The sequence below is a fragment of the Lygodium microphyllum genome, chromosome 1, assembly GCF_053477565.2.
Source record: "Lygodium microphyllum isolate KBCC chromosome 1, Lygodium_microphyllum_v1.1.10, whole genome shotgun sequence".
In the NCBI taxonomy this organism is placed as follows: Eukaryota; Viridiplantae; Streptophyta; class Polypodiopsida; order Schizaeales; family Lygodiaceae; genus Lygodium; species Lygodium microphyllum.
This window is the reverse complement of record NC_141135.1, coordinates 148039559-148183737: the sequence shown is the minus strand read 5'-3', so window position 1 is coordinate 148183737 and position 144179 is coordinate 148039559. Positions and strand designations below refer to the sequence as shown.

The 144179-nt window shown below is 42.0% G+C and overlaps 1 protein-coding gene across 2 annotated transcripts; it reads left to right on the top strand.

Moving 5' to 3' along the window:
- Positions 1-55045: 55045 nt before the first annotated feature.
- On the top strand, positions 55046-117084 carry LOC148041798 (SNF1-related protein kinase regulatory subunit beta-2-like). Of its 2 annotated transcripts, XM_087682501.1 has the most exons (5): positions 55047-55307; positions 55450-55598; positions 115854-115999; positions 116200-116362; positions 116476-117084. In XM_087682501.1, the coding sequence occupies exons 2-5, from the start codon at positions 55572-55574 to the stop codon at positions 116842-116844; spliced, it is 705 nt and encodes a 234-aa protein (XP_087538627.1). In that variant the 5' UTR covers positions 55047-55307; positions 55450-55571; the 3' UTR covers positions 116845-117084. The 2 variants fall into 2 exon arrangements, with proteins under 2 accessions (XP_087538617.1, XP_087538627.1); XM_087682491.1 differs by having other exon boundaries at positions 55046-55598.
- Positions 117085-144179: the final 27095 nt, after the last annotated feature.

Here is a 144179-nt window from a genome sequence, read left to right as displayed (position 1 = left end):
TGCACAAGTATATTTCCGAGCTTCTCTCAGAGTTTGGCATGACCAATTGTCAGCCTCTTTCATGCCCCATGGACCCAGATTCCAAGCTTTTGGTAGTTGGAGTTCCCCTTACGGATGCCACATGTTACAGGATGTCTTGTTGGCTCCCTCATTTGGCTTATTGACACTTGGTTGGATATTTCTTTTGTTGTGGATCTGTTGTCATCTTTCATAACGAATCCCACTCAGGAGTGTTGAAGCGTGGCCTTGCATGCTCTTCGTTATTTGTAGGGGACTTGATCCTATGGGATCATGTATAGAGAGGGGGTTACTCTCTCTGGTATGAGTGATTATCAAGAAGCAGCCTATTGTAGCCCTTTCTTCTACAAAGGCTGTGTATCCTACTTTATGTTCTACAACTATGGCAAGCTCCAATGCACTTTTCTCTATATCTAGCAAGTGCAAAAGAAATAAGTTTAATAAATAATTAAATATATAAAGTAATAGAAAGATACAAATTCTTTTTATGTTGTGTTATGATAGTTGGGCCCCTATTTATGACCTGTGCAATTGTACCCCACGTCACAATCATAGACTCTATTGAGCTATGAAACATTCTAAGGGCTCTCCTCCATACGTCCTTGGCCCTAGAGCAATCCCATACACATAGTCCCTATGTCTCTTGTGGCTTTGCATCTAACACAAGCATTTGGATCTTTGCCATAACTGAGAGTGCCAAGTGCTAGACCATGTGTGCTTGAAACTAACCTTCTTAGCAAGGGTGGTAAATAACCTGATTTAATACAAATTACAGGAAGCAATAAATTCATAAATATGAAAACATACACTTTATTGTGCAATCTTGGACAGCTGATATCCAATTGGCCCCAACAATTGGTGCCCCTTGTGGCATTTCTTTAACTTGCATTGCTTAAGATTGAAGCACACTGAGATATGGACTGATCTCATTTAATCTTCAATACAACAATTGTCATAAATGACTAGAAACTCTTTAGATCAATTTTCCCTTTGATTGATCTACAGTCTGTGCACTATTGGGTCTTCAAACTCTTGCATGTAGGCCACAGTAAATGGAGAATGGGCTCACCCCTCAGAACAATTGTAAATTCTCTATCTACAATTGCCATAGCAAGTGCGAGGTCTTCATTTAATGGACATGGATCCCAAGGAAACCCTAATTGCAATTGCAAGTCGGGGTTTCAACAGCAGTTTCCTCAATTGCTGTTCACTTGCCAAAGTGGTGATTTTTGTTCAATACCCACATGGTTCAAGAGCATTCTTAGGCCTAGGGAACGTTGGAAAGGATGGGTTTTTCCTATGACTTACACCTATGGAAGCTTGGAGGTCATGGCTAATGTTTTGCGACTTGCACAAGTGTGGAACATTCTCATAATAATTGTGGCTCATTGAGGGCACACAATGATGTCTATTCACATTGATCTCAGATGTTATGCAGGATGAAGTGGATGTGGAAAATGGATCTTCTCATGAAGTTGGATGTGGACTTGTGCATGGATGGGGCAACATTTTTTTTGTAGAGATGAAGTGGTTCTGCGGTGGATGGAGAGTTTTTTTTTATAGTCACCACGTGAACTTTGATTTTAGTGGATGCAGATGCTGCAAGATGTAGGTCTCCTTCATTCAGTCTAGCAAGACAATGAAGATCTAGTCTTGCATGGGTCAGTTTTGACTCAATTTGTGATATTCCAAGAGGTGGAAGGAGCTGCATCCATAGACCATGTATCTATTTGATGAGTAAACTCAAGAGCAAGCCACAAGAGTAGCGTGTCATGACCTTTTTGTACTAATTATCTACGAGAACTTGATAGGTAGCCAAGAGGATCTTGGTTGGCAACAACAATCAGTTGTCACTTTCCATGCATCTTGTGAGAGGCAAGAGTTTGTTGTCTAGACCATGGCAATTGATCAGATGAGGAAGGCTTTCCTTGAAAGAGAGAGTGCAACTGATCAAGGAGTTGAGAAAAGGATGTTGGACATTGCAATCAGTCTGGCAGTCATGGCTGACAAACTATGGAATTTACTAGTTTGGAAATTGCAATCAGTCTGGGAGTAATGGTTGACACTATGGAATTTACTACTACTAGTTCTAGGTTATGACTGAAGATCAGTGTTTGACTCACATCATAGTATATTAAATGGTCCTCTACTATTAGACATTTAGAGGAAATGAATCTTAATTGAGAAAATCTCAAGAACAAATAAACCTTACATTTTGTTGGATTTCATCTAGTTTTTCCTTGTTCTTGTTCTTCCCTAAGAAAGAAAACAAATCATTGGAATCGTCTAAAAATTCTATCTTCCTTACATGCTTGAATAACAATCCCTCTATAGAAGTCCTCTCTAAGATACATGAGTTTTTGAATATAATTGAATAAAACAAAATCCTTTCCAAGCATAAGAACACTTGGAAGACTTAGAAAAGTAAATGATTTAGTGCACTTTGGGATTTCCTCATTTAGCTCATCCTTCAAAAGAGGTAGGGTCCCTTCAAATCTGCATTGTCAAGTCCTTTGGATAGCTCATTTTTCTTTCCAATGTGAAGAATCTCCCCAACATAGATATCTTCTTCCTAAACCTTGTTTATTCTTTCAAGTTTGAAATGTCAAGTTCTTTGGATAGCTCATTTTTCTTTTTAATGGGAAGAATCTCCCCAGCATTCATATTTTGTTCCTCAACCTCAAACAACTTCACCTTATTGGAAGAATTTGGTCTTTTGGGTGGTAGACCAATGCATCAACTTCAAATGTTGCAATTAGCAATGCATGTAAACACATGCCGTTCTCTATCGACCTTCAAATGTTAGATTGGAGGTGCAAACTTGGTCCCACAAAAGGGAGGACTGCCTTGTGAGGGATGATGCTCTGATCTTGACCTTGTTTGTTTGGATTTTGAAAGTAGACATATGGTGACCACTCATGAATTGGAATTGTAGACTGCCCCTATCACCCCATCGATGGTCCACCCTCAGCACTAGGGCAGCTCACGAAACTCTCGATAGCCTCCAAGGTTAAGGAGGGTAGCCCTAGACATAGCCCTCAGAATCAATCCTTTTCTCCAACTTATGGATCTGTTTTGCTAACTTCCCTCACCTGCATTGTTCTATGGACCAAGCAGAGATAGAAGGACCCATAGCAGCAAAAATGTAGATGCTTGCTATCTTACTCTCAAATGGAAAGTGGACGAAGGCCTTCAAATTAAAAACAAATTTCTCTACATCCAACATGTTTTCTAACTTGTTCCACTCCTCCTAGTAGTAAAATAAGTTGGCCACCATGACATGGCCTATGTTGAAAATTGGATTACATATTGCTACTACATCATTCATAAATTGAGAGTGTTCAACTTTGTAAAGGAAGAAATAGCTTCTTCAGCTCAGTTTTCATCTTCAATACCCACTATGGTCTCTTAATCAATATTTCGATATTATAAGGAGTGATATCAAAGTGAGTTGCACAACAAAGGGTAGATGTGAGATTGTTTGTTATTTCATCTAGCACCAACCATGATACTCAAAAAACTCTTAAACAACTCCACATTTGCATAATTTAGAGTTTAGGTATATATACCCATATAATAATAATACATTATATGCTCGATATAATCACTAATATCCTAATCACTACATTATCACTACAATATAAATGAGACCCCAAGTCATTTACGAAAGAACTAATCATTCATCCATATATTCAAACTCTTTGCAACAACTTCCAACCTTTTGGAACTTTATAACTCAAGATATCTTAGGTTATTGAATAAAAATTAGAATAAAACAAATTAAGATATTAGTAGCACCTTGGTGCAGCATGCTTACACCTTGCATCAACCTATTAAGGATTAGTAGCACCTTGGTGTAGTACGCTTACACCTTGCACCAACCTACTTAGGATTATTTAAAAATAAACATTAGAGAGTTTTAGAACCTTGGCGCAATATCTTGTACCAATGTGCTAAGGATAGGAACAAATTACATGTTAGAAAATAGTATCACCTTGTGTAGCATGCTTACATCCTAGACCAACATGATTAGGCTAGAAGTATCTTAAGATAGCAATTGAAGTTATTATTATAATATATACATAAATGGTGGATCTTCAGTGCATATCATTGTATTGATGATGTGGTTGCCTATATATTGGTTTACATGCAATTCTATTCAAAAAGCATTTAAATGATTGCAATGGTGTTAACCATGCCCATTAGGATAATTGCAATCGTTGGCACTTAGAAAATGAAGCTAACCATTCAATGTTAGTCTTAATTAAAAATAAAAATGGGTGATTAAGGGTTAGCCATCGTTTTGATAGGCAAAAAATAATTAATATTTTTGTTTCAAAAAATTATGTGAATTATATGCCTAACAATCTAGGTTTCTATGGCTCATCGAGTGAAAAGTAAAAAGAGATCTCAATCATCAAAAACCAAGTGGAAATCTTTCATAAGGGCAGTGATGATAAGAATATCTAGCATGTGGAAAGAGAACTTTGAGTTTATTTTCATAATAATGTCACTTATATTAGAGAATTATAGAACAATTGGTGATTGATGGGCATCACACAATGGCCAATAGACATCCATACATAAGAATCACTCAAGGCCTCTATTCCTACCCCTAGTTGCCTCAAAAGGTCCTCCAATGGCTGCAAATCAGACTGACAACATCTCCTCCCTCTCTCTTGCAAGTTGAATACACTGAAAATGCCTCTCTCCAATCTCTAAAGACATTGCTCAGTCTTGCATGGGCATTTTTGACAAGTGGCAGCCTTCCCAAATGGTTTTACTAGCATTATCCATAATTAAATATTAATTTTTAGTCTTCAGATGCTAAAAATTAGACTAATAATTATTTCGATGTCTTGATTTGACTGGTGAATAATTAAATTGGCCCTTTAAACCTTAAGGGTGAATAATCTCTATGCACAATAAAGTAAGTGCACCTTCTTTGAAAAGAAGATTGTGTCTTGGTAGAGCAATTTCCACAATCTCTACTTCACATTGATCCCATCATGGCTATAGAATGCCTCCATGGAGGTATATGCACCCAAAGACCTTATAATGCCATGACAAGCAAGTGTTAGCATGGAGAGTAGAGGAACAATAACTACACTTAGTGAAACATGCACACACACAAAGCAAAGAAATCTACTAGCTTTGAGCTTAAAGATTTGGAAGCAAGCCTAGATTACCCACACGTGTGATTCTCCATTAAGCAATGGAAACAATAGAATAGTATGTTAAGAAGTCTCCTAAGAAGTTGTATGCTAGAAAATACTTTGAGCACCAAAATTTAGTCATTGCAATATAGTTGCAAGCTATGTTAAAGAGCCTTCATATAAACTTTCACCATCTTGACATTATGTGTTGTTTAGAGCTCTTTACACATGTGTAAAAGGATGCCCTATACTATCTTTAGAATGGCTATAATATCCAACATTGGATAGACATTATTAATTCAAAGATAAATCCAAGTGTTGTGCCTCCCAAGTACTTTGTTAGATTACTCAAGATGATGATTGGTTTGAATAGGCCTAAGTGAACAAAGTATCCTTGTTGTGCCAATTTTGACCACAATCAGCTTCTTGGATCATGAAAAAATTCTTCATTAAGAACATTATGTTCCACTTTGATAGAACATTGAAGAAGATGTTTGTTGGATTCACCAATTTGAGCATGGTGATGGAATGCATCCTACAAAGTATGTATCCTCCAAGACCCAACGAGCCATCTCACAGATGAAATTATATGTTGGCGTAATCTACACAATCATGTCACCTTGGAGTGCTTCTTGACTAGTCCCTCTCCCATCAACACGAAGCAAGAAAATCACTCTATTGTATACATTCTACATATACGTTTGAAATAAGACAAACCATATATCACTCCTCAATAGAATTTTTTTAGAGAAATTAGAGAGAGTCTATTTATAACCTTGCTATAAATAGACAAGAGACTAAAATATGTCATGGTATTGATAGAATCATAGACCAAATATCAAAATACATTGAAAATTTTCAATCTCACTGTTGGAATGGTCTAGCTAAACAATGATATGTAATATTTCTTCACTAATGCACATGATAAAATATTAGCTATTCCATTTATGTTTGCTTATTATTCCATTAATTATCTAGTTTCATAAGTTCATTTAATTATTTTGATATGAATTGAATGTTGACATGATAATCTAAAGAGAAAATGAATTGGGCAAAACGAAGGTTTTCAACACAATCACTAGCTTAGTGAAGGCAAATGCAAGGGCTACTACATCAAGCGAAAATCAAGAATTCATCCACACTACACTAATCACAGTGATATAGGAGTAGCACAAGGTCTTCCAAAATGAGATACAATTTGGAGGTGATTTGGATGGTCTCCTTCTACTTTGGAATAAGCTAGGATGTCATCAAACAATACAAGAATGAATTTGTTGAGGTAAGGTCTCAAAATATCCTATACTAATCTATTGAAAGTAACTGGCATTTTAGTCAAAGTAAAGGATATAATGGTCAAAATAGCCATATCTAGTGTCAAAAGCAAGCTTTCAAATGTCATCTTCTTTAATCCAAATTTGATAGTAACCTGATCTTAAATCAATATTTGAAAGAAATTTTGCTCCTTGAAGTCTATTAAGCAATTCATAAATTCATGAAATCGGATATTTATTTTTTATGGTTCCTTGATTTAATGCATGATAATCAATGTAAAGCCTTAGGCTTCCATCTTTTTTCTCTTCACAAAGCATGGGTGCACCCCAATATGAGTTGTTGGGCCGGATGAATCCTTGTTCTAACAATTGCTTGAGTTGTTTCTTTAGTTTGATGGCTTCAAGAATATTATAAGGCCTTTTTACAGTTGGTTTAGCTCCTGAGATAGCTTAATCTCATGATCTAGTGCATGGCTAGGAGGTAGCTCTCTTAGGTGTTTAGGAAACACATCGACATATTCACTAAGCCATGAAGGTTATTTGGAGTCTATGGGTGGATCTACCTTGTTTAGCTTGATCAAATAAATGGGTTGACCTTTTTTCTTAGACCCTTAATTAGTCTGATTTTTTTTTGCTAGCCATAGTCTAGGTTTTCATGTTTTTCCATGATGAGCCTAGACTAAAGTTCCCTTCATGTTGCTAAAGGTGATCTTTCCTTCCCCACCACCACAATGGACACTTTCATGATTAGGGACCATTCAAACCATACTAAGGAGATAGTCATAAGATCCTAGGGACAAAACCCAAAACTTTACCTTTATATGTTGGTTTTCTAAGTGTAGTTCTACATTTTCTATTGTTTGGATTGAATACACTTCTTTCCCATTTTCTAATTTGACTATCAGTTTCCTAGCACATTTGGAATCTATATATAACTTCTTTATACACTTAGGAGATATGAAAGAGTGAGTAGCACCACAATCAATGAGAATTTGAAAGAATTTACCTTGGTTCCCTGTAGGCACTTGTAGGACAATATATTGGCATCCAACCTCTTAATTATTGATGGGGCTACATGGATGGTGCCTCTTTTCAAATCTCCATAAATGGCAATGTCTTCTTCTTCTTCCCTAGCTAAGAAACAAGCTTTGCCTCCCACCCCTCATCCTCACCCTCGATTATTGAAATTTCCCTTTACTAGAGGGTTAAGAGGAGGGTTAGTGCTGGCATTCTTCACCCAAGCAAGACACTAGGCTCCAAAGTAGCCTGGTTGGTTGCATATGAAGCAATGGGGTTTGGCTCCTTGATTGGCATAGGATTAGAGTTGTTGGGTTGGCAATAGTGGAGGCATTGTTGAAAAGGTTGAGATGACCCTAATTCCAATTTCTCATCTAAAGGTTGACTCTTGCTCTCTTTGGATAGGGAAATCCATGGTTTAGAATGTGTGGAGTAGTCTAGAATCTATATCTAAGAAGGGAGTCTAGCTCGTAGTATAGCATCCTAAAGATCAAAAGGCTTCATGGCTTTTAGCTACCCACTTAGTGCTAGATTCAAGCCTAATAGAAACGAGCTACTTGTGTTATTGTCATCTTAGGGGCATCTTTTAGAAGAGTAACAAAGCAAGAGTAGTAACTCTCCACTATTAGACCTTGCCACCTCAAACTAAAGAACTTCTCCATCTTTTATTTTTGGTACACCAAGTACCTTCCTTGGTCAGCTACCTTAATATGCTCCCAATCTTGAGAGCTCTCTATGATGGCTTTGTCACAACACCACTACTTCCACTAGAGATGGACCTTTCTAGTGAGATGAAGTCGGGCGATCATGGCCTGATTGGCTATGCTCATCCTAAGTATAGAGAATTAGTCCTCCGTTTGTTCACTCTATGCATCAGTGTTACTTTTTATTTTCAATCCCATGCCATTGAATTGACTATGCTTTACTTACTTCAGCCAAAGAGACTAGTTGTGCGGGTACCTTAAAAAATTGGTCACATTTTAGACAAGATTTTTCACACTATAAAAAGCTCAAGTTTTATTGCATAAATTTGTGTATTGTTTAAGCTTTAAGAATATATTTTTAACACATTGAGTAAGGATTTAGCCATGAAACTTAGTAGTAGGTATTCCCTTATGCACATGGGGTTTTTCATGAACTTTGAAAAGGTGATATTGACTTGGCTGTTCAAAGAACCCTTTGATGACATAATTATTTCAGTTTAACCTACCTAGGTGAGCTATTCTATTGGGGGATATGATATTAGTTACTCGATGATAGATATGTCGATCTTGATAGATATTGCAATCATTTACATTTATGATGGTTTTGACTTGTGGTTCCTTGAACAAAAAGATATTAACAAGTTTTATTTCCTCCATCCATCGGATTCTTTTAATGTTAATTTTGAGGTAGGCTAGTCTCTCGACATCAATGAAGCAGCAGACAACGTGCCAAGTCCATCACTTCTCCATATAGTATCCAAGAGAATAATAAAAATTTTTCAAGTTCATGAAATCTTCCCACCAAGAGTAATCTGGCAAGTGCAAGGCAAATTGGTACATAATGCAAAAGACTATATATTGGTGCCATAGTTCGCTTTGGATTTATATGTGATAAGATAAGTTAATTTTAACACTAATTTTTAAAGACAATATTGCTCATAGAAAAATAAGGAAAACCAAAATGTATTATTCCATTATTTATGTACAAGAGCTTTATTTAGAAGCCATGTGACATAAGAGATCAACCATGGAATTTCACTAGGGAGACATTTTTATATTTAGATGGCTCACTCATCATGTCTAAGGCTAGGTGGTCAATAGGGGAGATCAGGAAATCCCTCCATCTAATATCCAAAAGCACGAGATCAGTGGGCGAATACAATGTGATTGGATCGAATGACCCAGGTAATCCTCTTATAAACCCATCAGGCTCAAGTCATAGCCTCACCCTCATGATACTTGATAGGACCAAGGGGACCATGGTAAAAGATAAAGAGTTGAACAATGTTGCTAAGCCTCTTGGCCCAACAGATCCTCTACAGCTTGTACTCAAGGTTGTTGATACCAAAAGCATGCAGTAGATGGCAAAACTCATGTACCAACCCATACGGTGTGTCCATATCTGTCCATTGGCATGTGTGAAAGAAATAGTGTGGGGTGGGAGCAAAGATCTAAAGGTACCCCCATAAGGGTAGCCTACACTATGAATCTATCTAGTATACCAAGGGGGGACATCAAATGAAATTCCTCTTGCACAAGATATAAAAAGAGTAAGAAAGTTTCTTTAGCATTTACTACATGTTCAAGTATTAAGTTCCTTCCAATTGGCAACATTAAAATGATCCTTAGAAGATTCACAACTTTATACGAATTATTCCCTTTATATTTTTACATAGTCATTAGTCAATACATTTGGCCTCATACTTCTTTTTATCCTTGGATTTGTCCTTTGCTTACAAAGTATTATATTGTTCTAAATTCATATTCTGGCAATGTATTAGCAATGGTTTTTCTAGGCTTAACTATAAATCTACTAGAAGGACCTCTATTTACATCCACGATCATAAGGGCATAGTCAACATGACTCGATATCTTTATATTAGGAACGAAATAGTTGTAGGGTCGCACTCCAATGCACTTAGAATTTACAACTTTTGTGAATCGCAAATACACATATTGATTTTGTTTAGTCTACTAATTTTTCACATAAATAAAACTTCTAAGTCTTTGGTTTCAAAGAACCAAAAGACTTCGACCAAATTAAGTTCTTCAAGGATTCGAGCTCTCACTAAATCATTCTCAATGTGTCTAACTTTATTAGCATCTAGTAAGTAATCTTTATTTTGTGATTTCAAATATTTATCTTGGATTTTTTACCAATCCCATCCAAGGATAGCCTTGAAAGTAACCAAGGCAACATTATGCCTAAACCAAAAATTGTTGGATCTACAAGGCATGATGTACATTACTCAAAATACCTTATGCTCAAGAGTTGGTAAAAGGAACCCTTAAAAAAAGTCCTAGCTTTAATCAGTTATTAACAAGTAGTAAATTTCCAAGTGAATATGTTTATTTATATCACAAAAATCAATATCTATTAACTTAATGTGGTATTAACAATGGAGCATACTAAAATTTACTCTTTGACACCACATGAAACATATCCAACCCTAAATCATAGAGAGGGTAGTTTAGTAGTCTTCTAGGGACTCGATCCTATTCATCGTCATCTATACTAACTCTAAGTTTGAAAGTTTAGGTGACTAGGTATTCCCTAGGTCTATCTCACAAACAAAGCATTTGACCTAATCTCACAAGGATCAACCTATGGGCTCATAAATGGTATAGCTACGTTCTCTAGCAAAAGTCCAGTGTTGACCTAAGATGATCATTATTGCTTGAGCCATCAAAGACTCAAGGTAGGCAAGCACTACACTTAGTTCAATGAGAGTGAGAAATGAGGAGGAGCTAAATGTCAACCCCTCTATCTATGAGGCATAGTCTTACACTAATCCCCTAAAATAATGCTTAACTAATTCTAAGACTCAACCTTAAGAATAGTCATGCTTATCGGCCCTTTTCTAAAATTTGGGGAGAGCTAGATGGCTAATTGAATCCACCCATCTATAGGACTATTTTGTTAGGAAGATCATCTACCTGTTTTCCTTAATGTAGTGTATTTTAGTTAACTAAACAAGCATACTACTCATGTTGTGAAACATATAAAAACAACTTCCTTAATTAATATTTACAAAGGGTTTGTTGACATGTCCTTATATACAGACATCAAAGCAATCCTTTTGAGAAAATAAAGTACTTTATATTATTGTCATATTTACAAGCATTCCAAAAAGCAAACCAACCCAAGAAATTGACTTGCCACCTACCCTATTTATGTTGGGCCTTTCAACTAAACCATGTTGAACTCTTGTAGGTGCCTTCCATATCCTCGAACCAAGATCAAGATTATAATCTCAAATCAAAGCCTTGTTACCTCTCACCTATCATAAGGGAGAACCTTTCCATATGGATGACCATATGTACCTAATCAATGGCCGACCACCTTAGGTAGTTTATATACAACTTTGGGTCAAGAGTAACTAAGACGAGCCCTAAAGATGGCATCACACCTCAATCTCATCCAACTGTTGAAGACACAAACACAATTAGAATCTTTTTCTGTAATTTAATAAAACCATAATCCATCAACAACTTATTACAACCATTCCTTTCCAAACAACAATCAAACTAACTTTCCACAAAGATTTCAATAAATATAAAACTTTTCATTAAATATTCGAATGATTTCTATTCAACCACTAAAATCCAACTCACAAATTGAGTTTAACTCTATGCATGTGAATCCACTTCAACGAAACTTAAGGAACTAAATTAATTTTTGGATCAACTTAGAAAGTATAAAGAATAACTCACTATTTATTATACGTTTTTCATTAACTACGAAAAATATGAATGCTATGTATAAATCTATAAGATTGGTACTTCCTTTTGTATGATTTTTAAACTAATGTAATAAAAATATTAATTTTTATTAAGTATTTAATAACATTGCTAACAAAAAACATGTATAAGAGTTTAATCATTTAAAAATATTTTTAAAATTATTTACTTATACGATTAAAATTAAATTTTCTTGTATTTTTAAATATTTTAAAGAAATTTTACTAAGTTTATAATAAAAGTATATTTTTAACTACTAATTAATTTTATGTATAATTTATTTTATTTTTAAGTATTTTCTTTAGTAATTATACTTTTGAGCTAAAATTTAAAAATATAAATTATTTAAGAATTTTTAACAATAATATAATATATCTCAATTGTATTCTTAATGTTTTGATTAGTTAATGGTCCCACCACATCAATGCACTTACATAAGGCCATGGCAAATAGAAAAAGGCATTTAGAAAGAATGACTTCAAAGGTAGAGCATTGGTGCACGAATGGCATTATCTCCTTCTCATAGAATCCACCTCTTCCCTCGATTATTCACTCACATTGACTTTACCTCTCACTCTCTCAAGAGTAGCCTCCTCTTCCTTGTATATTCCAATTATGAAGAGGGGCCCTCTTTTAAATAGTTTTCTAGGGCGAGAGGGGTTTTCATATTTATTTGATTGTTTAGTGAGGGTAAACTTTTTTTGTTTTATTACTTTTGTTTCTCTCTAAAAGTATAAAGGGGAGGGGGATTTCTCTAAAGGTTTTAAAAATAATAATAATACAAAAGGGGCTGGTGGGGGGGCTGAAAGGGAGCGACGGATCAAAGGTTAGACTCCAGAGCTATGGCGGGAGAGCAAGAGAAAGAAAGGGAGAGACTAGAAATGGGAACTCCAACAATCACAATGTGTGACTGGGCCTTCCTTTATTCAAACTGTCACTAAAAGAATAAAGAATAAAGTGACAGTGACGGGCACCCGCCACCTGTAGTGTGCAGTGGCGGTGACTGTCAATGTAGTAATACACGGGCAACTACGCAAATGCACCTTTACCCCCAACAACCTCCCACTTAAAGGCGAATCTGCCCCAGTGAGGAGTGAAAAGAAAAAGAAAAAAGATAGTGAAACATGTACACATGTACAACAGGATAAGGAAAGACGTCATCTCATCCCACGCCCATCAACCTCCTGAGGAAGGCAAAGCGCTCTATAGAGAGGCTTTTCGTGAGCAGACCTGCAGGATTCTGGTTAGTCGAGATCTTGACAAGCTCAATAGACTTGTCCTCAACGACCCCACATATGAAGTGATACCTCACCTCAATGTGTTTCGTCTTCGTATGGAAGACCGGATTCTTGGCTAACTAAATAGCACTCATAGAATCCGAATGCAGTGTAGGGATAGCATCAATACCAAGGTCAACAACTAAACGACCCAACCAAATGGCCTCCTTGCAAGCCTCAGTGGGCTGCAACATACTCGGCCTCTGTAGTAGAAAGGGTCGTGCATTTCTGCCCCCTGGACATCCAAGAAACAGCACCTCCAGCATAGGTGAATACATTGATGGAAGTGGACTTCCTACTATCTGCATGTCCTACATAATCAGAGTTAGTGTACCCCATGACTCCTATATCGTGGCTGCCATAGCATATGCACATATCTGTAGTGACCTTCAGGTACCTCATGATACCCTTCACGCCATCCCAATGCTTCTTGCCAGGTGTAGCCATATAGCGTGCCACAACACCAACTGCAAAGGCAATATCTGGACGAGTGGCTATCATGGCATACATAAAACTGCCCACTGCGGATGCATAGGGAATCTTGGCCATCTCGGCCCTCTGCTCATCTGTCTGCGAACAATCAGCTTGTGATACCTTCACATAAGAAGGCAATGGACAGCCAATAGGCTTTACGTCCTACATGCCAATAGGCTTTATGTGACAAGTAGAGGATTCCCTGATGCCTGTCATGTCTAATGCGCATACCAAGTATGTGAGCGGCCTGTCCCAGATCTTTCATCTCAAAGCTCTTCTTGAGTTGAGCCTTAAGAGCATTTAGCTCATCGTGAGCTTTCCCTGCTCTCAGCATATCATCCACATAGAGTACCAAAATCAATAAAGAACAATCACGGGCTTTCTTCGTGTAAAGACACGGATCCATAGCACTCCGGCTATAGCCCAGTGACTGCATAAAGGCATCAAACTTATGATACCACTCCCTAGGTGCCTGTTTTAAGCCATAAAGACTTTTCTTCAATTTGAACACTAGGTGTTGCCTTCCAGGTTCTGCAAAGCCCTTAGGTTGCTCCATATAAATCTCATCATGCAAGTCCCCATGTAAGAAAGCCGTCTTGACATCCATCTGGTATAAATCCAAGTCAAGCTGAGCAACCAAAGCCAAGACTAAGCGTAGGGTGGTCATCTTAACCATAGGAGAAAAGACCTCATCAAAGTCCACACCATGCTCCTGCTTAAAACCCTTTGCTACTAATCTAGGCTTGTATGCCGGCTTGGGGTATAAAGGGGTACTTTTTAGCTTGTACACCCACTTGCATGGCAAAGCCTTCTTGCCCGTAGGCAAGGAAACCAAATCCCAAGTGTCATTCTTATGCACGGAGTCTATCTCAGACTGCATAGCCCTCTCCTAGGAGTGACTATCATCCCTGTGCATAGCCTCATCATAGGTGAAAGGCTCTCCTGCATTTGTAACCAAGACATAATGCATCGAGGGCTAAAATCTATCAGGTGGATGTCTGTCTCTAGTAGACCGTCTCACGGCAGGCTTTGCTGCCTGCCCAACTACCTATCCAACACCCTGACCATGAGCATCTGCTACAGTTGTAGGCTATCCAACTAGTTGTGCAAGAGCTCTCGGCTCCTCTTGAAATATAACCCTGCGGATCTCAACAACTCTCTCAGGCTGTCGATGCATCTTGTCTTCATGGAAGACTACATCATGAATGCAGATGACTTTCTATGCCTATGGATCCCAGAGATGGTAACCCATCTCGCCTGCATCCCCATAACTAAGGAAAATGCATTTGACACTCTTAGGATCCAGCTTACTTCTCTTGTCCGTGGGCACATGGCAAAATGCCTCACATCCAAAGCCACAAAGATGCGCATAAGAGGGAGGTTTTCCAGTCCATACCTCCTCTGCAACCTGGAAATCCAAACCACTAGAAGGTGATCTGTTTATGACATGGATAGCTGTGCTCACTGCCTCAGCCCAAAAGCTCTGTGGTAGGCCTGTGTGGCTAAGCATACTACGGACACACTCTTGGATGGTTCTATTCATCTGCTCAGCCAAACCATTATGGGGGGGGTGTAGGGGGCGGTCAACTGACGCTTAATACCCCTCTCATCACATAACTGCTCAAAGGCACATGAGACATACTCACCCCCATTATCTGTACGTAAGCATTTTAGCCTATACCCAGACTGGTTCTCAACCAATGCAAGCCATCTCTGAAACACAGCCAAGACATCGGATTTCAGCTTAATGGGATAAGCCCAAACTTTTCGTGAAAAATCATCTATGAACATAACAAAATACATTGCACCACCCATAGGCTGACAAGGCATGGGCCCACAGACATCTGAATGTACCAATGCCAAGGGCTCACTCATGCGTGGCCTACCAAACTTCTCATGTGTAGACCTAGTCTGCTTGCCATAAAGGCAATGCTCACATGAATCAAAACATGCATAATCAAGGGGCGGTAAGTACTGCAAACCAGAAAGTATTTTCATTCCCTTCAAAGACATATGGCCCAAACGGGCATGCCAAAGAGAGACATGTGGGATAGAATCCACAAACAAAACATGATCAAGGGAAGAAGCTGATACAATCAAGGAGTAGAGATTGCCAGCCTTGGCACCTCTCACAATCACAAGTCTACCATGAGTGATCTTCCATGCAGAGTCTCCAAAACATACATGATATCCTGCGTCATCAAGCTGTCCAACTGACATGAGACTGTGTGTCAAAGTAGGTACATGACATACATCCTGCATAACAAAACTGCTACCAAAAGGAAACTGCAGCCTAACATCACCAATGCCCACAATATCAAGAGAGTTGTCATCATCCAAGCGCACAGAACCCGAAACAGTATGGTATGAATGAAACCACTCTCGGCAAGTGTCACATGAAAGGACGCACATGAGTCCAAGAGCCAACATTGTGCATACATAGAGTGTATCTCTGACATCTGTGAAGCACTAGAAGAAGCTGCTAGGCTATAATCATCATCATCAACATTCTCAGGATACATAACATTGATCTCTTTAATTTTAACACTGGACTTTGCAAGTACTATGCTGCGATCAGAAGACTTATCCTGCACTTTGTCTTTCCCCTTATCTTTGCGCCTTTCATTGCGCAATTCATGGCATTGTGGCCTAATATGGCCCTTTTTCCCACAATATTGACAAGTAACATCTGCATTCCTACCATGGGATTTGCTACGTGACTTCCTACGAGACTTGGACCGAGATTTCTGAGAATCCCGTCCACGGCCACTACCACTACCATGCTTTCCATATCCATCATTCCTGCCTCTAACTGTCATAGCATGAGACACACGAGAGGCATCCAAATTCTTACGGTTAACCTCTTCCTGCAGAAGAGCACTCTCAACATCAGAGAATTTCAAGGTAGCAGTAGAGGCACATAATACAATGCAGAATACATCCCATGACTCATTAAGAGTACCAAGCAAGAAAAGGGGAGTGACATGCTCTGCAAAAGTGATGTCCTGCGAAGTCAAGTTCTTGAGTATAGCATGGAACTGGCTCAAGTGAGTAGACATAGTCACATTCTCCTTCATGCACTCATAGAGATTCTTCCTCAAGAATGTGACTATGTCATAGAGATTCTTGTCATGCTATACTCTATGACTCGCATGAAGGAGAATGTGACTTTGAGGAAGAACAGAATACATTTGACTCGCTGAACTTTTCTTGTCATAGAGATTCTTGATTTTATCTCATAACTGCCATGCACTCTGTTCTTTCTCAAAGACATTATAATGAACCTGTTCTGTGAGAGACAATACAATAGTGGACTTGCATAACTCATCAAGCTCAAGCCATTCCTCATCTGGCATAGTTGCAGGCGGATGCCTGCTCAACCTCAAAGGTTTGATCTGCAATTTCTGCACCAACACCTGCCAAATCTGGCTCTTCCAATAAGAGTAATTTGTACCATCAAGCTTAGTGATGTTGAAAATAGCATGATCAGACGAACTCGCCATAATGCAAGCTGGAAGACTGTAGACCTTTCAAAACTGCTTGATGTTTATTACAAAAAACGACCAAAAAATCACCAAAATCGAGGGAAAATGGCAAAGAAAGTGGAATCAAAGCTGCTGCCCACCAAGTACTAGTGAAAGTACATCATTTCAGAGTGTTTCAACATGAAAAATCCATGTTAGTCCATACATATATCCTTGCTGTAATAAATTTCAGATTTCAGTAAAAGAGAGCTAACATTGCCAAAATCAGATCCCAAGGCAACCAGATACTGACAAGACCAAAGCCGGCATCATGCGGGCATAGAATAAGCATATGACAGTCGATAAGCATGAATCCAACACCCAAGTATGTCATACAAACATCTGCCAGTGAGTAGGCACAACCCCCAGGCAAAGGGGCAAAGTGTTCATGCTACTACCAAAACTTGACATAAGTAGTTATAGCATGAAATGACTATCAAAAACTAAGAAATTTCAGTCCCAAATCAATGCCAAATGGTTACCAAATAATAGGCATACATTCCCTTAACATGTAGGCATCATACGGGACCAACCGGGCATCAAATGACAATGTCGTGCAAGCATAAGCATCAAATGTTACTGTAGCACTGTTATAAACTGTTTGTGGACTGTTATGACAGTCCCAAAATAGCGCTAAATCATCCCAGTAGCAATGTCAGTGCTCAGCCTTCAATACCAAGCATCAAAGCATGTGCAAATGCCTCAAATGAAGCCTGTGGAAGTGCCCAATGGCCTTGAGCTTGAGGAGGACCAATGTGGAGCAGATGTAGAGCAGCCTGGAAAATGGCGCAAACAGCGTGCTACTGTCCTAGGGGCCTGTAGCCCACGTGGCACACCTGGGGTGGAGTAGGGGCTCAAGTAGGTGCCCAAGGGGGCACACACCAAGCCTCAAGGGTTCTTGAGTAGGGGCAATGAAGATATGAAGCAACGAGCTTCAATGGTGGCTGCCCCAAACTGTTCACAGCTGTGGGAGCTTTCACTCAACCGCCAAGACCCACGGACCCCTTATTGTCTCAAGCGTTCCAAGTGAGCTCTAATGGCTATCTCTCACCTAGCCGACGCGTCGTTGATCCTACGAGTGTAGTGAGCTTACCTTGATGCTTGATCGAGTACCCTCCTCTCTCTTGCACTCCGGTAGCTCCATGATTCTTGATTCTAGCTCAAGCATCCTCAAGCCTCCTCCATCTCCAAGCTCCATCCTCCATAGCTGCGCGTGCAAGACAAGAGAAGAGAAGAGAAGAGAAGAAGAGAAGAGGAGATGGTGAAGAGCTTCACCCTCCTGATCCCTCACTCCCTCACACTCTCACACTCCCTCTCTCAAGAGCACACACAAGCAAGAAGGAGAGAAGAAGAGAGGAAGAAGAAGACTCTTTTTGCCACACACCAAAGAATGAGCTTCTCATTCACTTTTCAACTTTATATACAAAGCCCTAAGTCCTTTTTGGGTGGTCATCCCCTTTTCCCTTTTTTACATGGCCGGCCGTAGCCTAGGCCCTTTTTCCCATTTCCCACCATTCTAATTTATCCTATTCCCAACTAATGCGTACACTTTGCACAGGAGTGAACCTGGCACTCTTTTACAAAGATTCAGGGGCACTCCCACATTTTAATGGTGCGCCCTTTTACTCTTTTGTTGTCTCGAGGCGACACCGAGGCTTTCTGAGGGTCGTGCCCGAGCATTTAAATTTTTCAGGGACTGGTTACCGGTCAAGGCACCTTTTTCTGCTTTTATCATGCGCCTTTTTTGCTATTTCCTTTTTTTTTCATTTTTCGCTCCTCTATGCTACGGGAAACACGGTAACATTACCCCCCTCCTAGCCGAGTGCCACTCCCATGGCACTCCGGTGGGACGTAGTGGCTAGTTAGGTCGGCTGCTAGGCGGAACAGGTAGGTGGATGACACTGCTTTCAAGGTGGTTGGGTGAATGACAGGTGATGGAGTTTAAGGATGATGACCAGGAGAGATTCTGGCGTGCTTTAGGCTCCATGAAGATACTCGGCATCTTTCACACTATTGTGGCGCCCGTTATGTAGCCGGTCATCCCTCGAGTATCAAAAACGCTTGAAGCAATAAGCAATCCCTTAGGAGGATGATATTGAAGGGATTTATTGTGGAGAAGCTCCCCCGAACTCTGTTTACATTGAAAATCTGTGTCTTTGATTTGAAGATCTTTGTCTTTGAGTTGAAGGTCTTCATGCTTGTGAAATCAATAAGCGATCCGTAGATCTTGAGGCATTGGGCATGCATCTTTGGAAGATGAGATTCCAAGATCTATGCCAATGGCAGACCTATCGTGACTTGGTTCAATTCTGGTAGCCATCGGCAAGCAGATGGCTGGACATTGGCACATGGAAAAATTTTTGGTGATTAAAGGATGCTGCAGGTGATCCTCTTCAGCGGAGTAGCCATTTCTTGAAACTTGAACATAACCTGCAAGAAAAGTTATGCACTCCCTAAGGGGTGTGTCTGCCTCTCCGTGGAGTGCGTGGTGTTTGTGGTAGTGGAACTAGGAGATGGGTATAACCTTGGGCAAGCCCTTAGTAATGTCCCACACTTGAGAACCCAGTGAGTGTGTCGTTGGAGGTGCGGTGCAGGTCTTAGGGTGACAGGTCTGAAAGTCCTACCCTTGATGTGCCCTACGCATGAAGTGGGGAAGGGGCTAGGTAGAACCCTAGCTGCAATGACAACGATGCACGTCGAGGCGAAGGGGGGGGGGGTTGCAAGTAGATCTTGCGAAGGTCTCACCGCTTACCTTTGCTTAATGGTAGATGCATCCCTTGGCTTTGCTATGCTTTGTTGTCATCTCTTCTTTCCAGTTCACCCTTTTTTTTTAATAATAATATAAAGAGGCTTATACATGGATACATGTGATACAAGGGCATGACGGGAGTTTACACCTCATCATTCGAGTGGCGGGTAGGGGATGGCGGAGGGTGGGGGCCTTGTTAAGAAATCTACAACTCAACAAGTAGCCCTTGAGGTTGAGGCGGGTTTTGAGAGTGGTGGTGGAAAGGAAGGGGTGGTTGCACAGGATGAATTTGCTATCGCTCATATCTTTGAGCAGTGCAACACAAAAGGATGGCAAAAGAGAAGCGCGCATCATGAGGCGAATCATGATGCTACTATCTATGGCGTTTGGGTCGAAGTAGAGGGGTGGGAGGTGGCGTTCTTGAGGTGTTGGCTCTTGGTGGACTAGGACCCTAATTAGTCTAAGATAATTACAATTGGTTATGAAGGTAGGGTCAGGACAGGAGGTGAACTTGCTAAGAAATCTATCTATAGGGCTGTACAAATCAGGGAGGGTAAAGAGAAGGGCGTCCCTATGGGAGGTGCTATTGGTATTATAGATAATGGGAAAGTCGAACCTATCATGGATGGACGGATTAAAGTCGACCCCTACCCTTCGAGGATACGGCATGAAACTGGGGTCGTTTCTCTCAGAAGGGAGAGTGTTACAAAATGCCATCCACGCGTCAAGGTTGACGTCAAAAATGTGTCTTCTCCAGGTGGGTTGGCAATTATAGCCTTCCACCAATCTAGGTACCTGGAGGACTTTATCCTGCCGAAATTTGCGGTCCTCGACCCCCCAAGCAGTTGGGTTGGCCTCTCGCTCTGCTAGCCACTTGGCCTTGAGCCTTGCACCCATAGCGATGATGTCATTTACAAGTTGAATGGGCATTACTCTGTTCAAGGTAGCGGAAAACTCAAAGCTCAAGTCGAAGGGGTCGCGGTTACATTCCTGTTGTTCCCAGATAATCAACTCGGCATGGAATTCAACAGGGGAATCTTGAGGGCGCGGTAGGAGAGGGGTAGGCTGTCTTGGAATAAGTCTAAAATTCAGTTTTTTCCTTGCCTTCTCTACCATTTCTTTCCTGCGGTTAGCCTGGGCTGCTTTCCTCTTAGCAAATGTGTCAGGGGGCTACACTTCCTCTTGTTGTGGCTGAGAGGGTGGTGGGACGTACTCCTTCTCCTGAGGTCCTAGATCAAACTCCGGTTCACCCCCTTTTGCTTGCATGTCTTCTTGTGCCTTCGCCTCTATGAAACCGAGTTCGTCTATTTCCTGCGCCGTCAAGCCTACCTATGCAAGATATCTTCTTTGCTCCTCCAGGCTGTGCAGCGGGCCTCCTAGCTGCAATGGCACGTCCATGCCTACTGGTAGAGCTTTGCGTGAAATGGTTAGCTTCTTCTGCAGGCTCATCATTGGCTTCGTTTCCTTCCAGTTTGGTGGAGTGGAGCAGTGTATTGAGGAAGGTGTACTACTGAGCTATCATGGAGAGCTGGGCTACCTCTGCCTGATTCTTAGCCAGCACCCTATCTCCTTCGGCTTTGGCCAGTCGACGTGCCAAGTCCCTTACTCTCCCCTCATTGTGATTAGCCCATTCTTTTGCTCTTTTTCCCATATCTTCCAGGCTCTCCCCCTGATGGAGGGTCATAGCCATGAGTTGTTGCTGCTGGGCCTCGAGCTCACGGTGCAGGCGGGACTGCTCTTGGCGTTCATCGGCGATCTGTGCATTGAGCTGGTCCATCTTCACCTACATCCTTCACACTTGCTCTTCTCTTAACTGGTCCAGCTCTGCAGCCTCCTGTCTGATCTTGTCAAGCTGGTTTTGTGCTTCCAGGTTGACTACAGAGAGCTGATCGTTCTTGCGCTGCAGGTGAGCATTGGTCTCCCTTTCCCCGTTGAGACGCTCCATCAAGATTTTTCTCCTTCCTTCCCAAGCAGCGTCACGTTCCTTCATGGCCTTTAATTCCTCTGCATCCTTATTGCTGGCTTCCTCCCTGAGCGCAGCGATCTCCCTTTGGTATTCTATTATCTACTTTGTTCTCTCCAGCTGGAGAGCGGCTCGTGATTCTCGTTCTGTTGCCAGCTCCTCCACGGCTGTTCTCCTTTCTTCCCTGGCCCTTTCTAACTGCGAGAGCAGCTCCTTAACATATTCATCATATTGGCCTGCTAGAGGTGGGGGGTGGGGCACGGTGGTGGTGGTGACAGCGTCTTCTGTTTTCTGCCTCTTCAGCTCCGACCTTGGCTCCAGATCAGCCGTGGCTGCCCTTTTGACTCCTGATGCTGGGGTGGCCATGGCCGCTTCTCTTGCCAGCTCCTGTTCCACCACGAATTGTAGCCAAGTGACCATGTTTCTCTCATCGACTTTTGGGGTGGAACCTTGGGTGGCAGTGGCAGTGGGTGTTGTTATGATAGGAGTGGCTAGTATGGAAGGTATGAAGAGGGGGAGAGTTAGCCTCATCGGTTCTTTTCCTTTTCCTACTTCTGGGGGCAGGGGCGTGATTTCTGACACACTGGTACTGGAACCAAGTGCCTCTGTTCAGTGCGAGCTCTCTGCGCCTTCCTCATCTCTTTTGTGCTGCTCCTCGATGGAGCGACGGGTAGCCAGCTCTATTTCTTCCTCTTCCTTCCTTCTCAGCTCCTCTTCAGTCTTCTTTTTTCTCTCCTCCTCATCCTTGACTAACTCCCTTCGAGCCCTCTCTAGATCTTCCTTTTCTTTCTTCTTTCGCTCCTCTTCCCTTTTTCCATGCAGGGCTTTGGTTCGTTGTTCTGCGTGCCTCTGTGGGATGCCCTGGGACTCTCCCTCTTCGTCTACGTTAGTCTCCATTTCATCTGACGACTTTTGCTGCTCTTCTGTGTGAGGTGGGGATTGTGACGGTGACTTGTCACTTCCTTTGTCACCTCCCTTCTTATCTTCTCCTTCTCATCCTTGCCCTAGTGCTTCTTGGATGATGGTCGTAAGGACACCTCCAAACCCTATGGTTGCGGCTTTGGAGGATGATGCCTTGCGAGGTAATCAGGACGACGGGGACTCCCCTCCAATGGCTCTTCCTCCTGTTGCCAGGGCCTTAGCTGAAGCCTTTATGGTTTTCCTCACAAATCCATTAAGGTTCACCTCGTCCAGCGATTGTGCCGCAATGCTGTCGAGCAAAGGTACATTGATTCGGCTCATTATGATGTTGTACCTCTGGCTTGAGAACAAGGCATGCACCATTTTTTCCTGCAGCTGTATTTCTGGGTTTGGGATGTCCGCCAGGCTAATCCCATCATTGATATGGACCTTCACCTTGTCCATTCCCAACATGGCGTAGATGTCTCTTTTCAGCTTTTTTTCCACCTTATTCGGTAGCCCTAGTGCCCTTTCCACCAATCGGGGGTCGGCTCGATCTGCACCTGTCTGGTGGCTTCATTGTCACGCACCGAGATGGTGCCTCTGTTCCTATTGAAGGTGCGCAAGAAATCAGCGCACTAGGTGTAGTCCACCCTCCGGCCCACTGCGTCTAGGTACTTCTGCAGGTGGCATTGATCTATGATTTGGCGCACTGCCGGCTTTTCGATGGCCATGTCTTCAAGGTTGAAGACATGACAGAACTTCAATTGGTCGAAGGCTCTTGTCTCCACCATAAGGCCGTACTTCGCTTGCTCCTCCTCCGAGAAGGGGAGCTTGCCTGCTTTGTCCTGGCTTGCCATGATCGCTACCTGCAAATTCAGCCATTTCCACTTTTAGTGCTTTTTGACAACTAATTTGCTGGAAGAATAAAAGCGTGGCTAATTTTATAGAACATAGCCTTAATTTTTCTTTTCAGACTTTTACCACTACATCTTACCCTTGCATTTCATTACATCTTACCCTTGCATGTTAAATTTAACTGGCGTTTCATACTTGGTTTACTTTTTAAATTCTACCTTGTTTATTTTTTACATTCCACCTTATTACCCCTTCCCCCTTTGGAACGAGAAGAATTCATCCCAGGATGAGGCCAAGGGCGTTCAGCATAACGGGCGTCGGTCTATTTGTGCAGGAGCCAGGCATAGAAGTTGGGGTTATACTCTAGCTGAGCTTCCCTGTCTAATTCGAATGGGCGGATACTGACATGCGTGATGTATGTCAGAACATCAGTTAGAAGATTGCCAGAATCGACCCGACTTGCAATGTGGAGCTCTTCCTCTGTTAAGAGGCGGTCAAGGTAGGGGTGTCCCTTGATGTGCTCGGCCACGGAGAGTGGTTAATACTCGATACGAGGTTGGCGCGACATAGGTGAGGTCGTATTGTGATGTTTTGATTGTGCGGCGTTGCTCAGCGTTGGTCATTATGTGGCACCCCTCAACTTCCCATTACAGTCTAAGAGTGTACCAATGCTTCAAAAACGTGGAGTCCGTATCAGTGAGCTTGGATAACTCGGTGATTTCCTGATCAGTGATAGTAGAAGTGGTTCGCTGATTGTAGGATGTGATGAGACATTGCTTAATGGCTTGCTCTTTGGAGATCTCGCTGCTGAGCAACTCAGCAGCAGCAGAGCGAGAAGCTTTTGCAAATGCGAATTCAAAAGTCTCCCACGAGTAAGACATATTGCGCACTTCCGTTGCAAAGGGTTCTTCTAATAGACCCAAGTCCAAACGGTCATAGCTGAGGGCGAGCGACACGAAGGTGGCATCGAGTCGTTTAATGCAGTCCACCACATCATCGCCGGTGTCCTCGACAAGGTCAGCGGCTAGTCCTAGAAATGATTTTCGTTCATAGGAGGGCGTAAGGCCGACGAGCGATCGAGGTTTGCTAGAACTAGAGGCCTTGACAATACATAGTTGCGGTTGGGAGTTTCCTTGAGCTTGCAGTCGGGCTGTTTGGAAGATGGGCAGGTTAGGGTCAGTCACAGCAGCTGGGCTGCTACAGTCAGCTTTGCTGCGGAGGGTCGGATTGACTTGGTCAGATGATGCCACCTGTGACGGTGGCTGTTGCTTGGGCCGATAGGTTTGTGCGACTCTCTTGGGCCGAAGCATAGATGAGTCGGATGGCTGGGGCTCTAGAGAGCACTGCAGTCTATGGTTTTGAGGTGTTGGGGGATGTGGGCTGATCAAGCTTGAGGGTGGCATATGACTAGTGCCTTTGGCCGTGGGGGCCTCAAGGATCCACAGTGAGGCATTTCCCTCATAGTAGCCTTGCGCATGCAAGAGGGCTTTAGGGACCCATCTTTGCTTAATCACGCGGCTCTTCCTGTGATTGCGTCTTGGCCTCCTGGGTTTAGAGTTCTGGGTCTTATGCAGATAGGCGCGTCGACTCTTAGGCAGTTGTGGCGGCTGTTGAGGCACCCATTGAAAGAGGGGCTATTGGGTCTTTGCTTTGATCGCTGCGGGCTGCGGTTTATGGAAGTCGGGGAGTGGCAGCCGCACACTACCCCCCTCCTTAGTCTTGCCTATGGATGTTTCTATCGGTGACCCTGCGGACAGTGATGGTGTCGCGCAGCCCTTGCTAAAAGCTGTAACAATGCGCATGTTGCCGATTGCTAGGTGGATGCGCTGCGACTCATAATCAACATTGCAGTGAGTCTGCTTTTTGAAGGTTCGCCCGAGCATTGACTCCATGCCTGCGTCTGTAGCACTGGGCAACACGTAAAAAAGCATTGGAACAGTCTCAAACTTGATAGAAACTACGACTCTGCACTTGCCGAGAAGTGCGTAAGATTGAGCCCCATATGGGCTTAATTTGGCAATTGTGGGTTGAAGTAGTGGTTTGCCAAGTTGGATCCAATGCTTGTGGGTTAAGACATTGAAGTCTGCTCCCTCATCGATCAAGGAATTGAAAGCGCATGTTTGCTTGGCAGTGGCCGTGACTTGAAGGTAAGCGGGTTTTACAGCTTCCTCATCATCTTCGTTGATTTCAGTGATTGTGGCTGCTCGTATTTTGACCAATGGTTCTAACATTGGTGGCTCATGCAAAGGATGAGTGGGCCGAACCTTGAAGGGTCCGAGACCTCTAAATTTCATCTTTTGCTTATGTCCTTTAATTGAGTAGAGGAGCACTAAGTCACCCTGTTCAAACTCGCGCTACTTGACATGCTTGTCAAACTAGCTCTTGCGTCGGGCTTTCTCACAGATAAGTGCGTGGGTGGCTAGAAGACGAGTCTCTGATAGGCGTTCCAGCTCGACCAGGCGTTGCATCCATCTTTCTTCCCTTCCCATCGTTCTTGAAGTGCCACTCATAGGCTAGGAACAAAGAATTCTAATAGTAGAATTGCCTCAGTCCCATAGGTCAGCCTTAAGGGGGTTTGGTCGCCGACAGCCATTTTATAAGCTGTGTGGTAGGCCCACAAGGCTGCCATCAACTTGTTGTCCCAGTCGCTTCGTGAGGTTGAGACTATTTTAGTCAAGACATTGATAAGAATCTTGTTAGTTGATTCTGCCTGGCCATTAGCCTGAGGGTAGTATGGTGAGGATTTGCAATCGATGATGAGAAAGGTGGATAGGAGATGTGCTATCACTTGGTTGATGAAGCATGTGCCTTGGTCACTAACCAATTCGATGGGGCAACCGAACCGCGAGATCACTTACTCCCATAAGAACTTGGCAGTCGTCCTAGCGTTGTTTCTTCATATGGCTCTTGCCTTTGCCCATTTCGTGAGGTAATCCGTGGCCACCACGATGTACTTGGCTTTGTGAGTACTGCGCCGCAAGGCTGATGGGTCCTATGAAGTCAATTCCCCATTTTTCAAAGGGTTGGCGAGCAATAATTGGGGTTAACTCCATTTGATCTTTACGAATCGGGACTTTTGTCCATTGGTACTTGTCACAATGCTTGACAAATCGTTTGGCGTCGCGAAAAAGTATGGGCCACTATAGTTGAGACTGCAACACCTTCCGTGATGTCGTGTCTCCGCTAAAGTGTCCTCCCGCAATGCCGCTATGCGCCTCCGAGAGCACATCGTGCATCTCAAGCTCACACACGCACCTACGCAACAATCCATCTTGCCCAGCCTATAGAGTTGGCCTGTAATCAAGTGGTAGGGCTAGATCTTCAGGATCAAGCGCCTAAGTCATGCCTTTTCTATTGGTCGCTCAGGTAGTCTGTGCTTGAGCACTTGGACTATGTCGTCTGCCCAGTATGGCGTTAGATCAGCCTTAAATAGATCTCTCTGGCTGGACAAGTGGAATAAATGGGCGTCAGGTAACTCGTCAACGATGCCTTGTCTAGCGGCTTCTCCTGTGGGGATGCATGACATGTGATCAACCATGTAATGCTATTTTCCCTTTCGTACTACCACAGAGAAATCAAACTCTAGGAGCAGAAGGAGCCATCGAGCTATGCGTCCTGTAGCACAAGGTTTGTTTACTAAATAGAGTAGGGCTTGATGGTCCACAAAGAAGGTGAAGAGTGTGGCCAATAGATAATGCCGAATTTTCTTCACAACGAACACCATGGCTAATCCCTTCCTTTCTCTTGTTGAGTAATTCATCTCTGTCTCAGTGAGTTGTCTGCTAGCAAAGCTCACTGGGTAATCTAAGTTATGCTCACCAGGTTGGCACAACACTGCCCCCACGGCAAACTTAGAAGCATCGATGTGCACGTGGAAGGTAATGGTCCAATCTGGGGCTCGCAAAATTGGTGCTATTGTTAGAGCCTTTTTCAATTTTTTGTATGCTCGTTGACATGCCTCAGTCCACTCGAAGACAATCAGCAGCTTGTACAATAGTCTGGCAATCAGCGCGTAGTTCAGCACAAACCGTCGATAGTATCCTATATGGCCTAAGAAGCATTGAAGTCCCTTGTAATTAATTGGGGGTGGAAGGTCAACAATAACCCTGACCTTCGAGAAGTCAGTGGCAATGCCGTTCTTCGACACCACGTGTCCTAAGATGCATCCGTACTTCACCCAAAACTGACACTTCAAGGGGTTCAAGGAGAGATGATATAAACGGCACCGTTCAAAGACTACGCGGAGTTTGTCTAAGTGTTCGATCCAAGTTGAATGGACACACAGGTCGTCGACGAAGACCTCTAACTCCTTGCGAAGCATGTCCTTAAAGATGGTGCACATGAGGCGTTGGAAAGTGGCAGGGGCATTGGTCAACCCGAAGGGCATGACTATGTATGCAAACACGCCCCACTCAGTGGCAAAGGCAGTCTTGTGCATGTCTGTAGGATGCACTTGCACCTGGTTGTACCCTGAGAAGCCATCCAGAAAACTATAGGCTTCTTTGCTTGCCACCCTTTCCAGCATGTGCTCGATGTACGGAAATGGATAGTTATCTCTCTTCGTAGCAGCGTTCACTTTCTTGTAATTGACGCACACTTGGATTTCTTCATCACAATGACTATGGGTGATACCCAGTCTGTGTGCTCAATTTCGTAAATGAATCTAGCTCTCATCAGCTTGTCAATTTCCTCTTTGACAGCATGAGCATGTTTTGGATTCATAGGGTACGGGCTGCTTGACTGGCGTTGCGTCCATCGTCATGGGTATGTTGTGAGTCACAACACTCGGATCTACCCCCCGTAGCTCTTCTAAGGACCAGGCAAACACGTCTATGTACTCCCGCAAGAGAGTGACAAGACTCATTTCATCTTTACCAGTCAAGTCATCGGCAATGAACATTGGTCGGGGTGTTTCCCCTTCCTGGGCTAGGTCTACCTCCTTAACCTTGGCTGGTCCTTCGATTGGTTCGCTCGTTTGCCCTTGACGTTTGGCACCTAACAGAACTACTACCATATCCCCTTTTTTGAATTTCGTAAAGCGTTTAGGGAGGTCTTGCGGCTTCCGCTGTTCTTCTAATCGCATATTCCTGGGGTGCTTTGCCTTATCCTGCCTTAACCGTCTGCACCTCAGGTGGACAGGTAAGTCCCCCTTAGTGCGTCTGGTCATGGGCGGCCTAGGGATCTCTGGGTCACTATCCAAAGTAACTTCCGATTCAGAGTCAAACCCTCCATCTTCGCTAGAAGAGGTGGTCTCCCCTGGTGGCCGCAGTTCAGATGACGATTCGGTCCTAAGTATTGATGTCGTTCCTGGCTAGGCTAGGCCTGCTTGCTCAAGGTCTATGGCTCCTATGCATTCCAACCAAGCACAATCACATTCCATGCGCATGACTCCTCGCTCTATTCTAAGGGCCTGCCTTTTCTGCAGCTTGGCGTCTGCTTGTATTTGCTCAATTTCTCATCCTTCAATGTCGTATTCTATGGTATCTATTTCACCCTCTCTCTCATCACTGAAGGATCGACAGTCTTCGTATTCGTCGCTGGAATCTTTGTCATTCGACTGCTTGTCGTCTCCTAGGGCTTGGTATGCCTCGTGTCGTTGGTCAGGAACCAGGGCCCAGTTATACATGAGGTTTAACTCATGCACCCTGGTCCATTGCCACTTGGAATCCTCTAAGAGATCCTGGAGGGGTTTGATGTTTGCAATTGGGTTGCCAGCTAGCTGGTCCATTAGGTATTCTAGTACCCCCTGGAGTTCCCTTTTATTGGATGGTACTTGGAAGGTGACAGGCTTAGGCTTTCCATGGAGGCTTACTGCCATCATGCAGACTGGTGTAGAGAGTGCTTCATTGGTCTTGCCGATCGTTTTGATGGCCTGCTCATATGCCTCATGGTTTGAGAATGGCAGGTCGATTGTAGCGAGAACGTGCATCCAATCCCGCTCATCCTCTGGGCATGGGATATACTTGGTCAAGGACCCATAGGTCTTCTTGACCTGAGTGTTCCCCTTGAGCATAGCAGAGATGGAGTCTAGGTCGACTGGTGAGGTCTTCCAGGTGTCCATCTCTATTCTTACGGCATCCATTCTATTGCCAAGGAAGATCAAGCTGTTACCCCAATCTTCAACGACTCTAGCATTGCGCATCCAGGGTCGGCCTAATAGGACATCGTAATCCACTCCCTTCATGACTATAAAGTCGACACCTGCGATCTTCACTGGCCAATTCTTCAGTACCCCGAATGGCTTCACTCTCATACCGTTTGCTAGCGTGACATTAAACCTAGTAGCTTCGACAGGCAAGTTTTCCCAAGTCTGAAGCACTGCGTGGCTAAGCACACTAACCCCAGCTCCCCGTGTCTACGATTCCCTTCCTTGTTGTGTCACCCAGGGCTAGGACCGGCAAGACCGCGTGCATCTCAGAGCCTTCCCAAAAGGCGTTGACGTGCAAGGATTTAGGTGCGGAGTGCAACGTCAAACTTGGCAATTGTGTTTCTGCATCCTGGTCTCAAGGGTCTGCCGTGACCTGCTCTTGTGATCCTTCGACCCACTGCTTAAGGTCTTGCCATAGGGTAGGGTGCTGCTTAAGCAGATCTCCCAGGCTAAGTGTTACAGGGGTGGTCACTAGCGTGGTCAGGAGATCGTTAGATACTCGTCCTTCCTTTAGCCTGGATTGTCTGGGCCAATGGCCGCGGCTGATCTGCGGCTCTATCGTGTCTAGGCTTGGTCTTAGCATCACTGCTTGCGGCACAGCTACTTCTACCGACTTAGGTTGAAGCGGTGATATTGGAGTGCTTACGCTGGAGAGATCATTGATCTCATCCTCTACGATGGGCTCAGCGTCTTTGAGATGCTGTTGAGCCTCCCTCACCCATTCCTTCACCTTTTCTATGGCCTCTAATTGTCGCTTCGGATGCGGGTATTCCCCTACCTTAGCGCTTCCTTTTTCGGCCGTCTTAGGGGCTGAAGTCTCTGCCTCCGCGTCTGAGACCTTCTTTCCCATAGGTAGAGTCGTAGCACTCTCGGTCTTTAGTGCGACCTTAGCTTTCGATCTCTTCTTTTTCCGCCTGCAGCTTTTCTTTCCTATCGAGGTTGCGTTAAGATTGCTAGGTCCTGGCAGATAGATGCCGGCCTGCTTTGTTTGGGCTCGGGTCATAACCCGCAAGGGAATAGATATGGCCTCTCCATCGGAGTTTTCAACACCAAACAGCCCCAATGGGATGGATGGCAAGTTGGTTGAGCTAGAGGACGACTTCTGCCTTGGGCAGTCTATAAAAAGATGGGTGATTCCACACTCTATACACCTTTGGTCAGCCTTGTCCCTGTTTTGCTGATCTCTTTAAGGGCAACGTGATGAGACATGACCGGGGTGTCCGCAAGTCCAACAAGCAACTCTTCCACGTAGTGTACTGGAGCGTCGCTCGGTGGGCGGGTCACGTAAGGACCAGGCGGTCTAGGAATGCATGTAGGATTTATGTCCACTCTAGGGATGGCTGGTTTCATATCGTTAGGCGCGGGAAGAGCCAATGGGGCTCCCCTTCCAAAGAATGGCTGTGGCCTGTTAGCTAGATAAGGCTGGCCATAGGGTTGTGAGTATGGAAGTCTTCTTGGTAGTCTGCAATGCATGACATCATGGCTGAACCTACCGCAGTTAGCGCAAGGTCTTGACCTAGGGTCTTGACACTCGACCGGCAAGTGGTTTCCGCCACAGTACACGCATTGGATGTGGGAGCGCGTTGGTCGTCTCAACATGTCTTGTAGCTTGGCTGATTCCATCTTGACCTCAGCCAAGCCTTGGTTTGTCTCGGTGGCCTTCCCCTTATCTTGGGATGATGGGATTGACTGCTCACTAGAGGCTGGCGTTCTCTCTGAGCTTCGCGGGTTGGTCTCTTCTAGATTTGAGCTCCTAGAGCTCTGCTCTTTCACCTGGTCATCGACTCTGATGGCTTCCTCAAAAACTCTAGCCAACACATCCCGCTGCAAGCTTGAGTTGCCTGCCAATGCCTTATATAATTCCTCGTCTCGAATTCCGCTGATGAATACAATTGAAACTGCTCTGTCAGTCGGTCGCTCGCCTAGAGGGATTCTCTTAAAGAGACTTCTCACATGGGTCACATAGTCGCGGATGTCCTCCTCTTTCTGCTTGATGTTCATCAAGCGCACCAGCAAGTTATCGGAGTATCCCGGCTCGACAAATCTCTTGACGAAGAGATCCTTGAGATTATTGAAGTTGGCTCGCTCTATGGCATCCAGGCTTGTATACCACGTCCTACCCTTATCGCCTAAGCAAAGCCCGAATGCTTGCAAACGTTGAGTCTGGTCGTTGAGGCCATTGGCTTCGCAGACTTGCTCAAACTGCTCAACAAAGCTGTATGGATCGTCATGCGGTTGGTACTTATCGAGTTACTTGGCAACAATCGGTATTTTGGCATGGCTCTTTGAGCCTTGGTTTACCCCTAATCCTGCAAGCAGAGACGTCGCTAGTGCAGTGGCACTCTGCTCTACTGCAGTGTTATCGAGTAGCCGTTTCATGAGGAGCTCGCTCAATGTCAAGTCTCCCTCTAGTGCTCTCTCATGGTCCGTTCAGTTTCAGCCAGCCAGATTCAGCACTCGCTGCACCTCATGCAGCTCCATGCTTTAGCTTTGGTTCCTAGCCTACTAATCCGTATTATACTCAACTATTCCCTGCAGTGCCTTGCGGGCTAGCCTTCTCTCCTCCTCTAGGTCTGCAATGATTGCGTCTACTGTCCTGCCGCGGTGCTCGTACCGGGCGTGTGCATCGTAGTTGCTCACCAGCTACTGCTGAATAGCATCTGGGAATATGTTCAAATCAAGTTCCTCACTAAACCGATAGTCGAAGCTCTCTTCAGTCATGGTTGAGTTCTTGCGCTCCACTACGCTCTCGACTAGGGTGAATAGACTTGACAAATCCTCATTGTTGGCGCTCCTTGCTTGATCCTACCCTGCGCTTCAATTGTTTGTCTATGTCTTGGATCCTCTCCTATTGGTGGGTTCCTTGAGTGGTTTATCTCAGTGAGTTCCTTTGGTTATTGACTACAAACCTCAATTTATGGTCACTCGGTGAGTGTGTCGTTTCTCGTACATTTGTGCCCAATCAGGCTTTCAGCTTTCTTAAGTGTACTTCAAGTGCAGAAATTCAATGTGAGTGCCGCGAGCGATTCCTCGGCGTCCTACACACTCTCACTTGTTTCGGGCCTAATAGGCTTCGTTGCTCAAGTCCTGGCCGTTCTAGCGGGTTCTAGGGTTTGCGCTGCTTCTTGCCATTCACTAGGGGGGTCAATGACAGGTTCTTCGATTAGATTTCCGTTCTCGACACGTTAGGTCACTGGGGAGTACTCCAGCACTGTCCCGCTGTCCCTTGGTCTTAACTCCTACGTCGGGAATTGCCTACAAGGCATTCGCCATGTTGTCCTGGAGGGGGTTGTGCTTTCAGTCACTCGTGGGGGTCAATTTTTGTTTTTTTTTTTTTTGCCTAAGCCGACTCTGGGAATTGGATGTTCGATTTACCAGTGGTCTGATTTACCAATGGTCCGATTCTAGGAATCGAACCAAGTGGGTCCGAGTTTGAGCCGTCCGAGTCCCAGAATCAAATAGGGGTTAGATGTCCAATTTTTGAAAATCAGACAAGTGGTCCGATCGGACCAGGCATGTGGTCCGATTGCTGATGTGTCCTAATTCGTGAGTCTGATTTCCTCGATCGGACAATCAGACAAGTAGTCCGATCGGACGGGGTTGGTTCAGTGTCCGAGTGCCCAAGTTAGACGGGTTGGTCTGATCGGACGGTTGTCCGAGCGTCCCATTTGGAGAATCGGACACTGAATCGGGTGTCCGATTCCACCAGCCCGAATGCACTTTCAAGCACAAATTTGTCCAAAATCTCAAGACATCGATGATTATAGACTACAAAATTCACCAGGAGTGATGTTGAAGTGATGGGGGAGAGATCTAGATACCTGGGGATCGCCGATAGCAACGTCACTCCTTGCCCTGATCGATCGAACGGGTCGCTCAAGCTCTCTCTCTCTCTCTCTCTCTCTCTCTCTCTCTCTCTCTCTCTCTCTCTCTCTCTCTCTCTCTCTCTCTCTCTCTCTCTCTCTCTCTCTCTCTCTCTCTCTCTCTCAGCTGGTTGCAAATGAGGATTCCCTTGCCCTTCAAGAACTTATAGCCCTGTTGGACATTCCCCAGATATTATTGATCACTCTCCTTGCGATTCCTACACATTCAAATGCGCATTTCCTCCATTTTCCCCCTAGTTTCCCCGATTTTCTCCCTGTTTTACAGCAGCAAACCCTATGCCTCTCGGGTGTGATTTCCTATTGTTAACCTACTCTAAACACAACATAAATTGAAAGCAAAAAACTGAACTAATTTCTCCATGTTTTCCAATCATCAATTAACCAGAATATCCCAAAATACTTACCTGTTTTGAAGATCAAAAAACACCCAAACTTCCTACCTATCTCAAGCTCCGTTTCGGGGATGAATGCCCTACATCGATGCTCGATATGAGGCGCGCAAGTGCTCAAGCTTGAATCCGTTGGTCCCGGCAAAACGGAACCAAAATGTGGGAGCTTTCACTCAACCGCCAAGACCCACTGACCGCTTATTGTTTCAAGCGTTCCAAGCGAGCTCTAATGGCTATCTCTCACCTAGCCGACGCGCCGTCGATCCTACGAGTGTAGTGAGCTTACCTTGATGCTTGATCGAGTACCCTCCTCTCTCTTGCACTCCGATAGCTCCACGATTCTTGATGCTAGCTCCATCCTCCATAGCCGCGCGCGCAAGACAAGAGAAGAGAAGAGAAGAGGAGATGGTGAAGAGCTTCAACCTCCTGATCCCTCACTCCCACACACACTCGCACTCCCTCTCTCAAGAGCACACACAAGCAAGAAGGAGAGAAGAAGAGAGGAAGAAGAAGACTCTTTTTACCACACACCAAAGAATGAGCTTCTCATTCACTTTTCAACTTTATATACAAAGCCTTAAATAATTTTTGGGCGGTCATCCCCTTTTCCCTTTTTTACATGGCCGGCCGTAGCCTAGGCCCTTTTTCCCATTTCCCACCATTCTAATTTATCATATTCCCAACTAATGCGTACACTTTGCACAGGAGTGAGCCTGGAACTCTTTTACAAAGATTCGGGGGCGCTCCCACATTTTAATGGTGCGCCCTTTTACTCTTTTGTTGTCTCGGGGCGACACCGAGGCTTTCTGAGGGTCGTGCTCGAGCATTTAAATTTTTCAGGGACTGGTTACCAGTCAAGGCGCCTTTTTCTGCTTTTATCCTGCGCCTTTTTTGCTATTTCCTTTTTTTTTCATTTTTTGCTCCTCTGTGCTGTGGAAAACACGGTAACAACAGCCTGTGTGACCAGAGAATTGAAGTAAACCCTAAAGAAAATAATCAAGTACCTTTGATGTAATGCCCTGAAGGTGCCCAACAATGCCGGGAAGGTGCTCGGGAAGCCGGGGAGTGACGGGAGCTTGAAGGAGTCGGATATGGCTGTGGGAAAGGAGACCCAATGCAAGTAGGGAGTCGATGGAAAGCTGAGAATGCCACGAATCAAGCTCAAGTCAAGAAGCCGAGCTCTGATACCAGTTGAAAGGGAGCGATGGATCGAAGGTTGGACTCGAGAGCTATGGTGGGAGAGCAAGAGCAAGAAAGGGAGAGACTAGAAATGGAAACTCCAACAGTCACAATGTGTGATCGGGCCTTCCTTTATTCAAACTGTCACTAAAAGAATAAAGAATAAAGTGAAGGTGACGGGTGCCCGCCACCTGCAATGTGCAGTGGTGGTGACTGTCAGTGTAGTAATACACGGGCGGCTAGGCAGAGGCGCCTTTACCCCCAACGGGGGGGGAGGATAGCCTTTCTTTGATGGAAAGCAAGCAGTACTACAATCATGTGGCCTCCTTACCCCCAAAGTCCTTTACTAAGGCTTACATTAAACCTTCTTTTTTCTTTTTTCTTTTCTTTTTTTTTCTTTACATGTACAGATATATATATATATATATATATATATATATATATATATATATATATATATATATGTACATATATATGTATATATATATATATATGTACATATATATGTATATATATATATATGTACATATATATGTATATATATATCATATATATGTATATATATATATATATGTACATATATATGTATATATATATATATGTATATATACATATATATGTATATATATATATATATATATGTATATATACATATATGTACATATATATATATATATATATATATATATGTATATATACATATATACATATATATATATATATATATATACATATATATATATATATATATATATATATATATATAAACCAAATTGAAAATTAAGTTTAAAACTATAAAAAATATTTTAAATTTAATAATGTATTCAATGATTTTTTGAGCAAATATTTGTAATATTTCTTTAAAAATTTTTAAAATTCTCACCAATCAAAAAATTAATAATAATTTAAAATATTTAAAGAAAAATTTGATATTTTAAATTATATCAAGAAATTTATTGATAAATTATAAATACTTATGATAAATTTAAAATTTCATAATAATTTTGATACTTGAAGAAAATTTAAATAAAATTATCATAAATATAAATAATTAAATTTGTTTTGTAAAAATCATGATTAAATTATTAAAGAATCATTTAGGGTCAATTAAATAAATAATAAAATAATTTGAGCTTCTACAAGATTGTATAAATATCTATAAGAAAACTCATTGACAAGCCATCGAGGAGGTGAAAATAGGGGTGACCACATGCAATTAACTTAAGAGAAATACATATGTTAAAAACTTTATGCCAAAATTAGAGGCTTCCTTTTGTGAGACTTTGCTTTGGGGCTTTCATGATACTTTTATTGTTTGTGCTTTCTTTGCCCCTACCTTCTCGTCCTTCATCTCCTCTCTGTTTTTCTACACCACTTCATCATGCATTTCCTCTGGTTGTTTCTCTCATACTTTGGTTTAATCCTTGGTCTCTTCTCCTTTCTTGGGACAATCTTTTGCAAAGTGCCCCCCTTGCTTTGCAAACATAATCAAAGTCTGAGAAGGAGTCAAAGTGCAATCTCAAATCCAACAAAACTTGCAACTTCAAGATACTCCAAGAATGCTTTCCTCTATTCCCATAAAATGCAAACCGTGTGATAAAGCTTGAGTGCACCAACGGGCACGATAATAGCTGACGCATATAGCACCCGACCAAGTGAGCCAAGGAGTGAAGCAACTTCATTGCCTAACCAAATGGGAAGGTCAACTAGGGTGATCCAAATAGGACATTCAAATTGCAAGATAGATTTAAGGGAGGGGGGACTCCAAGCCCTTGCTAACAAAATAGTATGGCTCTATGATAGTTGCCCGAGTCTACACTTGTGGGGATTGCATTTTTGGGGATACTACCAAGAACACGAACAAGGACTCACTATGTTCTATTTGGGGATACTACCATGACGACTACTCTACCTGTTGATATTACCCATGAGTCCATTCCCTATGTTCTATTTGGGGATACTACCATGATGCCTACTCTATCTGTTGATATTACCCGTGAGTCTATTCCCTATGTTTGGATAGATATTATTTGAGAAGTTCACAAGGGTGTCACCATTGTTTGTAGTTTTGGGTTCTCTAGATTGTTCCTAACTCATCACACTTTTAACTTCATTTATTCTTAATTTTTTGTATAGGCTTCTTGAAGGGCATACCATGTTGGTTATGTATTGGGGTCAATCCTGTTGGGCATGTGCCTACCCACACGTGTATTACTACACTAACAGCACTCGCACACATGTACATTGCAGGTCACACATTGTGATTATTGGAGTTCCCACATCTCATCTGTGTGTGTGTGTGTGTGTGTGTGTGTGTGTGTGTGTGTGTGTGTGTGTGTGTGTGTGTGTGTGTGTGTGTGTGTGTGTGTGTGTGTGTGTGTGTGTGTGTGTGTGTGCGCCCACCATAGCTCTTGCTTCTGCTTGTGTGCTTCCACTATGGGCTCGCTCCCTTCAACTAGTATCAAATCCATCTTCCCTAAGAGATCGAGCCCAACCCCTCATTGCTTCAACTTCCATTCAGATACCTACAACAGTCATTTCAGGGCAGCCATGGCCCTTCTTCACCCCAATGTATGCATTGAGCTCTATCTTCTACCCGACTGCTCCTCATCACTTGAGGCTTGTTCCAAGGCTTCGTTGGGACTTACTGGAGCTCACCCACTGCCACATTCAACTCATCAATGGTAGCAGGAGTGACTAGCAGCTTAGCCTGCATTACACAAATTTATTGGCCTCTATTTTTGTTCAATCTACTCCTCATCTTTAGCTCGTGAGCTCTTGAGCACTCTTGGGCATTCACTTGACATTCTAAATGGCAATTTGGGGGCATCGTTTGAAGCTCCCGAGATTGGCCATTGGCTCAGAGTTTATGACAATTTGCTATAATACAGTTTAAAACAACATTATCACATTGTTTGGAGTCACTTATACTTCTTGAAATGTCTATTTGATGCCAGATCACTTGTGGATGCTATGTCAATATTTTGGCATGCTATTGGGCTGATTTGAGCACACATCTGGCTTAGTTTTCTAAGAGATTTCATTGCTATAATAATAGGGCTAAATGTGATTTATATAGGAAAAGCATATGCTCCTTGTCATTTGATGCTTCCAAGGCTTAGTATTGATGCCCAAGCATTAGCTTAACACTTGGGGATGCTTGACACATGACTTAGAATACATTTGGGCAATAATTGAGCTTGCATTCACTCAGTTTTGACTATCATATCCCTACTGTTCATAGTGGTGGATAGGAAGCATTGTCTCATAAATATTACGCTCATTATGCTTTGAAGCTACTCGGGTACTGCATATTGGATGTACCGACACTTTGGTTGTCATGTATGCCTATGGATATTTTTTTATGAAATGCTCCTAAGCTAGATTGGAGCTTAGATACTTTGACCTTGGCTATCATTCCTATCCTTGGATGCTACTTGGATACTATAGTCAGAGTCTTGCGCCGAGTAGCTAGGTTCAATGCTTTCGAATGTATGCTTTATGGATCTTGGATGTCAAGATGTCATAACCATGATATTCTAATATTTGCTTACTCATTTGGCATTCAAATTTAACTTCAATGGAAGCTATCCTACTTTATGTATTGTGCCACATTTGACACTTGGATGTACTACAGAGCATCTACTTAATGATGTTGAGCTTGAGCTTATTACAATGAGACAATGGGACTCATTGTGACTTGTACATTCTCTCTTGATATTTATTGGATGTAGTTACCCTATCTTAGGCTAATTTGATCTCTTGGCTTGAACATGGTACTTATGTTTGTCAAGGTGCTATCAGTGTTGGTTGATAGATTCAGGGGCTTCCTTTCATGTGACCCCCCATAAAGAGTGGCTTCACTCATATCGCAATATAACGACCTTCCATTGGAAATAGTTGGCATTGGGGATGTCCAACTGCATATTGGTTTAGGCAGCACACTCATTCTTTATGATGTACGTCATGTATCGACTCTCACGAAGAGCCTTATCTCTACTAGCACCTTGAATGATGCAGGTTATGTTGTCTCTTTTGGTGATTCCTCATGGAAGATTATCTATGGGAATCTTGTTATTACACATTGTGCTAACTCTAGTACCCTCTATCCTTTGCTTGTCTCTGGGTTAATTGACCATGTTTTGGTTGTATAACAACTCATTATCAAAAATTTACATCCATCTCGCTTTGCATTACACATGAGTGTTTTAACTTGATAGCATTGGATTTGAGCCAGTTATTCATCATGAACATAACACTTTATATTGTTTCTTGTCATGACATTGAATTTGAAAAAAGTTTTTAAAGTAGACCATGAAGCTAAATCTTATCACAATTTGGTGTGCAATTTGAAGTATAATCCAAAAAGCTACAATTCTAATCCCAACAAAAGCAAGAGAGCTATCATCTAGCCCTATATTGTATCCAATTTTGGTTAATATACTACAATTGGATTTAAATATGCTTTTTTTTTTAATTCTGTGAGCAATGAGTGCAATACTACTGTGAGAAATTTTCTAATGTGTTTTTTGAAAAATGTACTTTTTGTGGTTCATTTGTGTATAGGATGCTTTAGTTCAGACTTGTGTTTATTTGGAATAAGTATATGGGAAATAAAAATTTTGATGAAATGAATTACCATTTTATAGAGGTTAGAAGATTAAATTAGGAGGTTGAAAACTCACCTTCACAACACAAAGGTGTTTGAACCTAACCCATATGATGGAGAAAAGGTAGGGAGAGGGGGAATAAGAGAGAGTGAAAGGTGATAGGTGGCCAATAAGTGATTAATAATATATAAGTTACTTATTAATAAATAAGTATATTTGTAATTAAGTTATTGAGTCATTAATAAATAAGCTAATAATTAATAAGATAGTTATTTAATAATAACTAATTAATATCAAAGTTGTTAGTAGACTTATTAATAAACAAATAAATAATTAATAAGTAAGTAATTAAGTATTTAATAATTTAAAATTTAATTAGTAATAGATAAGTAATTAATCAAACAAGTGGTTAAATAAGTAATTATATGATTAAGTTAATAATAACATAATAAATAAGCATTTAATAATCCATCAGTGACTTATTAATCTACCAAAAATTAATAATCTAAAAGTTAGTAATAATTTGATAATAAATTTAATAATATCAAGTTATGAATCAATAAGTTAGTAATTAATAAGTAAGTTATGAGTAAGTTAATAATTAAGAAATAATTTGATAATAATTTAATGATTTGTTATTAATTCTAATTACTTAGTAATCAAAACTTGCTATTCATGGGCTATTCATTAGTCAATAGTAATTAGTGTTTGATTATTATTATCTTATTAGTAATTAGTAATTAAAACTACTTAATAGTTAGAAATGCTTAGCAGTTAGCAATTAGAATTCGTAATTGGTGATTATTAATTAGTATTATATTAGAATTATTGAAAATAAATAATTGGCAATTAGTGGTAATCATTGAATTTTTAAGTATTTGTTAGAGAGAGAGGAAGTTAGAGAGAGGAGACATAGAGAGAGAGAGAGAGGGTGTTTTGATTTATTTTTGCCTAAAAGAGGGCCACTATTGTCCTCATATTTGCCTATGATTCAACGCCCTTCCCTCTCTCCCTCCCTCCCTCTCATATTCTCTCTCTTCAGTGACATACATTTAATGCTCCACTAACTCAAAGTGGTTATATAAGGCCACATCCTCCTATGACCCCCCCCCCCCCCCCCCACATTATTGTGGACGTAATATTTAGATAAAATACCTCCCTCCCCTAGAGGCCAAGAATTCCCATAGGTATGTAGTTCTCTCTCTCTCTCTATATATATATATATATATAGAGAGAGAGAGAGAACTACACACACACACACACACACACACACACACATAGATTGCATATGAAACAGGTCAACCCATCATCAAGTGCAACATCATAAGCAAGGACTGAGTTCTATACATTCATAGCCTCTCTCATTGCCAAACCAATAGTGTGGTGTACAAACAATCAATTCTTGATGCTAATAGGAGGAGGAAATTTGCATTGGCAAGGCCGGATGTGTTCTTGCAATCACCCACGTGAATGGTTGAATACAAAGTATATCAATGCATTTTGGGAGTATTTAGGAGTCTAGCCAAGTGTAAATTCTAGATACTTTGGTTTCACAAGACTATCTTGTTGAACAAGGAGATGGGTCTACATCACAATCACCCCCTATCATAGACCTCACAAGAAGTCCTTACAACATCATGGGGAAAAGCAACAATCAATGTGAAAGGCTCACCAACCCTTGAAATGGCAAAAAACAAGACCATCCCAATCGCACTGATGTGGAAGAGGAGGGAACAAAGGCAGTACTCAAATTACAACTGTTATTGAGTACATGATGTCTTTGGAAGTGTGAAATTGAATTTTATGTCATTTGCCTCAAAATAAGAGTGTTCTAGATAGGGTGGAGGAAATCCTAGCCTTGTACAATGGTAGTGTAGCATACTAGCTTCCACCGATAGCAAACAACATGCATCCTATGGAGGGTATGGAGCAGATGTACAATGGCCATTGCTAGACAAAAGCCCACATCAACATTGATGGCGTTCCCTGGCACAATTCGTTGAAGAAAATGCATCGAATAACTAAAATGTCCAAATAGACATTGCTCTAGCTATTTGATCTCTAGATTACCAAATCGTCTTGCATGGACATGTATAACACTCTTTATTTAGTGTTTTAAAAGAATCCTAAGATAACCTCCTACCTTTTGTACCCTAAAATGACTATGTATTATGAACTAACATCCACTTCATGCCATGTAGGGAAACTTAATACCAACATACTAATTGTCGAAACCTTGGATGCTTTTGTTGCAAGAAACCCCCCATTTTTCTCTCCAAATGAAAGTGCATAGTGTGTATTATGTGATGTTATCAAGTACAATCTCAAAATTGTTCATCCATTATGGTAGTATAAACATGAGATGCAAAGAGGCACTTGTAGAGCCAATGTGAAATATCTTCGAAAAATCATAGAGAAAATGGTACGAGCCGTTAGTACAACTAGGCCACCTCAACACTTACAAATGACTATGACTAGAACACTAGTGACAAGCACCTTGGTTCGTGAGCAAAGGATTCCCATATCTAACACAACTCTCAACAATGCTTGAGAAACTTCAACCAATCATTCACACGAATAGATAACGTATGATTCCAATCAAGAGTGAGTAATGTATGACGATAATACAACTCAAAAACAACCCAAATAATGATATTGAGTATTCCATGCATATAGGCTCAAACATATAGTTTATGCAAAACCCGAAAAGATTGACCCCGGGGGGTCCACTAGGGTTTACCATATGGTACCACGTGAGTGTAAGGGAGGGGGGTTATTTAAGGGAAGGAAGGTACATTTTATAAGGTAAGATCCCATAAATAGGGGGTAGATAATGGGTATTTTCATATATTTCTTGCACGCAGGTGACGTCTCTCCTTATTACTACTAGTGAATCCCCTGTGAGATTGACCAAGAGATGGAATCTTGTCTTTTGAAGTTAAAGCAACATTGTGCATACATATTTTTCCATGGTAGTCTATTTCATAGACAAGCTCTTGATGACGATAGCAAGTGCTTCATATTCAAAATGTCAATGGCAACACCAACTTCAAGGGTGGACTTGGTGAATTGTAGCAAAGGAATGGTGCTAGGGACCTATGCAATAATTGGATATGCTTTGACCATGTGCATCGTATTAATGATTGGACCACCATGGCAGCACATGTGTATGATCCAAGTTAGTTACTCTTGTTTCATTTTTTCATCACCACATGGATGTAAAGAATATATTGTTCCTCAAAGTTCAATTTATGATTATATTTTGTAGTGTACAAGAATTGATGTCTATGGTAATACGTGAGATGAAGGAAAAAGATATGGACACACAAATCTTGTTCTAGTCAAACCTGAATGAAGTGTTAGAGGAGTGTGGCCATCCCAAAAGCTGATATTTGAGGGTTTATGGCAGACAAGGCACGTGCCAAATTAGAGCGCAGTTTGCGCAATATTCAAAAATAACATAATATAAGGATCATAGAGCTCTTATTTGTTTCATTGGAAATAGAGTCTCCAAATACACATATCACAGTATGTGCACAAGAATTTCCAATACGAGCATAAGTATTTGTGTCACATGTGGACATGTGCATGCACAGAAGATGATGCAATTATGTAGTAGCAGATAAGAGTAGGTAGTGTGACATGTGCCATGATTCTTTTCTCATACTCCATACACATTCCTGTTGATTTTGTGCAAGTGACAGAGGACATTACTTATATGCCAAGCACAAACCTGGCAAATTTGGTGCATGCAAGCTAGCTAGCCGGTTTCAGATTCAAAGGGACTATTAACTTGTATGATGCATGTGTCAATGATTTAGCCAATGCTTTACTACAAAGCACAAAATGGCATGCATGCATTAGAGGAAACTTCCATTGTGCACCACCTAGTGTAAAGAAGCTTCTAAGTCAACCATAACAAGGGAGTAGCCCCACACCAATAGTGGCATCAAGGATGGTGGAGGAGGTGACAGCTGGAACTAAAATGCATTAATGATTTGATTTTAGAGATGATAACATAAATGCAGCAAGGAAACAAAAGTTTGATGGAAAGTAGAGTCAAAGAAAGTAAATGCCTCTCATAGGCTAGATATGTAACTCAAAATCAACCCCAAAGAAAGGGTACAAAAATTTTAAATTTTGAGGACCCTTCACCATCAAACCAAGCAAGGGTAGTGTCTCCAATTCCTTCCAAGGATATGGTGGTGTGGTGGAGACTGACCTACATGATACCATTTGGGCCATAAATAGGACTCTCTCTCGTTTACAATACAAAATCATTTGTGCAAGCACTCTAAATCTATATAATTTGTATTACATTGTCTTATGAAAAGTGTTGCAACAAAAATTATAAAAAATGTGTTAAACCTCCTTTTATACTACTATATCATAGACTGAGAGAGAAGAATAGTAAAACATTATCAAAAATTTGACCATAGCTAACCAAATGTTCCATGTTAGTATTTTCTTAACAAAATAAAATGCATTTGTGCTAAGAACTAGCAAATTTGTATTTTCTTGGTCACAGTATGGGCAATGTTGGAAAATTTCTTCTACTTCCAATATGAGATGCAAGTTTTCTTCTGTACTTAAGCATTGATTTGTGTATAAACATACATTTGTATACATTCCAAACACTCAAAGGTATACGTAATACAAGTGCTTGAATATCGAAGATGCCTTCCCTTCTATCACATGATTTGTGAAATCTTGATAATTACATGTTGCATTATTTGCAATGTGCACGTCATAATAATCCTGCAAGATATGAGTTAGATGTCTCTAGTTTGAAAAGTTCATGTTTCAAGGCTTTCACCACTATGTATCCCTCCACAATTGCAACTAAAGCCAATGCTAAATGTATCCTTTCCTTGTAGCTTGTGAGATGCTATCTGATATATGTATGAGCCCTCATTTTAGCATCCACTTATTGTGCTACCTTTTGTAAAATAAACTCACCACTCTCTAATATGTAGGTTTCTTTTGCAATCAAATTTGTGCCATAGGCCACTAGCCATGCTTATGGGACTCTAAGTGGCACATGTTGAATGGAAGAATATATGTTCCATGTGTGGTTCACACTATCCTTATAGAATAACATGATTTGGCACTATATTCTAGGTTAATTATTAGCATCCCCTCATGAGTTGGACCATTCCATGATGCCCCAAAATTTCTAATTGATTTATTACATTTTCCTTATTGAACCCTCAACTAACTCTAACATTGGATGTAGCTACAAGCTACCTAGGCAAGTTCCATATAAGTATGACTCTATATTCAATTAACTTAAAACCATATGCTACTAGCCATTGTGCCAAACTTCAAATTCTAAGCATAGAAGTTTATTTTTGGGCATGTTGACCTTGGAGGCCAACAACATAACAAATTCATTGTATACATGCATTAGTTCATAAAAATTATTCTCCTCAACCAATAATGCTTAAATAGTCATTTAGAAAAAAACTGGACCACAAAGTCTATCATCATAAGATTGGTAACTCCATCAATGTAGTCAATCCAATAAGAGTTATTTGGCACTTTCAAATTGCTGCAAGTGGTACATGTCTCTTTTAGTTGTCTCATCAACTTATTTTCCTTTAAACGTGAACAATTAAGTAGAAAGAAGGGGCTTATTTGGAGGACCTTTCTGCCAAAGTGATTCTCAAAGTACATTCGATTAGTGTATAATCAACAAACTAGTGACATTTGAGAGCATTCTCACCTTGTATTATGAGGCTACCCACCATGCATCATGATTTGCATAGATGTGATCTATAGAGCCTTGTGCCATAACATGTATTCCATGATGTTTGTATGCCACCTAAAGGCAAGACTTTGATGATCATCTATGAGTTGATGAAAAACTTAGATTGACCATCTCCATCTTTATTCCTTGATCATGCATCCAAAACTATGTAATCTTTCTCCTTCATTGATCGTCATCTCCAACAAGGACATGTTTGCAATCCATGTAACTTCTTAGCCAAATCCAAAGTTCCAATGCTTGATTAATGTTTTAGAAGCACAAAGAGAAACAACTCCAAACTCTTCTTTCCTTACATTTGTTGCTGCAACAATGCAACTTCCATCCCCTACTTAAATCCATTGATGTGGTTTTAGTTCCTCTCTAATGAATAGGATGATTCCTCATGTGCCACCAAGATTATTAAAAAAGCGTGTAGACAAAAGCTTTGATTTGCCTCAAGTTATGCTCTTCCAATTTGACTTCTTGTAGTTTGAGAATTGCAAGTTTTGTTTTCCTTTTAAGTTGTAGAAAACATATTTACATCTTTTGACCCAACTCTGAAAGGTGAAGTAGGAGTGGAAGCATAAGTGAAAGCAAGAGAGAAGCAAGACATGTCATGCTTCAAGTGAAAGAGAGCAAGACAATATGTAGGAACTCCAATAGTCACCAATGTGTGACCTATCTTCCCTTATTCTATTGTCATGTAAAGAACAAAGAATAAAGTGACAATGATGGCAACCCACTACCTATTGTAGATAGGTATGCAAGCAATAAGTAAAAGTAAATGTAGGCAATTAGGCATAGACAACCTTTAACCCCCAAAAACCTCTCACTTAAAGGTGAATGTGCTTGAGTGTGGAGAAAGTAAGATAAAAATAACAAAGTATACCGTGTACATATGAGTACAACAAGATGAGGAATATATATTATCTCATCGTACACCCATCTTCTTCCTAAGGAAAGCATTAAATTTCACTAGGAGACTTTTAGTGAGAAAATATGTAGGGTGTCCTCAATCACCTCTCTAATGAAGTGATAATGGACTCAATATGCTTGGTCTTCACATGAAAGGCTGGATTACATGCCAACTAAATGGCACCCACAGCCTAACTGTAATGTAGAAGTCATAGTCATACTAGAATCAACAGACCAAATGGCCTAACCATAGGTCCTCCTTGCAAGCCTTAGTGGCTACAATGTACTTAGCCTCAATAATAGACAAGGCTATGCATTTTTGCACCCTGGGCATTCAAGAAACAACACCTCCAACAAAGGTGAAGTTATAATGTGTGTTGGATTTCTTACTATCTATATGTACTATATAATCAAAGCCCATGACTCCAATATCCTGGCCACCTAACAAATGCACATATATGCAGTGTCCTTAAGGTATCACATGCTATCTTTCATGGCATCCCAATGTCGCTACCATGTGTCACCATATATAATGAGTCACAAGTCCCACTACAAATGTGATGTCGTCTAGTGGAGATCATTACATATATCAAGCTTTTACCATGGTTGCATACCAAATCTTGGCCATCTTAGCCATCTCATCATCTTATTGGGAACAATTTGCCTAACCAACCTTCACATGATAAGACAATGGGAAATCGATAGGCTTACTACCTTGCAGATGGAACCACTCAAGGACTTTATAAATATACTCTTTCCATGAACTAGGTAGAGGAGTCCTTTAGAGTGGTTGTGCGTAATGCACATACCAAGTATGTGAGAAGCATAATCCATGTCCTTTATATCAAAGATCTTCTCAAGCAGAGTCTTCAAAGCATCTAGCTCATCACAAATACTCCTAGCAATCAATATGCCATTATCATATAGCACCAAAATGATAAGGCTACCATTGCAGGCCTTCTTCATGTAAACACACAGATCCATATCATTGTGAGAATAACCCTATGAATGCATAAATGCATCAAACTTATGATGCCATTTCCTAGGTGCTTACTTAGGTGTTTCATGCCCTTTGCTTGAAAGCCCTTAGGTTGTTAAATACAGATATCCTCATGTAAGTGTCCATAAAGAAAAGTCGTTTTCACTTTCATTCGCCGATACTAGTCCAAATCCATATGTGCAAGAAAGACCACTACCAAGTATAGGAACATCTTGACTATATGAGAGAATATCTCATCACAATAAACTCCCTTCTTCTGCTTAAAACCCTTAGCAACCAATCTAGCCTTATATGCTACCTTAGGGTAACCAAGGGTACTCTTCAACTTGTACAACCATGTGCATGGCAATGTATATTTACCATTGGGCAAAGATATCAAATCCCATGTATGATTTTTCTACAGTGAATCATACTCTAGAATGTATGGCCCTCTTCCAAGAGTGACTATCATCTTTACACATAGCTTCCTCATCATAAGTAAGGTGCTCACCGTAATCTATCACCACAACATAATACATAGAAGGCTCAAAACAATTAAGAGAACATGAGGCTCTAGTGGAGCATCTCAAGACTATTTGTGGGGCTTGTATGGCCTATCCTCTTTGTCTAACATCATGATCGTGCACAAGAGTATGATCTTGGACCACTATATCATCACACGCTGCAATATGCTATCTAATTAGAGCTAGTTGCACTATAACAAGAGAATGCTCTTGAAATATCATCTTATGATCTCAACTATCTACTATGGTCACATATGTATCTTTTTCTCATGGAATATGACATCATGACTACATATAATCTTCCAAGCTTGCAAATCCCAATGGTGATAACCCATCTCCCATGCATCACCATATCCAAGAAAGATACATCTGATGGACTTTGGGTCTAGCTTATTGCATTTGTCTTTGGGAATTTGGTAGAAAGCCTCGCAACCAAAGACACACAAGTGTGCATATGAGGGAGGTTTACTTGACTATACCTCCTCTCCAACTCTACCACCAAGAGCAGTGCATAGGGATCTATTAATCAAATAAATAGTAGTAGTAATTGTCTTGGCCCAAAAGTACTATGGTAAGCTTGCTCAACTAAGCATATAGACTCTTTATTGAATAATCCAAATCATGCCCTTTGCAACACCATTTTGGGGTGGGTTATATAGGGCAGCCAACTAATGTTTAATACCTCCTCATCATAAAATTGATCAAATGCTTTAGAGACATATTCACCCCCATTGTAAGATCATATGCATTTCAGTCTTTGCCTAGAGACTGGTTCTCAACCATAGTATGAAAGTGCTGAAATGTAGCTAACACCTCTAATTTTCACTTAATAAGATAGGCCCAAACTTTATACAAATAATCATCAATGAATGCCACAATGCACTTAGCACCACCTAATGAATTGACAAGGCATGGGATCACAAACATCTAAATGAATAAAAGCCAAATGCTCATCCAAATGCATAGAACTAGACTTTTTATGAGAGTTATGTGTCTATCTACCATATAAACAATGTTCACAAGAGTAAAAACATTAGTCAAGAGTTGGTAAATACTACAAACGAGTGAATACTTTCATTCCTTTAAGGGACATATGCCTAAGACGACGATGCCAAAGAGATACATGAGGAAAATCAATCATGGCCAAAACATGATCAACACATTGAGATATAAGTAAATGGTATAGGCTACCAACCTTTTCACATCTTAGCAAAAAAAGACTACTACGAGTAATCTTTCATTTAGAATCACCAAAAGAGATATGGTAACTATTATCATCCAATTATTCTGCGGAGATAAGGCTTTTAGTAAAAGCTAGAATATGATGTACATCATGAAGCACAAATGGAGCACCAATACCAAATCATAATCTCACATCATCTATGCCAATAATATCCAATGCAATGTCATCTCCTAGTCTAGCTGAAGATGTGGAATAACATGAGATGAAGCCCCTGAATCAAGAATCCAACACTAAGAGCGAAGATAGAGCATTGGTTAGATTTTTGAATGGTGGAAGGGGGTGAACTTGACCTCCATCACCAACTTGCTGCCATTTGCATCAAACACCCCTAATTCATTTGGCGTGTCTTTTTGCCAATCCCATAGGATGTGAGGTTTTTTATCAACATTAATAAGTACTCTATAAGTAGTAGCAACAAGGGCCATATATAAGACTCTAGCCAAAGCTTTTGCTATTCTCGAGATTTCCCTATCAAGCTAGAGTAGTTGATTGCAAGAGGACACCCATACTAGACATATCCCATAGGATGCGACACTTTTTATCAACATTAAGTACTCCATAAGTAGTACAACAAGGGCCATATTTAAGACTCTACCCAAAGCTTTTGCTATTCTTGAGATTTTCCCATCAAGCTAGAGTGGTTGATTGTAGGAGGGCACCCATACTAGATATGCAAATTGGAGCATCCCCTTAGGGGAGAAGCTAGAGAGCTAGGGCAATGCATGCACCAAATTCCCCTTGAAGCCCACAACTCTCCCTTTATTCAGTCTCTTTCTGTCACTAAATTGATTACTTGTTACACATTCTCTATTTAATAAATTCATGTCAATAAATTAATTACTCACTTTTCTTTAAGTGTTGATGATGATCTAGCATGGTCATGAGACCATTTAGAGACCAATATTCCTAGTGCATCACTTAATGGGGTGATCAGAGCACTGTGACGGGGAAATCTGGTACAAGTAGTACAAGTTATGAAGGGGGAAAGAAGTGTCTGCCAAGTGTAAGAGAGTGTACACAAGAACCAAGGAGTTACACATAAATTAAGATGGATTAAGTTCTAAGAAGAGGAAGTGCATTAGCATTGTGTATATGTATTTATGTGTGCATCCAGGGATGCTTGGGAACGTTTACTTGCGTGTAATGAGCATTGCATTCATTTGGGGTTATCCTCTCCCTTACTAGTCAAGATTTAAGGTCTTTTATTTCATTAAGAAAGACAAGAGAGGTAATTCTCTGACTAAGAAAGACAAGAGACGTGATCCTCTGGAAGTGAGGAGAGAAGTGGTTTTCTCTTTCTAAGGTCTAAAAGGGCACAAGCTTTTGTGTGGAAGTCAATCTTAAGGTTGAGGCCCAAGGAAATTTAATGAACTCTCCTTAAGGTGGTTGTATGGACTACAAGTTAAGAGTACAGTTTTGAGAAGCTGTTCTTTTAAAAAAAGACATGGTGAATCCATTTTTAAAATATCTCGCAATAGAAAGACAATCTCTAAAAAGGGGCCGCGAGAGTTATCGAAAACAACGAGATCTACAACTTTTGAGTTGGATGTTTTTTCATCCAAACAACACATAGAGAGATATCTCAAAATTAGTGCTCCAAAGTAGGTCTTGGAACAACTACATCTTGCATGAAGATAAACTCAAGTATCTCTCCAAGAAGAGAAGCTCTTGAAAGCCTATAAAAGAGAGACTCTCCTTGGGTGTGAGGGAGGAAAAGGAAGCATCAATTTGCATGCATCCAAGAGGAGCAAGTGGTGCGGAAGCTCTACTGAAATCAAGTTCTAAGAGGAGAAGAGAAGGTGGAAGTGCTGCGGAAGCTCTGCTAAAATCAAGCGCCAAGAGAAGAGCCCTACACATATTGCGTAGGAGAGAAGGAGGCTCGAGAAAGATCAAAAGGTACCAACTTCCAAGTTGTGCAAGTGTTAACCGGTTGTATACCATGCAAGGAACCGTGATCCTGTTTCAAGATCTACAAGTAAGAACTGGCTTATGTGTAACAGAGGAGCTTGCTCCTTATCAATTATATAACTCCACAAGGGGGGGACTGGCCCATCTTCCAGTCCCTAGTGTGTTGCCAATTTCTCTCTCTCTCTCTCTCTCTCTCTCTCTACATCTTTCTTTTCTCTCATCTATTCTCCGTTTGTGCTAGCATAATATTTGCCATATATATTTTAAGTATATAAGAAAGTCGATCGTGTATCTCAGATCTTATAACACTTTCTCCTTGTGATTCTACTAACGCAAGGTAAAATCCTTTGCATAAGGGTGCTATGATTGGTAGGTAGTCCACAGGCACTTGCTAAACTCTTCCTTTGTTAGAGCTTGACCAAAGCAATAGATGTATAAATGAAGGAACACTAATTGCTATGCATTTGCATTTCACAACTACCATATCCATTGAATCCCTAAGAGCATTCAGATAGTCCAAACCCATATCTCCTTTAGGTTGTATTTGTGCTTTCTTTAATCATGCTATCCTTAGTTTGCATGCCCTTTGAGGAGTGTATGCTAACAAAAGTGCCTTACATGCATGCATACCCTTGTAGGCCATGTGGTGATAGTCTTAAAGTTGCAATAGATGATAGTCATTACTACTTGTCATGTTCTCCATGGAATGTGTCCACACCTTGGTCAAAAGGATCTTCTAATCTAGTAGAAACTTGCAATGTGAGTTAGGGAGTACATGTATAATTCTCTTGCCTAGCTAATAGGGCTTTCCCACAATGAGTTTGAAATAGGACATGAAAAGGGTAGCAAAAGTTTCAAACACAACACAAAGTTTGTAAGCACCTTTCCACACCATTAAGGACAACTAGGATGACTAGTTTAACATGCGATATGTATGTGGTAACAACTAGATAGGGAAGCTAAAAAACGTTTGTGACCCCCTATTCTAGATGACAAGGGTGAAATTGTCATGCTTGTTTCATAACTTTAGCAAAATTTTTAGAAAAAAAATGAAGTTGTCTATTTAAGAGGAATTCACAATGGGAAGGGGATAGTTTTAAGACAATTGGCACTTTTGGCCTCCCAAACTCACCTTGGGAAAAGCCCTCTAATGGATATCTATTCTACTATATTATTTTAGTTGTAGGTTCGGGAAGCCTTGAACCTCCAGAGGGTCTCCCGAACCTACCTCCTTCCCAAACCTCCCCTTTTTAATTAAAACACCCTCTCTCTCACCCCTCCCCTTTTTAATTAAACACCCCTCTCTCTCTCTTTTGATTACATCAAACTTCTATTTAAATCAAAAGTTTCTCTCTCTCTCTCTCTCTCAATTAGATTAAACTTTTAAATTTGAACTTCCCTCTTTTTTTTTCTCTTTTTTCTCTTTTACTTGAATAATTTTAAAAGCTTTTTAAACAATTTCTTCCCCTTTTCTCTAAATATTTAGAGAGAGTGGGAAAGGGAGAGAGAAGAACAAGAAGAAGGGGAGAGAGAGGGGGAAAGAGAGAGAAAAATATAGAGAGAAAAGATAACATTTAAAAGAGAGAGAGAAAAATATAGAGAGAAAAGATAACATTTAAAAGAGAGAGAGAAAAGAATGAGAGAGAGAGAGAGAGAGAGAGAGGAAAAGGAAGAGAGAATATAAACACAAAGAGAGATTTATAGAGAGATGAAAGATAAAATTTAAAAGAGAGAGAGAGAGAGAGAAAATAAATTTTAAAGAGAGGATGAAGAGAGAGAGAGAAAAGAAGAAGAAAAAAAGGAAAAAAGAGGAGAGGGAGAGAGAAGGAAAAGAGAGGAGAGGGGGGAAAGAAAGAGAGAAGAAAATCAGGGAGAGAGGGGGGATAGAAGAACTCTTTTATCTCTCTATAAATCTCTCTTTGTGTTTATATTCTCTCTTTCTCTCTTCCTTTTCTTCTCTCTCTCTTTTCTTCTTATCTCTCTCTCTTTTAAATTTTATATTTCCTCTCTCTATATTTTTTTCTCTCTTTCCCCCCTTTCTCTCCCCTTCTTCTTATTCTTCTCTCTCCCTTCCCCCTCTCTCTAAATATTTAGTTAAAAGGGGAAGAACTTTTTTAAAAAGATTTTAAAATTATTCAATTAAAAGAGAAAAAAAACAGGGAAGTTCAAATTTAAAAGTTTAATATAACACACACACACACCACACACACACACACACAAAAACTTTTGATTTAAAAAGAAGTTTGATGTAATTAAAAAAGAGAGAGGAAGGGGTGTTTAATTAAAAAGGGGAGGGGTGAGAGAAGGAAAAGAGAGAAGAGGGGGGAAAGAAAGAGAGAGAAGAAAATCAGGGAGAGAGGGGGGATAGAAGAAAAGGAGAGAGAAAGAGAGAGAGAGAGAAGAAGAAGAAGAAAGAGGAAAAGAGAAAAGAGAAGTCTTTTTAAAATTAGACTTTTTTTGACATAGTTTTTGAATTTATATATATAATTTGAGAGAGAGAAAATAGGGAGAAAGAGGGGGGAAGAGAGGAAAGAGAAATAGAGAGAGAATAAAAAAATAGTGTGAGAGAGAAAAACTTCAAAAAGAGAAAAAGAGAGGAAAATAAAAATAAGTAGAGAGAAAACAAAAAACCGAGAGAGATATAGAGAGAAGAAAAGAAAATAGAGAAGATAGAGATAGGGAAGAGAGAGAGAAGAAAAAAGGAAAAAAGAGGAGAGAGAGAAGTAGGGAGAGAAGAAGAAGAGAGAGAATATGAACAAAGAGAATTATAGAGAGAAAATATAAAATTTAAGAGAGAGAAAGATTTTTTAAAAAGAGAATGAAAAGAGAAAGAGAGAGAGAAAAAGAAGAAAAAAGAGGGAGAGAAGAAGAAGAAGGAGAGAGAGGGGGAAAAAGAGAAAAGTATTTTTAAAAATTTAAACCTTTTTTGAGAGGGGAAGGGAGAGAGAGGAAATATAAAATTAGAGAGAGAGAGAGTGTGAGTGAGAGAATATAAATATAGAAAGAAAGAAAGAAAGATTTATTAACGAATCTAAAAGGCCAAAGTGGCCTATGAGACCATAACCAATACAATTGGTATTATCATCTCTCATTAGATAAAATTTACATACTTTGAGAAAGTGAGAGAGGGAAGAAAGAAGAAGAGGAGAGAGATAGAGAGAATCATAGAGAGAGAAAATAAAATTTAAAAGAGATAGAAGTGAAAAATAAAAAAAGAGGAGAGAGAAGTAAAAGAGAGGAGAGATATAGAGAGAATCATAGAGGGAGAAAATAAAATTTAAAAGAGAGAAGTGAAAAATGAAAAAAGAGGAGAAATAAGTAAAAGAGAGGAGAGAGAAGAAAAGTGAGGTGGAGAAAATGAGCGAGAGAGAGAAAAACAAGAGAGAGAATATGAATAGAGAGAGAATTGTAGAGAGAGGAAAGACAAATTTGAACTTTAAAAGAGAAAAGAAAAAAAATTAAGTGAGAGGAGGAAAAAAAAGAGTAGAGGGAGAGAGAAGGAAAAGAGAGGAGAGAGGGTGGAGAACAAAAGGGGAAGAGAGAGAAAGAGGGAGAGAGAAGAAAAGCGAGGAAAGGAGGGGAGAGAGAAAGAGAATCAGGAGATGAAAGAAAATAAACTAAAATAAAAAAAGAAAAATAGGAGAGAGAAAGAGGAGAAATAGAATGCTTTGTACTTTGTTCGCTTTGCACGGAAAATGCTAGCTATTGTTGGGAAATGGAAGCATTTACCTTCGAAATTTGAATTTTTGAGCCAAACCTGCAGGAGGTCGACTCGTTTTCGGTCAACTAAAGTTTTTACAAGTTGCGAGTCAAACTCCACCTACAGGCTGTACAGCGGGCCCTTATCCACAACAATAGTAGGCATTAGCGACGAATTCCCAAAAGGATGAGTCGGAATGACCATCTCGATCGAAGCTTTTTTCTGTCTCTCTCTCTCTCTCTCTCTGTGTATCTGTGTTCCTCGCCTAAGAGCACGTCTTCGAAGGTTAGAGCTGCGGAAGATAGAGGGCCAAGGAAGTTTAGGTGTCAAATTTGGTTTAGATCGAGAAGCATGAAAGCACGCGGATGAAGCGGAGCCAGATGTAAAAAACAATGCTGGTGGCCTGGCTCTCCCTCCTCACTCCAAGGTCGTTCTGTTTATCTTAAGACCACCCGATCCCTCTCTGTGCGCCTTCCGGCCTTCCCTTGTGTAAAGCCAGCCTCTCTATTCCTTTGTCCTCTCTTCTTGGATGGGTAACGCCAGCGTGAAAGACGGTTTTGCTGTAGCAGATCACGGATTAAGCGAACACAGGGCCCCACAACAAGCCTTTCCTGGTCCACCCTCTTCATCGGATACTCGTTACCAGCAACAGCACCAGATCTCTTCAGCTTTATCTCTCGATGGCTCTGCGATGGCGTTAAATCCTCCTCCTCACTTGGTAGGTATCTCGAGCTCGATTGAGCATATCACAATAATACATTTCTCCTGTGTGATTGCATCGCATCACAATAATACATTTGTCCTGTGTAATTACATCGTATCTTAGCCAAGTTTTTTAATGTGCTGAAAGAAGAAATAAAACTTGCAACATGCCCAGATTTGGTGAGGCTCAGAAACGCACACCAACAAGAATTGTATTTTCATTATATGTGCATGTTCCGTGCACTTTACTTATTTTGTTTGTGAAGCAGGGAGCTAATACATCTGCTGCGTTCATGAGTACTTATCACATGCCACACCTGAGCTTCAGATTTCTCAAGAATTCCTTAATCCTGGAAATATCAGACATTACCGGTGTTTTTCTTTCTTGTTTCTTGGTTGGAATTGTCTAGGCTTGACTATCCAAAAATACTTGCAGCTCATAAAGAAGCTGTAGGATCAGAAATACTTCAAGCAACATCTCGAGGACAAAACAAATTTCAAGAGAAAGGGATATAATAAACGTTGTGTATATCAATTGTTACCAAGATATATTGGCTCAATGATTCCAAATTAATTTGATGCTCATGTACTTTGAAAGGTGATTTGTATTATTAAAGTGTTTCAAATTATGATTAAATGTTCATCTTTCTATTAAAGGGTGGCCAATGGCTAGAATGCCCTATAATTATACGTGGGTCGTCATTAAGAGATGGCCAAGAGAAATTAAAAGTTTAGTTAGATGGTCAGATTGACTAGAAAACTCAGATGACTAAGACTTTTAGACTCAGATAGTCATATTGATTGAGAGCATAGTAAGCAAGGCTAAATTGAGCCATAATAACGCTAGTAGATCTTTGATTGATAAATATTGGTAGTCTAATTTAGCCTCGCTTAACATTCTCTCTCAAGCCTAGAAGGGATCCTAAGAGAAGATGGCATGAAAGCAAGATGGTAACAAAGCAATGATCTTGATTTGTGTTTTTCAACAAGATGCTCTAGGACATCAAGTTTAGTATCCTTCTTCAGTGTTTGGCCCTTGGTTACTGCGCTTTTATCACCCTCAGCTCTAGTCTACTTAAGCGACATCACTCTTCATGGTTTTACTCACTCAAGATTTATACATGAAATATTATATTCTCCGACACTCTCCCCCTCCTATGAGAGTGACTGGTTGGTTAGACACTCATCTCTCTCTTTTTAAAATTTCCGATTCTCCTCTGAGTTTGTTGTGTTTTAGTCGTATATGTACACTCGAGTATTTTCTTTGCAAACTCTAGCATATCTTTACAACATCTGCACACGTCACTATGCACTGAGTGCAATTTATGGGATGCACTAACAATGCCATCATTGGGAAATAAGAACTTATGCATTTTCTCAACAAGCAACCCTCACAAACATGTATAGAAAGTGCATTTTTGAAAGATCTACCACCATATTCAGTGAATTTGTATCCAAGTCAACAAGCTACCATGATTTAGATACACCAATCTCTGATGCCAAAGGTGAGTATCAACAATACCTAAATTAACTATCATCTAGCTATGAGAGTGTGCAATGGAAGAGAAACACAAACATAGAGAGAAGTAGAAAGAAATGTTAGAAAAAATGGGAGACACCTTGGAAAAATCCTAGATGGCAATGACAATGTTGGACATGCGTAGGTAGACTATGGAAAACAATAATTAGCCTAGGAATGCACACAAGAAGCCGACAAATTAATAAAATACACCTAAATTGCCAGAGCTCCTATGTCTCCATTAGACTCTAACAGGAGCTCACAACCAAGAGATGATAGGTTGACATGACTAACACAAGTAGGCTAACATCCCCTCTCAGATCTTGGGAGTGTCTCTTGTAGACCCAACAACCTTATGTGATGAAACATAGAAGCCTTGGGTAAAAGCTTCATGAAGAGATTAGCTGTATTGTTCTTTATGGGACGGTAGGCCACTGCCACTACCGCCAACTCGGAATCCACGATCCACTCTCGAACATTGAACCTCAATGTGCTTCGTGTGAGTATAAAATACAAGGTTCTTGACCAGAGTTAGAGTACTTTGGTTGTCACATGCAGCTTCGTAGGACCTAGTTGAAGAAAGCCAAGCTCTACCAACGTGCAATGAAGCTAAACTGCCTCCATAGCTATAGAACATAAGGTATAATACTCTGCCTCTTTAGAAGAAAGGGCCATAATGGGCTCTTTCTTGTTGCTTCACGAGATAACTTTGGATCCAAGGGAGAAGGCATAACTGTAATGAACCTTCATGAATCCACATCGCCTATCCAGTCAGAATCACTCCAATCAAAGAGAGTAACCTTCTCTTCATACAAGATCCTGTAAGATCGAGTTCCTTGTAAATAACAAAGAATGTGCAAGGCCGTGCTCCAATGCTCCTAAGTGGGAGTCTTCATGAAAAAAGACAACAGAGCCACAAGAAAAAAAATATCCGGCCAAGTATGAATGAGCCAAATATAAGAGAGCCAATAAGATACTTGTAATGGGTGGCATTTGTAAGGGGAAATCCGGTTGCTAAAAGCTTGGACTTTGGGTCCATGGGGGATGAAATAGGCGGACAATCGACCATACCAAACTCTGAGAGAAGCTAAAAAAAGTACTTGGATTGCGAAACAAAAATGCCTTGTGCCATCTGATAAATCTTTAATCCAAGGAATAAGTGGAGAATCTCGAGATCCGTCATATCAAAATCTTGTCGTGAAATCTTCGGAGTACAATCAACCTCTTGGGTATGGCTTCGTGTAATGATAAGATCATCCACATACAAGAGGAAAACATACTTGTCACCCTCAACTTGGAAGTAGGTTGGGGTCATGAGCACATCGCTGAAAGTCACTTTGAAGAATGAAGTGATCAATCCTTTGGTACAAAGCTTTAGGTGCTTGCTTTAGGCCATAGAGAGCCTTCTACAATCTGTAGACATGGTCCTCCTTCCCCCTACATAAGAAAACCAGGAGGCTGAGAAACATAAATCTCCTCCTCAAGGACACTTTTCAAGAAGGTAGAGACGTCCATCTGATAAATAGACCAGCGGTGGTGGGCTGTAAGAGCGAAAATAGCTTGAATAGTAGACATCCGAGCCGTAGGTGCAAAAGTCTCAAAATAGTCTAACCTTGCCCTTTGAGTAAAACCCTTGGTAACAAGCCTAGCTTTGTGCTTGTCCAAGGAACCATTTGCAAGGTACTTGGTTTTGTAGACCTACTTCACACTTATCACCTATAACTTTGGGGGGCACAAAATCAACTTCCAAGTCTGATTATGCTTAATGGCGTTGGGCCTGTATGCGAGTTGATCTGCATAGACTTGTAGAAAAAGCAGAAAAGTGGAAAACACTTGAATCTTGCATGATCTATTGGTACCAATGAGAAATCTAAATAGACTCATCTGGCTACGAGAGAGATAATCTAGTCTCTGGTACTTGCAATGCACTTGTCTAAAGTAGGGAGTCCCCCTTACTAAGGGAAGGTAGATCCTCCTCTTCTGAGAAAGGCTTCTCCTTTGATGGGTGTGAGCATTCCTAGAAGACTCCGAAGGGGAGGCAAAAGTGGTGGAAGAATGTGACGAAGTGGAAGAAGTTGTCGCATCCGTCAGAGGTGGTAGGGAAGCCAGAGGAGAGGATGGAGATGGAGGAGGGAAAGTAGCCGAAGATGAAGAAGGGATGTAAAGAGGCAACCTGGAAGGCAAAGGTGGAAGTGAGGGTGGGGGAGGGCCAGTTGAGGACGAAGAATCACCTATAATAGAATCATCAATAGGATCCTCAGAGGCTAAAGCCTCATCGAAGATCACATCCCTGCTCACCTCAACCTTTTGTGTCTTCAGATCATAGAACCGATAGTCCTTCATGGTAGTGTTGTAGCCCATGAAGATAAGCTTCCTTGACTTCGAGTCAAGCTTCGTCTTTCTCTTCTTCTTGTCCACACGGATAAATGTATCATATCCAAAGATGGGAAAATGAGACATGGAAGACTTTTGACCAAAGAAAGCCTCATAAGAAGTCACGTCTTATAATGCAGAAGTTGGAGAGCGATTGTGGATGTGAATCACAGTAGCCACCACCTCACCCCAAAGGATATGAGGAAAACCCCAATCGTAGTAGCTGCTGCCTCACCCCAAAGGGTATGGTCCGATTTGTGCACTCCACCACACCATTCTCCAAAGGTGTATTTGGATGGGTATACCCCACCCGAATGCTGTGTTGCCCGCAAAACTGAGAAAACATGTTAGAAGTAACGTCGCCACCATGATCTACTCATACACCACGAACTTTGGAAGTAGTCTCAGTTTCCACAAACACCTTCCACTTGCAGAAACGGGAGTACGCCTCGCTCTTGTACTCTAGAAAATAAGTCCACACATAATGATTGAAGTCATCTATAATCAACATCAAATACTTGGTCTTTCCAAGGGAGACCGTGCCCATAGGTCCCCAAAGGTTAGTGTGAACCAACTCAAGCAAGGTAGAAGCTCTTCTAGTGGCAATCTGGGGATGTGGCTGCCTACATTGCTTGCCCCTTAAACAACTAGGGCACAAAGTGTGAATAGGAGGAAAATTAGGAAGTCTCTTCACCATCTTTTTCTGAGAAGGCTGTCTAATGGCATCAAAGCGAAGATGACCATAACAAGCAAGCCAAAGCAGCCTAAGCTCATGGAAAGACTTCGCAGCTAAGGCTATGAGCGTGTAAAGCTGACCCTCGTGGGAGCTTGTCCAAAGAACAATACCTGTAGAAGCATTCTCCATTGCCACTATATCTTGTGTAGAGATCACATAGGTATCAAGCCATGTAAGACCATGAAACATACAAGAGATTAAAACCTAAATCCAGTACATAGAGAACTTTGGCCGAAGAAGATTACCTGTCGAGCAATAAAGGAATAGTCCCTACTCCTCAAACGAGAATTGTAGAGTTGTCACCAATGGTGACTGTGCCCCTTTGGTACTCAGGTCCTGAAGTCAATCTTGTCTATAGGTTATGTGAGAAGAGGCCCCATTGCCAATGAGCCAAGGCTTCTTTTGAGTGGAAATGCACAAAAATAGACTTTGTCATTGTCAGGGCAGCCTTCGAATCCTTCTCCTTAGGCTTCAAGTGGGGGTACTTTTGCCAACACTTCTCCTCAGGATGAGTGCCCTTTTTACAGTGCGAGCACTGGGCTTCTTCTCCTTCTTCTCTTTCTTCTTGTTCTCCCGCTTCTTGTCCTTGGCCTATGGCTTTTTCTTATTTCCTACACTTGTACTTGTAGTAAATGCCTTGCTGGAGCCAGAATTATGGGTCCCAACCTCTCTGAGTCACTGGTCATGCTTCACGACAAGTGGTGAAAGATCCTTCCATAAGAGCGTCTCGTGGGTTCTTGATGTGATAAGGCTGGTGTAGAAGACATTGAACCAAGGAGATGGCAGCTGAGTCAAAAGGATAATAGTCATGTCTTTAGAGAATATCATACGACCAAGAGAAGCAAGCTTACCTCTCATGTTCTCCATCTTCATGATGTGCTCCTTCATAGAGGAGGAATCATCAAGACTGAGCAATCGCAACTTCTTTTCCAGGGAATTTTTGTGGGCAAATGTCTTATGTTGATAAAAGACACAAGCTTCTTTCACATTTCCATCACGGTCTTCGACCTGCAAACTTGCGCAAGGATAGAATCCTGCAAACTCATAAAGAGAAAGGATTAGGCTCGAGAGTTGAGTTGATTCCACAAAGCTGCACGGTCTATAGAAGTTCCATCTGCGGGATTCTCCTTAGGATAGGGGATGGTGTAACCAGCCTTTTTCCTCGGATAGGGTGATAAATAACTTGATTAAGCACTATTTACAGCAATTAACAAATTCACAAAGCTGAAATGCACACTTCACCATATAATCTTGGACATTGGGCACCCTATTGGCCCCAAAACTAGCATCCCTTTCAGTATTTATTTAACTTAATTGGAGAAGAAGTTGACGTACAATGGGATTCTCTCAATCCCTTTCAGTATTCCATCTTCCCTTGCCATTTAAAATGACTAGCAAGTCTTCAATCTGATTTGCCCCTTGATTCGAGCAGTCAATTGGCCTTCACCTGCTTTGATGAAGATGGAAAATGCTCCAAATTCAATGATTTGCTGGTCCCTCCACTTGCATAGGCTAAAATTTACTTCAGCCCTATTGAATCCAAGTCTTAGAGCTTCCAATTTTTGGCACGCTTCCTGAGGCTATTGCTAAACCCTAATTTCTACTGCAGATTAGGGTTTACGCAAAGAAATCTGAAATTTCTCAACCTCTGGTGATCTCAATGTTGCACTCTTTGGAGCAAGGCTATAGAAAGGATAGGAGATGAGAGAGAATGCTGAGGAGAGAGTAAATTCAGATTTTCTTCTCAAAGAACTGAAGAAAATCTGTCATTTATTATTGCTGCCTTGTCTCCACAACTTGTAGATGCAAAGAACTGAAAAAAATCAGTCATTTAGTGCTGTTGCCCTATCTCAACAGCTTGTACATGCTGTCTCCTACTGTTGATTGGTCTTCTCTTGCCCTTGGCTGCCTTAGAAGGTCCTCCAATGGCTGCAAATCAGGCCAGCAACATCTCCTTCCTCTCTCTTGCAGGCTGAATACACTAAAAATGCCTCTCTCCAATCTTTAAAGACATTTTTTAGTCTTACATATTGTCCAAACTTTGAGGCATGATGTAGAACAATTTGTTAAGACATGCATCGAATGCCAGAAGGTAAAGTACGATAGGCAAAAGATGTTGGGTTTGTTTCACCCCTTGCCTATTTCAGATAGGCCTTGGCAGAGCATTGCAATGGACTTTATTTTTGAGCTTACTAAGACACCTACAGGGAATGATGGGATATGGACTATCCTTTGCAGGTTTAACAAACAAGCCTATTTCATTTCAATGAGGAAGAAAATAAAGGCTGATCATATGGCATGATTGTTTTTGTAGTACATCTTTAAGTATCATGGTATGCTGCCAGAGTTGATCGTTAGTGATTGAGACCCCTAGATGACTAGTTTATTTTGGAAGGGGTTATTTGAGAATATAGGTACCACACTGAAATTCTCATCATCCTTCCATCCCCACAGTTAGATGATCAATCTGAGGAAGCAAATTCCACAGTATTAGATCTTTTGAGGTGCTATGTTTCAGACCACAAGACACAGTGGGAGTACTATTCGCCCTTGGTTTAGTTTGCTTACAACAACATAGTGCATAGTTCTATGGACAAAGCTCCATTTGAGGTGGTTGAGGTTAGCAAGAAGGTACCACCTATTTTGCAAACTAAGGATAAGATCTTTAAGGTTGATCATTATATGGAAAACTTGGATGTAGCCTATGCAACGATAAAATATGCACTTCGGAGATCACAAGAAAAGCAAAAGAGGGTAGTTGATCACCACATACGTGCTTTGTAGTTTGTGGAGGGTGACTATGTATTGATGCGTTTTGAAAATGCAAGGCTGAAAAAGATGAAAGAAAGAGAAAGATTGTATCGGAAGTTGAGTATGAGATACTATGGGCTCTTCCAAGTCTTGGAGAAGATCAACAATGTGGCATATTGTTGGAAGTTACCTCCACATTGGCAGATACACGATGCCTTTCATGTCAGTTTGTTGAGGCCTTTTGATGATGATGTGCCAAAGGATATGTCTGTTGAAATTCAACCTAAGTTTGAGGAGTTGGATGAGATTTTGGTACCGGAGCAAATTTTGGCACATAAGGAAAGAAAGTTCAAAGGTAAAGTTTCCAGGAGATACTTGGTGAAATTTCAGAATTATTCACCAATGAATGGAACAGGATGACTTGGTAGACCATCCTAAGTTGTCGTAGCTTTACCTAGATGCCTTTTAGTTAGAGCTGACTTTAGTTTGGACTCAATCAGGTTCAGCAGAGCAGGGGTGCGGAGTATTGCTAGATGGTTAAGGGGGAGATAGCACTTTCACTCTGCCAGTTGTGGACAGCTTATATCTAGTGGATCTTGGATGTATTTAGCATGCATCCAGGGTATTGTGCTGACAATATGTTTGCTATGAGATCACTACTTAGTGTATTAGTCATTGTGAGATATATGTAGATGGGTATGAGTTTCACTTGGGTTGTGGAATTGTATTTTTCCATCAGTTTATGATCAATCTGGCACGAAATTTGCCTCAATTTTGAGACACAAATTCTGATTTGTTTCAGCTTAGTTTTTGATTAGTTTGAGAACCGTTTATGGTTACTTTTGGGATCAGTTTTGCATCAGCTTTTGCATTGATTTACTGGTTACTATTTGCAATGAGTGTGTGATCAGTTTAAGGTCACATTTGCAGCAGTTTGTGATCAGTTCTCAGATCAGCAAGTGATTAGTTTATGATCAAATTATGCTTAGTTTTCAATGGTTTACAGTTGGTTCCATTGACAACAACATGTTAGTAAATGCCATTGATAGTTTAAGCCATGGTTTATGTTGAATTGATGCTTTTCTATGGTTGATAGTCAGAACAATGGAGAAACATGAGTTATGGATGCATCCAATGTGTTTCTAGCAATAGTTTTGGACTGATTTTCAATTTTATGTTACGTATATGCTAGCTAGAAATTTTCTAGGGGACTCCTGATGTGGAGTATAATCGTGTCTCCACTCAAAAGAGTGTTTGGAAAGAAGCTTCTTCTCAGAGTCATCAAAGCTCGTGAATTGGTAAGATATCTTCGAATATTAATCACCAGATACCTTTGATAGAAAAAACAATTGTCGCCTACCACCAAGAGGTTGGGACTTGCCCAAAAACTGTTGTCCACAACATAAAGCTGTTGCCAAGGTGGAGGAAGCTATCGCCTATAGAAATATGCTGACTCTTGTAGTAGGGAGTAAATACCAGCAAAAACTCAATTTTACTTTTTTGTAAAAACACAAAAGTTGATGTTGCCTAATGTGGAAAAGTTGCTGCCTGGTCCTTGGAGATCGTTGCTTGGTTGCTTGGGAGTTAAAACAGGCAATGGACCACCTGTTCAAGCTATAGTAAACACAAGCTGAAAATCTATGTTTTGGAAATTTGGGCTCTTCTCCACGATGAAAACTTGCTCTTGTGCAAGAAATCTCCAGACTATGTCCTTACTTAGGCGATGATATGATGTGAGAGTGTGCAACGGAGGAGAAACATGAACATAGAGAAAAGCAGAAAGAGAAAGAGAGAGAGGAAGCAGAAGATGAGGGAAGAATACTGCATTGACTGAAGAAGAATGCTGATACAATGATGATAAACTAATCATCATTGTATCAGATCAGGTTGATGACAATGGTAGCACCAAGCATAGAGAGTCGGAGTGTGCACCTGCAAAGGGAAGATTGAAGATTGAAGAGTGTGTGTGTCTGTGAAGTGGGAGGTGCAGCTATAAATAGTAGGAGCACCGAAAATTTGGCTGATCTCATCCAAGAGAGGCAATAAATGCTGGCTGACCAGCTGACCAACAATAAATGTTGGTCATAGAGAAAGAAATGCTAGAAAATATAGAGAACACCCCAGAAAAATCTGAGATGGCAACATAGCATGAGGGAGTTTCAGAAATGTTGGAAATAGAAATGGAAAAAACTGAAGTTTTGGAGTTTTGGCCAAATTTTGGAAATGGAAAAATGACGTTTCACATTCTATACTAAAATAAATATAGTACTCTGTGGGCATGTAAATATATCAATGCCTACAACAACATGTACCTAAATTTCATATAAAACTTTGAGTCTTCATGTCATATGATTGAAATCATGATTCATTACACATATTACGACTCATGAGTGAAGATTGAGGAGTCAAGACTCAATGGTTGAAACTTAAGATAGCTTAACGCAATTAAGATCAGTGAGGATTGACATCAAGAATGGTGGAGATTGATATCAAGAACAATGGAATAAGAATCAAGATATAATAAGTGAAATCAAGATACAATGATACATGTAACTATGTCATGTGAATAATCTATCAAAACTCCAAGCAGTACTAGTCTCTAAACTCTAGTAACTACTGAGTAATAAGTATCAACATCAATGAACAATTAGCAACTATAGTTTGGACTCTGCAATGCTAAATTGACTCCTGTATATCACGAGTCGTGACTCATTCAGACTCTAAGGATTTGTGCACCATCTCCTTGTTCGACTCCAAGGACCCTGATCGAGAAGTTGATGAAGCAGCCTTAGCCTCAGTCTTAGACTTTAGCTCTGACTCTACTCGTGATACACGACCATGTATGGCCCTTGCTCTAACCCTCCTCTGTGCAAGAGTCTCATGCACCGGTGCTGATAGCTCCTCATAGAGCATGGAGGTAGATATCTCACTCCTGTGGTATCTATGAAATGCCACATACCTTCTCTATATCAATCTTGTCAACATTCATATGTAAAGGTAAACAAGACAAAGATATATCATATGAGAGAAGATTTAACATTTTCAATGTTTATACATATTACAATTTACAATCCAACTTCCAAGCAATGTCAAGTGTCAAGGTTAAAAAGTTAATTATATATAATTAATCATTATCAATTTACCTGTGAAGGCTGAGGGGATAGAGTGGTCCTCTCAAGAAGCTAGTGATTGCAATGGCAAAACATTAGACGCTCCAGTTGGGGAGTTGTAAGCTTGTTTCTCTTTTTGGTGTGGAAGAGGGCCCATGTGCTCCAGTCCTCTCAGTAGGCCCTAAACTACAATCTTGCGAGGTGATCCGAATGACAATGTGTTTCTATTCAAATTTAAGAGATTGAGGTTAAGTAATTTGCAATTGCTAATATGCAAGGCGCAAAATCAACATTGTTGGGTTTTCAGTCATGCCTACGCTCGCAGAGGAGGATCGGTGATCAATAGGACACTGGGGTACTTTCTACTCTTAGTACGAGAGGTTTTTTTCCCTAGACTTATTGTCTTCTTTCATATGTGCTTGTGTCACACACTTACGAGCACTTATCGTGTTCGGGTGTGAACACCCCCTACAACCCTAAGGTTTAAGGGTCATACTTTGTACTTTTAGATTATTCTTTCAGTCTATTGCATTGGGTGTCGTGCTTTACTCTCCACATTGTCTACTGCACTCTAAGCTAAGCTTTGATCCTCTCTCCATCTCACATTTGGTATCAGAGTTGAGGCTCTGCTCAGTTCAGCTCGCGTTCAACCTCCAAGAGTCCCCGCTCAGTACACCAGATCTGCCCCATGTCCACTGTCAGCTCTGGAGCAGCCCTGCTTCCGCTCAGTCAACCAACGCCACTTCAAAAGGAGACACCTTGCCCCTATGCCCTGCACAGCACTGCCCTGGGTTAGCTTTGCCAGCTGAGACGACCTGGGCCATGCCACCTTTGGTCACGTCCGCCCCTGACCAACGACCTAGGCCACACCGCCTCTGGTCCACCTGTCCCTAATAAACTCCCAGCGCGCCTGTGCCCAGCTGCCCACCAGCTTGCTTGGAAGCGCCGCCAGTCAACTTTTGAGCTTGCTTGACACGGTGACTAAATAGAATCCGCGCGTACGAGCTGTTCTGATACCAAATGTTGGAAAATGGCAGCCAACTATGGGGAGAGAGAGAAGAGACAATGATAGCAAGAGAGTGAGCTGAAGCAAAAAGATAAGAGTGTACTTACTAGAATGAAAGATAGAGTGAAGGTACAACTTCGGTTTAAGTTGAGCGCCTTCCGTTCTCTTCCAGTCCGACTCCTGTAGCACCGCCCATGCTCTGCCCTGCACCGCTACGCCCTTGTGCTTGCCCACTTGCAGCGTTGCCTGCATCTGTACCTGCGCTTGTGACCACCAGCTTGACTGGTCGACTGATTTTAGAGGTATTTTTTAAATACTTACTTTTTACTCCAGATTCATCCCTTGAAAAGGGGCTTTTGCCCAATAGGTATAGCGGTCTGGTGGATACGTGTCTGGGACATGATTGATGCAAAAATTTCTTAGCAAATAAGTCAATAATTTTGGGGCTTTTGGGTTTTGTGAAGACATTGGTACATGCAGAGCAGTAGCAGTCTAAAATAGATTATTTTTGTGAATTTTGGAGCAAAAAGTTTTAGGGGCGTTTGTTTCTACAGTGTTGCTGAGCATTGAATGCACCTTGAGTAACGTGCATTACAGACAGTTTTGACAGTGTACCTCAGCGTACTAATTACAGCAAGCTATTTGTTGAAACTTCTGGAAATTTTGGAGATTTCCAGGTTATTCCAGTTTGGACATTGCTCTTTTTTTGCCTTCTTTTGGTATAGATTATCACGGCAAATCAAGGAGGAGATGTATTTACCTATGTATCCAAAGAGGATAGATTGGATGGTAACAATTATTCACTTTGGTCCTTCATAATGAAGAATGTGCTTGCTGCGAAAAATCTTTGGGACTATGTCAGTGGAGAAGAAGTTAGGCAAGGAGATGTGGCTCCTGCTACTACTCCTCCAAGAGGACGTGGACAACGAGCACCTCAGCATGTTCAGCCTGATCCACTTCAGCCACTTTCCCAAAGATCAACAACTCAAAAAGCATGGGATACACGGGATGCATAGGCTTTGCTGCTGATTGCATTGGCAGTTCAACGGTCCATTATCCCTCACATTCATTCTGTAGCTTCTTTACGAGAAGCTTGGCTAACTTTGGAGCAGATGTTTGTTGGTAAGAATGAGACTCGCATCTCTTTCTTAAAGAAAGAGCTTGAGACATTGAAGATGGATGAGGGTGATTCTATGCAGGATCACTTGAATAAAATTCAAGACTTACATGAGCAACTTATGAATGTCGATGAGTACTATTCAGATGCACCGTTGATATCTACTACATTGAACTCATTACCTCCTTCGTACTTGGCTTTTCACACTGCCCTAAACCTCACAATGAGGATCGCTCCACATCCTATTTCCTTTCTTTAGTTAGTCAGTTTGCTTCTAGAGGAGGAGCAAACAAGAAGAAATAGTGGTGTGGATGTCATAGCCTCTAAGCAGGCTTTTATGGTTTGACAGAAGGGCAAAGGCAACCAAGTAAAGAATGCCTCGCAGAGCTTTGGGACTTCAGGCACCTCACAGGAAAGTAAAAACCAAGGGGGTACGCAAGCCAAAATAGGCAAATGCCATTATTGCAAGAAGCCAAGCCACTACATCACTAAGTGTAGAAAGCGCATCGCTAAGGAGGAGTCAGGAATGTCTATTTCTGATGCTCCTTCCACTGCTATTGAATCCGTGTCCTTTGTTGCAGACAGGGATATTGCTTTTACACATGCAGTTATGATACTTCTTGCGCTTTATCGAGCATTTAGCTCTACTAAGGATGCAGATACTTGGTTTTTTGACAGTGGTGCTTCTAGGAACATCACATCTCGCAGAGATTTATTTGCTTATGTTGGTGAAGCTCCAGTTGGCAAGTCTGTACAGTGTGCCAAGAATGCATCAGACCCTGTTAGAGGTATTGGGAAGATTGTGCTCACAGCCATTGATGGCTCTATTTTCCGCTTATAGGATGCTTTGTTTGTGCCAGATATAAAGAAGAATCTGCTCTCTATTTCTTCTTTGGCACGTTGTGGATTGCAGGTCACATTTGATGATGACAGATACATGGTGAGAGACAAAGAACACATGACTTTGGTCTTAACTGAAACTTTATGTCATGGGTTATATGAGTTGGATGCTCTTTTAGTTGATTAGTCAACATACTTGGCATCCATTCTTACTCCTGCTATGATATAGGCAGAGTTATGGCATGCTGTGATGGGGCATGTGAACTTTGGTAGCTTGATGCTCTTACAGCATACATAGATGCTAGATGGATTACCTCTTCTGGAGAGACCTCTTGAGCACTTATGCGAAGGATGTATTTTGGAAAAAATGCATTGGTTTTCGTTTCCCCATAATATTGCTTTTAGAGCCACAGCTAGGTCACAGTTAGTGCATTCAGATGTATGTGAGCCTATGCAGACAAAGTCATTGGGAGGATGTTACTATTTTGTGACTTTTATTGATGACTTAACTCGATTTTGCTGGGTTTATTCTTTAGTAAAAAAGTCAAAAGTGTATGATGCATTCTTTGCTTTTGTTGTACTTGTTGAAAACCAATTTGGTTGTCAAATAAAGACTCTCCGTTCTGACCGAGGGGGGGATATATGTCCTCTATGCTGAATTCTTTTTTGAAGCAAAAGGGCATTGTTCACTAGTTCACCACTGCTTATAATCCACAACAGAATGGGGTTGCAGACAGGAAGAATTGGTCACTCACGGAGATGGCTAGATGAATGCTGAAAGCAAAGAGCTTGCCACACAGTTTTTGGATGGAAGCCATTATGTGTGCTTGCCATGTTTTGAATAGATGCCCCACCAGAGCATTAAAGAAAATTACACCTTTTGATGCTTGGAACAGCCGGAAACCTTTTGTTGGACACTTTCGTACTTTTGGGTGTCTTGCATATGTACACATTCCCCAGGTACTCAGAAAAAAGTTGGATAACAAGGCTGTCAAATGCATTTTTGTGGGATATAGTAGTGAGAGCAAAGGCTACAGATTCTATGATCCTGTCTCTAAAAAGTTGTTTGTTAGTAGGCATGTACTCTTTGATGAAAAATTAGAATTATCCCTTGCTGGTTTAGACACATATCAGACTGCCCATGATGTATTTGAAGGACTGCTGCCCATTTCATTTGGTGATTCCGTTGGAGTTTCAGTAAGTGAACTTAATGTTCAGCCAGCTGGTCCATTGGAAAATGCAGAAAATCAGCCATTGGCGGATCTGAATATTCAGCAAAGTGCTGAAATTGAAATTCAGCAAGAGCTTGTGCACAGTCAAGAGGCAAGATAAATGCCTAGATGGTATTTTCAGACTATGAAAGATAGTCATCTGGATGCACCCATGGCTGGTCATACTAGAAGGCAAGCTCGTATGCATGATACTGCACATACCATGGAATTTGTTATAGCACAAGCACAATTGATGATGAGGAGCCTGAATGTTTTGAGGATGCAGAACAAAGTGTGCATTGGATGGCAGCAATGCAAGCTGAATTGAATTCTATCACTAAAAATCAAACATGGGAGTTAGTGTCTTTGCCCTTTGGGAAGAAAGCCATTGGAAACAAATGGGTCTACAAGCTGAAACGGAATGCAGATGGATCCATTGACAAATATAAGGCAAGGCTTGTAGCTAAAGGCTATGCACAGAATCCTAGATGACGACCATCAGGTCTATGGTTGCTTTGGCTGCCCATTATGGACTATGCATCAGTTGGATATTAAAACTTCATTTTTACATGGGGAACCTCATGAGGAAATATATGTATAGCAGCTCATTGGTTTTGTAGTTGAGGATCTGAACATTTGGTTTGCAAGTTGAAAAAGGCTTTATATGGTTTGAAACAAGCTCCTAGATGTTGGTAAGCAAAGATAGATGCTTTTTTACTCAGCCAAGGGTTTATGAACAGCTCATTTGAGTCTACCCTTTACGTATGTAAAGAAGGGGGATCCATGCTGATCATTTGTTTATATGTTGATGATCCTTTGCTTACAGGGACACATGTTGATCGGATTTCAGCATTCAAACAAAATTTGCAGCAAACTTTTGAGATGTCAGACTTGGGGTTTTTGCATTATTACTTGGGCATTTAGTTCATACATGATGCTAGAGGCATTGGATTATTATAGTCAAGATACATTGGTAAACTTCTTGAGAAGTTTGGCTTACAGGATTGCAAGCCAGTCTGTACACGAATGGAACCTAGACTAAAGCTGTCATTACATGATGACAGTGATTTGTTTGATATACACACATATGCTCCAGTAGTTGGATGTCTTACTTACCTATGCAACACTAGGCCGGACATACAGTTTGCAGTTTCAGCCCTAAGTAGATATATGCATCAGCTACGCATGTCACATTGGCAGGGTGTTAAGCGTGTCTGTCATTACTTGCAGGGTACTAGATCTCTTGGATTGCTTTATGCCAAGGAGGATCCACTGCAGTTATATGCTTATAGTGATTCTTATTAGGGTGGTGATTATGATTCATGTCAGTTCACTAGTGGCAATTGTTTTTTTCTTGGCTGATCTTGTATATATGGGCTTAGCAAGAAACAATCCATTGTTGCCACATCGTCATGTAAAGCTAAATACAAGGCAGCTTTCACTACCACAATTGAATGCCTATGGATTAGATGCTTGCTAGCTGATCTGGATGTATATGTTACGGAGCCTACTCCTTTGTTCACTGACAGCCAGAATGCCATTGCAATGGCACAGAACCCGGTGTTTCATGCACGCATGAAACACATTGAGATACATTATCACTGTCAGATAGAGGCTACATGTATGTGACATCAACCTTGTCTATTGTCCTACCACCAGTAATGTGGCAGACGTCTTCACTAAAGCTCTTCCTCGTGACAAATTTGAAGCATTTTGCAATTCTTTAAATTTGATCTCCTTTGGTGCCAGATGTTCCTTGTACTTTTAATCACTCTTCACTCTAGGGTGGCTTGTTGGGTTTTCACTCATGTCCACGCTCACAGAGGAGTGTTGGTGATTAGTAGGACACTGGGACACTTTTTACTCTCAGTACGAGAGGTTTTTTTCCCCAGACTTATTGTTTTCTTTCGTATGTGCTTATGTCACACACTTACGGGCACTTATCGTGTTCGGGTATGAATATTCCCTACAACCCTAAGGTTTAAGGGTTGTACTTTGTACTTTAAGATTACACTCTTTCAATCTATTGTATTGGGTATCGTGCTTTACTCTCCATATTTTCTACTGCACTCTGAGCTGAGCTTCGACCCTCTCTTCATCTCACAAACATTTGGGTGGGCAATAGATTTTAGAATTTGTTATCTTGGTTGCATATGCATTAGATAATCAAGATTCAAAATGTAAAAGTCACAAGTCACATACCAAAATAGGAGCACAATTGCTGTATTTCTCCCACCAAGAGATAGGCTGAAGTTGTGTCTCTCGAAGCCTAGCTGTGGGTCGAGAGAATGATTGCGGAATGCCAGCAAATCATCCTCTACTCTCCTCATTATATCTATATCATCCCTTGTGAGGCTCCTCATGTACTCCATTAAGCCCTCCTCTAACTCCTCGCTATTGTACTACTTCTCGCTGCACCAAAGGGATGCAAGATATGTGTGATAGTATGGATTGATTTATGAAACCAATTTTATCGTGCATTCCACACTGTACAAATCTCATCAATTCTTCAGAGCGAAGGATGATGGATCATAGATAAAATAAGTTAAAAACTTAGAAGTTAGAATAATAATTAATCATCAAGGAGTCATTAACACCAAATAATTACATGTGTAAAAGTTAAATAAAAATTTACTTGTCTTGGGGAAAAAAACTGTTGCGAAGCAAGGCCTCGCCAATTTTATCCATATACTCATATAGAAGGCCCAAAGTACTCCTCTCCATATTAGTGGGAGTGAGACTTTTCACCAATGCCTCTGTCTCAATCCACCAACTCTCATTTAAAATATTATGTCTAAAAGCAAGAGCGTTTGAAGACTCTCACTCACTCCATGTGATTCATTCCTAGCATGCAATGATCCATATCAAATTTGGACGGCTCAACCTCTCCGATACAATAAACATATAAGCAAATCTAGTGGTAGAGAGCTTCAATAGTTGAAGTGTGCTATTGGCTCAAAACATGCTTGTGATGGATGGTCTCTTATTCACAAATCTTACTATGCTTGTTGGCATCTTGAAAATGTCATCCACCCAAGATATTTGTCGAACATCTTTAATAAGCAAGTCAAGGCAATGGGATGCATATCCTCCTCAAGTATACGTCCCATAGACACACAATTGCTTTCATTATCTGTCACCACCTGCATCACATTTTGGACTTCTATGTCCATGATGACTTGTTGCATGTGCTTCCAAATGAAAGCTCTTGTGATGGTAAGACTTGAGACAAAGGCATCGACAACCTTAATGAACATGGTGCCTTTACATGAAGATACCAAAACATTGTAAACATTTCTTCGGTGCATATCTGACTATCCATCGCATAATATTGTGCATCCATATTTCATCCATATCTCCTTCAAGGGCTCCAATTGAGTCTCTATGGATGCTTTTTCTTTTCGAAGCTCTTGTGTGCATAATGTATTCGCAGATGGGCCTTCCCACTTACACCCTATGCGGCTCACTACCCTAATGGTCTTCTTCCATTGATGTCTGGTGGCCACATTTAAGGGGATAGCACACCGAATAAATAAGCGTGTGAGTTCCCTACTTGCCTCCACAATTGCCTGCCTTTGAAGTCGTGTATAGACACTTGCACCATGCAATGAGCCCTTTTGCCCACCAGTACTAGAAGATGGCAACGAGGTTCTTTTTGCACTTGAACCCGATACGGATATGGATGCATTTCTTTTTAATGGGCCATTGGTATCTTCCATTTTGCTAGCACCACTAGTCCACTAGCCTCTCCTTGCCCCACTTGTGCTTCATTAGGCCGATGTGGTATTGGATGAGAGGATTCATTCTCTTTTAGCTCAATACCCATACGCTTTCGATGCCAAAGATGGAGACTTACCATTACTTCTGCTGGCACATTTGCGCAAGGCTTGATTTCTTTGTTGAGAATGTTTGTCAAGTGGTCTTTCACTTGCATTACTGTAAGAAGCTGAGAATAAGGAATTAGTGTAAATAATATTGATATTATGCCATGTCACACTGACATTGGTATAAAAGGAGAGGACATGTAATTTTACACATCTTTTTGACACAATAATACAATTACAGACTTTCTCTCCCTTCTTACTCACAGCTTCTATGGCTTCCCCTTCTTTCCTGTCTTTCTCTCTCTAAATCTAGTCTTTCTCTCTCCTCGTCACTCTTCTTCTCTCTCTTCCTGCAGTCTCTCTCTTCTGCAATCTTCTCTCTCCTCTTTCTCTCTCCCTAGTTCTCTCTCTGACAAATGGTATCAGAGCCTAGTTTTCAAATCCTTCCTTTCTCTCTCCTTCTTTACATTTAGTTTCTTGTCAGTTTCAGGAAACCTTACTGTGCACAGGTACAGCATTGAAGAACCACAGCAGTCAAGAAGTACTAGACATGGCAGCTTTCTTGGACTCCACACAAGCTATGTTAGGAGGTTTGATCAAATTTGAAGGCATGGAGACAAAATGGCAGCTCGTTTTCCAACTTTGAGGTAAAAATTTAGGGTTCTTTTTGGGAAAATCTACCACAGGAGTTAAGGGAGAGTTAAACCACTGCTACTTTTCAAAGAGAAGCCTTCTTCTACCTCCCTCAAGCTCTCTTGAGAGCTCCCATGGAGGACCTCTTGCTCCCAACTTTCTCCCAGGACTCCCATGACTCTTAAGGCATACATAACTCTGCCTACGCCTGAGAAGACAGCCAAGCGGCGAGTTAGAATGAGGACCGCCAGCACCTGCTCCGCCTACGCCTGAGAAGACAGCCCTCTTTGACTCCAGAATCTTGCCAAAGCTTTGAATCCATTTTGGGATGCCACACTCTTGTCTGTAATCAACAAGGCATACCATTTGCTGCAATTTTGTCTAGTTATTGCACAAAGAGGCTTTCACTTCGTCACTGCATATTTGACGAAGCAGTGACAGGGTTTGCTGGGCCTTTCCATACTGTACAGCCCGATCTTTCTGGCGCGGCCTGAAAGGCAGTCGAAGAAGCCAGTCGGAGCTCTCAACTGCATCGAGCAATCCGGGTCTCCTCTCTGTGTGTTGAGATTTTGCTCGCTAATCAAAGCATTTCTTCAAATATGGCTTGTTGCTCGGCATTGACAGGCACTTCGCCGGGTTCTTCAGAGAAATTGTCATTTACAGCAGGCAGCTTCTTTGAAGCTGCTTGACTATATTGAGGTGAAAATTCTGCATATTCCAAAAGATATTGCAAGACCTCCATGCTGTCACCTTCCGGATCTCCTCCTTTCAGCTTCATCAGATCTTCCAAAAGCATATTCACATCTGCAGAATCACTCAGATGAGAGAAGTTCCTATTCAGATCATTGTTTAGGCTTTCTTGAATAGATCCCAGAACAAAGTGATTTGCCGCCTGCAAATCAAACTCATGTAACAATTCCCAGCCGGTGTATGCGACGGCGAAATCCATCTATGTCACAGGTCCTTGAGGACAGGAAAAATAAAAGACAAAATGAAGCGTAAAGCTGAAATCCTTTGAGATACCATGTCCTCATGCGGAGACAAAGACTTCAGACCTTTCAGTCGTTGACAACTTCTGCAATTACAATTTCCCCTACAGACTGGGCATGCTTTTTCAAAGTCTGCTTCGTCCATGTCAGGGTACCATCTAGCAAGGCATTGGGAACAATATTGTATGCTCTTGCAATTTTTGTAATCTAGAAGACCATCCCTGAAATTCTTTTGACACTGGTGGCAAATTCTGCTTTCCTTCAGACTCTTCTGCTTTTTGCTTGCTTTCCCAACAGAGAATGAAGTATCCTCCTGCAGCTCTCCCTTCTTATCCAGAGCTCGAGTCAGATCTGCTAGGGCCCTAACATCTGCTTCCCTAGCTTGTACATGAGCCATTGTGCTTTGCTGGTTCTGCATAGCTCTGCTTGTGCTGCAGCAACAGCTTCATTTGCTGCTGCCTTGACTTGAATAACAGAATCAACGGTGTCAGCTGCCTGTGCTTGCTTACAAAGTGCATTCAAAAAATAATTTGAGGAAGAGCTTAAACCAGATAAAGCTGAAACACTTTCAGTCCTTTCAATTGAAGAAGCCCTTGCTGCATTGCTAGCGTTTGCTGTAACCAAGGCATGCAGTCAATATCAGCAACCAATTCTACACCCATTTCGGGCCTGTCAAATTGAACCCTGCACTTGTTCCAATCAACTGTAAGTACACTCCCATCATATATTTCTTTCATCCTATTGCAGGATCACAGAAGAAACTCAGATTTGCTCGGATTTGCTTTTGGAGGAAGCTTTTGACCTGGTTTTCCGATTGGACTTCAATGAGGAAGGCAGGATCAATAAGAAATCCCATTAATTCTTCCACCTACAAGGGAGTGGTCACGGCCACCATCACTTTCCATTCAGGTGTTCGCCATAGCCAACTTGCTACTTTGGCAGGCCCCAAACACCTAACAGAAACATTGGCCCCCACAGATGCCTGGCAATGACGAGGCCTGCATTGAAAGGCACATATAATGCTGCCGCCTTGCTTCTGCTCATATGACTTGTACTGCACCAGGGACTGAATGGTAGCGGGGTCAATCTTACGCAGCCGTGCTGCACCTGTTCCCACACCTGCACCAAGGTTGAGGCCCTTGACAGAGTTCGAACCCTTGGGCACTGAAGAAGCCTGCTGGACCAGCATGGTGCCACTAGTTGTGCCATCCCCAAAAGCCTGGAACGAAGCAATGGGATAGGGTTCAGGCACTACCCCACTCAGGTGCTTCAGATACAGCCTGTATTTTTGTAAATGACTAGCAACATTCTCTCGACTGGACCGACCAGTTTACACGTGCTTTCTTCAAGCTGTTAATGTCATCTATGTTGCAATCCACCATCTCCAGAATGCTCTCTCTCTCTTTCCGCTTCTTGGACGACTGCTCTATTTGAGACTCAGCTACCCTTGCACTGTCATCACATTCCCCTTGCAAGTCTGCTTTTAAAGCAAGATCTTTTCTTTTCCTTCTTACCACATGCTGCCAAATGTTCCTGAGACAGCTACAGCAAACTGATTGCACAGAGATCCATCAGAGCAGGCTGAGAGCTGGCAACAAAAGTTGATGGCCCCAGAAGTGATGTCCAATCATCTGTAGCAGATTCAAGTGAAGGCAGTACAGAGGCAGTTGGCATGGCTGGCCATTGATTGCACACCTAACCGGGTCGCCGGTAGCTGTGAGAACAAAGGGGAAAACTGGAGACCTTGCAGGCATTGCACGAACCTGGCTGCCTTGAAATCTATACGTACCCTGGGGAATCACATGCTGTTGGCAAAGTGGCTGAGTGACCACACCCCTCCGTCTACTACTATGGTAGTTGCTGTGGTGTTTGTTGGGGAGCATACAGTTGGATTTTGGGCTCAACCGCTGCTGTTGAGCTTAGGAGCAGGGCAGTCAGAGATTTTTCCTTTGGTCTGCATGTGTTGAATCTCAAGGCAGGGTACAGTTGAATATGTCTGCTGGTCCTGATTTGAGGACTGTGTATTTTGGGAGTATGCATGTCAGATGAGTGAGACCAGAATTTTAAGGCAAGGACAGGAACAACATATCTCTTCAGCTGAGACTACAATGGCAGCTGAGAACAATAGCTCCAGCTCTATTGAACCTGGACAAGGTTGGCTTCAAACACAGGCTAAAATTGACAAACTTGGACAAGGTTGGCTTCAAACATAGGCTAAAATTGACAAACTTGGAGTTTTAACTGATCGGTTTATTGCTCTTATGAAGGCGGTTATGGAAAAAATAGCAAGACCTAAATCAAATGCTTATGCTTATGGCCAACATGTATATGCTGATGGTACATTTGAATCAAATGCTTATGCTTATGAGCATCCACCTCTTATGCTTATGCTTATGCTTATGAGCATCCACCTCTTCAGCAACATAGTTATGATTATACTTGTGAAGTTCTCTTGGTTGAGCAGCCCAGTTCTTATGGATGTGGCAGAAATGGTTATGCTTATCAGTACCCTTCTAGCTTTGATTAGCAGCAAGCAAGTGATTATGACTGACATCATGCCAATACCTATGCTCATGGACTTGCCAATCATCATACTTATGGACAGCCTAGGATGCAAGGACATCATTGTAATCATGTTGGACAGTCATCATGTAATCTTGGGCGGCATGTTTATGGGCAACAATATGACCAAAGTTTTGGTAGTAGGCAACAGCAAATAGATGTATTTGGACAGCAGCATGAACATTTTTGTGACATGTATTCTCATAGAGATTATTGACAGCATGACCAATGCTGTGGGATCAATGATCAAAGGCGGCATGCTTATGTATGTGAGCAGCAAACATCAGTGGAAGCAAATGCATATGCTCAATCAAACTGTCCCTCTGATGCGCAGCAGGACTATTATTACCATATGCAGTATGGACAGCATGAGCATTATGGTCATGAGCATGGACAGCCATCTGTTGTACATGAGCAGCAAGATGACTATGAGTAGCATGTCAGAACTATTACTGAGCTGACCAATGGTGATGAGCAGGTATATAAATTGCTATCTAAGGCTAAACGCGTTAGACACCTTACTAGTGATATGATATGGGAACTGCATGTTGCGGGCTTATGCTATCGATGTGCTAAGCCACTATCTTGTAATCACCAAGCCACATGCAAGGCAAAGACTGCCAAAATACTCTTGGTATTTGAATATTATGATGCAAAGGATGGAGAAGATCTTATTGAAGACCATTTTGGTATGGGTCCACAATAAGAATATCAGTTCAAGAAAGCAGATCATGGGTAACATGTGGATTTGGATGATCATGACCCCATATGGGAGCCCCGTCAGTCCACAGACCTGTAGTTTAAATGCTTGGACATCACTAAGAATGCAGGGCCCATGAATATACAACACTTAGGGGTTGATGCAGTCCATGCAATGGTGACTTCAGCCTCACATGCTTCAGTCCTACAGAGCATGGTGATGCCTGAGAGGCTTATGGAAGAGCTAGTGAATACCACCATGTTGATCATGCTTCCAGCTGTACTTGACTTCGACCTTATGAAAGTTGATCCAATGCATAGCAGCGATACTACTTTCCCTTTTGATCCGGGTGGCTACAGGCTGACCTTGACTCTCTGCATAGACTAGTACTACTCTTGAATATTAGGCAATCTTTTACTGGGTCTATGCCAAGAAACCCCCCACTACCTTTTACCACTTGTAATGCTGTGCAGAGTAGTACTCTGCAGCCTACTACTTGGTTATACCAATAAGTTTGATCTTTGTTTTTTAGGACAAAAACTTCATTTTGAGTGGGGATGGATTGTAAGAAGCTGAGAATAAGGAATTAGTGTAAATAATATTGATATTATGCCATGTCACACTGACATTGGTATAAAAGGAGATGACATGTAATTTTACACATCTTTTTGACACAATAATACAATTACAGACTTTCTCTCCCTTCTTGCTCACAGCTTCTATGGTTTCTACTTTTTTCTTGTATTTCTCTCTCTAAATCTAGTCTTTCTCTCTCCTCGTCACTCTTCTTCTTTCTCTTCCTGCAGTCTTTCTCTCTCTTTTGTAGTCTTCTCTCTCCCTGGTTTTCTCTCTGACAATTACGGTCCCCAATTTCTCCAATCCACAATAATTGCACTGCCACTTCTTTGATTTGCTGGAGCCCTCATATTCCTTGATTGGAGTGACGGGCCTCCAATATGGACCCAGTGCCATGATATGATGATTAGCCTTTAGGTAATAGATTATGGGAAGAAGAAGAAGAGGAAAGGAAAGGCGGAGCGGGGCGGGGCAGGGCAGGGGAAGGGAGACAGGGGAAGGGAAGGGAGAAGGAGAAGAAGAGGAGGAGGAAGAGGTGAGAGCTGGAGGAGGAGGAGGCAGGCCGTGGGAGCTGGAGTGTGCCGTGGGAGCTAGAGTATGTGCATTGCCGCTTGCGCAGTCTGGACTGGGATTGCAATTCGGATGCGATAAGTGTGCTGGATAATCTAGACCGGAACACACCGGAGGATTCCAAAACGGCAATTTTCCGTTTCTGTTCCTGTATGAAACAGCCAGTCTGTTTTGGGGCTGCTGAAATGGCGTTTCAAGGTACACTGGATGGCAATGATAATGTTCAAGAGATGTAGATAGACTGTGAAAGAAGGTAACTTGCCTAGGAATGCACACATGAAGGTGATAAATAAAGAAAATGCATCTAAATTGCTAGATCTCCTATATCTGTATCAAATTCTAATAGGAGCTTACATAGTTGCCTCCGTACGTGGTATGGAACAGTCCGTACGGTACGATCCGTATGGTACGATTTCGTATGTTAAAATTGGCCTCTTTCAGCCACCTAGCCTGTGCGTCCTCGTTCCGTGTTTCCTGTGCCCCTGCGTCCTGCGTTTCGCGCTTTTCCTGCACTGTTGCGCTTTTTGGGGGGGTTGGAAGCCTTGGATACCTCATCCCACCCCCCTTTTCCAAATTCCAGCCATGCAAAACTTAAAAGGTGCTTCTCTTTGGATTCCTTCCAAGCTCCAGCTTGCAGCCCTCTCTTTGGATTTCTTCTCTCTTTAGACTTTGACTGTTTGAACTTTGAACTTAGACACTTCTCTCATCTACAAAAGGTGCTCCTCTCCTCCATGCTTCCACACCAATTCAACAAGCACTAACAAGTTACCATTCTCATCTTTCTCTTTCCCGCACCCTATCGAAGCATTTGCCATTCTCAAATCTCATCTCCCATCCCCCTGGGCCTCTATCCCACACCCTATCAAAGCATTTGCCATTTTCATCTCCCATTCCCTCTCTCTCACTCTTGCTCTTTCAACTTTATCCCACAACTTTATCCCAACCCTTGGGCCTCTCCAGTCTCCCTCCCTTTCAACTTTCAAGACTCAAGTTTCAAGAGTCGAGAGTCCAGACTCAAGCATCTCTCTCTCTCTTGGGCCTCTTTATTTGTTATCGGCACCATGACTCGTGAGAAGCACGAGGCCTTCACTCGCATGCGATCCATGTGGAGAGGGACACAAAGAACTCCAACTCCCACCATTGGACATGCAAGTATTGTGGGAAGCGCTATGTAAGTGGTGCAACTCGGCTTCTCCAACATCTTTCCAAGACAGGGGGGCAAGTTGCGCCATGCAAGGAGATCCCTCAAAACATTGCGGAGGAGATTCTCGCCAAGATGAGAGGGGAATCCACAAGAGGAGGAGGAAGTGGCTTATCGGCACCAACTCCTATGTCTACTAACGAGGAAGTATCCAATGTGGGCGTATCTTTAACCGATGCGGGAGGGGCCTCTACCATTGGTGGTGGGGGATCCACATCCCCATTCGGCTTTGGCAAAAGACAAAGAGTAGAGGCTCATGCGGTGCCGGAGAGACAATCATCTTTCTCTCAAGCTTCTGGTTATGTGCGTGGATCGTTTGCCTTTCTCAGAGAAAGGCAACGATTTGCGGACATTGAAATTGCACGCCCGGTGATTGAGTGCAATCTTGCATTCAATGTCCTAAAGCAAGAGCAATGGAAGAAGATGGTAAAAGCCATTGCCAATGTGAGTCCATGTGAAGGATGGACCGATGTCACATACAATGACATGAAGACGAGAAAGATTGATAAAAAGGAGAGGATTGATAGAGCCCTTGATCCTATTTGGGCCGTATGGATAAAATATGGTTGCTCCATTCTCACTGATGGATGGAGTGATCGTAAGAAATGAGGAATCATCAACATACTCGTCTCATGTCCACTCGGCACTCACTTTTTGCGGGCTGTAGATACTGGCAAGAGGGGGAGAAAAACGACGGGTGCATTCATCTACCACTACATTCGACAAGCTATCATTGAGGTATACATTGCAATTTGCGTTTTAAATTTGTTTTACTTTCTTTCATTATGAAAATATCATGATTCATAATTGAAATTTGATTTATACATAACTTGTAATTTGTAAATTGTCGTTGTAGGTGAGCCCCTCAAATGTGGTGCAAGTTGTTACCGACAATGCATCGAATTGTCAGCGCATGGGCCGTTTGCTTAAGGCCGAGTTCCCTACCATTGTGTGGACTCCATGTGCAAGTCATTGTTTGGACTTGCTCATGGAGGATACTAGGAAGCTCAAGTGGGTGAAGAGGGTGGTCTGCAAAGCTACATCAATTGTCACATTCTTCACGGTAAAGGTAAAGATGCTTGCCATGTATCATGAGCATAGCACACTGAAGTTGAAGAAGCATTCTTTAACTCACTTTGCTTATATGTGGTTATTGCTGGAGCGCCTTTATGAGGTGCAGTCCGCCTTGCGCCAGATAGTGGTGTTCACTCTATGGAATGAGTGGGATGAGCATGAGACAAAGGAGGCCAAAGCCATGCAGCGCTTGTGCCTTAATGAGCAGTTTTGGCAAAAAGTTCGTGCCGTTGTCATTGTCGTGACTCCCTTTTATAGATATTACGTATGAGTGATTGCGAGGGGTCCACCATGGGCCTTCTCGTTCACTTCTTTAGAGCGGCATTGGCGGAGACACATGCTTGTACAGTGATCACAGAGACACAGCGTGCACATGTTTTAGAGATAACAGAGAGGAGATGGGCGCGGATGCATAAGCCCATCCATGGTTTTTCCGCATTGGTACATCCAACTTAGAAGTCACCTGCGGTCATGGATGATAGAGAGTTCCGTTCAGAGACCAGCTTGCTTATTTGACTTGTGTGGTCTCTGTTGATGACCACAATGCAGTGCTAGAGGAGCTAGGATGCTATGCAGATCAGAGAGGGCATGTGACTTTTGCTTCTTCCAATTGTTGGAGGAGAGAGTCACTTGTCAAGCCTTTATTTTGGTGGCAAAACTTTGGATACATACTGAAGACCCTTCAGTCCTTAGCCATGAGGGTCCTTGCCTAGGATTGCTCTTCGGGTGCATATGAGAGAAACCAGAGTGCCTATTCTCTCATTCACACAAATATTCACAATCGTCTTAGCACACGACAGTTAGAGTGGCTAGTCTATTGCCGCACTAACTTACGCATAATGAGGGCTATGATGAGCATGGGTAGTCCGAAGCAGGTAAAGTTTAAACACTTAACCATAATATTTAAAATTTGTTGTTTTAACTTTTAAACTTTGAACTTTGAAGTTTAAACTTTATACTTTACAATTTAGACTTTAGCATTTAGTATTTACAATGAATCATGATCAATCTTACGTGCATCACTGCATTGTGTAGGTGAATGTTGATACATTCAAGTTGACGGGTGACACTCTTCCGAGTGTACATAAGGAGGTGGACAAGGAGGAGAAGATGATTTTTAGAGAGCTCTATAGAGAGTTTATAGCAGCAAGTACTCGTGACACTCATAGTTAGCGTGCTCATCGGAGAGGAGTTCGAGTAGGTGGTAGGAGGGGCATGGTCATTCGACGCCCTCCATTATCAAGGAGGGATGGTTCGAGTGGCTTGTAGACATATGTAAGGTGGGGCTCTAGTAGCTCACATCTTGTGCCTCATGATGATATCCCCCCCTTGCCTACATAGCCGCCGGGAGCCATCATTTGATAATGATGGTAATCTCATCAGTGAGAATGAGTATGAGTCTGTCTCATCATCGGATACCGAGGAGTCATCTTCAGACTCTCTTGATGAGTACTCAGATGGTTCTGATGATGACTGTTAACCCCAAGCCAAGAAGGCGGAAGATGCCAAGAAGGCAGAAGAATGCCCATGTCGAGAAGATGGAAGAATGAATGAAAAAGCGGAAAGAAGATGGAAAAGGAGCAAAGACACGCAGGCGGCCTCTAAAACTAAGCTGGGGTCAAAAGCATAGTTTTAAATAAAAGGCGTCTCAAAAACTCCAAAAACTCTTGTAAAAGACCGCCAAGCTCTCTCCTGTGTCACTTGTAAAAGAATAGTCCGGTATAGGCTTAGGGCATGAAGCAAGAAGAGGGAATTAGAAAAAGGGACCTTGCTACAATGGCCGGTCATATAAAAAGGGATGGGCACCCATGGGGTTTTAGGGTTTGTATATATAAAGTTTAAAAAGTGAATGGAAGCTCATTATTTGGTGTGTGGCTTAACAAGAGCTCTTCTCTTTCTCTCTTCTTCTCCTCTTCTTGCTTGTGTGTGCTCTTGAGAGAGGGAGTGTGAGTGTGAGGGAGTGAGTGTCTGAGAGTGAGGGATTAAGAGGGTGAAGCTCTTCACCATCTTCTCTTATCTTCTCTTATTTTCTTCTCTTCTCTTCTCTTCTCTTGCGCGTGCGGCTATAGTAGATGGAGCTTGGAGATGGAGGAGACTTGAGGATGCTTGAGCTAGCATCTAGGATCGTGGAGCTATTGGTGTGTGCGAGAGAGAAGGCAACCGATATCGGCATCAAGGTAAGCTCACTACACTCCTAGGATTGAGGCGTGTTGACTATGTGAGAGGTAGCCATTAGAGCTTGCTTGGAACGCTTGAAACAATAAGCGGTGCGTGGGTCTTGGCGGTTGAGCGAAAACTCTCACATTTTGGTTCCGTTGCCGGGGCCACGGATTCAAGATTGAGCGCTTACGCGTCACATGTCGAGCATCGAAGTAAGGGATTCATCCCTGAAATGGAGCTTGAGATAGCTAGGAAGGTTGGGTGTTTGGATTTTCGAAACAAGTAAGTATTTTGGGTTAGTTAGTTTGTTTGATGATTGAAAAACATGGAGAAATCATTTCAGTTTATTGCTTTTGATTCTCGTTGCATTTAATGTAGGATAGGATTAGGAAATCGAACCGGGAAAGGGTAGGGTTCACTGTTGCAAACCAGGGCATAAATTATGCAAAAAATGGCAAAAAGCTTGCTTGGGATGCTTAATGTCGGCAAGTGAGTGATTGGGAGCGTCAAAGCCTTGCCCGGGAGGGGGTTTAAGAGCCAAGGGGCTAAGGGAGAGCTCATTTGTAACCACTGCACAAAGAGAGAGAGAGAGAGAGAGAGAGAGAGAGAGAGAGAGAGAGAGAGAGAGAGAGAGAGCCCCTGCAAAGATTTGATTCAATCTCGTCATCGAAGAGCGTACCGCTCACCCCAGGTATACCAATCACTTCCCTTGGTGCCTTAGCTGGGATTTGGAAGTTTGTGCTTGGAATGATTGTCTGACTCGGGAGATTCGATCGAAATCATTGTCGTGTGGCATTCGTCGCGCCATGTTCGGCTCCTCCGAACGGCCTTTGTTAGGCCGAGTTCCAGACTCGGCCCTTGGATCCTGCCATTCGAACCTAGACCCGGAAATCCTAATCGACCCTCGGCCTTTTGTCCACTCGGCCCGTCTGAGTGGCGGCCCTCGGACCCTGCCATTCGGACCTCGATCCGGAAACCCTAATCGACCCTTAGCCTTTTGTCCACTCGGCCCGTCTGAGTGGCGGCACTTGGTCTTTTGACCAACTTGACACTCGGTCTGAAGTCCACTCGGCCCCATTCACCAGTTTGGCCCTCGGCAAGGATCTGAATCGGCCCACGAAAAACTTTTTGTACTCGAACTAGTGCGATTCGGCCCGTCTGAGTCACCCACTCGGCCTCTGCAATTCGGACCATTTGGACGGAGTGTGTATTTGTCTCAATTTCTCAAAAATTTGACCTGACCCAGTTGAAGCTCAGCAGCGCAAACTGTCGTAAGCTCTCCTAACGTTCAATACTTGATTCTGGCGCACGGAGTGGATAAAATCGTAAGGCGCAGCCGCTTAGCAGTTTGAGTGGGCTGTCGCGATACCTAAAAACCTAGAGACCTAGAGGCAATCCGCTGAGCCATAAAATCCTGATTGAACCCAAAAACGACAAGGCAACGTAACCGAAAAGTCCTAAATCCCGTCTAGATGGCCAGAGAATTGATTGACAAAGCCTATCAGGCCCAAAATGAAGCGAGAGTGCGTAAGACGCTTAGAGGTTGTTTGCCACACTCACCTTGAATTTCCGCACTTGAAGTGTACTTAAGGAAAACTGAAAGCCTGATTGAACACAAGTGCACCAGAAAGAACACACGCACTGAGTGGAGATAAATTGAGGACTGTATTTAATAAGTCAAGGAACTCACTCAGATAAGCCACTCAAGGAACCCATGAATAGGAGAGAACCCACAAACAGAGACAAACCATCAACATGCAAAGTAGAACCAAGCAAGCGGCGCAAACGAAGGGGATTTGACAAACCCACTCAACTTGATCGATAGCTTGGCGAAGCACAAGAACTCGACTGTAGCAGAGGAAAGCTTAGACCGTAGGTCTAACGAGGAACTCGACTTAGGCGTCTTTCCAGAGGCTATTCAGCAACTGGTCAGCAGCTACGATGCGCATGCCCAGTATGAGCATCGCGGTGGGACAGCAAATGCTATCATCGCAGACTTAGAAGAAGAGAGGAAGCTAGCCCACAAGGCGTTGCAAAGCATAGCTGCATACGATAGAGATCAGCAGGCCAGGAGTCAAAGGCAAGGCATGGAGTTGTGTGAGGTGTAGTGAGTGCTGAACTTAGCCAGCAGAAATTGAACGGATCACGAGAGAGCCCTAGAAGGAGACTTAACGCTGAGCGAGCTTCTTATAAAGAGATCGTACCATTATATGATGGGTGTCGAGTATCTTGCCTGAGGATGTTGGTTGTGCTCGTAAGTGTATATGCATAATATGGGTGGAGTGATACGAGTGTAACCGAGTTGTTTAGGTACATTCTACTATGCTCCATTGATTTTTTTGATTTTTTATTTAGGTTGCTAAATTATCATATATTACCACTTGAAAATACCATGCCCGAGTCTGGTGATGATGCACAATATGTTTTACAAAAGCTTGGCATGGTCTACAACAGCATCCTTGCATATATTGATGATTGCGTGATGTTTTGAGGAGACTACGGGACTATGGAGAAATATTCAAATTGTGGTGCTCATAGGTATTAACAGGACTTGCAATCGCAAACCATCCCCTCAAAAAGTTATTAGAAACTTTCCACTTATCCTGCATATATGTCATAATGTTTTGTACGTCGGGCATGGCGAGCTTGACAACATGGCATGCACAGAATAGGTCCACAGATAAAGCCCAATGAATATCAAGGGATTCACGCACATGGAACCACATTGACTCTACCTTTCTAGGCTTTGCACGAGAGCCAAGGAATCTTCAGCTTTATCTTACTATGGATGGCATGAACCCATTTGGTCTCAGCTCAACTTCTTACAGTGTAGGCAGCCGCGGGCGGAGGTGGTAGAGGGGGAGGAGGCAGCCGCGGGCGGAGGGGGAAGAAGGAGAGGGCGGCGGGAGAGGAGGGCGCTGGGAGGAGGAAACGAAGGAGTGGGGGGAGGGAGAAGAAGGAGAGGGCGGCGGGAGAGGAGGGCGCTGGGAGGAGGAAACGAAGGATTGGGGAGGAGGAGTGGCGCTGGGAGTAGGTAGCGATGGCGGGGGGAAGGGAGAACGCAGGAGGAGAGAGAGAAGGAAAGAAAGAGAGAGAGAGAGAGAGAGAGTCACGGGCGGTTGGGGGCAGGGGTAGGCAGTTAGGGGAAAGGGGTGGGGGCCCCGAGGTGGGCAGGTGGGGGGAAGGCGTGGGGGCCCATGTGCGCGTACCCCCGTCCCGCGCGCGTGCGCGGGGCGGGGTAAAAAAAATTTGCCGTGACGGGATTGAAATGGCGCGGGGAAGACGGTACGGGTTACGCGGACACGACCGGGGCGCGTGGAGACTCGTAAAATCGAAAAAGAGCGCGTTCACGCGTAAAACGGGCGCGTGAATACACGTAAAAATAAAGAAAAATTAATAACTCCCAATCCGGACGTCAAAACGAAATAGCGTAAAAACGAAAAGTGGGCAGGACGACAGGGGGGAAACAAGGAAAATACGGGACGGGGATTCCGGGAGGGGTAAAGGGCGGTCACGTGCAAAAAACACAAAAAACGAACAAAAAACGCAATTTAAAAATTAATATCGAAAGATCCGTGTATCGGAATGAGGTGCAGAAAAAAGGAAAACTGTGCAGAAAGATGTGCCCGACAATCCTATTATGTCAAAACATAATCCCGACTGAGAGAAGACGCGTTCACATGGGAAAAACCCAAAAAATAAACCCGAAAATGGGATCGGAAATTAATATCGAACAAACCATTCACCGGAATGACATGCAGTAAGAAGGAAAAATGTCCGCAGGAAGGGGTGGCACAGGGTTATCACGTTAAACCGCAGTTCCGGTGGAAGTAAGAGGGGTTCACATGTGAAAAACTCCAAAAATACTCCCGAAAACTCATTTAAAATTTAATAAGTAAAAATCCAGAAGTCGAAAAAGGGTGGAGGAAAAAGGAAAAAGGTAGGGGAAGGCACATGGGACACGGTTGTCAAATCAAATTGGAATTCCGATGCAAATAGGGCAGGTTCACATGGAAAAATGTCAAAAATACACTCGAAAAAGTCGTGAAAACCCGGAAAATTAATAACGGACAAACCATGTATCGAAATGATGCGGAATAAAAAGGAAAAATGTCAGGGGAAAAGCGCTAGTCAGGGCTATGACGTCAGAGCATGATTCGGAAGCAAGAAAAGCGTGTTCACACGGAAAATCGTCTAAATTGCGTAAAATGCTTCAAAAATTAATAACTCAAAAACCGTGCACCGGAACAGGGATAGGTAAAAAGAAAAAATGATCAGTTCAATGGGGAGAACAGGGCTATGAGGTTGGATGAGGACTTTGGTGAACGTAGGGTGCATTCACATGGCAGGATCTCAAAATCAGGGAATGAAGGAAAACTGGAAGGGAACAGCCCCAAGGGTGGGTGGAACATAACCGGGTGGGTGGGAAGGGATCCCATTAGGGTAAAAGCAAGTCATGGCATATATGCATGAGCAAGATAAGGCATATGCAGAGGGGTATGCAACATAGACGCGCAGGGACGCGTCCCCACACTTAAGACCTTAACGGATAGGGTTAACCGAGCAACAGGAACCTAGGACCACGCCACAGACCATCCACTAACTTCCCCACACTTAAAACATGAACATCACTAAGAAACAGAAGTTGTAGGGTTAGAAAAACTTGGCCCGTTGCGTCAAGAATCAAGGTTGAGTATCGATGGCACGTCCAGTGTTGTTGTCGGCGCTGGAGGGACCAAGGCATCTTCACAGCACACGTTCGTCATGGCAGGGACCACGCCGCAGCACCCAGGGAGGTAGCTGATGGAAGGAATCGCAGGAAATTCGTCGATGATGAGAGATATTGCACTCAACTCACAATCACTCAATTGAAATGAAAGAACAGTCACTCGCCCCATGACTAATATCACTCAAGGAAAAAGGATTGAAACCCATATCTCATACCCAGTTGAGGAATCAACAAGGGGGAATTGTGCAGGAGTATGCCAGGGTGCACAGTTGATGGTGTAGTAGTGCATCCAACCCGTCTGGCATAAGTGCAAGGAGGAAGGCAAGGGAGCCTTACAGTGCAGTGTACAGAACAGGGTGATGTGTCTTGTGATGACGGTAAAGACCCATCCCATGGGTGCACAGGGAAACGGGAACATACCTGACTCCAAGTGTCGTAACGTCCCTCAATCTCACCTCTCGGTAATTGATTGAAGAAACTCCAGTCACACTCAACCCACCCTCTGTCTCACGCTCTGTGGATAGATACAGGAGGGCAGCCTCTTCCTGAAACCCATTGATGTAATCCTCACAGTCGCTTGTGCAAAGGGTGTATGCCTTGTGCGCATTTGATGGTGCAACAGTGCATCCCGCCCTGTGCCGGCATACAGTGCAAGAAGGAAGGCAAGGGAACCTTATGGTGCAGTGCACAGAAACAAATTGTGCTTTGTGCTTTGAGAGGCCCATCCCGTGCGTGCAACACTTCATTCACACTTCTCACCTCTCATTTGATTTGAAGGGAAAAAACTGGTCTCTCGCCCCACCCTCTGTCTCACTCTTTGTTGATAGATACAGAGGGCAACCCATACTCACTTCCCCATCCGGTTAGGATGAAAGCTTACATCACTCAAGGGGTTGTCAATGAAGATCGCATCATCAATTGTTGAAGAGGCGTACCCAGGGAGGTAGCCATCAAATCGAACATTGTGTTGGATAGGAACATGTTGTCTGCTGGAGGACAGTTAGTCACTTTGCAAAGAGACCTAGGACACAGCGTACCAAGGGAGGCAACGTCAGAATTGGATCCTAGGGATATCAATTAATGAATCCACTTTCTGGACTGCTGCGTGTTATCACCTTTTCCACAGCCAGCTTCTCGCCCAAGGGTGTTTATCACCTTTTCTTGGAACGAGGCCTGCTATGACAGGGAATTGCTTCCTTTCTCTCATAACAGATTTGTTTTTTTTTTTTTCTTCTTTGTTTTTTCTTGTTTTCCCCTATTCCCGAGGGTGTTTCCACCTTTTCTTGAAGAATAGGTCGGCATGACAGGGACCTAAGTCCTTTTCTCCCATGACCGATATGTTTTGTTTTGTTTTTTTTTTTCTATATTGAACAAGGGAATGGTAGAAAGACCATTTGTCAGAACCCACCTCGCCACTGTCGCTGGTGGAAAATAGAGGATAAGAGATCAAGGCTGGAAGGGGGTTTTGAGGGGACAAAGGGTTGCGTCCACCTCATCAGAAGTGGCTGAAGAATGGCTATCAGAAGTAGCATCATAAGAAGTACAGTGCTGCGCCAATGAGGGAAAGGATCAAGTGTCCATAATTGTCAAGATCCCCAAGGAGGGAAGTACTTCTTCAGGCGATATCCATTGATCAGAAAGGGATCATCAGAGGCATCAACGGTCTGCACTTGGACAGAGCCATTAGGGTTGACTGCAAGTACCTTATAGGGGCCCATCCACCGCTGCTGGAGCTTGCCAGGAAACTTACCAAAGCGTGAATCATAGGCTAGGACCAAATCACCTTCTTTGAACTCTTTGTGCTTGATGAAACTGTCATGGTAAGCCTTACGTCGAGCTTGCGTAGCTTCCATGCACTGTAGAGCCATCCTGCGAATTTCGTCCAAACATTCCAAATGCAGGAGACGGCGTTGCAGTGAATCATCATCCCCCAAACGCTCTTTGATCGCCACTCTCAAAGAGGGTAGTTCCAATTCAATAGGAAAAACAACTTCTGTACCATACACCAACTGGAAAGGTGTCTGTCCCGTTGCTGCTTTATGGGAGGTTCTGTACGCCCAGAGGGCCTCTGTAAGTCGATCATCCCAATCACGACGATGTGCAGCAATTGTTCTTGTCAGAATCGAGCAGAGGATGCGATTGGTGACTTCGACTTGGCCGTTGGCTCTGGGGTAATAAGGAGTGGACTTGCGATGGCGGATCTTATACAACTCTGTCAACTCTTCCATGACTTTGTTAAGGAAATGAGTGCCTCTATCACTTACCAGCTCTAAGGGACTACCAAAACGGGTGATGATATTCTCGTACATGAACAGGGCCACGCTGTTACCATCGTCCCGCTTTAGGGCTTTAGCTTCACACCACTTTGTAACATAATCCGTATATACGAGGATGTATCGGTTCTGTTTCCTTCTGGTAGGAGGGTCGATTGGACCTACGAAGTCAATGCCCCACTTCTCAAACGGCTTCAAAGGAAGGATAGGTTGCAATGGCATGGTACTTGTCCTCGTGGGTTTCCCCATTCTTTGACAAGCATCACATCTTTTACAGTAATCATAGGAATCTTTGTGAATGGTAGGCCACCAATATCCTGCTAGCAGAGCCTTCCTGGCTGTAGCTTCTCCTGCGAAGTGACCTCCACATGGCTCGTCGTGGCAAGCCTTCAGAACAATCCCAATCTCATCTCCTGCAACACATCTTCTGAGTACTTCATCTTTGCCTTTCTTGTACAGTGCACCGCCTAGCAGGGTGTATGGGGCTGATTCTAGCATGAGCTTCTTCCTTTCCCGACTAGAAATACCAGGAGGATACTGTTGGGTTGCCAGCAGATTGGCAATGTCTGCATACCAGGGAGTTACAGTTTCTACCAAGAATAGGGAAGCATCAGGGAGGTCTGGATCATCTTGCTCCTCGTCTGCAGTTTGTGGGATACGCGACAGATGATCAGCCAAAACATGGGAACGACCGGGCTTAGTAATCACCTCAAAGTCGAACTCCTGGAATAAAAGGAGCCATCTCATCAATCGTCCTTTCACATCTGCTTTGTTCATCAAGAAGGGCAGGGCCTCATGATCCACATAAAATTTAAAGTGGGTGGATAGGAGGTAATGGCGAAACTTTTCCAAGGCAAACACCATTGCCAAGCACTCCAGCTCTGTCACTGTATAGTTTCGTTCCCTATCAGTGACTTTTCGGCTTGCATAATAGATCGGTTGATCCAACTTCGAGGAGCCCTTCTGGCATAGGACATCACCTAAGCCTTCAATTGATGCATCAGTGTGTACATGGAACTTTTTCGTCCAATCAGGAGGTTGCAGAATGGGTGCCTCTATCAGACACTGCTTCAGAGTGTGAAAGGCTTTGTCACATTCTTCCGTCCAAGTAAACTCTGCATCTTTCCTCAGAAGCTTGTGCAAGGAAGTTGCCTTTGTTGCAAAATGGGCTATGAACCTTCTATAGTAACCCACATGGCCTAGGAATCCCCTCAACTGTTTGAGGTTGGTGGGTGCTGCCAGAGCTGCGATCCTTTCAATCTTTGCAGGGTCTGTTGATATCCCTTGTGCTGAGACAATGTGGTCCAACAGAACTCCAGAAGAGACCCCAAAGATGCATTTGTCGGGGTTGAGGGAAATCCCATACTCCCGGCATCGATCAAAGCATTGCTCCAAATGTCCCCAGTGTTCACTGATCAAACTGTAGACACAGAAGTCATCCAAATATACCTCGATAAAGTCATGCAGATGATTCTGAAATGCAGCCATCATGACTCGTTGGAAAGTAGCAGGGGCATTGCAGAGCCCAAATGGCATCACTCGGTAAGCATAGGTCCCCCATTCTGTGGTGAAGGTTGTTTTGGATTGGTCTTCTTCTGCGATTTGGACTTGGTTGTATCCACTGAATCCATCCAGAAGGGAATAAAGCTCATGTCTTGCCACTGTGTTCAATAGTTGGTCTGTGAAAGGGATAGGAAAATGATCCTTCTTCGTCTTGGAATTAAGCTTTCGGAAATCCACACATATTCGCAATTTTTCATTCTTCTTGGGTACAACCACGATGGGTGAAACCCATTCACTATTTGCCACTGGATAGATGAACTCGGCTTCTAGAAGCTTCAGCAGCTCCGCTTTCACCAATGTGGAATAATTCGGGTTCATTCGCCTCTGTCGTTGCCGTACTGGCTTGGCATCAGGCTCCAAGTCAATATGATGTTGACATATTGTGGGATCAATCCCCTTTAGGTCTTTGTAAGACCACGCAAACACGTCCAAATTTTCTTTCAACAAGTTGTACAAGGTTGACAACTCCTCTTCTGGGAGACTGCTACCCACCTTCAAGTGGCGTTCAGTGCCTTCTGCATCCACAAAGGTTAACTGCCTTTCACCTTCTACTTCACGGATGAAGGTCCCGCGGACTGCTTCTGTATACAGATCCGACTCCTTCAAGGGAGTGATGTCCTCTTCTGATATCCCACTAGAACCAACTTCTTCTTTTGGTGGAGACTTAGGTTGCTCCTTAAGACGTTGGAATGGGATAAGCGCCGTTTCGGGTTTGGTTTCAAAATTAATTACCTCCTGACTTGAAGACTCCTCTTCTGAAGATGACACATCCAAGAACGTTACATAACAGGGACCCTCTGATGCTTGTTGGGTTAGTTGGATTGGTGCTTGTTGGCACGGTGCATCATCATCATCTTTCTTTGGCAAGGATGGGTTAGGACGGCAGGAGCCATACGTAAAAGACGGCTTGTTCTTCTTAATCCATTTCTTATAAAGGTTTTGCATATGAGAAGATCCATTTACCAAACCAAGTGGTACCATTGCCATTCTGTCCCATAGCATGAGCTCATCGGCTTCTGATGCTTCTGGAACTTCTTCCTCAATTGTATCCTCTTCAGGTGGGATAGACCCCTCTGGCTCACTTTCATCATTCTCTTCGTCCATATCATATCCATCCTCTTCTGTCTCTGTCTCTGCTTCTGCTTCTGTCTCTGCTTCTGCTTCTGCTTCTGCTTCTGCTTCTGCTTCTGCTTCTGTAGGAGCTCTGTAACAGAAGAACAGATTCTCTGTTTCCTCTCCTGCCTCTGTCTCTGTCTCTGCGTCTGCTTCTGCTTCTGCTTCTGCTGTGACCATGTAACAGGGAGAGCAGTACATCCATGCTTCTATCTCACTGTCAGAGGTGATTTCAGAAGTCATGCCTGGTTCAGGCAGGAAGTATTCACCCATTGATAATGGCTTTGCATCTTTTGGAAGTCGGCTTACAGTATCCACTGTTAAGGAATGCACTATTGTTTTCTTGGGAAGGATCTGTTTGACAGCATCTTCGTCTGCTGATGTTCCATCTGTAGCCTCGTTAGGGGAATCAGAAGATAATTCCAAGGAGGTGGATCCATGTCCTTTTTGAGAACCATACAGTTTCAGCACCACTTTGTTGGGTTCTCTACCCAAGGTCAAGGTTCCTTTGAACCAATCCGTCCTTGCTCGGGCTTCAAAAAGCCATGGTCTGCCCAGTAACAGAGGATAGGATGTACCATAAGAGTTTGGCTTCACCACCAAATAGGTCAGCCAATAATCTTTTCCAGCCACAGTAGTCTTCACATATGGGAGAATGCCCAACGGCTTGATTCTACTCTGATCCGCCAGTCTGATGAGCCATTGGGTGGGTTGCACACCTTGTAGGCCTAGATCCTTCATCGTCACATCCGTCATAATGTTCACTGATGAGCCTCCATCAATCAGTGCATTTGCAATGAAGCAGCCTTCTATCCATACGCCAGTCTCTGGAGTACCTGGATCTAGGAAAGCGTTAGCCACATCCACTTCTTTTACAGGCTCTGGAGCCTTGTTGGACTTTGTTGCTGTTGAGGGAGCAATCCTTAAACCACGTCTTTTTGTCAGTATACTTTTGAACCTTTTTCGGCAACTGGGAGACAACATCAATAATTGTTGGAATGTGAGGTTTGGTCTAAAGGTATCTAGATCTCTAACTAGATCGTATTCCTTAATAGGATCCACTAGCTTCTCTAACCGATTAGGGAATGGGGCAACACCCATTTTCATTTTCCCTCTTCCTTCCATCAGAGGAATTACAGGAACTTCTTCTGCCACTTGTGGCACTTCCTCCTCTTCTGTGTCCTGGACCTCTGGTCCTGCCTTTGTAACTGTCTCTGTAACTCTCTGTGGCACTGTAGGGCTTTGTACGGCACTGTTAGGCTCTGTTCTGTTCTGTTCTTCTGGTGGAAGACTGAACTTCACTGTTCTGGCAGGAGGGTTATTCTCTTTATGGATAGGTGGTTCCTTCTGCTTTGCACGCGTGATGGCAGCAACTTCCAATTCTACCAAATTGGAGGTAGGCTCTTGGGCCTTGACCGGACTATCAGTAGCACTGTTTTTCACTGGGGCTGGGCTTGGACAGTCTTTTGCAGTGTGGCCTTCTCCTTTGCATCGACTGCATAAGGGCTTGTAATCCACTGGCCTTCGGGGATTTGGACAATTTGGTGAGATGTGTCCCTTTTCTCCGCATCTGTAACACTCCACTTCTGATCTCTGACCACCGCCAGACTGTCTTCCTCTGTAACTTTGGGAAGGAAATCTTCTGGGTCCAAAATTAGGACCAAACTCTCTAGGCTTGGGTCCAATATCTTGTGTTGTCATTTTGGATTCCAGCAGGTTGAATCTTGCGTCTTCTTCCTTCCTTCTCCTATCATGCATCTCTTTCAGAGAGCAAATATCCTCTGTATGATTCTTCCGCAAACAGTAGGAACAGAAGGCTCCAGGGATGGTTGGTTTTCGTGTACATTCAGTGGCTAAATAGCCTGCTTGATGACACTTACCACACCAAGTATTTGACCGCATCACATCTCTTCTTGCTCCTGCAACGTTGGATATGCTAGCGGTATTCACTTTCAACGTCTGTAGTTGTTCTGTAATCACATCTATCAACTCCTTCTTAATGTTTGCAACTGAGTTGGATAAATAATCCTTCAAGCTTTCTCCTCCGGACGTACTGGCAGGAGGGTTTTGAGGAGTCTCTGTAATCACTGCATAAACGGGTTGGGCTGGTACAGAGGGGTCTCTGTTCTGGTTCTGATTCAGAGCTTCTGTTTGAACTGTTGGCTGTTGGCTCCAGTTGGTAGGATTCCACTGTTGCTGCTGATTTGGCATTGAGGAAATTGGTTGGGACCATTGTTGTTGTGGTTGAGCCATCATTTGAGGCATGGATTGTGGCCACTGTGGATTTGGTGCACTGTACTGTGATACTGAGGGCATCTGTTGGTAGGGATAGGGAACAGTCCCTGGAACTGCATTTGGTGGGTACATCATTCCTGGCATCAGAGGAGGTAGGACTCCTCTTCCTGAATTCATCGCCAATCGAGCTTCCACTTCATCGTACAGTCTTGCACCTTCTGTTGCAGCTTGCAGTGTGGCTGGTCTTTGCAGCTCCACAAACTTACGGACTTCTGGTTGTAATCCTCTGAGAAACACTCCCTTCTGAATGCCATCATCTAGATTATGGTTAGTCCATCTCTTCAGGATGGATTCCATTCGTGAGACATAGGCTTCCACTCTTTCTCCAGAGGACTGACTTAGGTTCATAAATTCCTCTCTCATCCGCTCTTCAAAACCTTCACGCCTGAATTTAGTGAGGAAGGCCAACTTCAGGTCGTCCCATGTGCCAAAAGTTCCTGCTGCTTGTCTCTCATACCACTGAAACGCCGCGCCCTTGAAAGTGGCGGGGAATATCGCCAACCAATGCTCAGGGGTTCTGGCATTGTTAGCCACACACGCTACCATAAACTCTGCTACATGAAGATCGGGGTCTTCATTGTACTCTCCCTTAAAAACTGGCAATGGGACTACATTCGCTGGCCTGTCATCAATATTTCCAGGACGGATCTGGCTTGGAAGTGGACCTCCAGCAGGAGGAGGAAGGGCTTGATGTGCCATTGGGACTTCTGTAAAGAGTTCCGCAAGGGCGTCAAAGGCGACTTCTGCTGCGAGCTCGCTCTCGGCTCTGATTCTTGCTTTCTCTCTTCTCACGTACCTCTGGACTCGTTCTAACGCTTGCCTTTTTATTGCGTCATTCATCAGGGGGTTGACTCCACTATGTTGTTAGTGCTCCATAGAGGGTTAACAGAAGGCTTCAGTCTCTGGAGGACTCTCTTGCCAACATTTCTTCTACTTCTTTTCTCTCAACGTCTCTAAATTCTGCTTTCATGCCACTGCACAGAGAAAGGTATTCGGTTCTGAAGGTGTCAAAATGCATACGTCTGAGCATTGTGGTGGTGCCATCATCATAGTAATGCCAACTTCTGATGGTTTCAACAGTGTATGTTGTGAAAAACACTCTGTCTACTAGCTTCCAGTGGGTTGCTAATTGAACAAACAGAAGATTATCAGTACACCAAGCATCCCATGTATCTTGCTGTTGAGCATCCACGAACAAATTCCAACTCTTTCCCTTCTTGTCCCTGTGAACCTCTACAGACCAAGACTCCTGAAGCTTCTTCACAATCTCCCACTTGATGTTGTCTGGAAACTTTTCAATAAATGCCAAATCTTCCATGGATGTTCATTTTCTCTGTTTCTGCTATTCAGTTTGTTCCCAAACAGTTTACCACCAAGATGCAAGTTTCTGCTGCTTCAATAGGAAGAGGAAACTGTCCACCACATAGAGCATGCATCATGATGGTGATGTGTTTCCGCCATTGTGGGATGAACTTCTTGTGGAAAGTGGCTTTGATTATGAGAAATTCCAACTCTTCAGTGGAAGAAGGAACTTTACAAACATCCATTGAATTCTTCTCTTCTTGGCAATGCCATTTCCTTCATTTTCAGCCTCTTCCGGTGCTTGTTGATGGCAAGATTTCCCCGGCTGCGCACCAAAAACATGGAGCCCCGAGAGGAACACCAAGAAAAAGGGAATTCTCTTGCAAGAAAATCTATCTTGTAACATCAACAAGCTTGTTTATCATATTTCATATGATCACAATGAAGAAAAGAACACCAGGCACAACAAATCTTCATGCAGCATCATGTAAATCTCCCACGATTTTTAATAGAATCAACCATATTCTTCAACATCTTCACAAAATCCATCAATAGAACAAAGAAAGCAAAGGAATACACCATCTTTGAATGGAAATACATCACATAGTATTCATCTTCAATATCTTCATAGTCTTCTGTCTCAATCTCTCATATACAATCACTCTGTTTGAGTAGAATTGGCTATCTCTGACTCTCTCTATCTCACTCCATCAATAATACATCATGTCCCCACTACAATCTCTCAAAATCACTCTCAATAATCACTCTTAGGTCGTGGATACCCCTCCCAAGAGGTATGTTTGATATGAAGAGTCACCAGAGCCACTACAATGTCTCTTCACAGCTCACTACTGTCACTTCACTCTAGTCTTCACTTGAGTCTTCAACAGCTTCTTCTTCCACTTCTTTCAGCTCTTTTGCACTTGTATTCACCTCTTTCCAAGGCTAGAAAACTTTCCCAAAGTCACACATACATTCCACAGAACACTTACAGAACAGTCTACAGAATAGTACCAGAACAGAGACAGTACAGAACAGAACAGAAGCAGAAGCAGCTCTACAGAAGACCTACAGAAGGTTACAGAAGGTCATCAAAACTTCATAACTCATTCTCAAATCATTCCAAACTCTCACAAACCATTCAATAAACTTTCACAATATCTCATTCTTCATCAATCAATACTCCTTCCCTCCTTACAGAAAACAATCAGAACAAAACAGACCAAAACAGAACAAAACAGAAGGTATACAGAACCAATCAGAACCTATCAGAACATCACAGAACCATCAACAAACATCATGAACTTCCAAAACACAATCAATATCATCCAAAACACTCTCAAACCACTTCTAAATCAACCAATCATCCCATAAAATCAACCATTCAGCTCTCAAAAACAACAAAAATCAGCCAAAAAACAAGTCATTTCAACACTCAACAATTACGCATTGATAGCCAGATGTTTATACAAGCTGCTGATTGTCTTTGAATGGACTGAAACATGCCAACGATCATATGAAGAGTTGAAGAAGGCTATAATCACAGCACTAATTCTACGAGCCCCGAATTGGACCATAACCTTCCACGTGCATATCGATGCTTCTAAATTTGCTGTGGGGGCAGTGTTGTGCCAACCTGGCGAGCACAACCTAGACTATCTAGTTAGCTTTGCTATTAGACAACTCACGGAGACGGAAATGAACTACTCGACGACAGAAAGAGAGGGCTTGGCCATGGTGTTTGCTGTAAAGAAGTTCCGGCATTATCTATTGGCTACATCCTTTACCTTCTTTGTGGACCATCAAGCCTTGCTATACCTAGTGAACAAACCATGCGCTACAGGACGCATAGCTCAGTGGCTCCTTCTGTTTTTGGAGTTTGACTTCTCCGTGGTTGTACGAAAGGGAAAACAGCACTACATGGCTGATCATATGTCACGCATCCCCACAGGAGAATCTGCTGGAGAAGGCATTATCGATGAATTGCCAGACGACCACCTCTTTAACCTCTCCAGCGGAAGAGATTTATTCAAGGCCGGTTTAACGCCATATTGGACAGATGACATAGTCCAAGTGCTTGAGCACGGAATGCCTCAACGACCAATAGAGAAGGCAAGGCTGAGGCGACTTATTCTCAAAATCCAACCCTACCAGTTGATAGCAGGCCAGTTGTATCACTTAGGGCAAGATGGATTGCTGCGCAGATGCGTGTGCGAACATGAGATGCACGACGTGTTCTCAGAGACACACAGTGGGATTGTTGATGGACACTTTAGTAGAGACACGACGGCCCACAAGGTGTTGAAGTCTCAACTATGGTGGCCAACATTGTTCCGTGATGCCGGACGATTTGTTAAGCATTGTGACGAATGTCAATGGAGGAAGGTCCCTATTCACAAGGATCAAATGGAGTTGATCCCAATCATTGCATGACAACCCTTCGAAAAATGGGGAATCGACTTCATAGGACCCATCAGTCCCGTTGCATAGTATTCTTAGGCCAAATACATCATTGTAGCCACAGACTACCTAACGAAGTGGGTAGAGGTGAGAGCAATACGAAAGAATGATGCTCGAACAACTGCCAAGTTCTTGTAGGAGCAGGTGATCTCACGATTCGGATGCCCCATCAAACTAGTCAGTGACCAGGGGACACATTTCATCAATGAAGTGATAGCTCATCTCCTATCCTCCTTCCTAATTATCCAGCGGAAATCCTCCCCATACTACCCACAAGCAAACGGCTAGGCAGAATCCACAAATAAGATTCTTGTCAATGTCCTAACCAAGGTAGTCTCAGCCTCACGCAGCGATTGGGATAACAAGCTGATGGCAGCCTTGTGGGCTTACCGCACAGCTTATAAAACGGCTGTTGGACAAATCCCCTTTAGGTTGACCTACGGAACCGAAGCAATTCTTCCCATAGAATTCTTTGTGCCTAGCGTGCGAATTGCACTTTAGGAGCGATGGGAAGGAAAGAAGGCATGGACGCAACGCCTAGTTGAGCTCGAACGCCTCTCAGAGACTCACCTTCTAGCCACTCATGCACTCATATGTGAGAAGGCACGACGCAAGAGCTGGTTTGACAAGCATGTCAAGCAACGCAACTTCGAACAAGGCGACTTAGTGCTCCTATACTGAGTTAAGAGGCACAAGCAAAAAATGAAGTTTAGGGGTCTTGGACCTTTCAGAGTCTGTGCGATCAGTCGAACGGGTAACGTCGAGCTCGAGACTCTAGCCGATGAGGGAATAGGCTTCTTCAATGTTAGCCGTGTCAAGAAATATCCCCGACGCATCCTTTGCATAAGCTATCGATGTTGGAACCACCTGTCAAGGTACGAGTAGCCACCATCATCGAAATCGATGACGAGGATGAGGAAACCGTGGAGCCTACGTATCTGCACATCACGGTCATTGCCATGCGAACACGCGTCTTCAATGCCTTAATTGACGAGGGAGTGGACTTCAATGTCTTGACTCATGATCATTGGACCCAACTTGGCAAATCACCACTACAACCCACTAACGCCAAATTATCTGTACCAATGATTTTCTATGTACTGCTAGACACCAAGGACACAGGTATGGAGGCGTTGCTAGGGCGAACCTTCAAGAAGCAAACTCGTTGCAACGTTGATTATGAGTTGCAGCGCATTCACCTCGTCATAGGCAACATCCGCATTGATACACCTTTCAGCAAGGGCTGCGTGCTGGAACAGTCCGCACGGCACCGGTAGAACTATTAGCAGCCAAATCTAAGGAGAAGGGTAGTGCTCTGCCAGCACCCACCACCTCTTAAGAACCACTGCTCGTGGTAGGAAAAGCTAAGGCTCAACAGCCTAGTTTCCAGTGGAGCCTTAAATAGCCGCAACTGCCGCCTAGGAGTTGTCGCACACAACCTCATAAGACCCAAAGCTCTAATCCCAGGACACCAAGGCGTAGTTACAGAAATCGGCACATAATCAGGCAAAGGTGGGTCCCTAAAGCCCTCCTGCACGCACAAGGCTACTATGAGGAAAATGCCTGGATATGGATTCTTAAAGCTCACATAGCAAAGAACACCACTCATACGCTACCCCCAAGCCTGATCATCTCTAGCCCCATAGAACCTCAAAACCATAAACCGCAGTGCTCCCCAGGCCCACATCCATCAAGCTCATCCACACACATGCCCAAGAGAGTTAAACAGGCCTATTGGCCCAAATGACAGACATCATCACATGAGCCATCACCCGCTAGAGCCCATCCGACTACAATGATCCACTTTGAAGGTAGTAATCCATCAGAAGTAGCTGCTATTTTCCCAGCCCTAAGCCAGGAAGCCCAACCGAAACCTCAAAAGCACCCGCAACCACAACTATCCATTGTCAAAGGCTCTAGTGCTATCAAACCCCAACCACCAGAACGTCTTAAACCCTCTTACGAGCAGAAATCATTTTTGACATTGGTCTCAGATCTAGCCGAAGATACAGGGGATGACGTGATTGATTGCATTAGACGGCTCGATGCCACCTTCAGAGAGCTAGCTCTGAGCTATGACCGCTTGGACTTAGGCTTGTTGCTCGAGCCTTTTGCAACCGAAGTTCATACGATGCCTTGTTCTTGGGAGACCAGGAAGCAATTAAGAGCCAAACCGGTCGTGCAGCCGTCTGCATCCCTCCCACCGTGCCCCGATGACCTTCCCGCTGGATTCCACGTGGAGTTGGTGATTTAGGAACAGCAAGAAAAAGAAAAAGACCCATCCACCTTTAGCTTTCTCATGCCTAATAGCCTGCGGAGGGTTCTACCAATCAAGGTGATAAAGGAGGTAATCGCGACTGGCGGCCGATTGGGACAGAAATGGCTGGAAGAAAGGGAGAGGACCCCCACTCTGTGGAGAAGGGAAGAAGCAGAGTTTTGGCAAGACAAGGTGTTCGAAATACCACATACTGTATAGGGCTACCACTTCCAACCCCTATGGAGAAGGCGAGTGTGCGATATTAGCATGCTCGCCTGGATGGCTTTTTGTAACACCTTGCCCTAAGAGAGGAACGACCCCATATTCATGGCGTATCCTCGTAGGATAGGTGTGGATTTTGTTGCCACCCTCCATGGGCGTCATAATTTCCCAATCATCTACAACTCCAATGCCGCCTCCTTCGAACATGCCCTCCTTTTTGACTCAGGAAGCCTAAATGATTCCATGACGCGTTTTCTCGCGGACTTCTCTTCATGCCCCGATCCCACAATTTAGGCTGGAGCTAGCTCTGAGCTATGACCGCTTGGACTTAGGCTTGTTGCTCGAGCCTTTTGCAACCGAAGTTCATACGATGCCTTGTTCTTGGGAGACGTTTGAACTTGCCTTTGCAAAGGTAGCAAACTCCATTGTTGTATTGCTCAATAGCGAGATCTCCAAAGAGCAAGCCCTCAAACAACGCCTCATCACGTCATACGATCAACGAAACACTTCTGTCATCACCGACCAAGAAATTGCAGAATTATCCAAACTTGCTGAGACTGAATCCCCATTCTTGCGGCACTGGTACACTCTTAGGTTGCAATGGGAAGTAGAGGGATGCCGAGTCATGACAAACGCTGAGCAGTGCCGCGCAACCAAAACAGCGGAGTACGACTCCACTTATATCGCGCCAACCTTGTATAGAGTGTTAACCACTCTTCACGATCGCCCCCTAGAAGAGCACATCAAGGGACACCCTTACCTCGATCACCTACTGACTGAGGAGGAGCTACATATTGCTAGCCGCGGTGCCTCCGGTGACTTTCTAACAGATGTTCTCACTTACATTACACACGTTGGCACTCACCCTTTTGATCTCGACCGCGCAGCTTAGTTAGAGTACAACCCTGATTTCTACACTTGGTTCTTACGCCGGTAACTCCTAGGCCCATTATTGAATGTCCTCAATCTCCAAAACCTTCAATCCTAAGAATGATTCTTCTCAAGCTAGGAGGGGATGGGGAGTGAGGTGAATCAAGTGAGGAGAATCAATTAAAACCAATGAAAACCAAGTAAAACGCATAAGCACGTAAACAACGAGCGAGATAGGAAAATGTCAAAAGAACTTTGAAATAAAGGGCAAAAAGTTAAAGCCGGAAGGGAAGACTCCACATCGGATAGGATTTTCATGCTTTCATTCAATAAACACATAGAGTCTTTCTTTTTAGACTGACTTTTTTTACGAATTGTTAATGTGGAAGCACTAATGGAAACTTGGGATTATGACAGGAACAAAAGATGTCGCAACAAGACTGTGCCCACCGACTCCGTTCATGGAAGAGGAAAAAGCGCAGTACAGCATCACTCTTGAGAGTCGTGCCTACAACTAGCTTAAGTTCCGAACCATTCACAACGTAGAAGGTGTGGTGGCCAAGGAGGAAGCGGCTAGGAGAGTCATTGAACAATGCAACTTCATCAAGTACCTCAAAAAATTTGCGCAAGAATTTGACCACACAGTGTGTGGAGTTTCTCAGGTCTTACGACCCTGACAATGAGTGCGGCACTGTCACGGTAGGATTGGGAAAAAAACGCCAAACAAGTACAGGTTCGCTTAACCCTTGCCTTGGTGGAGAAGGCATTGGGACTGAGCCAAAGATAGAGAAGAAGCAGAAGAGGGATGTGTAGGCCATGCTGAGAAAGGAGGATGTGCTAACAAATGACGGCATCAACATCCAGGACATCCCTGATTCGGAAGCCAGATTGCAAGCAAAACTAGTACACGCACTCTTCTCCAGCCAGCGCTATAATGCCTTAATGCATCGAATCAGCGTGCTTGTGTTGGAGAACGTAGCGGCTCACACCCTGCATCATAGAAACATGAAACGGGGAACGGGAACGGGGAACGGGGACGGGGACGGAGACGGGAACGCCAAACCTAGGGAACGGGGACGTGGGAACGGGAACGACATTTAAAAAATCAAAATTCATGAAAAAAAATTAATATTTCACTCATAATCCATGTGGACTCTGGAGTGTTAAAACTTAAAACCAAGGTATATAATTTACAAGGACAAATCATTTTAAGTTTTAACTTTAAGATATCATGCATTATTCTAAAACTACTCATTAGAAATTGAATTGCAACTTACAAGGCTCAAGAGGTAAGCTATTCAATTATAAATAATAAAATCCATAATACATATGCCAAAAATCATAAATGATAAAACAATGAACAATGAACTAAACTTAAAAGTCTAAGCTAAAAGAACATGCCTATGGTACCATTGCCAAAAAACTTAAAAGATTACAAATATGAAATTGAAGTCTAATCTTTGAAAGAACATGCTCATTGCCCCAAAAAAGACTACAAATATAAAGTCTAATCTCTAGACTAAAGCAAAATGCGGCATGTCAAAGGGCAACTGCAAGACTGCAAGACTCAAGTACAAATATAATATCGGCATGGCACAACTGTCAACAACCCAAGTGTCACAGTGTCATCAATGATCATAATATCATATATAATGTAAATGTGTCATGTATCATGAGACTCGTGATAAGTAAGCTAAATCAAAGATTATGATCATGATCTGAGGCTGGTCTAGCCACTCCTGAAGTGCCAGCCTCATCATCATGTGTACCATGAATTGCTGCATCTTCCTCAACATCAGCATGTGTCTCCTCTTCTTGCTGCATCTCCCACTCTGTGAATGGATCAGGCTTTGTTGTCATACTGTTACATAACATCCTCAAATTAGCACTAACGAATACTAGATCGTTTGCCCTCTCCACACCAAGACGGTTCCTCTTCTTTGAAGTAATGTGAGCGTAGGTACTCCACAATTGCTCCAAACAAGAGGAGCTAATTGATTGACTCAAAATACGGATGGCTAGTTGCTGCAACTCAGGACCATCCGAACCATAGTTCTCCCACCACAAAGCTGCCCCAATCTTATAGCGATCCTCCTGTGCATCCCCACAACCAAAAGAATCCCGAAAGGTCCTATAACATGAAAACTGATCTCTGATCTTTCGTCTAGTACCATGATCAGGCACTAGACGAGACAATATAAGTCTCCATGCATCCATAACCTCACTGTCATTCTCCTGACCCTTGCCCTGGAACTCAGGATCCACAACAAATGCAGCTGCACGCATGGGTGAGCTATAGGAGTTCCACCTCGTCACAACTAAATGGTGTATTTCCTCATACGCCTCATCATTTGGTGCCAACTCCTGCAACTTTTCATTCAGCCTATCCACAGCCTCATATACCTTGCCAATGCAAGGTTGCATAGCATCCATAACCCTCAATAAATGTACAATGGGTGATACCATAGCATGTATCAGCTTTACATCATCCCAAAAAGTGGAGTTATTTGCTTTCTCCAAGCATAAGATACTTGTAGGAGTATCTGCCAATGTTGATGAGGTAAACTCATCACTAAGAAATAACTGCCTCAAGGCACCACTGCATTCTCTTAACCTGCCTAGCATCAAGAAGTTAAAGGCAAATTTGGTATTAGAGTATTTTAAAAGTGTCTTCTTCGACCGCAAAGAGAAGTGATGGGGAAGAAACTGGTGATTCAAAACAAAGCTAACCATTTGAGCTCCTTGCTCTATGACAAGTGCAATCCATGACAGGTTACCAATATCCTTTAGTAGGTTGTTCAAGCAATGAGCCATACAATATGAAACTATGATATGTGGATAATATCCCTGAATAATAGCACCTGCTGCCCTATTTGCAGGCTCTCCATCTGCAACAAATCCCACAACATGCTTTGGGCCAATAAGCTCAACACCTGTAACCCACTCTGCTGCAAGTACATCTGCTGACTTTCCTGTCCCCGATGCATCATGTGAAGATATAAAATACATTTCCCCACGAGAATAAGCAACCATACCATGAATGGATCGCTTGCGTGTATCACTCCAACCATCAGCAATCGAGGAAACTCCATTTTTAGCCCACATGCTCTTTCTAGTCACTGCTGCTTGCTCAACAAGGCGCTTTTCCTTGTCGAGCAAAGTGGTGTGTAAGGTCTCTGATGATGGAGGTACATACGAAGGGCCATACTCACCAATCTTCTTGCACATCAATTTAAAATACTCTGACTTGGCTGCACGAAATTGAATGTGGTTATGATAAAAAAAGCGTGCCACTGATGTATCCATCTCTTTCTTCTTCTTGGGATCCCAACTAGCATCAAGTGTGCTTTGTCTACGTGCAATATGTGGTGTTGTTGATGCCATGGCCGATGCAATGCCTGTAGTAGGTGTCGAGGTAGCACTTCCTGATACTGACCCTGCTCTAGATACATCTGATGGGGATGGTGTCACAAAAGTTGCAGGGTCAACTGCAACACGTCGTTGTCTAGATATAAGATAAGCTTGTTGACCTGCTACACGGTCACGAAGCTCCCTTTGCTTCTCAAGGTCACATTTGGACAAAACTGCACCTCTGAATTTGGCTCATGTAGGAGATGAGCTCGGACCTGATTATGCATAAATATTAAAATTTAAAATGGAACAAGTGGCAATTGGTAGTCCATATTCTAATATTTAAGTAACTTTGAAAAATTAAAATCAATAAAAATTTGAAATACAAATGCTCGGCTCAATGGATTACCTTGTTTGCTCCACTAGTTTGCTTGTATGGGCAAAGCTTGCAAGTCCATGGTCGAGATCCTCCACCACTCAAAGGGCGGTCAGCGTTTACTTCTTCCCACCATGACCAATCATCAGACCTTTTTCCTCGACCACCAACCCGACGAGCGGGGCGGGAAGATGAAGCCATTTATGGTTTCAGGCTGAAAATTGAAGGCCTTAGGTTCAAGAGTCCAGAGAAGGAAAAATTGAAGGCTGAAAATTGATTATTGAAGGCTCGAGAGAAGGAAGAAGGCTCAAGAGTCAAGACTCACTCAAGAGTCGAGAGAGAAGGGAAAGGGAGAGAAGGGAGAAGAAGAAGAAGATTCATGGAAGAAGGAAGAAGAGAAGGGAGAAGTGAAAAGAAGGTAGAAGGAAGAAGAGAAGGAAGAGAAGAAAGAGAAAGAAGAGAAAGGAGAAGAAGGAAGAGAAGGAAGAGGTTGGAGGTGGGAGGAGAAAGAAGAGAAAGAAGAAGAAGGAAGAGAGGGAAGAGAAGAAAGAGAAGAAAGAAGAAGAACGAACAGAAAGAAGGTGGCTGGGCTTGGGACCTAGGGGCAGGAGAACTGGGCCAGGCGGGAGCAGGCGGGATGCAATAGAACAGGGCACAGGCGGAAACTGGGCGTGGGCGAAAACTGGGCGCGGGCGGCCCGCAGGTCATTTTGCCATGTGGCATTCCCTGTCCCGTTTTAGACAGGGAACGCAGCAGGGAACGCGCTGCGTTCCCTGTTTGAAACGAGACAGGGAACGTTCCATCATTTGGAAACGCAGTCCGCGTCGGATACATGCCGGGGACGGCGATTCCATGTGCCGAGGGGCCGTTCCGGTCGTTTCTTGTCACTATGCCCTGCATGAAGTTGACTGGAACGGTTATGTGCACAAAACTATCGACCTGGCGGCTAAAGCACTAGCTTTAGGAAGCACACCCGCAGGAGGAGAGTCCCCAGCTTCCAAGGCCACGGAAAGAAAGAAGGCCTTGTCCAAAGCCTCATTTATTGCCTATGGAAGCATTTTGATTGCGCTCATCTAGGAGGCAGTGAAAGAGGCACAGGATGCAGAAGAAGGGGAAGGAGAAACACCCGACAGGTCACCCCCTCACCCGGACCAAGAGAGGTCTAGCAATAGGACCGAGATTGATAAGGAAGGGCAGGGGCAAGAAGAACAATCGGGTAAAAAGCAGGCCAAGGAACCCAAGAAGAAGACAGCGCAGAAGAAAAAGAAGCCAGATGAAGGCCGTAGGAAGGAGAAAGAGGATTTGGAAAAGGCAAAAAGACAATCCCTTAGGGAGACCGAGGAGAGGGAGAAGAAGAAGAAACAAGTAGAAGAAAAAAAAAAGAAGTCAAGAGGGTCTAAAAGGTGTCAAAACAGGAGGCTGAGAAGAGAAAAATAGAAGAGCAGGAAGAAAAAGAGAAACTGGAGGAAGAGTACAGGAAAGCTGAAGAAGAAAGACAAAGAAGAGTTGCGGAGGAAGAAGAGGAACTAGGAAGGAAGGAGGAGGACTTGGCCGAAGCCACACGACGGTCCATTGAGCAGCAGTGCAGGGCTGATGATTCGAGAGCCTGGAGCCCGTTGAGGGAAGAAGGGCCTAGCTCTAGCATGCAAGTACCAGAAGTCACGCCACCCGCTGTCCTTGAAGGCAAAGGCAAGGCCCTCCTCCATCCTATCCCCACCCTCATGGTACCCTCCACCGAACCAACCACCCTCACCCCTAGCATCCCCACCAGCATGGAGGTTTCCAACTTCGTGGCTTGGATGCAATATTTTATCAATAAAAAAATGGCCTAGGAAAAGAACACAGAAACCACAGCCACGGGGCAAAAGAGACCAGCCGTAGATGCTGAGTCCAGACAGGACCAGAAGTGTCCGAGAGTGGAAGCCTCGACCACCCCAATCCACACAACAGTAATGCCACCAGCCAGTTACGACGAGTATGTCACGGAGTTGCTTTTCCAATTGGAGAGGGTGAAGGAGGAAAAGAGGATGGCTGTGGGGCTGAGTTGGTGGCGGAAAAGGAGTTAGTAGCCGCCTTCCAGCTTGAAAAAACCCACACAATAGCCATGCAACAACGACAGATCTTCGACCTCAAGCAGGAATTAAAGGCCAAGGAAGACATGAAAGAAAGCTACAAGCAGCGGCTCGAGAATGAGAATCAATAATTGGTGCAGATGCAGTGGGAATATAAGCTCCTCTTGATGCAACATGGGGAATTGGAGGCAAAAACCGCCAACATTGAGCAAATGATGGAGGAATTAAATGCCAAAGAAGAGGAGAGAAAGCAAGAGAGGGAGCAGTAGCAAAAGGAGATTGAGTCTATGACTGATCAACTACACTTGGGAAGGAAAGAGCACGAGAATATGAGCAGAGAACTCAAGGCCCAGGAGTAGAAGCCCGTAACTCTGGCACAGAAGCAGGGGGAAAGCATGGAAGGAATGAACAAAAGAGCAGAGGAATGGGCAATCAGAATGAAAAACGGGTGAAGACACTGGCACGGCGCCTCACTTTGGTGGAGAAAGAAAAATCCTTGCAGAAAGTAAAGTAGATGCCGCCTAGACAGCCTTCAGTGCCTAGCAACAAGCCTTTCTCAACACATTACTGGACATGACCCACCCAGAGGGAAAGGAGTCGTTGGAGGTGATGTAGAAAAAAGTGGGCATCGTACGCAGAGCTCTGCATGTGGGGCTATAAATGCCACCCCAACTTGCGGAGGTTAGGCTAAGCTTAGAAGAGCAACGAAAGTACCTACTACTGGCCAGCCTAACCTCCTAGGAATTGGACGCATTGGGACTAGAAGACCGGCAGGGGGAGGAGAGTGACCTTGAATTCGTTATATGGAGAATTAGAGAAGAGGTAATCCCACAACCCCCCTTGTCGCATGTCCAAGAACAACAACAGACTGATCCATCCATGGAGAGACAAGCCGCACTAAGGGAGAGACGAAGAAAATTAGTGGAGGAAACCAGGAAGCAATTAAGAGCCAAACCGGTCGTGCAGCCGTCTGCATCCCTCCCACCGTGCCCCGATGACCTTCCCGCTGGATTCCACGTGGAGTTGGTGATTTAGGAACAGCAAGAAAAAGAAAAAGACCCATCCACCTTTAGCTTTCTCATGCCTAATAGCCTGCGGAGGGTTCTACCAATCAAGGTGATGAAGGAGGTAATCGCGACTGGCGGCCGATTGGGACAGAAATGGCTGGAAGAAAGGGAGAGGACCCCCACTCTGTGGAGAAGGGAAGAAGCAGAGTTTTGGCAAGACAAGGTGTTCGAAATACCACATACTGTATAGGGCTACCACTTCCAACCCCTATGGAGAAGGCGAGTGTGCGATATTAGCATGCTCGCCTGGATGGCTTTTTGTAACACCTTGCCCTAAGAGAGGAACGACCCCATATTCATGGCGTATCCTCGTAGGATAGGTGTGGATTTTGTTGCCACTCTCCATGGGCGTCATAATTTCCCAATCATCTACAACTCCAATGCCGCCTCCTTCGAACATGCCCTCCTTTTTGACTCAGGAAGCCTAAATGATTCCATGACGCGTTTTCTCGCGGACTTCTCTTCATGCCCCGATCCAGCCTTTATAACCACCTGTAATTATAAGCACGGGCACAATGCACTACACAATAAGGTAGACACCTCCCCTTAGGTAGAGCACCGCACCCTTTCCTTTCAAGCATCACAAAGGCGATGAATCACCGACTTCGGAGGCCCCCGACAACCACTTGCTATCCGTTTGACTTCTCCAACAAACCTTATTACCAAGCTTCCATGAGCACCCGAGTTTAGAGGTAGCCCTGCCCTTACACGACTACTTCGCCAACTGCCTCTTAAACACCAACAGTTGACAAGAGTGCCATGGGATTGGCACCCGTCTCGGAGGGGGATAATGTTAATCCCAAGCCAAGAAGGCGGAAGACGCCAAGAAGGCGGAAGAATGCCCAAGCCGAGAAGGCGGAAGAATGAATGAAAAAGCGAAAAGAAGATGGAAAAGGAGCAAAGACATGCAGGCGGCCTCTAAAGCTAAGTCGGGGCCAAAAGCGTAGTTTTAAATAAAAAGTGCCTCAAAAACTCCAAAAACTCTTGTAAAAGAGCGCCAGGCTTTCTCCTGTGCCACTTGTAAAAGAATAATCAGGTATAGGCTTAGGGCATAAAGCAAGAAGAGGGAATTAGAAAAAGGGACCTTGCCAGAATGGTTGGTTATGTAGAAAGGGATGGGCGCCCATGGGGTTTTAGGGCTTGTATATATAAAGTTCAAAAAGTGAATGGAAGCTCATTATTTGGTGTGTGGCTAACAAGAGCTCTTCTCTTCCTCTCTTCTCCTCCTCTTCTTGCTTGTGTGTGCTCTTGAGAGAGGGAGTGTGAGAGTGTGAGGGAGTGAGTGTCTGAGAGTGAGGGATCAAGAGGGTGAAGCTCTCACCATCTTCTCTTATCTTCTCTTATTCTCTTTTCTTCTCTTCTCTTCTCTTGCGCGCGCGGCTATGGTGGATGGAGCTTGGAGATGGAGGAGGCTTGAGGATGCTTAAGCTAGCATCTAGGATCGTGGAGCTACTGGTGTGTGCGAGAGAGAAGGCAACTCATATCGGCATCAAGGTAAGCTCACTACACTCGTAGGATCGAGGGCGCGTCGGCTATGTGAGAGGTAGTCATTAGAGCTCGCTTGAAACGCTTGAAACAATAAGCGGTCCGTGGGTCTTGGCAGTTGAGCGAAAGCTCCCACAATTATGATAGTGATGCCTCATCATAGATTCATCATTCATATGACATAGGTCTCTTTTTTTTTTGTATTAGATATACTAGACTGTAGGTATATGATGTATCGCATGTTTTGCGTAGCCCATGCGACCACGATGGTCTCATCTTATTTTATAATGAAATGGCTATTTCCACTTTAAATATGTATTCTATGATCTATCATTAAATGATTTATGGTTTTTGTTATTTAAAAAATCATCTTAAATTTTTTTCATACTAATATCGTATCGTACCTTATAAAATCATAAGGTACCAATTAGTACCGTATTTTATCGTACTGTACCATACCGTACCTTACAACTATGGGAGCTCACAACCAAGAGATGACAGATTGACATGACTAACATAGGCCGGCTAGCAATCACAAGAATTTGGAATATTTTATGACTTCACGTATCTTGAATCATCACCAAGTAAGATGGAGTGGTTCCCTATTGAGATTTGACTTCGTCGTTGCCTATAGGTCTAGCGACCAACAAGGAAAGCTAGATGTTTTATCTTGAAGATCCTATCTGGCACCAAAAGAAGGCAATGAAGCCCATGACCAACATAATTTAGTAATCTTTAAATGTGAGTAATTGAAGTTAAGGGTCCCTCGAAGCGAAAGGTGATAGGTGTGAAGTTTGTCTTTAAAACCAAGTACCTTGCAGATGGTTCCTTAGACAAGCATAAAGCTAGGCTTGTTGCTAAGGGTTTTGCCCAGAGGGCATGATTAGACTATTTTGAGACTTTTGCACCTACGGCTCGAATGTCTATTATTTGGGTTATTTTGGCTCTTGCAGCCCACCACCACTGGCATGTTTATCAAATAGACGTGAACTCTACCTTCTTGAATGGAGTCCTTGAGGAGGAGATTTATGTTCCATAGTCTCCTGGTTTTCTTATGTAGGGGAAGGAGGACCATATCTATAGATTACAGAAGGCCCTCTATGGCCTAAAGCTAGCTCCCAGAGCTTGATGACCCCAACCTATGCTTCTAGGTTGAGGGTGAGAGGTGTGTTTTACTCATCTTATATGTGGATGATCTTATCCTTACAAGGAGCCATACTCACAAGATTGATCATACTTGGGAGATTTTGTGAGATGAGTTTGACATGACCGATCTAGGGATCCTTCACTTCTTCCTTGGCTTGGAGGATTATCAAATGGCATAGGGTATCTTTGTTTCACTGCATAGGTTTATTTCCGAGCTTCTCTCGGAGTTTAGTATGGCCAATTGTCAGCCTCTTTCATGCCCCATGGACCTAGAGTCCAAGCTTTTGGTAGTTGGAGTTCCCCTTACGGATGCCACCTGTTACAGGATGTCTTGTTGGCTCTCTCATTTGGCTTATTGACACTTGGTTGGATATTTGTTTTGTTGTGGATCTGTTGTCTTTTTTCATAATGAATCCCACTTTGGAGTGTTGAAGCGCGGCCTTGCATGCTCTTGTTTATTTGCAGGGGACTTGATCCTATGGGATCATGTATAGAGAGGGGGTTACTCTCTCTGGTTGGAGTGATTAACAAGCAGCCTACTGTAGCCCTTTCTTCTACAAAGGCCGCATATCCTGCTTTATGTTCTACAGCTATGGCAAGCTCTAATGCACTTTTCTCTATATCTAGCAAGTGCAAAAGAAATAAGTTTAATAAATAATTAAATATATAAAGTAATAGAAAGATACAAATTTTTTTTCTGTTGTGTTATGATAGTTGGGCCCTTATTTGTGAGCTATGCAATTGTACCCCACGTCACAATCATACTCTATTGAGCTATGAAACATTGTAAGGGCTCTCCTCCATACCTCCTTGGCCCTAGAGCAATCCCATACACATAGTCCCTATGTCTCTTGTGGCTTTGCATCTAACACAAGTATTTGGATCTTTGCCATAACTGAGCCAAGTGCCAAGTGCTAGACCCATGTGTGCTTGAAACTAACCTTCTTAGCAAGGGTGGTAAATAACCTGATTTAATACAAATTACAGGAAGCGATAAATTCATAAATATGAAAACACACACTTTACTAAGCAATCTTGGACAGCTGATATCCAATTGGCCCCAACAATTGGTGCCCCTTGTGGCATTTCTTTAACTTGCATTGCTTAAGATTGAAGCACATTGAGATATGGGCTGATCTCATTTAATCTTCAATACAACAGTTGTCATAAATGACCAGAAACTCTTTAGATCAATTTTCCCTTTGATTGATCTTCAATCCGCACACTATTGGGTCTTCAAACTCTTGCATGTAGGCTACAGTAAATGGAGAATGGGCTCACCCCTCAGAACAATTGTAAATTCTCTATCTACAATTGCCATAGAAGGTGCGAGGTCTTCATTTAATGGACACGGATCCCAAGGAAACCCAAATTGCAATTGCAAGTCGGGGTTTCAGCAGCAGTTTCCTCAATTGCTGTTCACTTGCCAAAGTGGTGATTTTTGTTCAATACCCACATGGTTCAAGAGCATTCTTAGGCCTAGGGAACGTTGGAAAGGATGGGTTTTTCCTATGACTTACACCTGTGGAAGCTTGGAGGTCATGGCTAATGTTTTGCGACTTGCACAAGTGTGGAACATTCTCATAATAATTGTGGCTCATTGAGGGCACACAATGATGTCTATTCACATTGATCCTGGATGTTATGCAGGATGAACTGGATGTGGAAAATGGATCTTCTCATGCAGTTGGATGTGGACTTGTGCATGGATGGGGCAACATTTATTTTGTAGAGATGAAGTGGTTGTGCGGCGGATGGAGAGTTTTTTTTTATATTCACCACGTGAACTTTGATTTTAGTGGATGCAGATGCTGCAAGATGTAGGTCTCCTTCATTCAGTCTGGCAAGACAATGAAGATCTAGTCTTGCATGGGTCAGCTTTGACTCAATTTGTGATATTCCGAGAGGTGGAAGGAGCTGCATCCATAGACCATGTATCTATTTGATGAGTAAACTCAAGAGCAAGCCACAGGGGCAGGGTGTCAGGACCTTTTTGGACTAATTATCTACGAGAACTTGATAGGTCTTGGTTGGCAACAACAATCAGTTGTCACTTTCCATGCATCTTGTGAGAAGCAAGAGTTTGCTGTCTAGACCATGGCAGTTGGTCAGATGAGGAAGGCTTTCCTTGAAAGAGAGAGTGCAGCTGATCAAGGAGTTGAGAAAAGGATGTTGGACATTGCAATCAGTCTGGCAGTCATGGCTGAGAAACTCTGGAATTTACTAGTTTGGAAATTGCAATCAGTCTGGGAGTAATGGTTGACACTGTGGAATTTACTACTACTAGTTCTAGGTATGGCTGAAGATCAGTGTTTGACTCACATCACAGTATATTAAATGTTCCTCTACTATTTATCTGTATCGATTCTTCTGATTTTTTGGTCACTTTTGAAAGCTAAACAGGAAGTATGTCTTCACTGACTTCATTTGATTGTGCTGAGCAGCTCAAGCTTTCAAAGAGTCTCATTTTTTCAGAATCATAGGAGTGGGATGGGGTGCAAGGATGCCCCAGCTAATTTGTGTGTCACATGCTTCAAACGAATGTCTTACCTTCTCCTTCCCGTTCCCGTTCCGGTTCCTGTTCCCATTCCCAGCCGCTCGCTATCCTCAGCCCCTCTTTCCCTTCCACTTCCAGTCCCCCTTTAAAAGCTTTATCTGTTTCGGGCTTGGTAAAATGCAGGAAAAATTGTTTAATATTTTTGAATCTCTTATTCATGGCTTGTGTGGATTTGGTGTAGGTCTCTCAGTATCAGATGGATGAGCTAGGATGGCCACATAGCACCCTCTATACGCAACCAGAACATAAGATTGCCACCTTGATTGAATGGCACCATGGTGGGACTGAGGTTTTTGTGGAAGGGTCCTGGGATAACTGGAGCACAAGGTGCAGTAGTTCCTTATTTGAAGATGGCTTTAAAAGAGTACCTTTGATTCTTTTGAAAAATTGAGTGAACATAACGTGACAACATAGCAGTTGTGATTGAACATAGTTGACACACATGAATGAAGAGAATCGGCAGGCTTTCTTTCTTCCTTGAGTTGATTTCGCAGGAAACTGACTTTCGTGATACACAAAATGAGCAGGATTCCATTGCACAGAGCAGGAAAAGATTTCACATTGGTCAAGTTTCTTCCAGAAGGAGTATACCATTACAGGTTCCTTGTGAATGGTGAATGGAGGCATTCACCAGATTTGCCATACTTGCATGATGAAATGGGCAATCCCATTAATGTTCTTGATGTACAGGTAAGTGTGTGTGCAAGAGAGGATTCCGGTTGAAGAGATGATTAATAAAGAACCGATTGAATTTAGAGGGGAAGATGTTGTGTACATATGAGATGATTGGTGTTTGACGACAGGATTTGGTTGCTGAGAATCTGGATGGTGTTCAAGATTTGGAGGCTCCGGGGTCACCAGACGTGAGCTATGACAGTCCTTTTTTTGGTCCAGAGGAGTACAGTAAAGACCCACCCCTTCTGCCTTCTCAGCTGCATCTAAATAACCAGCTGGAATGCTGCTATCCTCTGCAACAATTGGGTGCCTCTGCAATTCGGCCACAACATGTCATCCTCAACCACCTTTTTGTAGAGTCCAGAAAAGCAGCTGCTGCCTCCTCCTCATCGTCATCATTGCCTTCATCTTGTCCAGTACTTGCTATTGGCTTCACCCATCGCTTCCGCACAAAATATGTCACTGTTATCTTGCACAAACCTTTTTCAAAGAGATAGCTTAGCACCAACCATGTGAGGAGACTTGTTATTGGTACAAATGACAAAAACATGTGATCACCATTTCCATCTCTAGCTCTTAAACATATCTTTGAGATTTTTTGACGCCTTGTGCTTGTAAGTGTGAAATCTTGTGGGAGCAGGTGTTTTTTTTTGTTTCTTTGGGGAAGCCGCACATATACTTTTTTGTTATTTGTCGAGACAGCAGAAGGCTCATAGCATTCAACATAGCTTTAGCTAGTGGTGCAGTGCTTGTGTAGTCGTCATGACGATCATTTTAAGTAAAAATTTGGGATGTGAAATGATTAATATTTAATAAAAATAACTTTCATGGATAAGCTTGTTATTCAAAGCACATAGAAAAAATAGGCAATCAAAACCTTAATCATAGAGCTCTGCTCATGACTAAGGTACTTTAGATAAGCCATAGAGTCTGCAGTCCACATTTCCAACCAAGCAAGTTTAGGAATTCCACCATAGAAGACTTGATTATTTCTGGAGCATTACCTAGCAAGAAAAGCTTCAAATTATCTTGAGGATAAAATAAGGTTTCAATCGTCTAATTGTAATGCAAGCCTGTTTCTGTATTGAGGGCAAGCATTCGCCTCCATGCCACCATCCTACAAAACATGAATCAAGTTCTCAGGCTGATCACATTTTCCAATCTGTTGAGTAGCTGATAAACCTCTTCAATGTGAAGCTCCAATCGCAACTCTCCATGTAAACAGTCTTTCATACATAGGGAAGTGGTTTTTTCCCAGGCCACAACTAGTTTTCCTGAAAACATCTCTCCTGTAGGCAGTATTGGTGACTTCTACCGATGGAAAACTTGAGTAAAACTAGTTTTTTTCCAGGCTACGAGTGTTTTGTGTGACTAAGAGCATGCTTAGCAAGTGTCCACGACGACAGAGGGCAGAGTTCTCGTGCCAAAGGACATCTGTCAGTAGCTCCGCCCAGGGTTCTAACTAGCTGTTTTAGTTTACTAAGCACTTAATCTGACCTGTCTTTGTCAAGAACATCTTCTCGCAGTGGATATTCTTGGTGCCTAAAAATCAGATCACCTTAGTCTTGCAACTAAGAAGGATACTTTTCTGTCAGACAAATCAATGACAATTTGTCGCAGTTGACTTACAGACCTACTCATCTTAAAATTGTACAGACTGAAGAGCCTTGCTAAGATTAGCTGCATTTGCCTGTAAATATATCAACGAATATCATCTGCAAACCGCTATCCAACTATACCTTTGATTCCATTTATTGACCCCATTTTTAGTATGCATGAGACAAAAGAGTGGTTATGTGTTTCTGCCAAACAGCAATGTGCTTAAAGCCTTAAGGGTAGCCCTGCCTTACTGAATACACTATGGGGAAAGCCTGCAACAAACCTCCATTCAGACAGCTGCGGTTCTGATTTGTGATCTGGTAACCAAGAAATATTTGAGAGCACCTCTTGAAACACCATGGCCTTCATTGTCCCTTGAATATAATTTCCATTTTAGCTTTTCCAATGCCTTCCCTACAACGATTAGTAGCATGATGGTTTACTGGCTTCAGCGTTTTGGCCCTGTCCATTGCAAGCACTACAGTAAGTACAATATCTTGCAAGGATTTCTCTGATGACGCCATACTGATGTTTGTGGCGGTACATGCCTAGGATGGAACTCACTTTGTTAGCACTTAGCAAGTGTCTTGTAAATTATGCTCATGAACAAAATTGGTTGCCAATGAGTTAATTGCACATAGCCAAAGCTTTGGAATCAGAGCCATGATTCCTTTTTCACAAGATGAAGGCAATTTGCCACCACACCAATCATAATGTGCTCCAGTTTTTAAACATCTCCCATAATCTCTTTAAGTCTCTATAGTGTTGCCTTCAGATGTGCTCAGTTTAAGCAGCGTCATCTATCCAAATGCTATCTGCGAGCTTAAGAACCATTATATACCTTTGGTATTTTCCTCTAATGCATCTGAAGAAGCCAGAGCATGTAGAATGCATATCAACACAATCTCTTATATTTATGGTTGTGTTTCTTTACTATTTTGCTGAACAAGTCGGGAGCAAGACTTGCTGCAAAACCCACCTAGCCTGTGAAAGAATACTGGCATATGGTTTGCTTAGACCATCCTCAAGCGCAGTCCTGGCAATAGAGATCATACTCGCTGCCGAACTTGTACGTGCCTTTTCTTCCTGTGAGAATAACTCCTTGTACACAGAGACACACTGTTTCAGGGCGCCTATAAATTTAGCTCAAGGATCTCCTTTCCCTAATCTCCTGTCTTTTAGCAAAGCTTCTACTATTCCCACAAGAATTTACCGAAACACAGTTTGCTTACAATGCTCAAATTAATCATTATGGTAGCACTAGGGGACCAGAGAAACGTGGCGTCTTGAGAAGTGCGAAGGCGTGTGCCCATTCATTGCCATTAGAGGCATTACTTCCGTCATTAAGGAAGGCCGCCGAGTCGTCATACGCTTGGCTAACTCCCATGCAGCGGGAGGGGGGAAGAGACAGCAGGATGCTGAGCCCGAAGGAGAAGCTGATGCTGTGAGTCGGAAGAGCACCAGGAACGAAGAATCCATGGATATGGATTTGCTTTCTGCTGCTAAAGACAAGGAGCTTTACATGGAGCAGGTGGAAAAGTCACAACCGGAGAATAGCTCGAAGGGATTTAGAACGCATGTTGCAAGAAAAAGTATGCATACTTTACTGTCTATTCTTCTGTTTTATGGGTAAGGCTTGGGCAGCAGAAGCGTTCTCTCAATAGGTTAGTGTCGACGTGACGAGCTCTCGTGTTGCAAAAGATTGTTAACATGCCGCCCAAGATACAACCTTAGAATTTTGCGCTTAATTTGGGACTTGAACCAATATGAGTATGCCCGTCGCACCATGTTCTTTCCGACACGCCAACAAGCAAATTGCCAATTTTAAAGGAATGTATTATAATCATAAACATGGGTGGTTGTGTGTGAAACTTAGATAGCCACATTTTCTGGGGATAGACTAGTTTGAATCGAGCCTTATCTTTACTATTAGTTAAGGAGAGGTGGGGGGCGGGTGCCACGTGGCAGCCCCCACCTCCCCCACAAGAAAAACAATCGCGCCTGCCTCGACGTGAAGCGTCGGGCTGAGTCTAGGCACAGAGCGCCTAGTTCAAACTTATTAAAGCCATGTCGTGCCACACTTAATCGTTTCAAGTCCTTGGAGAGGATTTTATTTCGTGTTGATTAATTCCCACCACAAAAGAGACGGTCTTAGCTTGTGGAGTTGGTTTCAAAGGTAGCTTTTTCTAAACCCTACCTTGGTTTCCACATTTTTGTGCGAAATATGCATTACAACATCATTGTTCAGTTTGGATGACCTTTGTTGGGCTACTAGGTTGGCTTGATGGAGATGAAGCAAGAGGGGAGGGGGGGGGTTCTTTTGTATGTACCATCACTAGCTAATGGAGTGCTTGGAGTGGAAAAGAAGGATGCATCCTTTGGAATCAAGAAATGAGATACTTGAGCATCTTGAGGTATTTGATTCTCATGGCATTGAAATAGACATTGAGGTCAAATTTAGTCCGTTCCTAGATGACTATTACATGTTCAGCAATAGGGACATTATGCCAAGGATTGCAAGATGTAAAAGGATAACCAAAAGAAAATGCCAAGGATTGCAAGATGTAAAAGGATAACCAAAAGAAAATGCCAAGGATTGCAAGATGTGAAAGGGTACCAAAAGAAGATGCAAGATCCAAGAGCACAAAGCAAAGCTCATAAAAATGCATTGGTTGATCAATTTATAAAAAAGCCCCTAGATGATCATTGGAGGAGAAAACAAGTAGAACCAAGATGTTGAATTAAGCAAGGCCACGGTCACATAGATTAGAGAGCATCTTAAAGAATGGAGCAAGGGCCTAATGCAGGATGCCATAAGGAAAACATGCTTTCAACTCAGGAGAATAGCAAGACAAAGGATTCTAGGCAGAAAGCAAAGATCTCTCTCAAGAAATTGGCAAGACTTCCATTGGTTGATTGAAGCATTTTTGCCCCTTTTGCAAACGAGAATAAGAGTTCTTTGAATTATACTTCGATTCTTACTGTGGTCAACACAACCAAAAAGCTCAATATCATATCATGGAATACTAGAGGCATTTGCTTTAGTAGTAGACAATGACACGCAAGAGGCTATTGCTGAGAAGAAAACTAGATATCCTTGTTCTCTAAGAGATTAAATTAGCAGCTCAAGATATGAATGATTTTGTGATCCCTAAGTACTCTAGCTTTTTGGCCACAACTAATTGTTGTGCTCTACGAGCTCAACATGGTACCATTGGACACATCCTCATTGTTTTCAAGGGGCATGACATACAAAGTCAATGACTATCTCTTACCTACTCTACTTACATGCATAAAACCCAATGAGCAAACCTACCAAACGATAGATCAATATGAGGTAGTTGTAGTGAGAATATTTATCCAACTTACTATGTTATAGTCATATATCTTGATAAGTGTTGCTCCATGATCCACATGCGTTGCTCCTTGCTCATGTACTTGCTTACCCAACTTACTATGTTATAGTCATATATTGTTGGGGTAAAGGTGCCTCTGCCGTGCCGCCCCGTGTATTACTACACTGACAGTACCCACCACTGCACACTGCAGGTGGCGGGTGCCCGTCACGTCACTTTATTCTTTTCATTCATTTTAGTGACTAGTAAATAAAGGAAGGCCCGGTCACACATTGTGACTGTTGGAGTTTCCATTTCTTGTCTCTCTCTTTCTTGCTCTTGCTCTACCGCCATAGCTCGCGTGCAAGCTTCAATCCTTCTCACCTTTCAACTGGTATCAAAGCTTGGCTTCCTCTTGCTCGAGCTCGACTCGGTGCTTCTCTACCTTCGCATCGACTCCCTTCACGCATTGGGTCTCCATCCCGGCAGCCATAGCCAATCTCCCGAGCTTCCGACACTCCTCGGCTTTCCGAGCTCCCTCCCGGCATTGTTGGGCTTCTTCAGGGCCTTGCCCTTGAGGTATTGCATCAGAGTTTGAAGGGTTTTACTTCAGTTCTCAGTTTTAAATAGGTGGAAGAAGAGGGGCATCCGTCATTTGAAGCTTCAAAGCTCCATATCTCCCTTGCCCTTTGCTTTGGGCATTCATGGCTTTGTTGTATGCCCTCTTTGGGGCCTCTTTGAGCCTCCCATCCACACCAACATTGCCACATGGAGCAGCCACTTCCCAAGACAGCCTGTGCTAAATTTGCGCCAGATTTCTGCCTGCCTACTCATCAAGTTTTCAGCCTATATGCCTTGGCTCCTAAATGAGCACTTAAACAATGGTTTCTAGAAGGCATTTGAGCTACTTTGAAAGCCTCTTTAGGCCTTGTGCTTGGCATTGAAGCTTTGGGGCTGACATTCTCTGATTTGGGACTGTCATTTACTGCTATACAGTGCTGGAAATAGGGCATCCACACTTGGCATTGACATTTGATGCTTATACTCTACTTCGGTTACCTTGTTTGATGTCCATATGCGGCCTACATGATGCCTAGTGCCTTGGGAATGTATGCACATGATTATGCCATGATTTTGGCCTGAAATATTGGCTAATTTGGGACTATCATTTACTGTTATACAGTGCTGGAAACAGGGCAGCCACACTTGGCATTGGCATTTGATGCTTATACTTTACTCCGGTTACCTTGTTTGATGTCCGTATGCGGCCTACATGATGCCTACTGCCTTGGGAATGTATGCATATGATTATGCCATGATTTTGGCCTGAAATATTGGCTAAAATTTCTCAGTTTTGACAGTCAAACTTGGCTGTAATAACAGTGGGATGAAGGTACTTTGGATGCTTTGTCACTTACCTATTGGTACCGGATGTATGCTTTGGGATTTGCCATCATGTATCTGACATTTGGGGACGACTTTGAGCTCATGTTTGAGTCTATGGAATATATTTGAGCTACGCATAAGCTCCGTCTTGGTTGGTATTCACTAGCATTTGGACTGACTTGGCATGCTCTTGGACCGCTTATGCCTCATGTCTATGCTTGACAGTTAGGCTTCATACATTACATGCTTTGGTTCGTGATATATGCCGCTTGGTTCGTTTATGCTTTACCGACATTGGGAGCTTTGCCTTGGATGTATTTGAGTATTTCCGACTCAGTTTGATCATTTACTTGGTTGCTATCGGATGTCATTGAGTTGACAGAGATCTTATTTTGGGATTATGTATTGCTCGTTGGTTGCTTCCATTAGTTGCTTCATGTATGTCATGCTGTTGGGATGCGTATGACGTATTGACTTGGTCACTTGTCACTGGTACTTTGTCTTGGGTTGCTTGAGCCCTTGAGCTCGTTTGTACGCCTTTTGTGCCAGTGGGAGCATCTTGCATGCTTGCTTGACCTTGAGCAGGGATTACATGCTATTGGAGCAGTCTATGTCATTGAGCAGTTACAGATGTATTGAGACTTTGGGATTATACTCCGAAAATTGGATGTTGCATTGAGTATATGTCTTGGTTCACAGGATGCTTATGAGCTGAGTCTCAGTTTTGGGTCCGATTTCTTTTGAGCAGACACCTATTTGTGTCAGGTTTTGGTAGTTGCTAGTACATTTTGCCTAGATTGTCTAGGGGTGTGCCTCTTACTGGCAGATGCTATTTGACATCTCTCGGTGTTATGCTCATGTATTTTCACTGACATTTGGCTTTGCTTTGTCCTCTTTATGCCGGCTTTGGACCTAGCATTGTTTAGTTGACATTAGATACAGTTTTGGGACAGTTTGCTCTCATTATTGCAGTTCTGAAATTTATTACAGCAAGCATTTATTGGTGGACTGAGCAGTATTTTTAATGCTAAAATATCCTGATTTGGTGTACCGCACCTAGTACTAAGTGGGCAGCATCTTTTGCCACACTTTTCTCGCCATTTGAAGCTCTTTTCAGTGGATTTTGGGCATTTTCTGCAATAAAATAGCAAGCAGTTTTAGACTGTCTGTGCATTTCCAGCCTGCAATATGGCGTCCTCTTCGACTGATAATGCCATATTTAACATCACAAAGTTGGATGGTACCAATTACTCTTATTGGAAGAGTCAAATTTGGCAGGTCTTGGTGCAGAAATCTCAGATTAAGCCACTTCGGTTGAGCGGGCAGCCGCCTGCAACTATGAACAATGACGACTGGCTTGAACTTGATGAGCTATGCAAGTCCACGATTGTATTGTATCTCACTGAACAGGTACATTATAATGTATTTGAAGAAGCACAGAGTGCATGGGATCTATGGAATAAGATCAAGAATCTTTATGATAAGAAAAGTCCGGTGAGTCAGATGTATTGGTTGAAGTAGCTTATGGATCTGTGCATGAAGGATAATGCAACTATGTCTGCTCACTTGAGCCAGTTCCATGCTATATTGAAGAACCTGACTTCACAGGATATCACCTTTGGAGAGGAAGTAACTCCTCTTTTCCTTGCTTGGGACTCTGAATGAGTCATGGGATGTATTCCGCACTGCCCTATGTGCCTCTAGTGCTACTTTGAAATTGAATGATGTTGAGAGTGCTCTTCTGCAGGAAGAGGTTAATCGCAAAAACTTGGATGCCTCTCGTGTTTCACATGCTTTGACAGTTAGAGGCAGGAATGACAGGAATGATTGTGGTCATGGCCGTGGTCGTGACTCGCAGAAGGGTCGGTCTAAATCTCGTGGAAAGTCGCGTAGTAAGTCGCGTGGGCACAATGCTAATGTCACTTGTCATCATTGTGGGAAAAAGGGCCATATTAGACCATAGTGTCATGAGTTGCGCAATGAGAAGTGCAAGGATAAGGGGAAAGAGAAAGTGCAGGAGAAGTCCTCTGATCGCAGCATAGTACCTGCGAAGTCCAGCGTCAAGATTGAGGAAATTAATGTCATGCAGACCGAGGATTCCGATGGTGGTGATGAGTTCATACTTGCAGCTAGTTCTTCTGATGCCTCACACTTGACTGAGACACCTAGTATGTATGCACAGTGCTGGTTATTGGATTCAGGTGCATCCTTTCATGTGACGCCTTACCGTGAGTGGTTTCACTCTTACCGTACTGTATTTGGATCAGTCAGACTTGGAGATGACAGGTCTCTTGATATTGTGGGATGTGGAGATATTCAGTTGCAGTTTTCCACTGGCAGTTCCTTTTTGCTCAGGGATGTACGTCATGTACGTGCTCTTACGCGCAGTCTTATGTCTGCAGGATAGTTGGATGATGCAGGGTTTCATATCTGTTTTGGAGATTCTGCTTGGAAGATTACCAGAGGCAGACTTATGCTTGCTAGAGGCGCCAAGGCTGGCAGCCTCTATCCTCTTGTTGTATCTGGGTCTTTTGTAGACCATGTTTTGGTAGTGGGTTCTATCCCACATGTATCACTTTGGCATGCCCGTTTGGGGCATATGTCTTTGAAGGGAATGAAAATGTTATCTTGTTTGTAGTATCTTCTGCCTTTGGACTATGCATGTTTTGACTCGTGTGATCATTGTCTTTACGGTAAGCAGAATAGGTCTACGCATAAGAAATCGGGTAGGCCATGCATGAGTGAGCCCTTGGCTTTGGTGCATTCAGATGTTTGTGGGCCCATGCCGTGTATGTCTATGGGTGGCGCGAAGTACTTTGTTACCTTCATTGATGATTTTTCTAGGAAAGTGTGGGCTTATCCCATAAAGCAAAAGTCCGATGTCTTGGCAGTCTTTCAGCGTTGGCTTGCTCTTATTGAGAACCAGAATGGGTATAGGCTGAAATGCCTTAGGACTGACAATGGGGGAGAATATATCTCACGTGCTTTTGAGCAGTTTTGTGATGACAGGGGTATTAAGCGTCAGTTGACCGCCCCTTACACCCCCGCCCAGAATGGTTTGGCTGAGCGCATGAACATGACTATTCAGGAGCGTGTCCGCTCTATGCTTAGCCATATAGGTCTACCACAGAGCTTTTGGACAGAGGCAGTTAGTACGGCAGTGCATGTCATAAACCGATCGCCTTCTAGTGGATTGGATTTCCAGGTTGCAGAGGAAGTTTGGGCTGGTAAGCCACCCTCTTATGCGCATCTCCGTGTCTTTGGATGTGAGGCATTCTGCCATGTGCCCAAGGACAAGAGGAGTAAGTTGGATCCAAAGAGCATTAAATGCATCTTTCTTGGTTATGGTGATTCAGGAGAGATGGGCTATCGCCTATGGGATCCACAGGCGCGGAAAATAGTACGCAGCCATGATGTAGTCTTCCATGAAGACAAGATGCACAGGCAGCCTGAGAAGGTGGTTGAGATCCGCAGAGTGATCTTTCAGGATGAGGCTAGAGCTTCTGCACAGCCAATTGGATAGCCTACAGCTGCAGTAGATGCTCATGGTCAGGGTGTTGGACAGGCAGCTGGGCAGGCAACAGAGCCTACTGTGAGATGGTCTGCTAGAGATAGACGTCCACCTGATAGATGTCAGCCCTCTATGCATTATGTTTTGGTTACAAATGCAGGAGAGCCTTTCACTTATGATGAGGCTATGCGCAGGGGTGACAGTCACTCCTGGGAGAGGGCTATGCAGTCTGAGATCGACTCCTTGCATAAGAATGAGACTTGGGATTTGGTTGCCTTGCCTAAGGGCAAGAAGACTTTGCCATGCAAGTGGGTGTACAAGCTAAAAATTACCCCTAGCCGTCATACAAGGCTAGACTGGTAGCAAAGGGTTTTAAGCAGGAGCATGGTGTAGACTTTGATGAGGTTTTTTCTTCTGTGGTTAAGATGACCACCCTGCACTTGGTCTTGGCTTTGTTTGCTGAGCTTGACTTAGATCTATATCAGATGGATGTCAAGACGGCTTTCTTACATGGGGACTTGCATGATGAGATCTATATGGAGTAGCCTAAGGGCTTTGCAGAACCTGGCAGGGAGCACCTAGTGTGCAAGTTGAAGAAAAGTCTTTATGGCTTGAAGCAAGCACCTAGGAAATGGTATCATAAGTTTGATACCTTTATGCAGTCATAGGGCTACATCAGGAGTGCTATGGATCCGTGTCTTTACACGAAGAAAGCCCGTGATGGTTCATTGCTTATTTTGGTACTCTATGTGGATGATATGCTGATAGCAGGGCAAGCTCATGATGAGCTAGATGCTCTTAAATCTCAGCTGAAGAAGAGCTTTGAGATGAAGGATTTGGGACAGGCCTCTCACATACTTGATATGCGCATTAGACGCGATAGGCATCAGGGACTCCTCTACTTGTCACAGAGGGAGTATATTCATAAAGTCCTTGAGCGCTTCTGCATGCAGGACGTAAAGCCTATTAGCTATCCATTGCCTTCTTATGTGAAGGTATCACAGGCCGATTGTCCGCAAACAGATGAGTAGAGGGCCGAGATGGCCCAGATCCGTTATGCTTCAGCCGTGGGCAGTTTGATGTATGCCATGATAGCCACTCGTCCAGATATTTCCTTTGCAGTTGGTGTTGTGGCACGCTATATGGCTACACCTGGCAGGAAACATTGGGATGCCGTGAAGGGTATCATGAGATACTTGAAGGGCACAACAGATATGTGAATTTGCTATGGCAGCCAGGATACAGGGGTCATGGGGTACATTGACTCCGATTATGCAGGACATGCAGATAGTAGGAAGTCCACTTCTGGCTACGTATTCACCTATGCTGGAGGTGCTGTCTCTTGGATGTCCAGGGTTCAGAAGTGTATGGCTTTGTCTACCACTGAGGCCAAGTATGTTGCAGCCACTGAGGCTTGCAAGGAGGCCATATGGCTAGGCCGTCTAGTTGTTGCTGACCTTGGGATTGATGCTATACCTACACTACATTCAGATTCTATGAGTGCCATTCAGTTGGCTAAGAATCTGGTCTTCCATGCAAAGACGAAACACATTGAGGTGAGGTATCACTTCATGCGTGGTGTCATGGAGGACAAGTCTGTTGACCTTGTCAAGATCTCCACTGATGAGAATCCTGCAGATTTGCTCACAAAAAGCCTCACTACTGAGCGCTTTGCCTTCCTCAGGAGATTGATGGGCGTTGGATGAGATGTTGCCTTTCCTCATCCCTTGTACCTATGTACAGTTGTACTGTCTTTTTCTTTTCTTTTCTCTCTCACTGGGGCAGATTCGCCTTTAAGTGGGAGAGTAAAGGCGCTTCCGCCGTGCCGCCCCATGCATTACTACATTGACAGTATCCGCTACTACACATTGTAGGTGGCGGGCGCCCGTCACGTCACTTTATTCTTTACATTCATTTTAGTGACTAGTAAATAAAGGAAGGCCCGGTCACACATTGTGACTGTTGGAGTTCCCATTTCTTGTCTCTCTCTTTCTTGCTCTTGCTCTCCTGCCATAGCTCGCGTGCAAGCTTCAATCCTTCTCACCTTTCATATATCTCGTTAAGCGTTGCTCCATGATCCACATGCGTTGCTCCTTGCTCATGTACTTGCTTCCGTTTGTCAGCCACTCATAGAAAGGAGTCATTATAGGCAAGCTTGAGGATAAGAAGAGAAGTATAGAGCTTCTTGCTAGGTGTCCCTCACTCTCTTACATGCTAAGCCACACACACTCTCACTCACTCACATAACTTACCAAGTTGAAATAGAGAAGAAGATAGATAGAGAGAAGAAAGCTTGACTCCTTGTCATTTCCTTACTCTCTCACACACTTCTCCTTCACTCTCTCTCATAGACAACAGAGTAGCAAGACATTGCAAACTTGAGCTAGCACATATATGAATAGCTTGTTTAATTATTTTTTAGCCTTTTTATACGAGTTTTTAAGGCCAGAGTTTCCACCTTCCCCTTGGGCCTTTATCCCATAGCCAAGTCTATTGATTGGCCTCCCTCAAATTGCATGCACCTACCTTAGCTTAAGTCTTAATCCTATTGTGAAGATTAATTCATGCTCATTTTAACCTTATGGTGCTATTCAAAATTACCTACATTTTGCATGAGAGGGAGTTCTCATTTACTCACACAAAATATTAAGAATTGATAGAAAAATATCTTGAAATTTTCCTGCAGAAAAATTATGGTAGTGTGCTGCACATTGCGGCTAAGATTATGCCCCCTCTCCTAAACAAGTATCGATCCCATGGCACTCACGTCAAAGGTAGTTTGTTGTAGCTTGCATTGAGGATGAGGAATGATGGGTTCGTCGATGAAAACGTCTTGGTAGAGGGGGAATGGATGTTATTGATGATGAATGATTGAAGTTGAGAGGGAATGGATTTTATTGGGGTTGAAGTTAACTAATATTTAGGTGGATAATGGATATGGATTATATCTCAAGACTAGAGAAGTGATGGTTGCTTGGATTCAATTGGTAATGTTGTGGAAGGAGACATAAATGATGCAGGCTCTTGACGTCAAGGGTTCTTCAAGGGGTTCTTCACAACTTGTAAGCCAACTTGTTCTCTTCGTAAGGGGCATGTCTACCTCACTTGTGTAGTGATTAGTATGCGTGTAGTGCAATTGGGAATTGTATCAAATTCCAAGTGAATCCTTGAGCTTTATAGAGAATACCAAGAATATGGAAAAATAACTATAAGAAAATCTATGTTATAGCATCAAGAAGTATCTTTTTTTCATCTTCTCATAGAACCACACAAAGAAAACAACAGGAACATCAACAATGTCTTCATGCAACATCATAAACGTAATCTCTCATGGATTTATGTTCAATAGATAGAATATCGCAGTCTTCATAGCAACAAACAAAAAAGGAGGACAACTCACATACACCATCATATGAATGGAATCAATAATATAAACTTCATATTTTAGCTTTCATAAATGAATCTATATCTTTTGCTCTTGCAACCTCTCTCATATACAATATTTCAGTCTCTCAAATGATTATCTTGCTCTATATATATATATATATATATATATATATATATATATATATATATATATATATATATATATATAAAGAGAACGTATAAAATGGAAACCCAAAAGAAAAAAAGTTAAAAGCATAGAAAAAAAAAACTGGCATAAAAGATAACATAATGAAATATAAGCAAAACAAAAAATAAAAAAATTTAGAAATAGTCAAACACATTTTATTTGACTTGAGCATACTTTTGATGTGAGATGGTTAAGTAGATATAGAGCTAATAGTAAAGGGTGCAAGTCTTTAGATGGAATACTTAAGATCACCAAAAGAGAGGCATTGCATATTCATGAAGAATTGGTTGAGTTCGAGTGTGTTTATTGCTTATATTTCTTAGTTGACATTTTGAGAGATTTAACAACACTAAGCCAAATGTTTCAAAAAGACTTTGTAGATGTCATAACTATAGATAGTATTGTGAATAATAAAATCGTATCCATAACACAATATTACATTGATTGTTCTCCTCTTGATGTGAATGCATTAACTATTGGAGTATATGGATGTGATATCGGTCTAGACTATGGGACTGAAAAAAGATATTTATATACATTAAGAGGTGCTTTGCATGGGATGCAATTTTATGAGCATGACTTAAAACGTAAAATTAATGGAGAAAACTTTAATAATGCCTTAGAATTTCAAGTTTCTTTTACCAATTGAGTGGTAAGCAACTTGAATTCTTGATTTCAAGATAATTCCATACTTAATTGTTTAAAAATACTTGTGACTGCACAACATCCAATACATAAGAAGGCCTTAAAGGACTATGGAATCTAAGAGATAGATCGATTAACCTTAAATTATGGTTCCCCTAAAAAGCTAAATATAGAAGAATTCCCTGCAGTGATAGAAGTTGATGAGCTTAAGAAATAATTTAGAAAATTTAAGCATCAAGCTTCTAGAGATTGTATATAGTTCACATTGCTAGAGATAGCTTCAACATTGCCTTGCAATAGTATGTGGAGGAATGCGTATTCGAATATTCTTACTATTTGTTAAGTAGCTCTTGTCCAATGTTCGAGCATTGCTATTTGTGAGAGAGATTTTAGTGCTCAAACTGTGATAAAGAGTAAGCTTCATAATCATTTTGGAGATTAAGAGTTTAGATGCATTAATGAAAATCTTTATTGAAGGGCCTTCTTATAAGTTCACTAATATGGAGTTCATTGAGAATATGGACTTATGGGCTGAAAAAACACATTAACATTTATACACAACACAATGAATTTGCTCATTGATTTTGCAGTAAATTTGCATAATCATAAGAGCAATTGATTTTTTATAGCCTACGATGATCTTGAAGTCACTATGCATTATTTGCACTTTTGTTGTCTTAATTCTTTTGACTCTTAATCATTTTCCTAAGTTAAACTTATTTTTCCCTTGATTGCTTCTATCTTTTGAATAAAAATATTTCACATTTGTTTTTAGATCATGCTCTTTTAAATAAATGTACTTGAACATTTTTTAAACTTTTTTGTTTATAATTTTAGTTGTATTTCATTATGTTCTCTTTCATGTTAGTTTTGTTTTTTCTTTTTGTATCATGGTTGCTTTCAATAAAATGGGACTTGCCAAATTTTGTCTCATAGCTTGCAACCCTTCTAATCTCTTCATGCCAACATTAAAAAAATTTGAAGCTATAGCCTTAATAAGTTTTTCTAGCTTTTTGAGATAAGGCATCTCTTTTACTACACTAGATATTGCAAGGGCACTACAATGGGCAACACAAAGAATTGATGTTAAAAATGGATTAACATGTTTTTTCAATAAGGCTTGGACACCATTCTCATTTTTTACCATTGTGGAGCATCGATCAAACCCAAATGCAACAAATCTAGATAAATCTAGTGTATATTTATTTAGCTTGCTAATAATAGCCTCAAACAAAGATCTTGCAATGCAATCATGCACACGTATGATACTATAAAAGCTCATTTTAGGAACACAATCAGTCTCAAGATATGATAAATAAATAATCATATGTCCATGTGAGGACATATCGTTTGACTCCTCAATTAAAACACCAAACCATGGACTAGTTGAAACATTTTCTATTGTATATTTCATAAGAGACGATGCCATGCAAAAAATCATTTCATCATATGCCTTATCATCATTATAAAGACTAGTAGTGTATGGTACATGGCAATCTTGCAATAAGCTTATCATTTTAGGAAACACAGAAAATGGTAAATTTTTCTTTTCAATCAAATATGCAGTTCTAAATAATGAAACTAATGCCTCATCTTTTACTTCTCTTATTTTTTTAACAGCCTTTTCAATGGAGTCTTTTCCTTCGAGTAAAATAGCTTGCATAGAAAACTTATGACATGATGTGCGAACATGGGATTTTAAATTGTTAATTTGAAAATTTATAGATCCCCCTTTCGAATGTCAAGGACATAGACTCTCTCTCTCTCTCTCTCTCTCTCAAAGTGTTTGTGCCTATGGTTGACAAAGCAAGTGCTCCTATGAGCTTTGTTGGTCATACTTTCCATCAATCTTTGGGGTGAGGTGCCCTTATGTATCCACCTTAGCCTCAAATCTAGATGATCAAAGCTCTCACATGCAAAACTACTCATGATGGTTCACATTGGCCTCTTATACCTTTGATGTCATGATTTCCATTGTGTCCCAACAAATAATTACATCACTTGATCTCCATTCAAATGTAACGAGTCTTGAAAATAAAAATGCAAAAATCCAAATCTGCGAACCAATGGTATGAAAGGAAGACTACGTAAAACCCTAGCATAAAGTATAAAGCTTTAACATGTCAAATAAAAACTTTCAACAAGTCAATCTTCTTGCCTTGTCTCCATCAATGCCATGACTCAAGAGTGAGAGCTGAGTTCTATTCTAATGTTGGGTGAGAAGATGACGACCAAACACTCAGAATGGTGAAGAGGCTCAAACTCTCTCTAAGTCTCTAGAGTCTACACGACTGTGCCACTAACCAAGCCCCAATCTCGAATCTCTAGGCTCGCCGTTCCACTATCCAGGTATATATATATATATATATATATATATATATATATATATATCTCATACTTTGCTACATGCTATCGTTAACGTTGCTACATGAAGATCAAGGTCTTTATTGTATTCTCCTTTACAGATCGGTAATGGGCTCTTTCATCAACATTTCTAGGACGTATCTAACTAGGAAGGGGACATTGATTTGGTTGTACCATTAGGACTTCTATAAGGGTGCCACAAGGGTATCAAAGGATTCTTCTTTTGCTTTGTCATTCTTTGCACTAGCTTTGTCTTTTGCCTTTGCACGTACGTACCTTTGGAGATGCTCCAATGCTTGTCTCTTTATTGATTCATTCATTAGAGAGTTGGCTTCACCCAACTCCATAGACAAAAACAAAGGGTCTTTTATTTTGCTCTAGTCTTTGGAAGACTCGCTTGCTAGCATTTCTTCATCTTCTTCTTCTGCATCAAAATAGTATTGTGCTTCCGCCATTGTTGGGGGATGAATCTTAAGTAGCTTTGGCTATGAATTATTTCAATTCTTTTGGAGTTCTTAAAAGTTTACAATCGTCCATTGCTTGTCTTTCTTTTATACAATACATTTTCTTCCACTTTCAACCTCTTTTAGATGCTTGTTGGTGGTAGTTTTCCCTGGTTGCACACAAAACATGAAGCTCTCTAGACAACACTAAAAATACATGGGAAGAACTGGAAGAAAACCTATCTTGTAGAATCAATAATAATCTTTTTTACCTCTTCATAAAACCACATGAAGAAAATAATATGAACAATAATAATGTATCCATGCAGTATCATAAACATAATTTCCTACGAATTTGTCTTCAATAGAACATCACATAGTCTTCATAGCAACAAAAAAAGAGAAAAACAAATCATATACACTAGCATATAAATGGAATTAGTCACATAAACTTCATATTATATCTTTTATAATTGAATCCATGTCTTCTGCTCTCATAATCTCTCTCGTATGTACAATATTTTAATATCTCAAATGGCTATCATTCACTATATATATATATCTCATATTCTCAATCACTCATTTATGAGAATACAATATAGTAAATGTCCAAAATCCTCTATTGGTCATGGAGATACCCTCCAAGAGATATGGCTAGTCTCAAGAGTCACCGAACCACTATAGTGTCTTTTCGCAGCTCATCACTAACATTGTCACTCCAAGTCTTTACTTCACTCTTCAACTACTATTTTATCCTTCAAACTAGCTACTTTAAGCTTGAATTATTCTCTTTCTAAGGTTGATAAACTACTCCAAGCTACAAACCTGTCCAACAGAACATATATAGAAACATATACATGCTAACATAAGACATATAGAAGCTCATAAAACACCACAAAAGGTCAACAAAACACAATGAAACCACTTGGACCCAACTAGAACCATTCCAACCTATCAAGTACTATTCACAACATATTCGATCATGCTTAAACTCAATCATTCACAATCTCAACCTTTCAATAGACCAAACACACATAATTAAAACTAATCAAACCTTCAAAAAAACTAAAAACCAATACAAACTAATTAACATACTCAATTGCACAACCAAAACTCTCTGAAACACTTTCAAAACCAACACAATCTACCAAATCATGGATTGAAACCACCATTTAGTACACAAAACCCAACAAAAAAAGTCAAAAATATAGTCTTTTCCATTCTCAATTTATCCCCACACTTAAACAAGGGAGTGTTCTTGCAACCTTGGAAAAAGAGAATATAAAACTTAGAGAAATAGTCATCTTGTCTTCAAGTGGACTCAATCAGCTTCTCCAACACAACCATGACCCCATCCAATCTTCATAAATAACTTGGATCTAAAACCATAGATGGTAGAAAAGTAAAAAACTACACAAGCCATTCCATTAATGAATCAAACAAATTAGACACATTTGTAAAGGATATAAGAGTTTTTCGCGTGTCTGCACATCTATCTTTCAATTATCAAAGATATATTTAACTTGAACCACCATCCATTTGAAGTTAGCTTTAACTCCATTGTCCTCAATACATCTACTTCAATCATGTGACAAGGATAATATACATACTCACACACATACAAGATATCCACAGTACATTGGAACTCACATGCATACAACATAGTATTGTAGTCTAAATAGCAAAGCCCCTAAAAAAGGAGGGTAAAAAGATAGTATCATTAAAATTCAAAATACAACAAAGACTAATTTGCTGACTTGCTAGGATGTAAATGTTTCTTCTTAAATCTCATGCTAAGTTTTAGTTCCTCCATTACTCTAGTCTCATCCACAAAATAAACAGAAGCATTCTAAAGGAATTGCGAGCAACACATCCTCTCCATCAAGATGATAAATCTAGTAGGAAAGGCCTGTGTGAAATAGTATAATACATCCATTTGGGCTACAGTTACATCCACAGTAGGGATTGATAATCAAAGGAGGAATAGACTTTTGAGTATTTAGGTGTGAATATTGGTGCATAAAAGCTGAGTACCAACAAAAACATGCAGTAAGTCATACAGATACATCTTCTCCACAGTGCAATAATGTCTTAGATGTAAAAATTAATTGAGCACGCACTTGAGTAAACTACAAATAAGAATTCAAACATATTGAGGAATTCTCCTAGGACCTTTGAATGACAAACCGATTAAAAATAGGTCCTATTAATGAATCTTGCAAAGTCCATTGCAATCAATGGAGTATGTCATTATTTATCAAATGCACTAGTATCCAAAATTGATTGAGGAGGAAGATTTATATAGTTAGTAGGTTGGGGTAATGGAATTAGTGGTACAATGATGGGAAATATAAATAGAGATTTTATGGAAAATCTATTGATTAAGAAAGAAGATTAGCAAGATCAGATGGATAGATGGAATAATGATAATTAAATGCATGAAAGAATACATCAATAAATAAAGGATTATTAGCAATATGGGAAATAACTTTGGCACATGCAAAGGCTAGATATCATATTTATAAAAGATACTCCATCAATGGTGTTGAACCATTACATCATCTTCCAAAGGTGGATGCCATGAATAGCTTTTACACTAGGAAGTTCTTTGAAGGTATGTGAGCAAGCCATATGATAGACTCACCTCAACAGAATGAACATAGAATATTTCTTGTAAGATAACATCCCCCACATACATGTTTGTGTCCTCTTCATCAGGTATCTACAAATCAACTTTGAGATATATGAATGAAAGCAAGTGTGTCTCATGGTAAATAATATCATCCATAGCTTAATTAAAAAATAATTTAAACAAATCAATCAACCAAGGATTATGTTCATATCTAGAAAGTTGGAGAAGGCAACACAATGTCAACATATCGAATAAAATCTTCATGCAAAAAATCCATATGTTGCTAAAGATGTTCTACCTTAGGAGAAAAGAGATAATACAACTTAGCTTGCTACTAGAGGTTTACAAATTCCTCTTGGGAAGATATAACAAAAAGAACTATAGAAGCATGGGAAAGAATAGAAAGTTCAACCACTTGTTTTTGTAACTTGCCATGGCTTTTTTATGTGACTTAAAAATATATTGAGAGTGTTGCAATTCACCCTCACAAGTACCAAGTTTAAAAGCTAAGACTACTATCTCTGAAAGGGCAAAATCTTGCTACTTGGTAAGTGAAACTTGAGCATCCTGTGAAGCAGCTAGCTTGTCTATCAATAGGTTAATAGATGTTTTCTATGAATCCATCAGAGGAGTTGTAGCCTTTCTCATATGTTTATACATATCCACCTTGTTTTGCAAGGATGTGGAGACCACTAGGAACGAGTGGAGAAAAAAGGGACAAAGATAATGCTTCATTGAGATTGGCAAAGAAAATATGGAAGTTGCAACCATAGACCAACCCAACATGGCATTTGTAAGAGGCCAAAAAAGGAATAATAAAGTTCTACATCCACAAGCAGAAAGTTGAGAGCTACAAAGTTGCACAAACATGCTGATGGATATAATCATCCTCCAAAAGAAGAGAATAGTCATGGACCAGGAATGGAACATGCTGAATAATTATCACTAGTGGGGGTTCCATTTAGATTATACAGGAGAAACCCACACACACAGAAACAAGAAAAAATAGGAAAAATTTCATGCAAAAAAATACATATGGATCACAATTGAGAAAAAATCATCAAAGAGACCACCAATTGATAGGAATGGACTAGATATTCCCAAGTAATTCACATCCTACATAAAAAAAATTTGACATGATCTATGCACAAATGTGACTGAAATCTTAATGAAATGCAACAAATAGCACTTGAGATCTTGTAATCAAGTACACAAAAGAAAATGAAATACTAAACACACTATATCCTTGAAATTGACTAAACCATACAAATCAAAACTAACTTGTAGCATGACCATTGAGAAAGGACTAATAAGATCGTACTCAACTATATTCATAGCATGATCACAGACTTCCATAAATCGAACTCCAAGACAAAGAAAGATCATTTTCCTATCCCTTTGAGATAGATCAATTGCTGGACACAGTCAAAACATGAGTTGTATTCCCTATTGGATGGATTTAGTCCAGATATAATCAAGTGCAAATTGCAAAAGAGGATCAATTCAAGACAACCTTAAGTATAGAATGGGGAATCTATGCCTAATACAGAGTGATGCCATTTGGGCTCTACAATATCCTAGCTACCTTTTAGTGAGTCATGATGGCCATATTCCAAAACCATATGCATGATTTCATTGAAATATACCTAGATGATTTCTTTGTCTTTAGTATACTCTGCAAACATAGGGGATACCTGCAACAGTGCTTTGATTGGTGTAGAAAGTATGAGATCTCCCTCAACCCCAACAAATGTATCTTTGGGGTTTCTTTAGGAGTTCTTTTGAGTCATATCATCTCTACACAAGAGATAGCAAAAAAATAAAAGCAAAACATGATTGAAAAGATCACCACCCTAACAATAGCAACCAATCTCACAAGTCCTTAGTAAAGCATCTATTCTTGCAGTCTCTTGATTGGATAAAGGAATTCCATGTGTATAATCACGCCTCCATGAAAGGATTAGGTGCAATCCTTTGCTAGAAATGTTCCTTGAAACTTGATCAACCTATTTACTATGCAAGCTGCAAAGTTATTCTAGGGAGAGGAATTGTACACCGATCAAATTGGAGTAATTAGGGATGGTGTTTGCCTTGGAGAAGTTTTGGCATTACCTTCCACCAGCACATTTCAAGTTTTATATGGATCATGAGGACTTGTCCTATCTAATAAATAAAGAGCCGTTATGAAAGGACAAATAGTGAGAGGTTACTCCTCTTCTAGGAGTTTGATTTCAAAGTGATGACAAAGCTTGATCGCTCCTATGCACTAGCTCATCGTCTATCGTAGATCCCTCAAGAAGATGAAGAGGAGATGTAGGATGATCTAGACCTTCTCAATGTTGCCCTATTTTTAGTAGACATTATAACCCCATGGTATGCAGATATTGCCAACCTCTTGGTTGCACAATAATATCTTCTTGGCATCTACACATGAGAAAATAAGAAACTTTTGTTGAAATCATCTCCCTACATTCTGCTCTGAGGCACACTATATAAGAAAGGCTAATATAAAGTGTTGTAGAGATGTGTTACTGGAGATGAGATTGAGATTATGCTAAAAGTATGCTATTAGGAGCCACACGGTGGACACTTTCTAGGAGAAGAAATTTCTAGAAAACCTCTCCTTACAGGATATTGATGGCCAACCTTGCACAACAATGCCTACAACTATTGTAAGTGATGTGATACCTATTAATGAATGGGACAGCCTACCAAAACTAGTGCCATGGCATTGCAATTGATCCTTCACTTGAAGTTGCTTGAGAAATGGGGTATTGACTTCTCAAACCTATCAACCCTTCTATTAGAAGGACGCATAACGTTACATCCTGGTATGTACTAATTATATAATGAAGTGATGTGAAGCCAAAGTCCTTTGAAGTGAGATGACAAAAATAGCATGGCCTTGTTCCTATACAAGAACATCATCACTCACTTTGGCAATCCCCTAGAATTGATACGTGATCAAGGTACCCACTTTCTAAATAAGATAATGAAAGAGCTAATAAAGATCTACAAGATTAGGTATCAAAAGTAAACACCCTACTACTACCCCAGAGCCAGTAGCCAAGTTAAAGTCACCAATCACATCCTTTACTCAATCTTCACAAGGATGATTGTTTGCTGCATATCATCGTGATTGGAATGATTGACTTACAATACAACAAGACGGATCCCCTTTTAATTGGTATACAACATAGAAGCTTTATTTTCAATGGAGCTCGAATTACCCTCTTTGCAAGTGGCTATTAAGTTAAGAAGTGTTTGGGAGATAATGAGTCCCTACAGTGCCACCTCCTACATTTGGAATGCTTAGATGAGATTGGATAGATGGCCCTACAATGCATCAAAGCTACATAGGCCCATTGCAAAGCTTACTATGATAGCTTCATTAAGCATAATGAATTCAAGAAAGGAGTTTTGGTATATTATTCATGCTTTGAAAAGTTTCCTAGCAAGCTCCAACAATGTTGGATGGGCTCTTATAAGGTACTCACTCTCAACCCTCATGACTTTGTCCAAGTACAAGCCATTGATGTTGTTGATGATCCCTTCCTAATTAATGGCTATCACCAAAAAAAAAGCTTCCCTCTTTGGAGATCCTAACAACCACATCCACCCATCTCTTCTCTCTTTGGATGTCACTCCTTGCTACTTTCCATGTTATTAACAATAATAGTCATTCTTATTATGATGAGGTAGCATAGTTCTTTTATTCCCTCATCTCCGAATCCCACCATTTTTTCTTTTTTTTTTCTCCTTCATTCCTACAATGTGGCACAGATGGTTCTGATAAACAATGGACCCGCTATGGGAGCAAAAAGGTTATGGAAGGAAAAGACCGCTCCTTGCCATATTGACCTACTCATTGAGAAATGGTGGAAACACCCTTAGGAATACAGAGAAAAAAGAAGAAGAAAAGAAACAAAAACAAAAGCAAACTATTATGGGAGAAAAGAAAAGGAAATTCCCTATCATAACATGCCCTTCTCCAAGAAAATATGGCAATAACCTTGGGTGAGAAGCTAGCTGCAAAAAAGGTGGTGACACACCACATTTTGGATGAATTATCTATTGATCTTTCTACGATGTAGTTCTAAAGCCGCGTCCCTTGGTACGTTGCATCCTATGACTTCACAAAATGTCTAACTCCTACATCAAATAGAATTCTTTAACACCCAATAAATGTTTTTAGCCTATCAGCTACCTCCCTAGGTATGTCTCTTCATCAACAAACACTGGTTGACATCATTGACAAGATGATCTTCACTGACAATTACTAAGTGATGTGAGCTTTATTCTAACAAGATGGGAATGTGTGTATGGATTGCCCTATATATCTATCAAATGAGTGTGAGGTAGAGGGTAGGGCAAGTGACCAGTCCTTTCTCTTCCATTCAAATAAAAGATGCGATATGTGAATGGAGTGTTGCATGCAAGGGTTGGGTCTCTTCCATTCAAATAAGAGCTATAATATGTGAATGGAGTGTGAGACAAAGGGTGGGGCAAGTGACATGTCATTGGGTCTCTCAATGCATAATACACAATTTGTTCTATGCATGGCACTATAGAACTCATTGGCCTTCTGTTTCTTGCACTACATGCTAGTTTAGGGTGGGATGCACAATTGCGCCATCAATTGTGCATAAGATATATAAAATTTGCACCAGTAGTAGTGAGGAATAAATCAATGGATATTAGAAGATGGGTTGCCTTCTTGCATCTATCAACAGAGTGTGGGAGAGGGCAGCTGAGCGTGACTGACTTTTTGTTCCAACAATTAAGAGGTGAGGATTGAGGGACGTTACAACCTAGGGGAACATGCATATACTCATTTCTCTATGCACACACGTGACAAGACTTTGCATCCACTACACAACATGACATTGTTGTTTTGTGCACCACACCATCAGGCTCCTTGGCCTTCAATCTTGCACTTATCCCAGCTACTGTTGGGTTAGGATACAATGATGCACCATCAATAGTACACATTGGCATACTCCTTTGAATCCTTACATCTTATCAACTTCTAAATTGGGTTTGCGAAAAGGGGTTCTTTATTTCTCCTCGAGTGATGTGAGCCTTCAGAGTAAGTGCATAATCTATCACTTCATACTATGTGATTAGTGAGTTTAAGTATTGAATTGTTTGCCCACAACAACCTAGCGGTCTCCAAACACACATTTATCTCCCTGGGTGATGTGCAATGGTCCCTGCCTTGCTCTATATGTGGTGCTGTGATGATCAATGGCTCCTTTTGCAATTAACTCTAACACCTCGCTCATCAATGACCAATTACTAAGTAATCTAAGTGTTTCTAACCCTACTCTTTGTATTCTATATGTGCCTGTTATATCATAAGTATGTGGATGCAAGGGTAGGCTGTTTTAAAGTCTCTAGGCTCCTATTGGTCATCCTAACCTAGTCACATAAGGTCTTAAGTGTGGGGGCACATCCCTACATGTTCGTCTTGCATAAAACCTTGAGAACATCCCTTATGATTATCCGATCAATGTTTGTTTCTTGTACCTTGTTGGGGTCCCTCCACCACCCACCCATCCTGATATCCCATTCCCAAGGTTCCCCTTTTTACCTTTCATAATTTTACTATTTTTTTGTTTATTCCATGTGAACACATCCTTGCATCATCGAAATTCAATTATGATGTTATAACCATGTTTGCCTCTTTGAATTGAATATTTTTCTTTTTACTGCTCCTTATTTCCTTTGTCCACTATTGTTGTTTTAAAAAATTTATGCGTTTTTATCTTGTTTCTATGCAAGCATGCATTTTTTGCACCAAAATCTCATTTGACCTTATACCCCATCAAACTAAACATTTTTTCTTTTTATTGATTATCATTTTGACTAACAGATTGTTTGTTATTACAATTTGAACATTCTTATGTGTTTTTATTTCGTGTTGTTGACACTTTTTCATGTGAACGTGCATATTTGACACTAGAATAGCATTTTGATTGGCCAACCTTATTTGGTTCTTCAATCTAAACATTTTTTCTTTTTAGTGCACACCATTTTGACCAACAAATTATATGCTATTAATTTTCAACTACTTTTTACATGTTTTTCTTGTGCATTTTTCATCCACTTTCTTTGAAAATGTACCTTTTTACACCCGAAGTGGATTTTGAGGTGCCCCTCATGTTTGTCTCATTGTGTTCTCAAAGTGGAAATTTTGAATCTTTTTGTGGGATTTTGTCTCAATGTGTTCTCATGTGCATGTTTATCATGAAGGATAGAGCCTCATGATCCACATAAAACTTGAAATACATTGATAGAAGATAATGCCGAAACCTCTAGGGCAAATACCATTGCCAAGCACTCTAATTTGGTCACTGTATAGTTTCTCTTCCTATCAATGACATTTGTGGCTTGCATATAAACATGTTGATCAAGTTTCAAGGAACATTTTAAGTAAAGAACTATGCCTTAATACATTGGCTAGGATGGTTTAATAAGGACATACTTCATGATGTTGAAAGCTTATTCACAATCACTTATCCAAGCAAACTTTGCATCTTTCTTGTGAAACTTGTGTAGGGGGGACTAGCCGCCTTTGTTATGAAATGCTCAATGAACCTCATATACTAGCCCTCATGGCTAGGAAAATCTCTTAATTGCTTGAGATTGGTTGGAGCCATCAGGGCACTGAGCTTTTCAATCTTGTTAGATATATTACTATCCCCTATGAAGAGATGATGTGGCCCAACAAAACTCTTTAAGAAATCCAAAAGATACATTTGTTGGGGTTGACAGAGATCTCGTACTCCCTACATTGATTAAAGCACTGATGTAGATTTCCCCAATATTTATAGAGTAGGCTACAATCACAGAAATCATCTAGGCATACTTCAAATAAATCATGCAAATGGTTTTGTAATGCAACCATCATTGGTTGGGGCTAAACAATAGTTGGGGCATTGCAAAATCCAAATGGCATCACTCTATATGCATAGATTTTCCATTCTGTTAGGTTGTATTGGAATAATCTTCTTCTATAATCTATACTTAATTATATTCACAGAATCCATCTAGTAGGAAATATAGCTCATGTTCTATGACTATATCTAGCAATTGATTTGTGAAAGGGATAGGGAAATGATATTTCTATTTCTTGGAGTTTACTTTGTGAAAGTCCATATAAATACAAAGCTTCTCATTCTTCTTGGGTACAACCACAATAGGTGAAACCCATTTATTATTGGCCAAATTGGATAGATGAACTAAGCTTCTAAAAGCTTCAACAACTCTATTTTGATCAAGGTGGAATAGTTAGGATTCATGTGCCTCTAATATTGCCACTAGCTTGGCATTAGGCTCGAGATTGATGTGATGCTGACATACATTGGGATCAATCCCCTTCAACTCCTATTGCTTTTTACCATCTACTTCTTTGATGAAGGTGTTGCAGATGGGGTGTGCAGACTTCTTCAAGGGAGTTGCCTCTTCTTTTGATGCTCTACTAGAACCAACCTTTTTTGCATTCAAATTTGATGCCTCTGATATTTTTGTTTGTTGAAATGGTATAAGGGTGGTTTTTATTTTTATTTTAAGAATGATCACTTCTTGACTCGAGGATTCATCTTCTAAGGATGCATCTAGAAATATCATATAATAAGGATCATTTGCGTTTCTTTTCTTTTATGGAACTAGTGCTTGTTGGCACAGTGTGTCATCATCATCCTCCCTCGAGGAATGTAGATCAAGGTGACAAGAACCACTAGTGAAAAAAATCATCATTTGCCTAATCTAGTTTTGATACATCTTGTGCATGCTTTGTAGACAATTAATCAGTCCAAAAGGAACCAGTGTCATTCCATCTAATAACATAAGTTTCCATCCTTTGAGACCTCTATGGCTGCCATATCATTGCTATTCTCTTCTGATGGCATAGATTCTTCCTTTGCACTCTCAAAATCTTGCTCTTTACTTCCATCGTCTTCCTCTTTAGACATTGTTTCTATTACATTGTTTCATCTTCCTCTTTAGACATTGTTTCTACTTCTTCAAGGGAGTTGCCTCTTCTTTTGATGCTCTACTAGAACCAACCTTTTTTGCATTCAAATTTGATGCCTCTGATATTGTTGTTTGTTGAAATGGTATAAGGGTGGTTTTTATTTTTATTTTAAGAATGATCACTTCTTGACTCGACGATTCATCTTCTAAGGATGCATCTAGAAATATCATATAATAAGAATCATTTGCGTTTCTTTTCTTTTATGGAACTAGTGCTTGTTGGCACAGTGTGTCATCATCATCCTCCCTCGAGGAATGTAGATCAAGGTGACAAGAACCACTAGTGAAAAAAATCATCATTTGCCT

Excerpts from the sequence above, each read along its gene's own strand:
- LOC148041798 (XM_087682491.1), top strand. The coding sequence starts at position 55,410 with ATGGGTAACGCCAGCGTGAAAGACGGTTTTGCTGTAGCAGATCACGGA. Across the intron at positions 55,599-115,853 it reads TAAATCCTCCTCCTCACTTG|GTCTCTCAGTATCAGATGGA; the intron begins GTAGGTATCTCG and ends GATTTGGTGTAG. Across the intron at positions 116,000-116,199 it reads TGGGATAACTGGAGCACAAG|GATTCCATTGCACAGAGCAG; the intron begins GTGCAGTAGTTC and ends CAAAATGAGCAG.